Below are 144,179 nucleotides of genomic sequence, written 5' to 3' on the forward strand. Positions count from 1 at the left end.
TACAGGACTGGCTGAGCGGTCTGGGTCACTCACAGTATGGCTTATTTTTCTCTGTAGTCCATTAACCTAGACACTACTGGCCTTGGGGGTTGTCCTTGCCGGTGGTAGTCTCGCTGGTACCAGCTTCTTGGGGGCCATCGCCCGCTCCAGCAATGTCTCAAATAACTGCACTGGGTCTAAACCCTCCAGCCACTAAGGGAAGCCCCCAATGTGAAGGTTGTTGTCGGAGTCTGCTCCTGGACCTTGGTAGTGAGGGACCTGACCTGTCCTCCTAGGTTTGACACTGTTGGTTAAAGTTCATTTATTGTGCTTTCTGGTTGTGCAACAAGGTCTGACAGTTTGCTCTGGTCATCCTGCAGTGGGCCACCTCAACCTACACTGCATCTACCCTATTGCGTAGGGCCTGTCTGGTTTCGGCATTAGCCTCAAGAATTTGATCCAGCTTAGCTACGTAGCATGGTGCCTGCCACGTACTTCATGGATATGTTCCATGTCTATTTCTTGTACTGCGGCTTGTGCTGCAGCACGCAGCACCTGCTGCAATACAAGAGCTAGGCACTACGACTCCCTTGGAGGCAGTCGCATTGTAATATGGTTGATGGGACTGCCGACAGAAAGTCCAATTGTCCGATAGGGTGGCGGGCGGGCATCCTAATCACCCCTTCAGTTTGTCTGGAGTTCGAACAGTAATTTTTTAGGGTTTGTTGTCCATAATTTGTCTAGAGTTGTTTTTTTGGGGAGTTGGAATAGTCTTTTTTATTGGGTCAGTGTAATATATTATTTTCTATTAATTAATTTGGGTTTTTGTTAGTTAATTTTTTAGGGTTTGCTATTTTTAAAAGTTTATTACTTTAATATTAGTTATTGTGTAGTATTGTTTGTAGGGTTTGATATATTTTTGGGGGGGTTATATTTATATTTTAAATATTTTTTGTTAGTTGTATATATTTTTACTATGTTATAGTTATTTTAAGGAATTTCATTGATAAATTAAATATACAAAATAAAACACATACAATTATTTCATACACTGAGCTTTATTAAATATATATTGTATTTAGACAAGAAGATGTGATTAATATTTTTTTGGGGTAGTTTTAGTTTCCATTTATTGTAAATAACAAAAAATAGTGTTTACAATTTTTATCTCAAATAATGGCTACTCATAAAGTATAACACATTTCAACATGTATGTTTTGTAAATAGCTGTATAATATTAAATTTTTTTTTCAATATTGGAGCCGATTACGTTGTCATCAGGATAGCATTTCCACCTAATCGGGTTAGGAATGCTTTCTGAACTATTCGTATTCGGGGACTCTTACCTACCGATTACGTTGACTTCTTGACTTCAATGGGAGCCTGTGTTCCAAACAAAAACATAGGCTCCCATTTGAAGAAAGGGGTTGGTGGGGAAGACCTTGCACCCTGTGGCTGGCACCCCATGGTGCCTGCCACACTATGGTTGATTGGAAAGGTGGGGTCCATTGGGTACACCGACAGGCACCATCCGGAGGCCTATTGGTGAAGGGGGGCCTGCTATGGGCCCACAAAGTCTGATTCCCATTGCCGTTTTGTCTCGGTCAAACCGATTCTGTACGTCTGTCATTGTGCTCACTTGTTCGAAAACTGTCTTCATTGGGCTGTACAATTCTTTTCCGAATGTCTCGGGCTACCTAAATCCATTTTGGAACCGATTCAGACAGCCCCGGCAGCTTCCTAGCATCGTACTTGGTCGTCCGGAAAGGTGACCAATTCGGTCGGGAACAAAGGTACCGAATCGGATACGCAGAATCTGAATCCCTTTCAGAGCCTTTCCTTTCGACATTGTAATCAGCCCCATAGTTTTAGGTTTTTAAACATTTTTTAATCTTTTCACATTGTTTTCAAAATATTTTCATTTTACAGAAATACAGTTATATTTTTTTATTTTTTACAAATAAATATACTTTTTATAATTTCAATTTATTTTTAAGGAATATCATACATTATAGTACATTTGTTTTTACACATATTTTTAATACATTTTAGGTAAATTTCATTCTTAATATAAAATTATGTAATATGCATTTTACAATGTTACTGATTTCTAACAGTTTTTTGGCATTATTTAGTATATATAATAATATTTTTTTTAAATACCATTTAATATATTAAATAACTAAACTAATATTTTTTTAATAAACCACATTTTACAATCAATTTTTAGTTGTTAAACACTGTCATAATATTTGCATGTTCACAATATTGTTTTGGTAATTTAATATTTTGTAAATTTTATATAACATGAATTTTTTTTATACGTTTAATATTATATTGTATGTTATTATAATATTTCATATATATTTTATATATACAGTTTTTGTTTATCTAAATATTTTATATATTTTTATATATTTTTTTAATAATATAAAAACATATATTTAAATTGTTTGAATTATTTCTTGTAAATCGCTAGTCTAGTCTATGGGGAATTAGACTTTGTTCCCATTTTATTATGCGGCCATTTTTGGGGGCATATTCTTGATTTTGTTTTCTATATACTTTGTTTTTAGGTCATTTTGGAAAAGGGAGCCTCGCGGTTGGGATCTGCGTTTCTTCGCTTAAGGTAAGTTAGTTTTTTATATTATTATAAGGTAATTTTGGGGTGGGGGAGTTGGTAGGAGTTTAGTTAGAGTAGGTAGAATGCTAGATGTAGGTTTGTTTTGTAGTATGTGTAGTTTGGGTAGTTTAGTGTTTTTTTTTATTGTGGTTTTTAAGAGTAGATAGTGTTATGGAGTGTTGGTTATTTGGTATTTAAATGTGTTGGGTTATATTGAATGTAATTTTTAGCGGCTGATTCCAATGTTTGTCGGAAAGCCTGCGACTGCTAGCCAGATGCTTTTTGACCGCTTTGGAGACTTGTTTCTGGCTGACTCGGTAGATTTTCAGTCCAACCGACCGATTACGATGTCGGCAGTCAGAATGTAACCAGTCAGTCATTCCGATTCGGTTCCAATTGGCTCTCAGAGTATTCCTGTCAGTCGGAATCTTACACCGTTTCCTTGCTGACCCTTTTGACATGGAAAGGCTGTCATAAAGTTACCCTGCCTCCAAGGCCTATGGTTGGTGGTCGAGGGGATAACCAGGGTACCCCCACCTGTGAAACCCTGCACTGTGTGGCAGGCACCATGGGATGCCTACCACAGGGTTCAGGGTTTGACACACACCTTCTACTTCTTTATAGGAGCTTCTATTACAGCCAGTTTACGGCCGTAACACAAGCTCCCATAGAGAACAGTGGGAATACGACCAAACAGAGTTTTCTCTTGCATCGTAATCGGGCGATTGAAACCGACGACCTTAGGTCAGTTAGTCCCGAGTCTAGGATGGTGTTCATTGGAGGCAACTCCTACTGACATCGCAATGAGCCCCTAAATGTATGTGGGGTTGTGGGAGGGTGTTGTTTTTCTAATTTTGCAGCTTTCCGATTTTGGATCATGATGGAGCTGAAGAGGCATTTTATTTTTTACGAAAAGGAAATTGTATTTAGTTTCATTGAACATATTTACTTTTTTACATTCCCTTTTATTTTTGGTGCACTTTTCTTTTTTAAATAATTTTCGGGTTTTTTGAGGTTTTGTTATTGAGAAGATTGCGTCAGTGGATCCTTTTTTCTACAGCTGTATTTTTACATTTTTGGGGGAGTTTTACTATTGTGATTGACTGGGAGATGGTTGGAGATTGTTTTGAGGGCAATCTACTACTAAAACCTGTATGTTATTTTTAAATATTATGGGTGGGAAATGCTTTTGTTTCAGATTTGTTTTTCCTGTTTGCTTTTTTGATCTAATAATTATATTATGTCATAAGTTTTTGTGTAAATAGTTATAGGTACAATTACATAATTATAATTATTAATATAAAAAAGACGAGTGATAGGTTGTTTGCTGCTTTTGTTCTTTTTTCATAGTTTATGGTGTTTGGATTTTTGTGAATTTTATAGTATAGATTTGGCTATTGTATCTAGCTATTCTAGCCCTTGTGTGTTTGGGTATAGTCTAGTTTTGTAATGTACATGTTCATACATTGTTTTTGTTTGTTTACCAAGTTTAGAACCTATCTTAGTTATGGATTGCTCTAGTCTTAATTCTTGGTAGCTTTTTTGTGTTTTTGATGGATTTGATTAGTTTGTGTAGAGTTGATTGTATCCTTCCTAGTGTGGCTTGGATAGCATTATGCCATCCTTCCACTGCGGTATTTGTTTTAGCTTTTTGTGCTACTGTGCTTCCATAGATATTCCTCAAGGTGATGTGGAGTTTGGGTTGTCTTCGGAGTCCTGATCTATGTAGCCTTCCTACCCATGTATCTTCAAAATAGTCAAATAAGGGTGCTAGTTTAGTGTTGTTGGCTTTGCTTAAGTGACTTTGTATGAGTAAATTGTAGTAGTTTGATACTTCTGTTGTGGGTACATAGGCTAGGGATATTATTATTACTAGGGATATATGTCATGAGTGATGTAATATGTGACGTCATCAGCAGTGCATTGCGGGGGCGTGAGTTATAGTTAGCTGAACTAACTATACCAGGGGAATTTCTATGGTTTTGTACGAGTGAAATGTCCAGCTAACTATAACATCCCTGAAACCTAAGGTTTTTTCAGTGAATTTCTAAGGTTTTTTAAATGCTAATTCCTAACTAAAACATGTCTGAAACCTATGTTTTTTTCAGTGAATTTCAAAGGTTTTTAAAATGCTAATTCCTAACTATAACATGTCTGAAACCTTTGGTTTTTTCAGTGAATTTCAAAGGTTTTTTAAATGCTAATTCTTAAGTATAACATGTCTGAAACTTATGTTTTTTTCAGTGAATTTCAAAGGTTTTTTAAATGATATTTTTAAAATGTATTTCTTGTTCTAATTTTTTTTATATTCTTTAACTACATTTTTTTAATCTACTTATTTTAATATATATTTTTTTAAATTAAACTACACATATTTGAATTTTTTTTTTTTAAAATAAATAGATATATATTTTATTATTTTATATTCGTTTAAATCTACTTATATTATTTTTTTATTGTCGCGCACCCAACGCGTTAGAATAGTGCATCTGACGCGTAGAGGTTGTGCACCAAACACGCTGGAGTCGCGCACCCTACAGGTTAGTAGTCGTGCATCTAACGCGTGGACACCAGGGGGCCGTGCTGAAAGCCGCGCTGGATGCGCAACTCCTAATTTTACTGTAAAAAAAAAAATAGCCCCTATCACTATTTTTCATTATCCCCGGGGACCCCATCCCCCGGGGCTTATAAAAAAAGTTGGGGACAGTGGGGGTAGCCCCAACGCCCCAACGGTCCGAGCCGGCTCCCCGCGTCCTTCGGGAGCCGGCATTGTTTTTCCACATGGAGAGCTGCTGACATGCAGCTCCCCGTGTGGAAAAGCAATATTTGGGTATTTTAAAGAGAGAGCAGGTTTCCTTGCTCTCTCTTTCAAAATCCAAACCAAGTTTGCTATGGGAGGGTGGGAGACTCCCGCCCTCTCATAGCAAACAACAGTGTCCTGGGAGTGGGCACCCCAGGACACTGCAGGAGCCGGCCCTGGGGGGTGGGGGTCCCCAGGGCCCTCGAGGGCTCCAGGAGGGGGCCACACAGCCCCTCTCCCTCAATACATAAAGCCCCGGGGGTGGTAGTCCCCAGGGCTTGGGGGGGCCATTGAGCCCTCCCCCACATATTATACTGGGAGGGGCATTCGAGCCCCTCCCAATATATTTTGTAGCCCTGGGGGGGTGGCGGTCTCCAGGGCTGAGGGGCCTCTCTGGGCCCCCTTTAAATGTAATAATTTTACCCCCAGGATTTGGCCCCCCCGGGGGCAAATTTAAAAAAAAGCTCCATTTTATTTGAATTTTTTTTACGGCAGGATCCGCACATCCTGCGCGCACTTTCCGTTTAAAAAAAATTGGGGTGCCCTGGGAGTCCTTCTGCGACCCCCTAAGCAGGTCCTTTATACGTTTTGCACACTTATTCCACACACTTCTTCAGCCTCACTTCTACCGAGGCACAAAATGGCTACCAACAGTTCCTGGTTTCGAATGTTGACAACCACTTGACAGCCAATTAGCATTCAGTGCGTGATCGGGAGGGTGCGCTCAGGGTGCGCTATGGGTGCGCGGATCCAGCACGGCCATAGATATATATGTACTTTTAACTGTAATTTTCTCGGGAACTACTGAACAGATTGACACCATTTAAGCCAAAGGCACGAGTCTGAACTGAGGACTACCTCTTTGCCAAATTTAGTGTAATTCCGTTCAGCAGTTTGGGCTGTAGCTGCGGCTAAAAGTCCTATGGGAAATTGCATGGGGAAAACATGTTTTGGGACCCCCTTTTTTCTCGGCCCCCGCTACACGAATCATCCCGAGAATTTCAGGATAGGAGCGGACCGGACCTGACCAAAAGTTTAGAAAATTTCACGAAGATTAGTCAATCGGCGCCAAAGTTTTTGGGAATAGAATGTTGCGGATTTCCATTGGAAAATAGGTCCTAAATATAACTACCATATAGTTAGGACCTATTATCCATAGGAAAAGCGTTTTTTGATTTGCCAATTTCTTTGGTGCCGCTTGACGAATCTTCGAGAAAAAAGGGGGGTCCCAGAACACATTTTCCCCATATTAATTCCATAGGAAACTTTAGACACCGCTACAGCCTGAACTGCTGAACGGAATTACACCAAATTTGGCATAAAGGTAACTCTTGGTTAAGTAAGCGTCCTTTTTTTTAAATGGTGTAAATCCATTCAGTAGTTTCTTAGAAATTAAAAAAATAATAAATGTTGATATCTGGGCAGAGCCTAACCACACATCTCATTGTGAGATCTGATTGGCTGTCAGCACTTCATGCTGGAATTGCTTGCAGCCATCTTGTGACCAATATACATGATAGCACCCCATTGAAATGCATTGTAGTGAATAGAAGATTTTGAGGGTCACCAAAAGGAGAACTATAAAGGGTAATAACAGACTTTAGTTACATTAGAATTCATTTGTTGAGGGTACCATACTCATTTTAGGAATTGTGGTATGTTCCAAGGTGATTTTACTCTGAAAAACCTTCTGCAGGGATATCATGAATCATGTTTGAGAGAAAAAATATTTTCTCATGCTTGTACCTTAGAGGTTTGGAAGGTGCTCCAGAAGCTAAAATGAGAGCATATTATAAGTAAATTCACATTATCTTTCTCAGTCATGTGAGAATGAAGTCTGACATTCTCAGTAAAACATGTACATCCAACAAGGTCAGAGACTGTCAGTTGATTCCTTTGTGTACTACTGCAGCTTCCCAGAGTGTTCTAAAGAACCACTAGGGCGCTAACAGCCTTAATTATGGCAAAAGAATGGCACACCTGAAGCCATCTTGATTGGAATAAAGTGGTAACACTTAAAACATTTATTTTAAAAAGGAACAAAATGATGGGGTTCATTTTGTCACAGAAATTATGGTTAGTGCTGTAGAAAGAAAACTTAGGACATGTTTTAAGGGAGATCTCAAATATCTTCCTGTTATATTTCAACAGGAGCAGCCTGTCAGTTGATTCCTTAGTGTTCTACTGCAGCTTCCCAGAGTGTTCTAAAGAACAACTAGGGCGCTAACAGTCTTACTTATGACAAAATGATTGCACACCCAAAGCTATCTTGAATGGAATAAACTGGTAACACTTAAAACATTTAATTTAAAAAGGAACAAAATGAGGGGTTTCATTTTGCCATAGAAATGATGGTTAGTGCTGCAGAAAGAAACATTAGGGCATGTTTTAATCGAGATCTCAAATCCTCTTCTATTTCATAAGAAAATTCTGACATGCAGACTGAAACAATCACTTTCAATAACAGCAGTAGACTTCCAGTTAACTCCCTGGTGAGCAGTAGCTTTACTACGGTGCTCTAATGAGCAACTAGAGTGCTAACATTTAAAATTTATGGCAAATATGTAACATATCTGAATGCCTTCTTGATGGAATCAAAGTAAAAAACTGAAAGCATTTCCTACTGAGGAGACTGCAGTAAATGGGGAAATTAGGAAATTTCATAACAAATAAGTCTTCCAAGATGGCCGCCAGAGAAAAAAGAGCCCAGATGTAGCACAAATATCACCCAGATGTAGCCCACATATGGCCCAATGAAAGAAGTGTGCAAAAAACTTTTTATTTTTAGTTTTTTTGCAGTTTTATATAGTGCAGACTGGTCAAGTATTGGAGCGTTGCATCTTACTTGGACCCCTTATTGCGTACTTTGCACGAAGTACATGAGATTGATCTTGCAAAACAGTGAACTTTACTATTCTGTTAACCTGAAGTTGCTCTGAACTGGGCTTTGTAACACCTGTTTTTGCCTACTGGTTTTAATTAATTCTCACTGTATCGTATTAAGAAAGAGGATTTACTCTTTTTATGTACACTTTTATGATCTATGTTTCTAAATCAGATCGAATAAATTTGAATGAATTTAATTGAAGTCTCCCAAAATGGCCACCAGAGAACAAAGAGCCCAAATGTAGCACAAATATCACCCAGATGTAGCCCAAGTATAGCCCAATGACAGAAGTGAGGAAAACACTTTTTATTCTTTGTTCTTTTTACAGTTTTATATAGTGCAGGCTGGTCAGATATTGGAGTGCTTTACATGAGAATTGTTTACATCATTCAAGGACAAACTCGTTTTGGTTGTAGGCATGGGGAGATTAAGTAATTTGACCAGAATCACAGAATATTGAGCTGAAGCAGAAACTCCAACTTGGTTCCCCAGTTGCAAAGTCTGCAGCTCTGGAATTAACACCACATTCTCTCCCCTAAGCATAACATTTAATCAAGTAGTCAACTGAATAAAAAACCATAAAGATAATAAATAATTTAAAAGTGCTTTGTTGCTATTTGAGAACTCAGAAAATATGTCCTCATTGTAGTTTTTTAGAGCAGTAACCATATTTTATATGCAAATAAGACCCTTTCATTTCTATAATTTCTAAAGGAAATGCTCTAGGTATTACAGTTTTGATTACATCAAGAAGACGCCAGGCGTGCCACACTTTTGTAGAAATATAGAATGTTAGCAATCTAGTTGCTCATTAGGATACTGTTGGGAGGCAGAGGTAAGGGGCATGGACTCAGAAAAATGAAGGCAGGTAGGAGGGTGCACAGGCAACAATTTGACCACACTGGGCAGGCAGAAAGGGCAGTGGCAGCACAACATGGAGGGCAGTGGAATGGGGGTATGGGCAACAAACCAACAATGCTGGACAGGCAAGAGAGGCTTTGGCAATATAATAGATCATTGAGGGCAGAAGGAAGAGGCAGTGGTAGTACAACCATACATGCCAACAGAGACGATTCAGGCAGGAAACGCCCAATGTTTTTAAGCCCAAAAGGGCTTTTTTTTTATCTGTCTCTTGTCTACAATCTCCTCTTTTTCTATGAAAGTCAATGGGAAAAATCAATTCCCCAGTTTTCTTTTACAAAATCTCCCTCTTACCAAGTTCAAAACTTTAGCAAATATACTACATTGGATCATGGAAGGCAGGAGGAATTGGGGAAGGGACATTGACTCGGATAACAGAGGACAGGAGGGAAATGGACAGGTGCAACTAACTGACCTTAGAGGGCAGGCATCAGGGTTTGCAGAAGCAGAATACACCACACAGGGCATGCGGGACGGCAGTGCAGCACAACAAACCATGGAAAGCAATAGGGAGGGGACAGGACCATGCATATGGACAACAGAGAACAGAGGGGAAAGAAGCAATGATAGCAAGCTGACCATACTGGACAGACAGGAGAGAAAGCTGCAGCATAACAGACCATAAAGGGCAGGAGGGAGGGATCAGAGGCATGACAATGGAACAGACAAGCCAGGAGGGAGGGAATAGGGGTCTGTCCATAAAAAGGGAGGGCAGGGGGCATGGGGGCAGGGCAGGAGCAGCAAGCTGACCATGGAGGTAAGGCATGATGGGCACTAGAAGCACAACACACCATGGAGGGCAACAATGAGACTACAATGGCATACACACAGACACATGGAGTGAAGGTGGGAGAGGGTCTGGGGCAGCTAGCTGACCACACAGGGAAGGTGGGAGGGGCTGTGGCAGCACAGAAGACCATGCATGGCAAGCAAGAGGGTTAGTGGCAGCACAATGAGGCCATGATAGGCAAGAAGGAGGGTGCAGGGGAATGCACAAAGGATCATGGAGATTAGAATGGAGGGGTAGGAGCTGGGCACAGACAAGAGAGTTCAGGGGAAGGAGCTTCACAACAGACCATGTGGGACAGGTAGGAGGAGCAGTTACAGCACAACAGACTAGGGAGGGCAGAAGGATGTGGCAATAAAATGGACCATGGAGGACAGGATGAAGGGGGTAGAGGCATGGAACGTGGACAGGCAGATTGGAGGTGGCAGGGAGAGGTTACAGTCATATGACAATACTAGGCAGGTGGGAGAGGAGTGGCAGTTCAACATAAAACTCAAAGTAGATATAAGGGGCAGGTCCATGGAACATGGTGGGCAAAAAGGATGGATCAGGGGCATGCGCACAGATATTGGAGGGCAGAGGGAAGGAGAGTAGGGGCAGCAAGCTGAACACAGAGGCTAAGCAGGAGAGCAATGATGGGCAGGAGGAGTAGGCTGGGACATCATGCTAAATGGAGAGCAATGGCCTGACATCAGACCATGCATGACAGGAGGGAGGAGGCTAGTGCATGGATTCAGACAATAGAGGATAGTAGAAAGTGGATGGGGCAGCAAGCTAACTGTTCAGAGAAGGCGGGAAGGCCAATGGCAGAACAACAGCCACACAGGGCTGTAATGAGGGAGCAGGGGCATGGACTTGGACAATGGATGGCAAGAAGGAGGGGAGGCAGGAGCAGCAACCTTGGGTGGGGGGCAGCACAATGCCAGGCCAGGCCCTGCTTACAACCCCACCATCCATTGTGATAGGCATCTTGCTTAAAATTAAAAAAAAACTAGAAATTTGCTTAAAAAACAAAGATTACAGGGACGTTATAGTTAAACTCAAATTTCACTTGTACAAAACCACTGAAATTCAGCAGTAATAGTTACCTCAGCTAACTATAACTGACGCCCCTGCAATGCACTGGTTATGACCTCAGACATTACATCATTCATGACATGGTCAGTGACATCACTCAAGACATCCCTCATGACATCTCAAATGAGCTGAGAATGGAATGGAACTATAATCACTAGAATTTTATTTAGGGATAGTGTGTGTCTATTAACACCCCTTTTTATTTCTTTTTTTTCATGCAAGAACCTCTGTAATATGCTACGTGCCCAGATCAATATGGCCGAAAGCATTTCACTTTAAAGTAATGTGTAGTCCATTGTTTATGTTGATGTTTGCAATCGTTAGTATGTTTATTATGAACAAGTCACGTTGATGAACATACAGGTACTGCGGTCACGGGGCAAAATATACGTAAATACATTGTGTGCATATTAACACTTATTTTCTAATACATGAATTTTCACATCGTGACTTGGCCAATATGGCTGACATCTTTTTGGTTTAATGTAATATGTAGTCCTTTGTTAATTTTGGCAACTGGAGCCATTTCAACATTTAAATAAGGAAGCTACAATGACGTCTTGTATTGTGATAAAGGTTCAGACCAACCGGAATGTGGGGATTGCGTCCTTTGTAGATTAAATACTTCCAAACTACAACCCGAGTGCTGATTCCTTTCTTTTAAGAGTGAGAGGAGACTGAAAAAAATATATATATATATATATCTATATATCTATATATACACCTATCTTGCTTATTTCTGCACCTCCATTGCCTCTTTCTGCACTTCTCTTGCCACTTTCTGCACCTATCTTGCCTCTTTCTGCACCTCTCTTGCTTCTTTCTGCACATCTCTTACCCCTTTCTGCAACTCTCTTGCCTCTTCCTGCACTTCTTTTGCATCTTTCTGCAGCTCACTCTCTTCTTTCTGCATCTCTCTGGCTTCTTTCTGCACCTCACTTGCCTCTTTCTGCACCTCTCTTGCCTCTTTCCGCGATTCTCTTGCTTCTTTCTGTACCTTTTTTCCTGTTTCTGCACCTCTCTATCCTTTTTCTGCACCTTTCTTCCTGTTCCTGTACCTCTCTTGCCTCCTTCTGCTCTTCTCTTGCCTCTTTCTGCTCCTCTCTTGCCTCTTTCTTCACCTCTCTTGCTTCTTTCGGCACGTCTCTTGCCTCTTTCTGAACCTCTCTCACCTCTTTCTGCAGCTCACTCTCTTCTTTCTCCACCTCTCTTGCCTCTTTATGTACCTCTCTTGCCTCTTTCTGCAACTCTCTTGCCTCTTTCTGCACCTCTATTGTTTCTTTCTGCACCTCTCTTGCCTCTTTTTGTACCTTTCTTCTCCTTTCTGCACCTCTCTTGCCTCTTTCTGCATCTCTCTTGCCTCTTTCTGCACCCCCACTTGCCTCTTTCTGCACCTTTCTTCCGCGTTCTGCATCTCTCTTGCCTCTTTCTAACCTCTAACCTCCTTCTGCACCTCTCTTGCCTCTTTATGCATCTCTCGTCCCTCTTTCTGCAGCTCACTCTCTTTTATCAGCACCTCTCTTGCCTCTTTCTGCACCTCTCTTGCCTCTTTCTGCAGCTCACTCTCTTCTTTCTGCACATCTCTTGCCTCTTTCTGTACCTTTCTTACTTCTTTCTGCACATTTCTTCTTCTTTCTGTACCACTCTTGCCTCTTTCTGCACCTCTCTTGCCTCTTTCTGCTCTTCTCTTGCCTCTTACTTTACCTCTTTCTTCACCTTTCTTCCTCTTTCTGCACCTCTCTTGCCTCTTTCTGCACATCTCTTGCCTCTTTCTGCACCTCTCTTGCCTCTTTCTGCCCCTCTCTTGCTTCTTTCTGTACCTCACTTTACCTCTTTCTTTACCTTTCTTCCTCTTTCTGCACCTCTCTTACCTGTCTATACCTTTTACCTCTTTCTGCACTTTTCTTGCCTCTTTCTGCATATCTCTTGCCTCTTTCTGTACCTCTCTTGCCTCTTTCTGCACTTCTCTTGCCTTTTTTGCACCTCTCTTGCCTCTTTCTGTAGCCCACTCTCATCTTTCTGTACCACTCAAATATTTCTGTACCTCTCTTGCCTATTTCTGTACTTCTCTTGCTTCCTTCTGTGCTTTTCTTCCATTTTCTGCACGTCTCCTGACTCTTTCTGTATCTTTCTTCCTCTTTCTGTACCTCTCTTGCCTCTTTCTGCTCTTCTCTTGCCTCGTTCAGCATCTCACTTGCCTCTTTCCACACCGTTATTCCTCTTTCTGCACCTCTCTTACCTCTTTCTACATCTCTTACCTCTTTCTGCACCACTCTTGCCTCTTTCTGCATGTCTCTTGCCTCTTTATGAACCTTTCTTGCCTCTTTCTGCAGCTCACTCTCCTCTTTCTGCACCTGCCTTGCCTCTTTTTATACCTCTCTTGCCTTTTTTGCACCTCTCTTGCCTCTTTCTGTAGCTCATTCTCTTCTATCAGTACCTCTCTTGCTCTTAATGCATCTCTCTTGCTTCTTTCTGCACCTCTCTTGCTTCTTTCTGCACATCTCTTGCCTCTTTCTGCACCTCTGTTTACTCTTTCTGTACCTCTCTTGCCTCTTTCTGCACCTCTCTTGCCTCTTTCTGCATCTCTCTTGCCTCTTTCTGCAGCTCAATCTCTCTTTCTGTACCTCTCTTGCCTATTTCTGCACTTCACGTCCCTCTTTCTGCAGCTCACCCTCTTCTTTCTGCATCTCTCTTGCCTCTTTCTGCACAACTCTTGCCTATTTATGCACCTCTCTTGCCCCTTTCTGCACCTCTTTTGCCTCTTTCTTCACTTCTCTTGCTTCTTTCTGCAGCTCACTCTCTTCTTTCTGTACCTCTATTGCCTCTTTCTGTACCTCTCTTGCCTCTTTCTGCACCATTCTTCTTCTTTCTGCACCTCTCTTCCCTCTTTATGCACCTCTCTTGCCTGTTTCTGCTCTTCTCTTGCCTCTTTTCGTAACTCATTTGCCTCTTTGAGTGCCTTACTTCCTATTTCTACACCTCTTAGCTCTTTCTACACTTCTCTCTTGCCTCTTTCTGCCCCTCTCTTACCTCTTTCTGTAGTTCACTCTCTTCTTGCCGTACCTCTCCTGCCTCTTTCTGTACCTCTCTTCCCTCTTCTGCAGCTCACTCTCTTCTTTCTGCATCTCTCGTGCCTCTTTCTGTACCTCTCCTGCCTCTTTATGCACTTCTCTTGTCTCTTTATGACCCACTCTTGCCTCTTTCTACACCTCTCTTGCCTCTTTCTGCACCTCTCTTGCCTCTTTCTGCAGCTCTGTTGCTCTTTTCTGCACCTCTCATGCTTCTTTCTGCATTTCTCTTGCCTCTTTCTTACCTCTTTCTGCAGTTCACTCTCTTCTTGCTGTACCTCTCTTGCCTCTTTCTGCACATCTATTCCCTCTTTCTGCAGCTCACTCTCTTCTTTCTCCACCTCTCTTGACTCTTTCTGCACCTCTCCTGCCTCTTTATGCACTTCTCTTGTCTCTTTATGACCCACTCTTGCCTCTTTCTATAACTCTCTTGCCTCTTTCTGCACCTCTCTTGCATCTTTTTGCACCTCCCTTGCCTGAATCTGCACCTTTCTTGCCTTTCTACTCAACTTTTGCCTCTTTATGCACCTCTCTTGCCTCTGTCTGCACTTCTCTTGCCTCTTGCTGCAGCTCTCTTGCCTCTTTCCACAGCTGTGTTGCTTCTTTCTGCAACTCTCTTACTTCTTTTTGCGCTTCTCCTGCTTCTTTCTGCACCTATCTTCCTCTTTCTGCACCTCTCTTCTCTCCTTCTGCACGTCTCTTGCCTCTTTCTGCACCTCTCTTGCCTCTTTCTGCACCCCTCTTCCCTCATTCTGCAACTCACTGTCTTCTATCTGTACCTCTCTTGCCTCTTTTGTACCTCTCTTGCCTCTTTCTGCACTACTTTTGCCTCTTTCTTCACTTCTCTTGCCTCTTTCTGCAGCTTACTCTCTTCTTTATGCACCTCTCTTGCCTCTTTCTGTTATTCTCTTGCCTCTTTCTGCACCTCTGTTGCCTCTTTCTGCAGCTCATCTCTGATTTCTGCACCTCTCCTGCCTCTTTCTGCACCTTGTTTCTTCTTTCTGCACCTCTCTTGCCTCTTTATGGACCTCTCCTGCCTGTTTCTGCTCTTCTCTTGCCTCTTTTTGTACCTCTCCTGCCTCTTTCTGCACCTTGTTTCTTCTTTCTGCACCTCTCTTGCCTCTTTCTGTTCCTCTCTTGCCTCTTTCTGCACTTCTCTTGCCTTTTTTGCACCTCTCTTGCCTCTTTCTGTAGCCCACTCTCATCTTTCTGTACCACTCAAATATTTCTGTACCTCTCTTGCCTATTTCTGTACTTCTCTTGCTTCCTTCTGTGCTTTTCTTCCATTTTCTGCACGTCTCCTGACTCTTTCTGTATCTTTCTTCCTCTTTCTGTACCTCTCTTGCCTCTTTCTGCTCTTCTCTTGCCTCGTTCAGCATCTCACTTGCCTCTTTCCACACCGTTATTCCTCTTTCTGCACCTCTCTTACCTCTTTCTACATCTCTTACCTCTTTCTGCACCACTCTTGCCTCTTTCTGCATGTCTCTTGCCTCTTTATGAACCTTTCTTGCCTCTTTCTGCAGCTCACTCTCCTCTTTCTGCACCTGCCTTGCCTCTTTTTATACCTCTCTTGCCTTTTTTGCACCTCTCTTGCCTCTTTCTGTAGCTCATTCTCTTCTATCAGTACCTCTCTTGCTCTTAATGCATCTCTCTTGCTTCTTTCTGCACCTCTCTTGCCTCTTTCTGCACCTCTGTTTACTCTTTCTGTACCTCTCTTGCCTCTTTCTGCACCTCTCTTGCCTCTTTCTGCATCTCTCTTGCCTCTTTCTGCAGCTCAATCTCTCTTTCTGTACCTCTCTTGCCTATTTCTGCACTTCACGTCCCTCTTTCTGCAGCTCACCCTCTTCTTTCTGCATCTCTCTTGCCTCTTTCTGCACAACTCTTGCCTATTTATGCACCTCTCTTGCCCCTTTCTGCACCTCTTTTGCCTCTTTCTTCACTTCTCTTGCTTCTTTCTGCAGCTCACTCTCTTCTTTCTGTACCTCTATTGCCTCTTTCTGTACCTCTCTTGCCTCTTTCTGCACCATTCTTCTTCTTTCTGCACCTCTCTTCCCTCTTTATGCACCTCTCTTGCCTGTTTCTGCTCTTCTCTTGCCTCTTTTCGTAACTCATTTGCCTCTTTGAGTGCCTTACTTCCTATTTCTACACCTCTTAGCTCTTTCTACACTTCTCTCTTGCCTCTTTCTGCCCCTCTCTTACCTCTTTCTGTAGTTCACTCTCTTCTTGCTGTACCTCTCCTGCCTCTTTCTGTACCTCTCTTCCCTCTTTCTGCAGCTCACTCTCTTCTTTCTGCATCTCTCGTGCCTCTTTCTGTACCTCTCCTGCCTCTTTATGCACTTCTCTTGTCTCTTTATGACCCACTCTTGCCTCTTTCTACACCTCTCTTGCCTCTTTCTGCAGCTCTCTTGCCTCTTTCTGCAGCTCTGTTGCTCTTTTCTGCGCCTCTCATGCTTCTTTCTGCATTTCTCTTGCCTCTTTCTTACCTCTTTCTGCAGTTCACTCTCTTCTTGCTGTACCTCTCTTGCCTCTTTCTGCACATCTATTCCCTCTTTCTGCAGCTCACTCTCTTCTTTCTCCACCTCTCTTGACTCTTTCTGCACCTCTCCTGCCTCTTTATGCACTTCTCTTGTCTCTTTATGACCCACTCTTGCCTCTTTCTATAACTCTCTTGCCTCTTTCTGCACCTCTCTTGCATCTTTTTGCACCTCCCTTGCCTGAATCTGCACCTTTCTTGCCTTTCTACTCAACTTTTGCCTCTTTATGCACCTCTCTTGCCTCTTTCTGCACTTCTCTTGCCTCTTGCTGCAGCTCTCTTGCCTCTTTCCACAGCTGTGTTGCTTCTTTCTGTAACTTTCTTACTTCTTTTTGTGCTTCTCCTGCTTCTTTCTGCACCTATCTTCCTCTTTCTGCACCTCTCTTCTCTCCTTCTGCACGTCTCTTGCCTCTTTCTGCACCTCTCTTGCCTCTTTCTGCACCCCTCTTCCCTCATTCTGCAACTCACTGTCTTCTATCTGTACCTCTCTTGCCTCTTTTGTACCTCTCTTGCCTCTTTCTGCACTACTTTTGCCTCTTTCTTCACTTCTCTTGCCTCTTTCTGCAGCTTACTCTCTTCTTTCTGCACCTCTCTTGCCTCTTTCTGTTATTCTCTTGCCTCTTTCTGCACCTCTGTTGCCTCTTTCTGCAGCTCATCTCTGATTTATGCACCTCTCCTGCCTCTTTCTGCACCTTGTTTCTTCTTTCTGCACCTCTCTTGCCTCTTTATGGACCTCTCCTGCCTGTTTCTGCTCTTCTCTTGCCTCTTTTTGTACCTCGCTTGCCTCTTTCTGTGCCTTACTTCCCCTTTCTGCAGCTCACTCTCTTCTTTCTGTACCTCTATTGCCTCTTTCTGTACCTCGCTTGCCTCTTTCTGCACCTTTCTTCTTCTTTCTGCACCTCCCTTGCCTCTTGATGCACCTCTCTTGCCTCTTTGAGTGCCTTACTTCCTATTTCCACACCTCTTACCTGTTTCTACACTTCTCTTGCCTCTTTCTGCCCCTCTCTTACCTCTTTCTGTAGTTCACTCTCTTCTTGCTGTACCTCTCTTGCCTCTTTCTGCACCTCTCTTCCCTCTTTCTGCAGCTCACTCTCTTCTTTCTGCACCTCTCTTGCCTCTCTATGCACATCTCCTGCCTCTTTATGCACTTCTCTTGTCTCTTTATGACCCACTCTTGCCTCTTTCTATAACTCTTTTGTCTCTTTCTGCACCTCTCTTGCTTCTTTCTGCACCTCTCATCTTCCTGTACCTCTCTTGCCTCTTTCTGCACCTCTCTTGCCTCTTTTTGCAACTCCCTTGCCTGAATCTGCACCTCTCTTGCCTTTCTACTCAACTTTTGACTCTTTATGCACCTCTCTTGCCTCTTTCTGCACTTCTCTTGCCTCTTTCCACAGCTCTGTTGCTTCTTTCTGCACCTCTCTTGCTTCTTTTTGCACTTCTCCTGCTTCTCTCTGCACCTTTCTTCCTGTTTCTGCACCTCTCTTGTCTCTTTCTGCATATCCCTTGTCTCTTTCTGGACATCTCTTGCCTCTTTCTGCACCTCTCTTCCCTCATTCTGCAACTTACTGTATTCTATCTGTACCTCTCTTGCCTCTTTTGTACCTCTCTTGCCTCTTTCTGTACCTCTCTACACTCATTATGCAACTCACTCTCTTCTATCTGTATATCTTTTGCCTCTTTTGCACCTCTCTTGCCTCTTTCTTCACCAGTCTTGCCTCTTTCTACAACTCTCTTGCATCTTTCTTTACCTCTCTTTCCTCTTTGTGCATCTCTCTTTCCTCTTTGTGCATCTCTCTTGCCTCTTTCTGCACCTCTTTTGCCTCTTTCTGCCCCTCTGTTGCCTCTTTATGCACCTTTCTTGCCTCTTTATGCAACTTTCTTGCCTCTGTCTGCACTTCTCTTGCTTATTTCTGCAGCTCTCTCTCTTCTTTCTGCACTTCTCTTGCCTCTTTCTGCACCTCTCTTGCCTCTGTCTGCACCTCTCATCTTCCTGCACCTCTCTTTCCTCATTCTGTAGCTCACTATCTTCTTTCTGCACCTCTCTTGCCTTTTCTGCACCTCGCTTCCCTCTTTCCGCAACTCACTCTCTTCTTTATGCACCTCACTTGCCTCTTTTTGCACCTCTCCTGCCTCTTTCTGCACATCTCTTGCCTCATTCTGTAGCTCACTATCTTCTTTCTGCACATCTCTTGCCTTTTCTGCACCTCTCTTCCCCTCTTTCTGCGGCTCACACTCTTCTTTCTGCACCTCTCTTGCCTCTTTCTGCACCTCTCTTCCCTCTTTCTGAAGCTCACTCCCTTCTATCAGCACCTCTTTTGCCTCTTTATGCACCTCTGTTGCCTCTTTATGCACCTTTCTTCCTCTTTCTGTGCCTCTCTTGCCTCCTTCTGCACCTCTCTTGCATCCATATGCTTTTCTCTTGTCTATTTCTCTACCCCACTTGCCTCTTTCTGCACCTTTCTTATGCTTTCTGCACTGCTCTTGCCTCTTTCTAACCTCTAACCTCCTTCTGCACCTCTCTTGACTCTTTCTGCAACTCTCTTGCCTCTTTATGCATCTTTCGTCCCTCTTTCTGCAGCTTACTCTCTTTTATCAGCACCTCTCTTGCCTCTTTCTGTACCTCTCGTGCCTCTTTCTGCACCTCTCTTGCCTCTTTGTGCAGCTCACGTTCTTCTTTCTGCACCTCTCTTGCCTCTTTCTGTACCTTTCGTACTCCTTTCTGTATATTTATTTTTCTTTCTGCACCTCTCTTGCCTCTTTCTGCACCTCTCTTGCCTCTTTCTGTCCTTCTCTTGCCTCTTTCTGTACTTCTCTTGCCTTTTTTGCATCTCTCTTGCCTCTTTCTGCACTACTGTTAGAAAAGGTAGACGGACCGGGAGGGCCGGCCGGGGTCAGGGGGAGAGGTCTCCGGGGAGAGCCGTCTCCAGCGATCGTACAGACAAGTAACTTCCCCCCCCACAGACAGAGATCACACACGGATAAGGTTCAGTGTTCTTTATAGGTACTTAGTTATGATACGGTAGAATGGTACAAGGAGGTCTGGACGCAGGGGTCCCCTCGATTAGAGTCTCGTAAGGTAGGGAAGGGGGTAGCGGGTCAGTCTATTTACCAATCAGGTAGTTCAGATGAGATGATGACGAGCTCACAATCCTCGAGCTTGGTGTTTAGGCAGTACGGTCCGCGGCAGCGCCAGCAGGTCCCGGTAAGGATGGTTGATACAACGGGCCGCGGCAGCGCCAGCAGGTCCCCGGAAGATGTACGGTCCGCGGCAGCGCCAGCAGGTCCCGGTGAGGATGGTCGTTACAACGGGCCGCGGCAGCGCCAGCAGGTCCCCGGAAGATGGTCGTTACAACGGGCCGCGGCAGCGCCAGCAGGTCCCAGGAAGATGGTCGTTACAACGGGCCGCGGCAGCGCCAGCAGGTCCCAGGAAGATGAAGGTTGCAGAAGGCCGCGGCAGCGCCAGCAGGCAGGACGATGGTTCACAAGAGCGGGCTACGGCAGCGCCAGTAGACCGTCAGGGTTGAGTTCACTCGGGGTCTCTCGACTCCAGGATACAACTGCCTTCCTGCTCCGGAGCTGCCTTAGTTATAGGGCTGGTGCCCTTTGATGTCCGGACCCTCGCACTTGGAGGTCGGAGGGTCCGGGATGAAGGTGTCCAGACACCCAGCAGGGGGTGGAGCCAGCGCCTGGGGGCTGCTGGAGGCGATCGGCACCTGGCGGGGGAAGAGCTCTTGACGCTTCGTTCTCCCCTTGACCTGCCAAGTGGTCCGCTCACCTCCTGGGTGGATGGTGGTGCCGGGATGTCGGGCCGGCCAGGCCCGGGGTTAGGGTCGAGGTGAGGCCACGCGGCCGCGTGGTGCAGGGCCCAAGATGGCGGCTTGACCCGGCCGGGGAAGCCGGTGGGGCTGGGCCCCGTGATGAGTAGGGGTCCGAGGGCAGAGGGTCCGTCGGGAGACGGAGTACAGGTGCTTGTCACGGGGGTATGCCTGGTGGGCCGGAGCTCGGGCCCTGTCGTGCGGGGGGGGAAGCAAGCCCTCTGTGTGGCCTGTCCAACATGCGTCCCCCCCAGCTGAAGGCGGGGAGAGTCACCTATCTCCTTGGGGACTCTCTTCGTCGAGGCGGAAAAAGCGGGACAGGCCATCCGCGTTGGCGTGGTCTTGGCCTGGCCGGTGCTCCACAGTGAAGTCCATTCCCTGCAGGGAAATGGACCAGCGCAAGAGTTTTGGGTTCTCCCCCCGCATCTGCATCAGCCATTGCAGGGGTCGATGGTCGGTTTGTACCCGGAAATGGGTACCGAAGAGATAGGGTCGGAGCTTTTTGAGGGCCCACACTACTGCAAAGGCCTCCCTCTCGATTGTGCTCCAACGCTGTTCTCGGGCCAGGAGACGTCGACTGATGAAGGCCACCGGCTGGTCATGACCTTCGGAGTTCAGCTGAGAGAGGACGGCCCCGATGCCGTGGTCGGAGGCGTCGGTCTGCACCACAAATTCCCGACTGTAATCGGGGGCCTGGAGCACCGGGGCGGTGCACAGGGCGGCCTTCAGCTCCTCGAAGGCCGCTTGACAATCAGGAGTCCAGTGGACCCGCTTCGGTTGATTCTTGGATGTGAGTCCCGTGAGGGGCCCCACGATGCTGCCGTAGTCCTTTACGAACCGCCGGTAGTATCCGGTGAGCCCCAAGAAGGCTCGGACCTCGGTCTGGGTGACGGGGGGCTGCCAGGACTGGATGGCAGCAATCTTAAGTTGTAGTGGGGCCACCAGCCCGCTTCCCACTTGGTGCCCAAGGTAGGTCACCGACCCTTGGCCAATTTGGCACTTGCCGGCTTTAATGGTGAGGCCGGCCCGCTGGAGGGCTTGGAGGACCTCTTGGAGGTGACGGAGGTGGTCGGACCAGTGGCGGCTGTATACAGCGATATCGTCCAGGTAGGCAGCGCTGAATTCTTCGAGCCCTGCCAAGACCTGGTTCACAAGACGTTGGAATGTGGCGGGGGCATTCTTCATGCCAAAGGGCATGACCTTAAATTGATAGTGGCCATCGGGGGTGGAGAAGGCTGACCGCTCCTGAGCCCTGGGTGTGAGGCCGATCTGCCAGTAGCCAGCCGTTAGGTCGAAGATACTAAGGTAGCGGGCGGCCCCCAGCCGGTCGATCAGCTCGTCTGCTCGGGGGATGGGATGAGCGTCGGTCCGGGTGACAGCGTTCAAGCCCCGGTAGTCGACGCAGAATCTCAGTTCAGGGGCGGTGCCGGGGGCAGCGGCCTTGGGAACTAATACAACCGGACTGGCCCAGGGACTGTCCGAGGGCTCGATGACCCCGATCGTGAGCATCTTGGCCACTTCCTCCTGTATGCAGGCCCGTACCCGATCTGGTAAGCGGTAGGCCCGGTGCCGGACCGGGGGACTGTCCCCGGTGTCTACGTCGTGAAAACACCAAGGAGTGACCCCGGGGGTGAGGGAGAACAGGGCAGCGAACTGCAGCAGGAGGTCCTGGCAGTCCTGGCGTTGCTCCGAAGTGAGAGCGTCGGAGAGCCGGACCCCATCCACGGAGCCGTCCTTCTCCTGAGTCTTCAAGAGATCCGGGAGGGGCTCGGAGTCTTCTTCTGTACCACTGTCGGTCGCCATCAGGAGGCTTAGTTCGGAGCGCACAAAGTGTGGTTTGAGCCGGTTGGTGTGGAGGACCCGCAGAGGGTTCCGGGTGGTCCCCATGTCGATGAGGTAAGTGACGGGGCTTTTACGCTCGACCACTTTGAAGGGCCCCGTCCACTTGTCTTGCAGGGCACATGGTTCGGTGGGGGACATCACCCATACTTGCTGCCCAGGCTCGAATTCAACGGAGGAGGCATTGTGATCATACCACCTCTTCATGTCCTCCTGACTGGCCTCGAGGTTCGCCTTGGCCATCTCCCTGAAGCGCCGGGTCTGGTTTCGTAGGGCCAGGATGTATTTGAAGACGTCGGGAGGGGTCGTTAAGGGGGCCATCTCCCAACCTTCCTTGACTAGGCTGAGGGGCCCTCGCACAGGGTGCCCGTACAGGAGTTCGAAAGGGCTAAAGCCGAGGGACTTCTGGGGGACTTCTCGGTAGGCGAAGAGGAGGCACGGGAGCAGCACATCCCACTGGCGACGGAGAGGCTCTTCCAATCCCCCAATCATCCCCTTGAGAGTGCAGTTAAAACGCTCCACTAGTCCGTTCCCTTGGGGGTGATAGGGGGTCGTGAATCTGTAGGTGACCCCGCATTGTTGCCAGAGGGACTTCATGTATTTAGATATGAAATTCGTACCTCGGTCGCTGACGACTTCTCGGGGGAAGCCTACCCTGAAGAAGATCCCCATCAGGGCCCGGCCAACCACCGGAGCTGTCACTGTCCGTAGGGGCACCGCCTCGGGGTAGCGGGTGGCATGGTCCACTAGTACCAAGATGAACCTGTGTCCTTGTGCCGTGCGGGGGTCCAGAGGCCCCACAATGTCTATCCCCACCCTCTCGAACGGGGTGGTGACCACAGGGAAGGGTTGCAGAGGGGCCTTCAGCTTCCGACCACTCTTCCCGCTGGCTTGGCACGTGGGGCAAGATCGGCAGTGGTTCAGGACGTCATTCCTCATTTTCGGCCAGAAAAAGTGGGTCACCAGGCGACTGTATGTTTTGTCCTGGCCCAGGTGTCCAGCCAGGGGGACATCGTGGGCCAGGTTGAGCAGAAAGTCTCGGAAGCGGAGCGGTACCACCAGAACTCGACCGGCCCCCAGCTCGGCGATTCTTTGCTCGCTGTAGAGCAGGTCGTTGTCCCAGTAGACCCAGTGGGTTCCGGGGGCGTCCCCTGCGTTTTGGGTATCGGCTTGTTGGCGGAGTCCCTCGAGGGAGGGACAGGTCTTTTGTTCCTGGCGGAACTGTTCTTGGGTGGGCCCCCCCTCTTGACGCCACTGAGCCAGATCCGGAAGGTCCTGGTGTTGTGCGTCTGCTTCGATAGTCGGGTCCGGGAGATCGGACTCGCCGTTGCCCTCGACGGGGGCAACCGGGGGCGGAGGTGCTGGCCATTCGGTTTCTTCTGATCGGGGGGTGGCCCGGGCGGCCATGGATCGGGTGGTTATGCAGGCCCAGTCCGGGAGGCCCAGCATCCCCAAGTGCTCTCTTCTCTCGACGGTGGCCCACGGGGAACTCTCGAGGTCATTCCCCAGGAGGCAGTCCACGGGGGCATCGTCCCGGACCGTCACCTTCAGTAGGCCGGAGACCCCTCCCCATTCAAACGGGACGCAGGCCATTTTACACATACTCTCAGAGTTATCTGCCGAGCGGACGGGGCAGAGAATGTTCGGCAGGATCTGCTCGGGCTTCACCAGATGACAGCGGACGGCCGTCACGCTGGCGCCAGTGTCACGCAAGGCCTCGGCTCTCTGTCCATTAATGGTCACCCACTGACCGTATTTTCGGGTGTTGGCGGGTAGGGGAGCCCGCGGAACCATGTCTCTTCCCCCTAGGCATGCCAGGACCATGGCGGCCGGTTCCCACCCTTGCTGGGCCGGCTCGTACTCTTCGGGTCCCTCCGATGATTGCTCTTCCCCTAGGGCAGCGGCCGCTACCTGGCGGGGCTTGGGTGTTTGATTTAGCGGGCAGTTCGGGTCATTGGCGTAGTGGCCTAGTCGCTGGCACCGGTGGCACGTGACGTTGGCTCGGTACCCAGGCCGCAACGGGGGGTTGCCCCGGCCGGCCGGAGGCGGGGTGCTGGCCACGGGTGTTGTTGGTAGGGCGTCTCTCCCTCGCCCCTGGCCCCCTCCTCCTCCCCGAGGACGGTGCTGGCCTTGGTTGCCTCTGTTCTGATCGTGGGGCCCTCTCCGGCCCACTCGGGTGCTTTCCCACCGGTCAGCTTCGGCGGCGAGCTGCCGGGGGTCGGTCAGCTTACTGTCGAGTAGGTGCTGCCGGAGCTCGACGAAACAGTTGTTTGACAGGTGCTCCCACACCATAAGGTTGAAGAGTTGTTCGTAAGTGGCGACCTGACTTCCCTTGATCCACCCTTCGAATGCCCGGCTGAAATAGTTCACGTATTCTACCCAAGTTGTACCTGGGATCCTGGTGCAATCTCTGAACCTCTGGCGGTACATCTCGGGCGTGAGGCCGTAGCGGGTGAGGAGGGCAGCCTTCATGTGGTCGTAGGACGACATCTGGTGATCGGGGAGCTGCAGCAGGGCATCGCGACCCTCGTTGATAAACCTCCCCCAAAGTCCGGCTCCCCAATCACTCCGGTCGATTCGGTGGGAGGTCATTGCGATCTCATAGGCTTTAAACCACTGTTGTATGTCGTCTTCTCGGACATATTCGCGGACAACATCCTTGGGGATGTGAACTTTTTCTCACTTGGCCCCGGGGTGTGTGGTCGCTCAGGCACCCCCAGTTCCTTATTCTGTTTGCGCAGTTCTATTTCCGCTAGTCGGCGCTCGTGCTTGAGCGTTATTTTTTTCTCTTCCAGCTCTCTTTGTCTCTGCTTTTCTTCTCGTTCCTCTCGAAGCCGCATCTGTTCGAGGTTAAGTTTCTGTTCAGCCAACTTGAGTTCCCCATCCATCTTGAGTCGTGCCATCTCCAACTCGTGTAATCTGACTCTGTCTCTTTCTCGGATCTCCTCTTGCGGGAGGCCCGTTCCCCGCTCCTCGGGAGCCGTGGCGTTCCCCTCTGGTGTGATGCTGGTTTGGTCTGGTGTGACGCTGCTTTGGTCGGAGGGTCCTGTGACCCCCGTTTCTGTCCATGACTCCAGAGCGCGCTTTAGATCATCCTTGGTACTCAGGCCGGTGGTAGCAATGCCAAGTTCCATGCAAAATTGTCTCAGTTCGCGGTGGCTGTATTCTTCTAATTTCTCCATTTGGAATTTCTCGGTGGAGCTGCTCTCTTTGGTCGACATCGTGTTTTTGTCGTGGGGTGAGCTACTCTCTGTACGATTACGCGTTGATTCGGATCGCGCCGCTGGCCACCAATGTTAGAAAAGGTAGACGGACCGGGAGGGCCGGCCGGGGTCAGGGGGAGAGGTCTCCGGGGAGAGCCGTCTCCAGCGATCGTACAGACAAGTAACTTCCCCCCCCACAGACAGAGATCACACACGGATAAGGTTCAGTGTTCTTTATAGGTACTTAGTTATGATACGGTAGAATGGTACAAGGAGGTCTGGACGCAGGGGTCCCCTCGATTAGAGTCTCGTAAGGTAGGGAAGGGGGTAGCGGGTCAGTCTATTTACCAATCAGGTAGTTCAGATGAGATGATGACGAGCTCACAATCCTCGAGCTTGGTGTTTAGGCAGTACGGTCCGCGGCAGCGCCAGCAGGTCCCGGTAAGGATGGTTGATACAACGGGCCGCGGCAGCGCCAGCAGGTCCCCGGAAGATGTACGGTCCGCGGCAGCGCCAGCAGGTCCCGGTGAGGATGGTCGTTACAACGGGCCGCGGCAGCGCCAGCAGGTCCCCGGAAGATGGTCGTTACAATGGGCCGCGGCAGCGCCAGCAGGTCCCAGGAAGATGGTCGTTACAACGGGCCGCGGCAGCGCCAGCAGGTCCCAGGAAGATGAAGGTTGCAGAAGGCCGCGGCAGCGCCAGCAGGCAGGACGATGGTTCACAAGAGCGGGCTACGGCAGCGCCAGTAGACCGTCAGGGTTGAGTTCACTCGGGGTCTCTCGACTCCAGGATACAACTGCCTTCCTGCTCCGGAGCTGCCTTAGTTATAGGGCTGGTGCCCTTTGATGTCCGGACCCTCGCACTTGGAGGTCGGAGGGTCCGGGATGAAGGTGTCCAGACACCCAGCAGGGGGTGGAGCCAGCGCCTGGGGGCTGCTGGAGGCGATCGGCACCTGGCGGGGGAAGAGCTCTTGACGCTTCGTTCTCCCCTTGACCTGCCAAGTGGTCCGCTCACCTCCTGGGTGGATGGTGGTGCCGGGATGTCGGGCCGGCCAGGCCCGGGGTTAGGGTCGAGGTGAGGCCACGCGGCCGCGTGGTGCAGGGCCCGGCCGGGGAAGCCGGTGGGGCTGGGCCCCGTGATGAGTAGGGGTCCGAGGGCAGAGGGTCCGTCGGGAGACGGAGTACAGGTGCTTGTCACGGGGGTATGCCTGGTGGGCCGGAGCTCGGGCCCTGTCGTGCGGGGGGGGAAGCAAGCCCTCTGTGTGGCCTGTCCAACAACTACTCTTACTTCTTTCGGCAGCTCACTCTCTTCTTTCTGCACTTCTCTTGCCTTTTTCTGCACCTCGCTTGCCTCTTTCTGCACCAGTCTTCCCTTTTTCTGCAGCTCGCTCTCATCTTTCTGTACCTCTCTTCCTCTTTCTGTGCCTCTCTTGCCTCTTTCTGCACTTCTCTTGCTTCTTTCTGCACCCTTTTTCCTGTTTCTGCACGTCTCTTGCCTCTTTCTGCACCTTTTTTCCTGTTTCTGCACCTCTCTATCCTTTTTCTGCACCTTTCTTCCTGTTCCTGTACCTCTCTTGCCTCCTTCTGCTCTTCTCTTGCCTCTTTCTGCTCCTCTCTTGCCTCTTCCCTCACCTCTCTTGCTTCTTTCGGCATGTCTCTTGACTCTTTCTGAACCTCTCTCACCTCTTTCTGCAGCTCACTCTCTTCTTTCTGCACCTCTCTTGCCTCTTTATGTACCTCTCTTGCCTCTTTCTGCAACTCTCTTGCCTCTTTCTGCACCTCTATTGTTTCTTTCTGCACCTCTCTTGCCTCTGTTTGTACCTTTCTTCTCCTTTCTGCACCTCTCTTGCCTCTTTCTGCATCTCTCTTGCCTCTTTCTGCACCTTTCTTCCTCTTTCAGTACCTCTCTTGCCTCCTTATGCATCTCTCTTGCGTCCTTATGCTTTTCTCTTGCCTCTTTCTGCACCCCCACTTGCCTCTTTCTGCACCTTTCTTCCGCGTTCTGCATCTCTCTTGCCTCTTTCTAACCTCTAACCTCCTTCTGCACCTCTCTTGCCTCTTTATGCATCTCTCGTCCCTCTTTCTGCAGCTCACTCTCTTTTATCAGCACCTCTCTTGCCTCTTTCTGCACCTCTCTTGCCTCTTTCTGCAGCTCACTCTCTTCTTTCTGCACCTCTCTTGCCTCTTTCTGTACCTTTCTTACTTCTTTCTGCACATTTCTTCTTCTTTCTGTACCACTATTGCCTCTTTCTGCACCTCTCTTGCCTCTTTCTGCTCATCTCTTGCCTCTTTCTGTACCTCACTTTACCTCTTTCTTCACCTTCTTCCTCTTTCTGCACCTCTCTTGCCTCTTTCTGCACATCTCTTGCCTCTTTCTGCACCTCTCTTCCCTCATTCTGCAACTTACTGTATTCTATCTGTACCTCTCTTGCCTCTTTTGTACCTCTCTTGCCTCTTTCTGTACCTCTCTACACTCATTATGCAACTCACTCTCTTCTATCTGTATATCTTTTGCCTCTTTTGCACCTCTCTTGCCTCTTTCTTCACCAGTCTTGCCTCTTTCTACAACTCTCTTGCATCTTTCTTTACCTCTCTTTCCTCTTTGTGCATCTCTCTTTCCTCTTTGTGCATCTCTCTTGCCTCTTTCTGCATCTCTTTTGCCTCTTTCTGCCCCTCTGTTGCCTCTTTATGCACCTTTCTTGCCTCTTTATGCAACTTTCTTGCCTCTGTCTGCACTTCTCTTGCTTATTTCTGCAGCTCTCTCTCCTCTTTCTGCACTTCTCTTGCCTCTTTCTGCACCTCTCTTGCCTCTGTCTGCACTTCTCTTGCTTATTTCTGCAGCTCACTCTCTCCTTGCTGCCTTTCTGTTGTCTCTTTCTGCACCTCTCTTTCCTCATTCTGTAGCTCACTATCTTCTTTCTGCACCTCTCTTGCCTTTTCTGCACCTCGCTTCCCTCTTTCCGCAACTCACTCTCTTCTTTATGCACCTCTCTTGCCTCTTTTTGCACCTCTCCTGCCTCTTTCTGCACATCTCTTGCCTCATTCTGTAGCTCACTATCTTCTTTCTGCACATCTCTTGCCTTTTCTGCATGTTGGACAGGCCACACGAAGGGCTTGCTCCCTCCCCGCACGACAGGGCCCAAGCCCCGGCCCACCAGGCGTGACCCACAAGAATCACCCGCACCCCGTCCCCCGACGGAACTCCTGCCCCCGGACCTCCATGTATCACGGGACCGAGCCACCACCGGCTCCCCCGGCCGGCTCAAGCCGCCATCTTGGGCCCTGCACCACGAGGCCGCGTGGCCTCCACCCGACCCTAACCCTGGGCCTGGCCGGCCCGACATCCCGGCACCACCATCCACCCAGGAGGTGAGCGGACCACTTGGCAGGTCAATGGGAGAACGAAGCGTCAAGGGCTCTCCCCCGCCAGGTGCCGATCGCCTCCCGCTCCCCCAGGCACTGGCTCCACCCCCTGCTGGGTGTCTGGACACCTTCATCCCGGGCCCTCCGACCTCCAAGTGCGAGGGTCCGGACATCAAAGGGCGCCAGACCTATAACTAGGGCAGCTCCGGAGCAGGACGACAGTTGTATCCTGGAGTCGAGAGACACCGAGAGAACTCAGCCTTGACGGACTACTGGCGCTGCCGTAGCCCTACCTTGTGAACTATCGTCCTGCCTGCTGGCGCTGCCGCGGCCTTCTGCAACATCCATCCTCGTCGGGACCTGCTGGCGCTGCAGCGGCCCGTTGTAACGACCATCTTCACCGGGACCTGCTGGCGCTGCCGCGGACCGTGTACCGACAAACTTCACCGGGACCTGCTGGCGCTGCCGCGGACCGTGTATCGACCATCTCCACCGGGACCTGCTGGCGCTGCCGCGGCCCGTCCCAGCTAGAACACCGAGCTCGAGGATTGTGAGCTAACCACCATACCACCTCAACTACCAGACTGGTAACCAGACTGTCCCGCTACCCCCTTTCCCCACCTTGAGAGACTTGAATCGAGGGGACCCCTGAGTCCAGACCTCCTTGTACCATTTCATCGTACCGTAAGAAATTGCCTATAAAGAACGCTGAATCTTCTCCTTGTGTGGTGTCTGTCTGTGGGGGGGAAGTTATTTATCTGTACGATCGCTGGAGACGGCTCTCCCCGGAGACCTCTCCCATTGTCCTCGGCCGACCCTCCCGGTCCGTCTAACATTGGTGGCCAGCGGCGCGATCCGAATCAACGCGTAATCGTACAGAGAGTAGCTCACCCCACGACAAAACCACAATGTCAGCCAAAGATAGCGGTTCCACTGACAAGTTCCAAATGGATAAGTTGGAAGAATATAGCCACCGCGAACTTAAACAATTCTGCATGGAACTAGGCATTGCTACCACCGGCCTGAGTACCAAAGACGATTTGAAGCGCGCCCTTGAGTCGTGGGCAGAAACTGGGGTCACCGGATCACCCGACCAAAACAGTGTCGCACCAGAGGGGAACGCCACGGCTCCCGAGGAGCGGGGAACGGGCCTCTCGCAGGAGGAGATCCAAGAAAGAGAAAGAACCAGATTACATGAGTTGGAAATGGCACGACTCAAGATGGACGGTGAACTAAAGTTAGCCGAGCAGAAACTAAATCTAGAACATCTGCGGCTCCGAGAAGAACGAGAAGAAAAACAGAGACAGAGAGAGCTCGAGGAAAAAAGAATAACACTCGAACACGAGCGCAAACTGGCGGAAATAGAACTTCGGAAACAGAATAAAGAACCGGGGGTGCCGGAGCGACCGCACACCCCGGGAGCAACCGAGAAAAAAGTCCACATCCCCAAGGATGTTGTCCGAGAATATGTCCGAGAAGACGACATACAACAGTGGTTCAAAGCCTACGAGATCGCCATGACCTCCCACCGGATCGACCGGAGTGATTGGGGAGCCGGACTATGGGGGAGGTTCGTCAACGAAGGCCGCGATGCCCTATTGCAGCTCCCAGATCACCAGATGTCGTCCTACGACCACATGAAGGCTGCCCTCCTCACCCGCTACGGCCTCACGCCCGAGATGTACCGCCAGAGGTTCAGAGACTGCACCCGGATCCCGGGTACAACTTGGGTGGAGTACGTCAACTATTTCAGCCGAGCCTTCGAGGGTTGGATCAAGGGGAGCCATGTAACGACCTACGAGCAACTCTTTAACCTTATGGTATGGGAGCACCTGTCGAACAACTGTTTCGTCGAGCTCAGGCAGCACCTCCTCGACAGTAAGTTGACTGACCCCCGGCAACTCGCCGCCGAAGCTGACCGTTGGGAAAGCATCCGAGTGGGCCGGAGAGGACCACACGAGCAAAACCGAAACAACCCAGGCCAGCACCGTCCCCGGGGAGGAGGAGGAGGCCAGGGGCGAGGGAGAGACACCATCCCGGCAACACCCGTGGCCAGCACCACGCCCCCGGCCGGCCGGGGCAACCCCCCGATGCGCCCGGGGTTCCGAGCCAACGTCACGTGCCACCGATGCCAGCGAGTCGGCCACTACGCCAATGACCCGAGCTGCCCGCAGAACCAAACACCAAAGCCCCGCCAGGTAGCTGCCGCCGCCCTGGTGGGAGAACGACTATCAGAGGAACAGGAAGAATATGAGCCGGCCCAGCAGGGGTGGGAACCGGCCGCCATGGTCCTAGCGTGCCTAGGGGGAAAAGACATGGTCCCGCGGGCTCCCCTACCCGCCAACACCCGGAAATATGGCCTGTGGGTGACCATTAATGGACGTCGGGCCGAGGCCTTACGTGACACAGGCGCCAGTGTGACGGCCGTCCGCTGTCACCTGGTGAAGCCCGAGCAGATCATTCCGAACATTCTCTGCCCCGTCCGCTCCGCCGACAATTCCGAAAGTCTGTGTCAGATGGCCTGCGTCCCCTTCGAATGGGGAGGGGTCTCCGGCCTGTTGAAGGTGACGGTCCGGGATGATGCCCCCGTGGACTGCCTCCTGGGGAATGACCTTGAGAGTTCCCCGTGGGCCACCGTCGAAAGAAGAGAGCACCTGGGGATGCTGGGCCTCCCGGACTGGGCCTGCGTAACCACCCGGTCCATGGCCGCCCGTGCCGTCCCCCGATCAGAAGAACCAGAATGGCCAGCACCTCCGCCCCCGGTCGCCCCAGTAGAGGACAACGACGAGGCCAACCCCCCAGAACCAACGTCCGAAGGGGTCGCGCAACCCCCGGACCTTCCCGGCCTGGCTCAGTGGCGTCAAGAAGGGGGGCCCACCCAAGAACAGTTCCGCCAGGAGCAAAAGACCTGCCCCTCCCTCGAGGGACTCCGCCGGCAAGCCAGCGCCCAGAGCGCAGGGGACTCCACCGGAACTCATTGGGTCTATTGGGATAACGACCTGCTATACAGCGAACAAAGAATCGCAGAGCTAGGGGCCAGTCGAGTGCTGGTGGTACCTCTTCGCTTCAGAGACTTCCTACTAACTCTGGCCCACGATGTCCCCCTGGCTGGACACCTGGGCCAGGACAAAACCTACAGTCGCCTAGTGACTCACTTTTTCTGGCCGAAGATGCGGAACGACGTCCTTAACCACTGCCGGTCCTGCCCCACGTGCCAGGCCAGTGGGAAGAGCGGCCGTAAGCTGAAAGCCCCTCTGCAACCCTTCCCAGTGGTCACCACCCCGTTCGAGAGGGTAGGAATAGACATTGTGGGGCCCCTGGACCCCCGCACGGCACAAGGACATAGGTTCATCCTGGTACTGGTGGACCACGCCACCCGCTACCCCGAGGCGGTGCCCCTACGAACTGTAACAGCTCCGGTGGTTGGCCGGGCCCTAATGGGGATCTTCTCCCGGGTGGGCTTCCCCCGAGAAGTCGTCAGCGACCGAGGCACGAACTTTATCTCAAAATATATGAAGTCCCTCTGGCAACAGTGCGGGGTCACCTACCGATTCACGACCCCCTATCACCCCCAAGGGAACGGACTAGTGGAGCGATTCAACCGCACCCTCAAGGGGATGATTGGGGGATTGGAAGAGCCCCTCCGTCGCCAGTGGGATGTACTACTCCCGTGCCTCCTCTTCGCCTATCGAGAAGTTCCCCAGAAGTCCCTCAGCTTTAGCCCTTTCGAACTCCTGTACGGGCACCCTGTGCGAGGGCCCCTCAGCCTGGTCAAAGAAGGGTGGGAGATGGCCCCCCTAAAGACCCCTCCAGACGTCTTCAAGTACCTCCTGGCCCTACGCAATCAGACCCGGCGCTTCAGGGAGATGGCCAAGGCGAACCTCGAGGCCAGTCAGGAGGACATGAAAAAATGGTACGATCACAATGCCTCCTCCGTCGAGTTCGAACCTGGTCAACAAGTGTGGGTGATGTCCCCCACCGAACCATGTGCCTTACAAGATAAGTGGACGGGGCCCTTCAAAGTGGTCGAGCGCAAAAGCCCCGTCACTTACCTCATCGACATGGGGACCCCCCGGAACCCCCTCCGGGTCCTCCACACCAACAGACTCAAACCACACTTTGTGCGCTCCGAACTCAGCCTCCTGATGGCTACGGACAGTGGGGCGGAAGAAGACTCCGAACCCCTCCCGGATCTCCTGAAGACTCAGGAGAACGACGGCTCCGTGAACGGGGTCCGGCTCTCCGATGCCCTCACCCCAGAGCAACGACAGGGCTGCCGGGACCTCCTGCTGCGGTTCACTACACTGTTCTCCCTCACCCCCGGGATCACCCCTTGGTGCTTGCACGATGTGGACACCGGGGACAGTCCCCCTATCCGACACCGGGCCTACCGCATGCCAGATCGGGTACGGGCCTGCATCCAAGAGGAAGTGGCCAAAATGCTCACGATCGGGGTCATCGAACCCTCGGACAGCCCCTGGGCCAGCCCGGTTGTACTGGTCCCCAAAGCCGCTGCCCCCGGCACCACACCTGAACTGAGATTTTGCGTCGACTACCGGGGCCTGAACGCTGTCACCCGGACCGACGCTCATCCTATCCCCCGAGCGGATGAATTGATCGACCGGCTGGGGGCCGCCCGCTACCTCAGCATCTTCGACCTAACGGCGGGCTACTGGCAGATCGGTCTCACACCCCGGGCTCAGGAACGGTCCGCCTTCTCTACCCCCGATGGCCACTACCACTTCAAGGTCATGCCCTTCGGCATGAAGAATGCCCCCGCTACTTTTCAACGTCTAGTGAACCAGGTCTTGGCGGGGCTCGAAGAGTTCAGCGCCGCCTACCTGGACGATATCGCTGTGTACAGCCGCCACTGGTCCGACCACCTCCTCCACCTCCAAGAGGTCCTGCAGGCCCTCCAGCGGGCCGGCCTCACGATTAAGGCCGGCAAATGCCAAATTGGTCAAGGGTCCGTGACCTACCTCGGGCACCAGGTGGGAAGCGGGCTGGTGGCCCCGCTACAACTTAAAATTACTGCCATCCAGTCCTGGCAGCCCCCCGTCACCCAGACCGAGGTCCGAGCCTTCTTGGGGCTCACCGGCTACTACCGGCGGTTCGTGAGGGACTACGGCAGCATTGTGGGGCCCCTCACGGGACTCACGTCCAAAAACCAGCCGAAGCGGATTAACTGGACCCCCGACTGTCAAGCGGCCTTCGAAAAGCTGAAGGCCGCCCTGTGCACTGCCCCTGTGCTCCAGGCCCCCGATTACAGTCAGGAATTCATTGTACAGACCGACGCCTCCGACCACGGCATCGGAGCGGTTCTTTCCCAGCTGAACCCCGAGGGTCATGACCAGCCGGTGGCCTTCATCAGCAGACGTCTCCTGGCCCGAGAACAGCGCTGGAGCACAATCGAGAGGGAGGCCTTCGCAGTGGTGTGGGCCCTCAAAAAGCTCCGGCCCTATCTCTTCGGTACCCACTTCCGGGTACAAACTGACCATCGACCCCTGCAGTGGCTGATGCAGATGCGGGGGGAGAACCCAAAACTATTGCGCTGGTCCATCTCCCTGCAGGGAATGGACTTCACCGTGGAACATCGACCGGGCCAAGACCACGCCAACGCAGATGGCCTGTCACGCTTTTTCCGCATCGACGAGGAGAGTCCCCAGGAAGATGGGTGACTCTCCCCGCCTTCAGCTGGGGGGGACGCATGTTGGACAGGCCACACGAAGGGCTTGCTCCCTCCCCGCACGACAGGGCCCAAGCCCCGGCCCACCAGGCGTGACCCACAAGAATCACCCGCACCCCGTCCCCCGACGGAACTCCTGCCCCCGGACCTCCATGTATCACGGGACCGAGCCACCACCGGCTCCCCCGGCCGGCTCAAGCCGCCATCTTGGGCCCTGCACCACGAGGCCGCGTGGCCTCCACCCGACCCTAACCCTGGGCCTGGCCGGCCCCGACATCCCGGCACCACCATCCACCCAGGAGGTGAGCGGACCACTTGGCAGGTCAATGGGAGAACGAAGCGTCAAGGGCTCTCCCCCGCCAGGTGCCGATCGCCTCCCGCTCCCCCAGGCACTGGCTCCACCCCCTGCTGGGTGTCTGGACACCTTCATCCCGGGCCCTCCGACCTCCAAGTGCGAGGGTCCGGACATCAAAGGGCGCCAGACCTATAACTAGGGCAGCTCCGGAGCAGGACGACAGTTGTATCCTGGAGTCGAGAGACACCGAGAGAACTCAGCCTTGACGGACTACTGGCGCTGCCGTAGCCCTACCTTGTGAACTATCGTCCTGCCTGCTGGCGCTGCCGCGGCCTTCTGCAACATCCATCCTCGTCGGGACCTGCTGGCGCTGCCGCGGCCCGTTGTAACGACCATCTTCACCGGGACCTGCTGGCGCTGCCGCGGACCGTGTACCGACCATCTTCACCGGGACCTGCTGGCGCTGCCGCGGACCGTGTATCGACCATCTCCACCGGGACCTGCTGGCGCTGCCGCGGCCCGTCCCAGCTAGAACACCGAGCTCGAGGATTGTGAGCTAACCACCATACCACCTCAACTACCAGACTGGTAACCAGACTGTCCCGCTACCCCCTTTCCCCACCTTGAGAGACTTGAATCGAGGGGACCCCTGAGTCCAGACCTCCTTGTACCATTTCATCGTACCGTAAGAAATTGCCTATAAAGAACGCTGAATCTTCTCCTTGTGTGGTGTCTGTCTGTGGGGGGGAAGTTATTTATCTGTACGATCGCTGGAGACGGCTCTCCCCGGAGACCTCTCCCATTGTCCTCGGCCGACCCTCCCGGTCCGTCTAACACTGCACCTCTCTTCCCCTCTTTCTGCGGCTCACACTCTTCTTTCTGCACCTCTCTTGCCTCTTTCTGCACCTCTCTTCCCTCTTTCTGCAGCTCACTCCCTTCTATCAGCACCTCTTTTGCCTCTTTATGCACCTCTGTTGCCTCTTTATGCACCTTTCTTCCTCTTTCTGTGCCTCTCTTGCCTCCTTCTGCACCTCTCTTGCATCCATATGCTTTTCTCTTGTCTATTTCTCTACCCCACTTGCCTCTTTCTGCACCTTTCTTATGCTTTCTGCACTGCTCTTGCCTCTTTCTAACCTCTAACCTCCTTCTGCACCTCTCTTGACTCTTTCTGCACCTCTCTTGCTTCTTTATGCATCTTTCGTCCCTCTTTCTGCAGCTTACTCTCTTTTATCAGCACCTCTCTTGCCTCTTTCTGTACCTCTCGTGCCTCTTTCTGCACCTCTCTTGCCTCTTTGTGCAGCTCACTTTCTTCTTTCTGCACCTCTCTTGCCTCTTTCTGCACCTTTCTTATGCTTTCTGCACTGCTCTTGCCTCTTTCTAACCTCTAACCTCCTTCTGCACCTCTCTTGACTCTTTCTGCACCTCTCTTGCTTCTTTATGCATCTTTCGTCCCTCTTTCTGCAGCTTACTCTCTTTTATCAGCACCTCTCTTGCCTCTTTCTGTACCTCTTGTGCCTCTTTCTGCACCTCTCTTGCCTCTTTGTGCAGCTCACTTTCTTCTTTCTGCACCTCTCTTGCCTCTTTCTGTACCTTTCGTACTCCTTTCTGTATATTTATTTTTCTTTCTGCACCTCTCTTGCCTCTTTCTGCACCTCTCTTGCCTCTTTCTGTCCTTCTCTTGCCTCTTTCTGTACTTCTCTTGCCTTTTTTGCATCTCTCTTGCCTCTTTCTGCACTACTCTTACTTCTTTCGGCAGCTCACTCTCTTCTTTCTGCACTTCTCTTGCCTTTTTCTGCACCTCGCTTGCCTCTTTCTGCACCAGTCTTCCCTTTTTCTGCAGCTCACTCTCATCTTTCTGTACATCTCTTCCTCTTTCTGTGCCTCTCTTGCCTCTTTCTGCACTTCTCTTGCTTCTTTCTGCACCCTTTTTCCTGTTTCTGCACGTCTCTTGCCTCTTTCTGCACCTTTTTTCCTGTTTCTGCACCTCTCTATCCTTTTTCTGCACCTTTCTTCCTGTTCCTGTACCTCTCTTGCCTCCTTCTGCTCTTCTCTTGCCTCTTTCTGCTCCTCTCTTGCCTCTTTCCTCACCTCTCTTGCTTCTTTCGGCATGTCTCTTGACTCTTTCTGAACCTCTCTCACCTCTTTCTGCAGCTCACTCTCTTCTTTCTGCACCTCTCTTGCCTCTTTATGTACCTCTCTTGCCTCTTTCTGCAACTCTCTTGCCTCTTTCTGCACCTCTATTGTTTCTTTCTGCACCTCTCTTGCCTCTTTTTGTACCTTTCTTCTCCTTTCTGCACCTCTCTTGCCTCTTTCTGCGTTTCTCTTGCCTCTTTCTGCACCCCCACTTGCCTCTTTCTGTTATGTTATGTTATGTTAAAATTATTTCTAAAGCGCACGTACACCCAAAGGTTTCATGGCGCTAAGGCAAAGGTGTACTAGATCAGGAGGTTACTGGTAAGCTTGGATAAAAAGAAAGGTTTTGAGAAGAGATCTGAAGTGCGGCAGGGAGGTTTCAAGTCTGAGATCCAAAGGAAGGGAGTTCCACATCTGCGGTGCCAGAAAAGAAAAAGATAGTCCGCCGTGTTTTTTTCGATTGAAACGAGAGGGGGTGAGAAGGTTGGAGTGTGACGATCGGAGTGCATGGGTGGGAGAATAGCGAGAGATTAGGGAAGAAATGAAAGCAGGCGCCTTGCAGGTAAGGGTTTTGTAGATAGTGCAGCCCAGTTTAAACAGACAACGTTTGTCAACCGGGAGCCAATGAAGAAGTTTCAACAGAGGACGGACGTGTTGGGTACGTGATTGGTGAGTGATGAGGCGGGCAGCCTGATTCTGGACCAGCTGGAGTCGGTGAAGTTGATAGAGGGGGATGCCAACATAAAGGGAATTGGCATAGTCTATCCGTGAAATGACCAGGGCCAAGAGAACTACGGTAAGGGCTTCAGTGGTAAGAAATCTGGCAATCTTACGAATTCTACGTAAGTGAAAGAAGCATGAAGATGTAACTGCTCCAATCTGGGGCTTCATGGACAGATCGCTGCTGATGATTACTCCAAGGCTTTTGACCGATTTCTGCACCTTTCTTCCGCGTTCTGCATCTCTCTTGCCTCTTTCTAACCTCTAACCTCCTTCTGCACCTCTCTTGCCTCTTTATGCATCTCTCGTCCCTCTTTCTGCAGCTCACTCTCTTTTATCAGCACCTCTCTTGCCTCTTTCTGCACCTCTCTTGCCTCTTTCTGCAGATCACTCTCTTCTTTCTGCACCTCTCTTGCCTCTTTCTGTACCTTTCTTACTTCTTTCTGCACATTTCTTCTTCTTTCTGTACCACTCTTGCCTCTTTCTGCACCTCTCTTGCCTCTTTCTGCTCATCTCTTGCCTCTTTCTGTACCTCACTTTACCTCTTTCTTCACCTTTCTTCCTTTTTCTGCACCTCTCTTGCCTCTTTCTGCACATCTCTTGCCTCTTTCTGCACCTCTCTTGCCTCTTTCTGCCCCTCTCTTGCTTCTTTCTGTACCTCACTTCACCTATTTCTTTACCTTTCTTCCTCTTTCTGCACCTCTCTTACCTCTTTCTTTCTATACCTTTGACCTCTTTCTGCACTTTTCTTGCCTCTTTCTGCACATCTCTTGCCTCTTTCTGCACCTCTCTTGCCTCTTTCGGCACTTCTCTTGCCTTTTTTGCACCTCTCTTGCCTCTTTCTGTAGCCCACTCTCATCTTTCTGTACCACTCTCATATTTCTGTACCTCTCTTGCCTATTTCTGTACTTCTCTTGCTTCCTTCTGTGCTTTTCTTCCATTTTCTGCACGTCTCCTGACTCTTTCTGTATCTTTCTTCCTCTTTCTGTACTTCTCTTGCCTCTTTCTGCTCTTCTCTTGCCTCGTTCAGCATCTCACTTGCCTCTTTCCACACCGTTATTCCTCTTTCTGCACCTCTCTTTCCTCTTTCTACATCTCTTACCTCTTTCTGCACCACTCTTGCCTCTTTCTGTATGTCTCTTGCCTCTTTATAACCCTTTCTTGCCTCTTTCTGCAGCTCACTCTCCTCTTTCTGCACCTGCCTTGCCTCTTTTTATACCTCTCTTGCCTTTTTTGCACCTCTCTTGCCTCTTTCTGTAGCTCATTCTATTCTATCAGTACCTCTCTTGCTCTTAATGCATCTCTCTTGCTTCTTTCTGCACCTCACTATCTTCTTTATGCACCTCTCTTGCCTTTTCTGCACCTCGCTTCCCTCTTTCCGCAACTCACTCTCTTCTTTATGCACCTCTCTTGCCTCTTTTTGCACCTCTCCTGCCTCTTTCTGCACATCTCTTGCCTCATTCTGTAGCTCACTATCTTCTTTCTGCACATCTCTTGCCTCTTTCTGAACCTCTCTTCCCTCTTTCTGCAGCTCACTCACTTCTATCAGCACCTCTTTTGCCTCTTTATGCACCTCTGTTGCCTCTTTATGCACCTTTCTTCCTCTTTCTGTGCCTCTCTTGCCTCCTTCTGCACCTCTCTTGCATCCATGTGCTTTTCTCTTGTCTCTTTCTCTACCCCACTTGCCTCTTTCTGCACCTTTCTTATGCTTTCTGCACTGCTCTTGCCTCTTTCTAACCTCTAACCTCCTTCTGCACCTCTCTTGCCTCTTTCTGCACCTCTCTTGCCTCTTTATGCATCTTTCGTCCCTCTTTCTGCAGCTTACTCTCTTTTATCAGCACCTCTCTTGCCTCTTTCTGTACCTCTCGTGCCTCTTTCTGCACCTCTCTTGCCTCTTTGTGCAGCTCACTTTCTTCTTTCTGCACCTCTCTTGCCTCTTTCTGTACCTTTCGTACTCCTTTCTGTATATTTATTTTTCTTTCTGCACCTCTCTTGCCTCTTTATGCACCTCTCTTGCCTCTTTCTGTCCTTCTCTTGCCTCTTTCTGTACTTCTCTTGCCTTTTTTGCATCTCTCTTGCCTCTTTCTGCACTACTCTTACTTCTTTCGGCAGCTCACTCTCTTTTTTCTGCACTTCTCTTGCCTTTTTCTGCACCTCGCTTGCCTCTTTCTGCACCAGTCTTCCCTTTTTCTGCAGCTCACTCTCATCTTTCTGTACCTCTCTTCCTCTTTCTGTGCCTCTCTTGCCTCTTTCTGCACTTCTCTTGCTTCTTTCTGCACCCTTTTTCCTGTTTCTGCACGTCTCTTGCCTCTTTCTGCACCTTGTTTCCTGTTTCTGCACCTCTCTATCCTTTTTCTGCACCTTTCTTCCTGTTCCTGTACCTCTCTTGCCTCCTTCTGCTCTTCTCTTGCCTCTTTCTGCTCCTCTCTTGCCTCTTTCCTCACCTCTCTTGCTTCTTTCGGCATGTCTCTTGCCTCTTTCTGAACCTCTCTCACCTCTTTCTGCAGCTCACTCTCTTCTTTCTGCACCTCTCTTGCCTCTTTATGTACCTCTCTTGCCTCTTTCTGCAACTCTCTTGCCTCTTTCTGCACCTCTATTGTTTCTTTCTGCACCTCTCTTGCCTCTTTTTGTACCTTTCTTCTCCTTTCTGCACCTCTCTTGCCTCTTTCTGCATCTCTCTTGCCTCTTTCTGCACCTTTCTTCCTCTTTCAGTACCTCTCTTGCCTCCTTATGCATCTCTCTTGCGTCCTTCTGCTTTTCTCTTGCCTCTTTCTGCACCCCCACTTGCCTCTTTCTGCACCTTTCTTCCGCTTTCTGCATCTCTCTTGCCTCTTTCTAACCTCTAACCTCCTTCTGCACCTCTCTTGCCTCTTTATGCATCTCTCGTCCCTCTTTCTGCAGCTCACTCTCTTTTATCAGCACCTCTCTTGCCTCTTTCTGCACCTCTCTTGCCTCTTTCTGCAGCTCACTCTCTTCTTTCTGCACCTCTCTTGCCTCTTTCTGTACCTTTCTTACTTCTTTCTGCACATTTCTTCTTCTTTCTGTACCACTCTTGCCTCTTTCTGCACCTCTCTTGCCTCTTTCTGCTCATCTCTTGCCTCTTTCTGTACCTCACTTTACCTCTTTCTTCACCTTTCTTCCTCTTTCTGCACCTCTCTTGCCTCTTTCTGCACATCTCTTGCCTCTTTCTGCACCTCTCTTGCCTCTTTCTGCCCCTCTCTTGCTTCTTTCTGTACCTCACTTCACCTATTTCTTTACCTTTCTTCCTCTTTCTACACCTCTCTTACCTCTTTCTTTCTATACCTTTGACCTCTTTCTGCACTTTTCTTGCCTCTTTCTGCACATCTCTTGCCTCTTTCTGCACCTCTCTTGCCTCTTTCTGCACTTCTCTTGCCTTTTTTGCACCTCTCTTGCCTCTTTCTGTAGCCCACTCTCATCTTTCTGTACCACTCTCATATTTCTGTACCTCTCTTGCCTATTTCTGTACTTCTCTTGCTTCCTTCTGTGCTTTTCTTCCATTTTCTGCACGTCTCCTGACTCTTTCTGTATCTTTCTTCCTCTTTCTGTACCTCTCTTGCCTCTTTCTGCTCTTCTCTTGCCTCGTTCAGCATCTCACTTGCCTCTTTCCACACCGTTATTCCTCTTTCTGCACCTCTCTTACCTCTTTCTACATCTCTTACCTCTTTCTGCACCACTCTTGCCTCTTTCTGCATGTCTCTTGCCTCTTTATGAACCTTTCTTGCCTCTTTCTGCAGCTCACTCTCCTCTTTATGCACCTGCCTTGCCTCTTTTTATACCTCTCTTGCCTTTTTTGCACCTCTCTTGCCTCTTTCTGTAGCTCATTCTATTCTATCAGTACCTCTCTTGCTCTTAATGCATCTCTCTTGCTTCTTTCTGCACCTCACTATCTTCTTTCTGCACCTCTCTTGCCTTTTCTGCACCTCGCTTCCCTCTTTCCGCAACTCACTCTCTTCTTTATGCACCTCTCTTGCCTCTTTTTGCACCTCTCCTGCCTCTTTCTGCACATCTCTTGCCTCATTCTGTAGCTCACTATCTTCTTTCTGCACATCTCTTGCCTCTTTCTGCACCTCTCTTCCCTCTTTCTGCAGCTCACTCCCTTCTATCAGCACCTCTTTTACCTCTTTATGCACCTCTGTTGCCTCTTTATGCACCTTTCTTCCTCTTTCTGTGCCTCTCTTGCCTCCTTCTGCACCTCTCTTGCATCCATATGCTTTTCTCTTGTCTCTTTCTCTACCCCACTTGCCTCTTTCTGCACCTTTCTTATGCTTTCTGCACTGCTCTTGCCTCTTTCTAACCTCTAACCTCCTTCTGCACCTCTCTTGACTCTTTCTGCACCTCTCTTGCCTCTTTATGCATCTTTCGTCCCTCTTTCTGCAGCTTACTCTCTTTTATCAGCACCTCTCTTGCCTCTTTCTGTACCTCTCGCGCCTCTTTCTGCACCTCTCTTGCCTCTTTGTGCAGCTCACTTTCTTTTTTCTGCACCTCTCTTGCCTCTTTCTGTACCTTTCGTACTCCTTTCTGTATATTTATTTTTCTTTCTGCACCTCTCTTGCCTCTTTCTGCACCTCTCTTGCCTCTTTCTGTCCTTCTCTTGCCTCTTTCTGTACTTCTCTTGCCTTTTTTGCATCTCTCTTGCCTCTTTCTGCACTACTCTTACTTCTTTCGGCAGCTCACTCTCTTCTTTCTGCACTTCTCTTGCCTTTTTCTGCACCTCGCTTGCCTCTTTCTGCACCAGTCTTCCCTTTTTCTGCAGCTCACTCTCATCTTTCTGTACCTCTCTTCCTCTTTCTGTGCCTCTCTTGCCTCTTTCTGCACTTCTCTTGCTTCTTTCTGCACCTTTTTTCCTGTTTCTGCACGTCTCTTGCCTCTTTCTGCACCTTTTTTCCTGTTTCTGCACCTCTCTATCTTTTTTCTGCACCTTTCTACCTGTTCCTGTACCTCTCGTGCCTCCTTCTGCTCTTCTCTTGCCTCTTTCTGCTCCTCTCTTGCCTCTTTCCTCACCTCTCTTGCTTCTTTCGGCATGTCTCTTGCCTCTTTCTGAACCTCTCTCACCTCTTTCTGCAGCTCACTGTAGGAGAGTAGGGTCTGCAATCCTATGATCACCCAGATTTTTTGCTTTTGCTTCATTGGTTTACGACTTTCTCCGGCTGTGGGCCTGCCAATCAGACCCACAGCCTAGCTGTTCTCTCTCGAAATTAACACACATGTACGTTAGGTGCATCCACTAATTGGAACTGGGCCACCTTGTCAGTCCCTGTCTCAGCATACCACAGGTATCCAGGGCATCGGTGTACCCAGGGCCTACCAGGGGCTGAAGCATGTATTATGCCACCCCTGGAATGGCCGCCCAAATCTGACACAACTGGCTGCACGACAGCTGGGGCCACGTGGTGTAATCACCCGTTGCTGTAGGTGTAGTATTCCTACACCTAAACCCTAAAATGGACACATGGATTCCTATCAGTCACTCCTATAGCAGGCCTTATCAATCCTGAAGGCAGAGTGCAGGGAATCATGTGGGACGGTGCTCTGGCGCGAGCTGAGCCCGTCGACGGCTTGCGGAACCAAGCCCTAATAGCCGTTCCATGGTGACGCGGGCCAACTACTTTTAATGCATTATAATCCTTGCGGTTATTTGCTAACTTTGGCATCGCATCACCTATACATGTCGAGTAAGGTGTCATACGAATGGGAATACGAACCCCTCGCCAGTCCTGGTGACGGGGTTAGCATTCCCCCCTTTTAGAGGGACACGACATGGAAGTAACCTTGAACCCCGGTTAAAGTTGACTCAAGCCTCAGCATCACAAAATGGATGCTGCCACCAGACACAAGTCTGACCTCCTGCTGCTGGGGGACCTTCCAGCAAGGGGAGCTTGGACAAAGGGTTTCCTGTCGAGGGCGGTGTTAGCACCGTCCCAGACAGGGTTTGTGTATCCCAGGTAGGCAGGGCTGAAAGGAAGGTGACTGCAAGTGGCACCCCGGTGCTCACTGTGCATAGCCCGGCTTAAACCAGTTTCGGGGGCACACCAGCCCCTGAGCTGGCGCGAAGCCGGACAAAGGATAGGGGTGTAAACACCCCCCTCCTGGCTCCACCCATAGGTAGAACCTAGTCACGGGCCAGCCCCTTTTCTTAGAATAAAGGTAGGAGCGAGTCCCCTTCCCAAATTGGATAATCAGATAATCGGGTAACTCCGAATCACGAACTACTTTCCACGAAAGGAACTCTTGACTATTTCTGAAGACTCTCCCTTGTGGCTAAGGAGTAGCCACCCTGCACCAGCAGGCACCATCTAAGCGCTTGCGGTTTGCTGTAAGTCTCTCCTACGGATCAAGACTGCCCAGCTCGACGAGACCCGAGTTCCCTGCCATCTCTGACCTTTTACCTCCCTCATCAGCTCAGCTGAGAGTCGTAGGTGTGACGAGACCTGCGGGACCGGCTATCTTCAGGACCTGCACGACGCTTATCTAGCACGCCCACCGAGGGACCCTCGAGTGAGTGCGCCTAGGGTTTGAGAAACCCTAAACCCTGAGCAGCTCCAGCATCGAAGTCTGTCTCCCCAGCATCCACGAGATCTGCGTGGGGGGCCCTTCCGCTCCTTGCTGTTCACCGCGTTGTCCGACCACTTGCCGACCGGCTTGTGGCCCGCTTCACGACGCACCACGTTTTGTTTCATCACTAGTCTGGTTGCTCCAGACTGGCTCTTGCTCCCCTTCAACAGAGGAGTACCCCGGACCCTCCTGGTCCACTCCCGACGCCATCTTGACTCCCCCGCTTGGGTGGCCACTGCCAAGATTCGCTGCCCCTTCCTGGGCCCAGCATCATCGACAGCAGACACCTTCGTGGGACAGCTCGCCCTCCATCCTGGTCGCCGCCGCGCCTCCTGGTCCGAGGAACAGCCGAGTCCGACGTCACCCACTCACCTGGTCGAGGTGACTTCCGCCGGTACCCTCCTGGTACCCACACGATCGCTGGCTAGCGGTTGAGAACTGAGTCCCCTCTGCTTTCAGGTTTTCCTTCACCACCGATCCAGGCTTGGATCGCTCTGAACATCGTCACTGGTCGCCTGCCAGCAACTTCTTCTTTCAGGCTCCTGAGACTACACGAGGACTCCCGACATCTTGACGAACTTCACGCAGCCGCAGCCTCCGGGCTAGGTAACTCGAGCATCTCGGTGCTCCATCGCAGGTTCGCTCTACAAGTGTCCAGTTCCTTTTTCGTTTAGTCCCACTGATCGGATCACTCCGGAATCAGTATCTCCAGACTCTAACCATTCGCATTTCACTGTTAGTGTAGGTGGTTTCTCGTGCCCCTCGGGCATTTGTGTAAATTGTGCAACTGAAGTATTTTCCTAAGAGTTTTGTAGTGTGCTTAGCTCCCTGACTCATAAAGAGCCAGGGTAGTCCTGTTATAAATAAATATCCTTTTATTTTCATGACAACTTGTGTGGTGTCCTTTCACTTGGTGTTCAAGGGGTATATGTGATGGTAAACAGCTGGCTTAACACGCCCTCTAGAGTTTAGCCTAAGACTGCTCGTATCCACGCTACTAGGATAGCTGGTCAAAAAGGTTGACTTACAACCAATCATCAATAAGGGTCGTTTGGAATGATACACAGTGATCACTAGAATAGTGAGCACTACATATCAGGCCAACTTCTCACATTGGTGAGCAGCGGTTGGGATTTGAGCTTGCTGTTGTTTTACCACACACGTATCCTAAGAATATCGCAGTGAAAGATCACATAAGTACCCAGGTACATATAACTTAACTTAGAATACTCCGAGTTCTACTGAACCGGCTGTTGTAGTGTAACAGGGCTTAGCACACCCTGACTACAACTCTTAGCAAGGGATCAGTAGGTAAACCCATAGTGTAGGTAGGTGCAACACTTACACCTCACTAGAAAAGCATGTCAGTCCACGGAGAGTCTGCAGGGACTCCCCTAGTGGTCAGTGACCCTCCACAGTTTCTGCACCTCTCTTGCCTCTTTCTGCAGCTCACTCTCTTCTTTCTGCACCTCTCTTGCCTCTTTCTGTACCTTTCTTACTTCTTTCTGCACATTTCTTCTTCTTTCTGTACCACTCTTGCCTCTTTCTGCACCTCTCTTGCCTCTTTCTGCTCATCTCTTGCCTCTTTCTGTACCTCACTTTACCTCTTTCTTCACCTTTCTTCCTCTTTCTGCACCTCTCTTGCCTCTTTCTGCATATCTCTTGCCTCTTTCTGCACCTCTCTTGCCTCTTTCTGCCCCTCTCTTGCTTCTTTCTGTACCTCACTTCACCTATTTCTTTACCTTTCTTCCTCTTTCTACACCTCTCTTACCTCTTTCTTTCTATACCTTTGACCTCTTTCTGCACTTTTCTTGCCTCTTTCTGCACATCTCTTGCCTCTTTCTGCACCTCTCTTGCCTCTTTCTGCACTTCTCTTGCCTTTTTTGCACCTCTCTTGCCTCTTTCTGTAGCCCACTCTCATCTTTCTGTACCACTCTCATATTTCTGTACCTCTCTTGCCTATTTCTGTACTTCTCTTGCTTCCTTCTGTGCTTTTCTTCCATTTTCTGCACGTCTCCTGACTCTTTCTGTATCTTTCTTCCTCTTTCTGTACCTCTCTTGCCTCTTTCTGCTCTTCTCTTGCCTCGTTCAGCATCTCACTTGCCTCTTTCCACACCGTTATTCCTCTTTCTGCACCTCTCTTACCTCTTTCTACATCTCTTACCTCTTTCTGCACCACTCTTGCCTCTTTCTGCATGTCTCTTGCCTCTTTATGAACCTTTCTTGCCTCTTTCTGCAGCTCACTCTCCTCTTTATGCACCTGCCTTGCCTCTTTTTATACCTCTCTTGCCTTTTTTGCACCTCTCTTGCCTCTTTCTGTAGCTCATTCTATTCTATCAGTACCTCTCTTGCTCTTAATGCATCTCTCTTGCTTCTTTCTGCACCTCACTATCTTCTTTCTGCACCTCTCTTGCCTTTTCTGCACCTCGCTTCCCTCTTTCCGCAACTCACTCTCTTCTTTATGCACCTCTCTTGCCTCTTTTTGCACCTCTCCTGCCTCTTTCTGCACATCTCTTGCCTCATTCTGTAGCTCACTATCTTCTTTCTGCACATCTCTTGCCTCTTTCTGCACCTCTCTTCCCTCTTTCTGCAGCTCACTCCCTTCTATCAGCACCTCTTTTACCTCTTTATGCACCTCTGTTGCCTCTTTATGCACCTTTCTTCCTCTTTCTGTGCCTCTCTTGCCTCCTTCTGCACCTCTCTTGCATCCATATGCTTTTCTCTTGTCTCTTTCTCTACCCCACTTGCCTCTTTCTGCACCTTTCTTATGCTTTCTGCACTGCTCTTGCCTCTTTCTAACCTCTAACCTCCTTCTGCACCTCTCTTGACTCTTTCTGCACCTCTCTTGCCTCTTTATGCATCTTTCGTCCCTCTTTCTGCAGCTTACTCTCTTTTATCAGCACCTCTCTTGCCTCTTTCTGTACCTCTCGCGCCTCTTTCTGCACCTCTCTTGCCTCTTTGTGCAGCTCACTTTCTTTTTTCTGCACCTCTCTTGCCTCTTTCTGTACCTTTCGTACTCCTTTCTGTATATTTATTTTTCTTTCTGCACCTCTCTTGCCTCTTTCTGCACCTCTCTTGCCTCTTTCTGTCCTTCTCTTGCCTCTTTCTGTACTTCTCTTGCCTTTTTTGCATCTCTCTTGCCTCTTTCTGCACTACTCTTACTTCTTTCGGCAGCTCACTCTCTTCTTTCTGCACTTCTCTTGCCTTTTTCTGCACCTCGCTTGCCTCTTTCTGCACCAGTCTTCCCTTTTTCTGCAGCTCACTCTCATCTTTCTGTACCTCTCTTCCTCTTTCTGTGCCTCTCTTGCCTCTTTCTGCACTTCTCTTGCTTCTTTCTGCACCTTTTTTCCTGTTTCTGCACGTCTCTTGCCTCTTTCTGCACCTTTTTTCCTGTTTCTGCACCTCTCTATCTTTTTTCTGCACCTTTCTACCTGTTCCTGTACCTCTCGTGCCTCCTTCTGCTCTTCTCTTGCCTCTTTCTGCTCCTCTCTTGCCTCTTTCCTCACCTCTCTTGCTTCTTTCGGCATGTCTCTTGCCTCTTTCTGAACCTCTCTCACCTCTTTCTGCAGCTCACTGTAGGAGAGTAGGGTCTGCAATCCTATGATCACCCAGATTTTTTGCTTTTGCTTCATTGGTTTACGACTTTCTCCGGCTGTGGGCCTGCCAATCAGACCCACAGCCTAGCTGTTCTCTCTCGAAATTAACACACATGTACGTTAGGTGCATCCACTAATTGGAACTGGGCCACCTTGTCAGTCCCTGTCTCAGCATACCACAGGTATCCAGGGCATCGGTGTACCCAGGGCCTACCAGGGGCTGAAGCATGTATTATGCCACCCCTGGAATGGCCGCCCAAATCTGACACAACTGGCTGCACGACAGCTGGGGCCACGTGGTGTAATCACCCGTTGCTGTAGGTGTAGTATTCCTACACCTAAACCCTAAAATGGACACATGGATTCCTATCAGTCACTCCTATAGCAGGCCTTATCAATCCTGAAGGCAGAGTGCAGGGAATCATGTGGGACGGTGCTCTGGCGCGAGCTGAGCCCGTCGACGGCTTGCGGAACCAAGCCCTAATAGCCGTTCCATGGTGACGCGGGCCAACTACTTTTAATGCATTATAATCCTTGCGGTTATTTGCTAACTTTGGCATCGCATCACCTATACATGTCGAGTAAGGTGTCATACGAATGGGAATACGAACCCCTCGCCAGTCCTGGTGACGGGGTTAGCATTCCCCCCTTTTAGAGGGACACGACATGGAAGTAACCTTGAACCCCGGTTAAAGTTGACTCAAGCCTCAGCATCACAAAATGGATGCTGCCACCAGACACAAGTCTGACCTCCTGCTGCTGGGGGACCTTCCAGCAAGGGGAGCTTGGACAAAGGGTTTCCTGTCGAGGGCGGTGTTAGCACCGTCCCAGACAGGGTTTGTGTATCCCAGGTAGGCAGGGCTGAAAGGAAGGTGACTGCAAGTGGCACCCCGGTGCTCACTGTGCATAGCCCGGCTTAAACCAGTTTCGGGGGCACACCAGCCCCTGAGCTGGCGCGAAGCCGGACAAAGGATAGGGGTGTAAACACCCCCCTCCTGGCTCCACCCATAGGTAGAACCTAGTCACGGGCCAGCCCCTTTTCTTAGAATAAAGGTAGGAGCGAGTCCCCTTCCCAAATTGGATAATCAGATAATCGGGTAACTCCGAATCACGAACTACTTTCCACGAAAGGAACTCTTGACTATTTCTGAAGACTCTCCCTTGTGGCTAAGGAGTAGCCACCCTGCACCAGCAGGCACCATCTAAGCGCTTGCGGTTTGCTGTAAGTCTCTCCTACGGATCAAGACTGCCCAGCTCGACGAGACCCGAGTTCCCTGCCATCTCTGACCTTTTACCTCCCTCATCAGCTCAGCTGAGAGTCGTAGGTGTGACGAGACCTGCGGGACCGGCTATCTTCAGGACCTGCACGACGCTTATCTAGCACGCCCACCGAGGGACCCTCGAGTGAGTGCGCCTAGGGTTTGAGAAACCCTAAACCCTGAGCAGCTCCAGCATCGAAGTCTGTCTCCCCAGCATCCACGAGATCTGCGTGGGGGGCCCTTCCGCTCCTTGCTGTTCACCGCGTTGTCCGACCACTTGCCGACCGGCTTGTGGCCCGCTTCACGACGCACCACGTTTTGTTTCATCACTAGTCTGGTTGCTCCAGACTGGCTCTTGCTCCCCTTCAACAGAGGAGTACCCCGGACCCTCCTGGTCCACTCCCGACGCCATCTTGACTCCCCCGCTTGGGTGGCCACTGCCAAGATTCGCTGCCCCTTCCTGGGCCCAGCATCATCGACAGCAGACACCTTCGTGGGACAGCTCGCCCTCCATCCTGGTCGCCGCCGCGCCTCCTGGTCCGAGGAACAGCCGAGTCCGACGTCACCCACTCACCTGGTCGAGGTGACTTCCGCCGGTACCCTCCTGGTACCCACACGATCGCTGGCTAGCGGTTGAGAACTGAGTCCCCTCTGCTTTCAGGTTTTCCTTCACCACCGATCCAGGCTTGGATCGCTCTGAACATCGTCACTGGTCGCCTGCCAGCAACTTCTTCTTTCAGGCTCCTGAGACTACACGAGGACTCCCGACATCTTGACGGACTTCACGCAGCCGCAGCCTCCGGGCTAGGTAACTCGAGCATCTCGGTGCTCCATCGCAGGTTCGCTCTACAAGTGTCCAGTTCCTTTTTCGTTTAGTCCCACTGATCGGATCACTCCGGAATCAGTATCTCCAGACTCTAACCATTCGCATTTCACTGTTAGTGTAGGTGGTTTCTCGTGCCCCTCGGGCATTTGTGTAAATTGTGCAACTGAAGTATTTTCCTAAGAGTTTTGTAGTGTGCTTAGCTCCCTGACTCATAAAGAGCCAGGGTAGTCCTGTTATAAATAAATATCCTTTTATTTTCATAACAACTTGTGTGGTGTCCTTTCACTTGGTGTTCAAGGGGTATATGTGATGGTAAACAGCTGGCTTAACACGCCCTCTAGAGTTTAGCCTAAGACTGCTCGTATCCACGCTACTAGGATAGCTGGTCAAAAAGGTTGACTTACAACCAATCATCAATAAGGGTCGTTTGGAATGATACACAGTGATCACTAGAATAGTGAGCACTACATATCAGGCCAACTTCTCACATTGGTGAGCAGCGGTTGGGATTTGAGCTTGCTGTTGTTTTACCACACACGTATCCTAAGAATATCGCAGTGAAAGATCACATAAGTACCCAGGTACATATAACTTAACTTAGAATACTCCGAGTTCTACTGAACCGGCTGTTGTAGTGTAACAGGGCTTAGCACACCCTGACTACAACTCTTAGCAAGGGATCAGTAGGTAAACCCATAGTGTAGGTAGGTGCAACACTTACACCTCACTAGAAAAGCATGTCAGTCCACGGAGAGTCTGCAGGGACTCCCCTAGTGGTCAGTGACCCTCCACAGGTCGTGTCACGGTATGCAACTCTTAGCTTCAAGGAGATGAGACAACTGTGTGCCTCCAGGAAGCTAAACCAGGGTCCTAACCCTACCATCGCAATACTGATAGGTCTCTTAGAGGCGTACGATGCTAGGAGGTCCTCTAACCCAGGTCCCCCCAGTGCAGATGGGAACATGCCTCCCTTAGAGGGAACCCTCGGTGACCCGGACCTCGACCCTCACACAGAGGAGGAGGACGAGGACGAGTTATCGGGAGACGAGGCAGACAAAGGTCCAGCGGTAGTCGGCAGGCTTACAAGGACCAACTTAAGCAGGCATGAGAATGGAACTGGGGGAGCCCCGGGCCCACGCTCAAGCAGGCTTAACCTTGGGAACGGACGAGCTAGGTCTCTCTCCAGAGGCTCTGGCAGATCGGTTCATACACATGTCTCTCAGGCACCTTCTCAGAGAGGAATGACTTCCCCTCAGAGGAGGGAGCATGAAGCGAAGATGCGGGAGGTCAATCTGAGGATCGAGCGGGAAGAACTTGCCCTCGCCAAAGAAAGACTTGCCTTAGCCCGAGAGCAGAAATTAAGTGGGTTAGATCCCACTGGTGGCAGCATTCTCAATAGAGAGAAAGACAGGGGTATAGACACTAGACACCTGAGTAAAATAGTGCCCCCCTTTAAACAAGGGGACGACATCCACAAGTGGATAACTGCCTTGGAGAGGGCCTGCACTGTCCAGTGCGTCCCCCCAAGTCAGTGGGCAGCTATACTGTGGCTTTCCTTTGAAGGTAAAGGAAGGGACAAGCTCCTCACTACAAGAGCTGAGGATGCTAACAACTACCAAGTCCTGAAGAACACACTGATTGATGGGTTCGGCTTAACCACGGAACAGTACCGGGTGCTGTTCCGAGACACCCAGAAAATTCAGTCTCAGGATTGGGCTGACTTTGTCGATTGTGCCACTAAGGCTTTGGAAGGCTGGTTGCTGGGTAGCAAGGTTACTGATTACACAGGATTGTACAATCTTATCATGCGAGAACAGATTTTAAACAACTGTCAGAACCAATTGTTGCATCAGCACCTTGTCGACTCGGATCTGACCTCTCCCCAAGAATTGGGAAAGAAGGCGGACAGATGGGTCAGAACAAGGGTCAAGCAGAACCAGAATCAGAACCAGGGTGGTCAGAAGAAAGCAGACCAGAAGGGTAACAAGAACGAACAAAATGACCAGAAGTCTTCGACAGGTCCCCAACAAACCAAAGAGGGTGGGGGTCAGGCTTCGCAGAAGAAGAAGACTCAAGAAGGCCAGTCAAAAAGGTGGTGCCAATACTGTAAAAGTAAGACTCACTGGTTTAGTGAGTGCACCAAGAAAGGAGGGCAAACTCCTGCCACTGCAGCCCCTAAGGCACCTGCACCCCCTAGTACAGTCAGCAGTGGTAGTGCGCCTCCTAAGGCATTAGTTGGGTTAACCTTGGGAACCGAGGGGAGTGACGACTTAGTCGGCACGCTCACTCAGGCCGTCCTTGTCTGTACAGGGGATATGGATATGTCCCCTGATGCCAGTCCCAATACTTTGGGCAAATACAGACAGACACCTTTGATAAATGGAAGAGTGGCTCAGGCCTACAGGGACACGTGTGCCAGTGTCACCATGGTGACGCCTAACTTCGTGGACCCTGGACAGATCATGCTAGGTACCAGTTACCTAGTGACCAATGCCAGCAACGTCACTACCAATCACAGTATGGCCGTTGTTGATTTCTCCTGGGGAGGGGTAAGTGGCCCGAAAAAGGTTGTGGTTAGTTCAGACCTCCCCGTAGAATGTCTGTTGGGCAATGATTTGGAAACGTCACAATGGTCAGAAGTGGAGCAGAGGACTCACATGGAAATGTTAGGTTTGCCAGCACATGTCCTTGCTGTGACCAGGTCACAGGCCAAAAGATGCCCCACTGAACAGGTGCTGGATCCTGGAAGAACGGACCAGACACCTTCCAAGAAAAGGAGCAGTAAGGGTAAGGCTTCGCCTTCCCCCTTGCCCCAGGTCGTGGATCAAGTCTCCGAGGAGGCTGACCTTAAAGAACTGAGGGAAACTGAGCCGCAAGAGCTTGAACCTGGTCAGGTTGAGTTTCTGGGCTCAGGGGGACCCTCCAGGGAAGACCTGGGGAAGGCACAGTTAGACTGCCCCTCACTTGAACCCCTCAGACAGCAGGCCGCTGCTGAGGCTGCAGGGAACGCCACAGGTACCCACAAAGTGTACTGGGACGATGGACTCCTGTACTCCGAGGCAAGAGACCCCAAACCTGGTGCGACCAGGAGGTTGGTCATCCCCTTGTCTCTGAGAGGTTTCCTTCTCACCTTGGCCCACGAGATTCCCCTTGCAGGTCACTTAGGCCAGAATAAGACTTGGGACAGAATTGTTCCACACTTTCACTGGCCCCACATGTCCGAAGATACGAAGGAGTTTTGCCGCTCCTGTGTCACTTGCCAAGCCAGTGGTAAGTCAGGTGGCACGACAAAGGCCCCCCTCATACCACTACCAGTGGTGGGGGTACCCTTTGAACGAGTGGGGATCGACATTGTCGGACCAATGGAACCCCAGACAGCATCAGGGCACAAGTTTATTCTGGTGGTGGTGGACCACGCCACCAGGTATCCTGAAGCTATTCCCCTTAGGACCACTACGGCACCTGTGGTGGCACGGGCCCTACTTGGAGTGTTCTCCAGAGTGGGCTTCCCTAAGGAGGTCGTCTCAGACAGAGGTGCAAACTTCATGTCGGGATATCTGACTGCTATGTGGAAGGAATGTGGTGTCAACTACAAGTTCACCACACCCTATCACCCACAATGCAATGGGCTGGTTGAGAGATTCAACCGGACCCTAAAAGGGATGATTCACGGACTACCTGAAAAGCTTCGGCGGAGATGGGATGTCCTGATACCCTGCCTCTTGTTCGCCTACAGAGAGGTCCCGCAGAAGGGGGTTGGCTACAGCCCTTTCGAGCTTCTGTTCGGACATCCTGTAAGGGGACCCCTTTGTTTGGTAAAGGAAGGATGGGAGAGACCTCTCAGAAAGCCGGCATCAAACATTGTGGACTATGTGCTCGGTCTCCGCTCGCGGATGGCGGAGTACATGGAAAAGGCGTCTAAAAACCTGGAGGCGAGCCAAGAATTACAGAAAGCTTGGCACGACCAAAAGGCTGTCCTGACTGTGTACCAGCCTGGACAGAAGGTGTGGGTGCTGGAGCCAGTGGCCCCAGCAGCACTCAAAGACAAATGGTCTGGGCCCCACACGATCATTGAGCAAAAGGGAGAGGTCACCTACTTGGTAGACCTGGGAACTCCTCGGAGCCCCCACAGGGTGCTCCATGTAAACAGGCTCAAGGCATATGTCGACAGGGAGGGCATGGGCTTGCTCATGGCCACAGATGAGGGACAGGAGGAGGAGAGTGACCCTCTCCCAGACCTGCTCTCTCAGAACCCTGACGATGGATCAGTAGATGGTGTTGTCTTTTGTGGCAGCCTCTCTGGACATCAACAAGAGGATTGTAAACAGGTTCTTCAATCCTTTCGACATATGTTCTCTCTGACACCCAGTCAGACCAAGTGGTGTACCCACGAGGTCGACACTGGGGACAGTCTGCCCGTAAAGAGTAAAATCTATCGGCAACCTGATCATGTCAGAGACTGCATCAAGACAGAGGTGCAGAAAATGTTGGAGCTGGGAGTCATTGAACCCTCGGACAGCCCCTGGGCTAGTCCCGTAGTGCTCGTGCCGAAACCTCACACCCAGGGCGGTAAGAAAGAGATGAGGTTTTGCGTGGACTACAGAGGTCTCAATGCGGTCACTAAGACCGACGCCCACCCGATACCAAGAGCAGACGAACTTATTGACCGGTTGGCCTCGGCCAACTACTTAAGTACGTTTGACCTGACAGCTGGGTATTGGCAAATCAGGTTAGCTGAGGAGGCCAAGCCCAAAACAGCATTTTCTACCCCGGGTGGGCATTATCAGTTCGTGGTAATGCCCTTTGGTTTGAAAAATGCACCTGCCACCTTCCAAAGGCTGGTGAATCGAGTTCTCACTGGGTTGGACGACTTCTGTGCGGCGTATCTGGACGATATCGCTGTCTTTAGCTCCACCTGGGAGGATCACCTGGTCCACCTGAGGAAAGTGTTAGAGGCCCTGCAGAAGGCAGGCCTCACTATCAAGGCCACCAAGTGCCAGATAGGGCAGACACAGGTTGTATACCTGGGCCACCTTGTAGGTGGAGGCCAGGTTCAACCATTGGAGAGCAAAATACAGGCCATCCAGGACTGGGCTTCTCCAACCACCCAGACTCAGGTTCGAGCTTTCTTGGGCCTGACTGGTTATTACCGGAAATTTGTCAGAAATTATGGATCCATTGTGACCCCGCTAAACGACCTGACAAGTAAAAAGATGCCAAAAAAAGTTCAGTGGACAGCAAGCTGTCAGAAGGCATTCGATGACCTAAAGCAGGCCATGTGCACAGCACCTATCCTAAAGAGTCCAGACTACTCCAAACCATTCATTGTCCAAACAGACGCTTCGGAGCTGGGTGTGGGAGCTGTTCTATCGCAACTGAATTTTGATGGTCATGACCAGCCCATAGCTTTTATTAGCAGGAGGCTGACCCCCAGAGAGAAGAATTGGTCAGCTATTGAGAGGGAGGCCTTTGCTGTGGTTTGGGCCCTGAAGAAGTTGAGGCCATACTTGTTTGGCACTCACTTCAAGATTCAGACCGACCATAAGCCCCTCTTGTGGCTAAATCAAATGAAGGGTGAAAACCCCAAACTACTTAGGTGGTCCATTTCCCTACAGGGGATGGACTTCACAGTGGAGCATAGACCTGGCACTGATCATGGCAATGCAGATGGGCTCTCCAGGTATTTCCACTTAGAGCAAGAAGACTCACCTGGTCAAGGTTAGCTTATTGTCCCAAAGTTTGGGGGGGGGGTCATGTAGGAGAGTAGGGTCTGCAATCCTATGATCACCCAGATGTTTTGCTTTTGCTTCATTGGTTTACGACTTTCTCCGGCTGTGGGCCTGCCAATCAGACCCACAGCCTAGCTGTTCTCTCTCGAAATTAACACACATGTACGTTAGGTGCATCCACTAATTGGAACTGGGCCACCTTGTCAGTCCCTGTCTCAGCATACCACAGGTATCCAGGGCATCGGTGTACCCAGGGCCTACCAGGGGCTGAAGCATGTATTATGCCACCCCTGGAATGGCCGCCCAAATCTGACACAACTGGCTGCACGACAGCTGGGGCCACGTGGTGTAATCACCCGTTGCTGTAGGTGTAGTATTCCTACACCTAAACCCTAAAATGGACACATGGATTCCTATCAGTCACTCCTATAGCAGGCCTTATCAATCCTGAAGGCAGAGTGCAGGGAATCATGTGGGACGGTGCTCTGGCGCGAGCTGAGCCCGTCGACGGCTTGCGGAACCAAGCCCTAATAGCCGTTCCATGGTGACGCGGGCCAACTACTTTTAATGCATTATAATCCTTGCGGTTATTTGCTAACTTTGGCATCGCATCACCTATACATGTCGAGTAAGGTGTCATACGAATGGGAATACGAACCCCTCGCCAGTCCTGGTGACGGGGTTAGCATTCCCCCCTTTTAGAGGGACACGACATGGAAGTAACCTTGAACCCCGGTTAAAGTTGACTCAAGCCTCAGCATCACAAAATGGATGCTGCCACCAGACACAAGTCTGACCTCCTGCTGCTGGGGGACCTTCCAGCAAGGGGAGCTTGGACAAAGGGTTTCCTGTCGAGGGCGGTGTTAGCACCGTCCCAGACAGGGTTTGTGTATCCCAGGTAGGCAGGGCTGAAAGGAAGGTGACTGCAAGTGGCACCCCGGTGCTCACTGTGCATAGCCCGGCTCAAACCAGTTTCAGGGGCACACCAGCCCCTGAGCTGGCGCGAAGCCGGACAAAGGATAGGGGTGTAACCACCCCCCTCCTGGCTCCACCCATAGGTAGAACCTAGTCACGGGCCAGCCCCTTTTCTTAGAATAAAGGTAGGAGCGAGTCCCCTTCCCAAATTGGATAATCAGATAATCGGGTAACTCCGAATCACGAACTACTTTCCACGAAAGGAACTCTTGACTATTTCTGAAGACTCTCCCTTGTGGCTAAGGAGTAGCCACCCTGCACCAGCAGGCACCATCTAAGCGCTTGCGGTTTGCTGTAAGTCTCTCCTACGGATCAAGACTGCCCAGCTCGACGAGACCCGAGTTCCCTGCCATCTCTGACCTTTTACCTCCCTCATCAGCTCAGCTGAGAGTCGTAGGTGTGACGAGACCTGCGGGACCGGCTATCTTCAGGACCTGCACGACGCTTATCTAGCACGCCCACCGAGGGACCCTCGAGTGAGTGCGCCTAGGGTTTGAGAAACCCTAAACCCTGAGCAGCTCCAGCATCGAAGTCTGTCTCCCCAGCATCCACGAGATCTGCGTGGGGGGCCCTTCCGCTCCTTGCTGTTCACCGCGTTGTCCGACCACTTGCCGACCGGCTTGTGGCCCGCTTCACGACGCACCACGTTTTGTTTCATCACTAGTCTGGTTGCTCCAGACTGGCTCTTGCTCCCCTTCAACAGAGGAGTACCCCGGACCCTCCTGGTCCACTCCCGACGCCATCTTGACTCCCCCGCTTGGGTGGCCACTGCCAAGATTCGCTGCCCCTTCCTGGGCCCAGCATCATCGACAGCAGACACCTTCGTGGGACAGCTCGCCCTCCATCCTGGTCGCCGCCGCGCCTCCTGGTCCGAGGAACAGCCGAGTCCGACGTCACCCACTCACCTGGTCGAGGTGACTTCCGCCGGTACCCTCCTGGTACCCACACGATCGCTGGCTAGCGGTTGAGAACTGAGTCCCCTCTGCTTTCAGGTTTTCCTTCACCACCGATCCAGGCTTGGATCGCTCTGAACATCGTCACTGGTCGCCTGCCAGCAACTTCTTCTTTCAGGCTCCTGAGACTACACGAGGACTCCCGACATCTTGACGAACTTCACGCAGCCGCAGCCTCCGGGCTAGGTAACTCGAGCATCTCGGTGCTCCATCGCAGGTTCGCTCTACAAGTGTCCAGTTCCTTTTTCGTTTAGTCCCACTGATCGGATCACTCCGGAATCAGTATCTCCAGACTCTAACCATTCGCATTTCACTGTTAGTGTAGGTGGTTTCTCGTGCCCCTCGGGCATTTGTGTAAATTGTGCAACTGAAGTATTTTCCTAAGAGTTTTGTAGTGTGCTTAGCTCCCTGACTCATAAAGAGCCAGGGTAGTCCTGTTATAAATAAATATCCTTTTATTTTCATAACAACTTGTGTGGTGTCCTTTCACTTGGTGTTCAAGGGGTATATGTGATGGTAAACAGCTGGCTTAACACGCCCTCTAGAGTTTAGCCTAAGACTGCTCGTATCCACGCTACTAGGATAGCTGGTCAAAAAGGTTGACTTACAACCAATCATCAATAAGGGTCGTTTGGAATGATACACAGTGATCACTAGAATAGTGAGCACTACATATCAGGCCAACTTCTCACACTCACTCTCTTCTTTCTGCACCTCTCTTGCCTCTTTATGTACCTCTCTTGCCTCTTTCTGCAACTCTCTTGCCTCTTTCTGCACCTCTATTGTTTCTTTCTGCACCTCTCTTGCCTCTTTTTGTACCTTTCTTCTCCTTTCTGCACCTCTCTTGCCTCTTTCTGCATCTCTCTTGCCTCTTTCTGCACCTTTCTTCCTCTTTCAGTACCTCTCTTGCCTCCTTATGCATCTCTCTTGCATCCTTCTGCTTTTCTCTTGCCTCTTTCTGCACCCCCACTTGCCTCTTTCTGCACCTTTCTTCCGCGTTCTGCATCTCTCTTGCCTCTTTCTAACCTCTAACATCCTTCTGCACCTCTCTTGCCTCTTTATGCATCTCTCGTCCCTCTTTCTGCAGCTCACTCTCTTTTATCAGCACCTCTCTTGCCTCTTTCTGCACCTCTCTTGCCTCTTTCTGCAGCTCACTCTCTTTTTTCTGCACCTCTCTTGCCTCTTTCTGTACCTTTCTTACTTCTTTCTGCACATTTCTTCTTCTTTCTGTACCACTCTTGCCTCTTTCTGCACCTCTCTTGCCTCTTTCTGCTCATCTCTTGCCTCTTTCTGTACCTCACTTTACCTCTTTCTTCACCTTTCTTCCTCTTTCTGCACCTCTCTTGCCTCTTTCTGCACATCTCTTGCCTCTTTCTGCACCTCTCTTGCCTCTTTCTGCCCCTCTCTTGCTTCTTTCTGTACCTCACTTTACCTCTTTCTTTACCTTTCTTCCTCTTTCTGCACCTCTCTTACCTCTTTCTATACCTTTTACCTCTTTCTGCACTTTTCTTGCCTCTTTCTGCACATCTCTTGCCTCTTTCTGCACCTCTCTTGCCTCTTTCTGCACTTCTCTTGCCTTTTTTGCACCTCTCTTGCCTCTTTCTGTAGCCCACTCTCATCTTTCTGTACCACTCTCATATTTCTGTACCTCTCTTGCCTATTTCTGTACTTCTCTTGCTTCCTTCTGTGCTTTTCTTCCATTTTCTGCACGTCTCCTGACTCTTTCTGTATCTTTCTTCCTCTTTCTGTACCTCTCTTGCCTCTTTCTGCTCTTCTCTTGCCTCGTTCAGCATCTCACTTGCCTCTTTTCACACCGTTATTCCTCTTTCTGCACCTCTCTTTCCTCTTTCTACATCTCTTACCTCTTTCTGCACCACTCTTGCCTCTTTCTGCATGTCTCTTGCCTCTTTATGAACCTTTCTTGCCTCTTTCTGCAGCTCACTCTCCTCTTTCTGCACCTGCCTTGCCTCTTTTTATACCTCTCTTGCCTTTTTTGCACCTCTCTTGCCTCTTTCTGCACTACTCTTACTTCTTTCGGCAGCTCACTCTCTTCTTTCTGCACTTCTCTTGCCTTTTTCTGCACCTCGCTTGCCTCTTTCTGCACCAGTCTTCCCTTTTTCTGCAGCTCACTCTCATCTTTCTGTACCTCTCTTCCTCTTTCTGTGCCTCTCTTGCCTCTTTCTGCACTTCTCTTGCTTCTTTCTGCACCTTTTTTCCTGTTTCTGCACGTCTCTTGCCTCTTTCTGCACCTTTTTTCCTGTTTCTGCACCTCTCTATCCTTTTTCTGCACCTTTCTTCCTGTTCCTGTACCTCTCGTGCCTCCTTCTGCTCTTCTCTTGCCTCTTTCTGCTCCTCTCTTGCCTCTTTCCTCACCTCTCTTGCTTCTTTCGGCATGTCTCTTGCCTCTTTCTGAACCTCTCTCACCTCTTTCTGCAGCTCACTCTCTTCTTTCTGCACCTCTCTTGCCTCTTTATGTACCTCTCTTGCCTCTTTCTGCAACTCTCTTGGCTCTTTCTGCACCTCTATTGTTTCTTTCTGCACCTCTCTTGCCTCTTTTTGTACCTTTCTTCTCCTTTCTGTACCTCTCTTGCCTCTTTCGACATCTCTCTTGCCTCTTTCTGCACCTTTCTTCCTCTTTCAGTACCTCTCTTGCCTCCTTATGCATCTCTCTTGCATCCTTCTGCTTTTCTCTTGCCTCTTTTTGCACCCCCACTTGCCTCTTTCTGCACCTTTCTTCCGCGTTCTGCATCTCTCTTGCCTCTTTCTAACCTCTAACCTCCTTCTGCACCTCTCTTGCCTCTTTATGCATCTCTCGTCCCTCTTTCTGCAGCTCACTCTCTTTTATCAGCACCTCTCTTGCCTCTTTCTGCACCTCTCTTGCCTCTTTCTGCAGCTCACTCTCTTCTTTATGCACCTCTCTTGCCTCTTTCTGTACCTTTCTTACTTCTTTCTGCACATTTCTTCTTCTTTCTGTACCACTCTTGCCTCTTTCTGCACCTCTCTTGCCTCTTTCTGCTCATCTCTTGCCTCTTTCTGTACCTCACTTTACCTCTTTCTTCACCTTTCTTCCTCTTTCTGCACCTCTCTTGCCTCTTTCTGCACATCTCTTGCCTCTTTCTGCACCTCTCTTGCCTCTTTCTGCCCCTCTCTTGCTTCTTTCTGTACCTCACTTTACCTCTTTCTTTACCTTTCTTCCTCTTTCTGCACCTCTCTTACCTCTTTCTATACCTTTTACCTCTTTCTGCACTTTTCTTGCCTCTTTCTGCACATCTCTTGCCTCTTTCTGCACCTCTCTTGCCTCTTTCTGCACTTCTCTTGCCTTTTTTGCACCTCTCTTGCCTCTTTCTGTAGCCCACTCTCATCTTTCTGTACCACTCTCATATTTCTGTACCTCTCTTGCCTATTTCTGTACTTCTCTTGCTTCCTTCTGTGCTTTTCTTCCATTTTCTGCACGTCTCCTGACTCTTTCTGTATCTTTCTTCCTCTTTCTGTACCTCTCTTGCCTCTTTCTGCTCTTCTCTTGCCTCGTTCAGCATCTCACTTGCCTCTTTTCACACCGTTATTCCTCTTTCTGCACCTCTCTTTCCTCTTTCTACATCTCTTACCTCTTTCTGCACCACTCTTGCCTCTTTCTGCATGTCTCTTGCCTCTTTATGAACCTTTCTTGCCTCTTTCTGCAGCTCACTCTCCTCTTTCTGCACCTGCCTTGCCTCTTTTTATACCTCTCTTGCCTTTTTTGCACCTCTCTTGCCTCTTTCTGTAGCTCATTCTCTTCTATCAGTACCTCTCTTGCTCTTAATGCATCTCTCTTGCTTCTTTCTGCACCTCTCTTGCTTCTTTCTGCACATCTCTTGCCTTTTCTGCACCTCGCTTCCCTCTTTCCGCAACTCACTCTCTTCTTTATGCACCTCTCTTGCCTCTTTTTGCACCTCTCCTGCCTCTTTCTGCACATCTCTTGCCTCATTCTGTAGCTCACTATCTTCTTTCTGCACATCTCTTGCCTTTTCTGCACCTCTCTTCCCCTCTTTCTGCGGCTCACTCTCTTCTTTCTGCACCTCTCTTGCCTCTTTCTGCACCTCTCTTCCCTCTTTCTGCAGCTCACTCCCTTCTATCAGCACCTCTTTTGCCTCTTTATGCACCTCTGTTGCCTCTTTATGCACCTTTCTTCCTCTTTCTGTGCCTCTCTTGCCTCCTTCTGCACCTCTCTTGCATCCATATGCTTTTCTCTTGTCTCTTTCTCTACCCCACTTGCCTCTTTCTGCACCTTTCTTATGCTTTCTGCACTGCTCTTGCCTCTTTCTAACCTCTAACCTCCTTCTGCACCTCTCTTGACTCTTTCTGCACCTCTCTTGCCTCTTTATGCATCTTTCGTCCCTCTTTCTGCAGCTTACTCTCTTTTATCAGCACCTCTCTTGCCTCTTTCTGTACCTCTCGTGCTTCTTTCTGCACCTCTCTTGCCTCTTTCTGCACCTCTCTTGCCTCTTTCTGTCCTTCTCTTGCCTCTTTCTGTACTTCTCTTGCCTTTTTTGCATCTCTCTTGCCTCTTTCTGCACTACTCTTACTTCTTTCGGCAGCTCACTCTCTTCTTTCTGCACTTCTCTTGCCTTTTTCTGCACCTCGCTTGCCTCTTTCTGCACCAGTCTTCCCTTTTTCTGCAGCTCACTCTCATCTTTCTGTACCTCTCTTCCTCTTTCTGTGCCTCTCTTGCCTCTTTCTGCACTTCTCTTGCTTCTCTCTGCACCTTTTTTCCTGTTTCTGCACGTCTCTTGCCTCTTTCTGCACCTTTTTTCCTATTTCTGCACCTCTCTATCCTTTTTCTGCACCTTTATTCCTGTTCCTGTACCTCTCTTGCCTCCTTCTGCTCTTCTCTTGCCTCTTTTTGCTCCTCTCTTGCCTCTTTCCTCACCTCTCTTGCTTCTTTCGGCATGTCTCTTGCCTCTTTCTGAACCTCTCTCACCTCTTTCTGAAGCTCACTCTCTTCTTTCTGCACCTCTCTTGCCTCTTTATGTACCTCTCTTGCCTCTTTCTGCAACTCTCTTGCCTCTTTCTGCACCTCTATTGTTTCTTTCTGCACCTCTCTTGCCTCTTTTTGTACCTTTCTTCTCCTTTCTGCACCTCTCTTGCCTCTTTCTGCATCTCTCTTGCCTCTTTCTGCACCTTTCTTCCTTTTTCAGTACCTCTCTTGCCTCCTTATGCATCTCTCTTGCGTCTTTCTGCTTTTCTCTTGCCTCTTTCTGCATCCCCGCTTGCCTCTTTCTGCACCTTTCTTCCGTGTTCTGCATCTCTCTTGCCTCTTTCTAACCTCTAACCTCCTTCTGCACCTCTCTTGCCTCTTTATGCATCTCTCGTCCCTCTTTCTGCAGCTCACTCTCTTTTATCAGCACCTCTCTTGCCTCTTTCTGCACCTCTCTTGCCTCTTTCTGCAGCTCACTATCTTCTTTCTGCACCTCTCTTGCCTCTTTCTGTACCTCTCTTACTTCTTTCTGCACATTTCTTCTTCTTTCTGTACCACTCTTGCCTCTTTCTGCACCTGTCTTGCCTCTTTCTGCTCATCTCTTGCCTCTTTCTGTACCTCACTTTACCTCTTTCTTCACCGTTCTTCCTCTTTCTGCACCTCTCTTGCCTCTTTCTGCACATCTCTTGCCTCTTTCTGCACCTCTCTTGCCTCTTTCTGCCCCTCTCTTGCTTCTTTCTGTACCTCACTTTACCTATTTCTTTACCTTTCTTCCTCTTTCTGCACCTCTCTTACCTCTTTCTTTCTATACCTTTTACCTCTTTCTGCACTTTTCTTGCCTCTTTCTGCACATCTCTTGCCTCTTTCTGCACCTCTCTTGCCTCTTTCTGCACTTCTCTTGCCTTTTTTGCACCTCTCTTGCCTCTTTCTGTAGCCCACTCTCATCTTTCTGTACCACTCTCATATTTCTGTACCTCTCTTGCCTATTTCTGTACTTCTCTTGCTTCCTTCTGTGCTTTTCTTCCATTTTCTGCACGTCTCCTGACTCTTTCTGTATCTTTCTTCCTCTTTCTGCACCTCTCTTGCCTCTTTCTGCACCTCTCTTCCCTCTTTCTGCAGCTCACTCCCTTCTATCAGCACCTCTTTTGCCTCTTTATGCACCTCTGTTGCCTCTTTATGCACCTTTCTTCCTCTTTCTGTGCCTCTCTTGCCTCCTTCTGCACCTCTCTTGCATCCATATGCTTTTCTCTTGTCTCTTTCTCTACCCCACTTGCCTCTTTCTGCACCTTTCTTATGCTTTCTGCACTGCTCTTGCCTCTTTCTAACCTCTAACCTCCTTCTGCACCTCTCTTGACTCTTTCTGCACCTCTCTTGCCTTTTTATGCATCTTTTGTCCCTCTTTCTGCAGCTTACTCTCATTTATCAGCACCTCTCTTGCCTCTTTCTGTACCTCTCGTGCCTCTTTCTACACCTCTCTTGCCTCTTTGTGCAGCTCACTTTCTTCTTTCTGCACCTCTCTTGCCTCTTTCTGTACCTTTCGTACTCCTTTCTGTATATTTATTTTTCTTTCTGCACCTCTCTTGCCTCTTTCTGCACCTCTCTTGCCTCTTTCTGTCCTTCTCTTGCCTCTTTCTGTACTTCTCTTGCCTTTTTTGCATCTCTCATGCCTCTTTCTGCACTACTCTTACTTCTTTCGGCAGCTCATCTCTTCTTTCTGCACTTCTCTTGCCTTTTTCTGCACCTCGCTTGCCTCTTTCTGCACCAGTCTTCCCTTTTTCTGCAGCTCACTCTCATCTTTCTGTACCTCTCTTCCTCTTTCTGTGCCTCTCTTGCCTCTTTCTGCACTTCTCTTGCTTCTCTCTGCACCTTTTTTCCTGTTTCTGCACGTCTCTTGCCTCTTTCTGCACCTTTTTTCCTATTTCTGCACCTCTCTATCCTTTTTCTGCACCTTTATTCCTGTTCCTGTACCTCTCTTGCCTCCTTCTGCTCTTCTCTTGCCTCTTTTTGCTCCTCTCTTGCCTCTTTCCTCACCTCTCTTGCTTCTTTCGGCATGTCTCTTGCCTCTTTCTGAACCTCTCTCACCTCTTTCTGCAGCTCACTCTCTTCTTTCTGCACCTCTCTTGCCTCTTTATGTACCTCTCTTGCCTCTTTCTGCACCTCTCTTGCCTCTTTCTGCTCATCTCTTGCCTCTTTCTGTACCTCACTTTACCTCTTTCTTCACCTTTCTTCCTCTTTCTGTGCCTCTCTTGCCTCTTTCTGCACTTCTCTTGCTTCTTTCTGCACCTTTTTTCCTGTTTCTGCACGTCTCTTGCCTCTTTCTGCACCTTTTTTCCTGTTTCTGCACCTCTCTATCCTTTTTCTGCACCTTTCTTTCTGTTCCTGTACCTCTCTTGCCTCCTTCTGCTCTTCTCTTGCCTCTTTCTGCTCCTCTCTTGCCTCTTTCCTCACCTCTCTTGCTTCTTTCGGCATGTCTCTTGCCTCTTTCTGAACCTCTCTCACCTCTTTCTGCAGCTCACTCTCTTCTTTCTGCACCTCTCTTGCCTCTTTATGTACCTCTCTTGCCTCTTTCTGCAACTCTCTTGCCTCTTTCTGCACCTCTATTGTTTCTTTCTGCACCTCTCTTGCCTCTTTTTGTACCTTTCTTCTCCTTTCTGCACCTCTCTTGCCTCTTTCTGCATCTCTCTTGCCTCTTTCTGCACCTTTCTTCCTCTTTCAGTACCTCTCTTGCCTCCTTATGCATCTCTCTTGCGTCCTTCTGCTTTTCTCTTGCCTCTTTCTGCACCCCCACTTGCTTCTTTCTGCACCTTTCTTCCGCGTTCTGCATCTCTCTTGCCTCTTTCTAACCTCTAACCTCCTTCTGCACCTCTCTTGCCTCTTTATGCATCTCTCGTCCCTCTTTCTGCAGCTCACTCTCTTTTATCAGCACCTCTCTTGCCTCTTTCTGCACCTCTCTTGCCTCTTTCTGCAGCTCACTCTCTTCTTTCTGCACCTCTCTTGCCTCTTTCTGTACCTTTCTTACTTCTTTCTGCACATTTCTTCTTCTTTCTGTACCACTCTTGCCTCTTTCTGCACCTCTCTTGCCTCTTTCTGTTCATCTCTTGCCTCTTTCTGTACCTCACTTTACCTCTTTCTTCACCTTTCTTCCTCTTTCTGCACCTCTCTTGCCTCTTTCTGCACATCTCTTGCCTCTATCTGCACCTCTCTTGCCTCTTTCTGCCCCTTTCTTGCTTCTTTCTGTATCTCACTTTACCTCTTTCTTTACCTTTCTTCCTCTTTCTGCACCTCTCTTACCTCTTTCTATACCTTTTACCTCTTTCTGCACTTTTCTTGCCTCTTTCTGCACATCTCTTGCCTCTTTCTGCACCTCTCTTGCCTCTTTCTGCACTTCTCTTGCCTTTTTTGCACCTCTCTTGCCTCTTTCTGTAGCCCACTCTCATCTTTCTGTACCACTCTCATATTTCTGTACCTCTCTTGCCTATTTCTGTACTTCTCTTGCTTCCTTCTGTGCTTTTCTTCCATTTTCTGCACGTCTCCTGACTCTTTCTGTATCTTTCTTCCTCTTTCTGTACCTCTCTTGCCTCTTTCTGCTCTTCTCTTGCCTCGTTCAGCATCTCACTTGCCTCTTTCCACACCGTTATTCCTCTTTCTGCACCTCTCTTTCCTCTTTCTACATCTCTTACCTCTTTCTGCACCACTCTTGCCTCTTTCTGCATGTCTCTTGCCTCTTTATGAACCTTTCTTGCCTCTTTCTGCAGCTCACTCTCCTCTTTCTGCACCTTCCTTGCCTCTTTTTATACCTCTCTTGCCTTTTTTGCACCTCTCTTGCCTCTTTCTGTAGCTCATTCTCTTCTATCAGTACCTCTCTTGCTCTTAATGCATCTCTCTTGCTTCTTTCTGCACCTCTCTTGCTTCTTTCTGCACATCTCTTGCCTTTTCTGCACCTCGCTTCCCTCTTTCCGCAACTCACTCTCTTCTTTATGCACCTCTCTTGCCTCTTTTTGCACCTCTCCTGCCTCTTTCTGCACATCTCTTGCCTCATTCTGTAGCTCACTATCTTCTTTCTGCACATCTCTTGCCTTTTCTGCACCTCTCTTCCCCTCTTTCTGCGGCTCACTCTCTTCTTTCTGCACCTCTCTTGCCTCTTTCTGCACCTCTCTTCCCTCTTTCTGCAGCTCACTCCCTTCTATCAGCACCTCTTTTGCCTCTTTATGCACCTCTGTTGCCTCTTTATGCACCTTTCTTCCTCTTTCTGTGCCTCTCTTGCCTCCTTCTGCACCTCTCTTGCATCCATATGCTTTTCTCTTGTCTCTTTCTCTACCCCACTTGCCTCTTTCTGCACCTTTCTTATGCTTTCTGCACTGCTCTTGCCTCTTTCTAACCTCTAACCTCCTTCTGCACCTCTCTTGACTCTTTCTGCACCTCTCTTGCCTCTTTATGCATCTTTCGTCCCTCTTTCTGCAGCTTACTCTCTTTTATCAGCACCTCTCTTGCCTCTTTCTGTACCTCTTGTGCTTCTTTCTGCACCTCTCTTGCCTCTTTCTGCACCTCTCTTGCCTCTTTCTGTCCTTCTCTTGCCTCTTTCTGTACTTCTCTTGCCTTTTTTGCATCTCTCTTGCCTCTTTCTGCACTACTCTTACTTCTTTCGGCAGCTCACTCTCTTCTTTCTGCACTTCTCTTGCCTTTTTCTGCACCTCGCTTGCCTCTTTCTGCACCAGTCTTCCCTTTTTCTGCAGCTCACTCTCATCTTTCTGTACCTCTCTTCCTCTTTCTGCACCTCTCTTCCCTCTTTCTGCAGCTCACTCCCTTCTATCAGCACCTCTTTTGCCTCTTTATGCACCTCTGTTGCCTCTTTATGCACCTTTCTTCCTCTTTCTGTGCCTCTCTTGCCTCCTTCTGCACCTCTCTTGCATCCATATGCTTTTCTCTTGTCTCTTTCTCTACCCCACTTGCCTCTTACTGCACCTTTCTTATGCTTTCTGCACTGCTCTTGCCTCTTTCTAACCTCTAACCTCCTTCTGCACCTCTCTTGACTCTTTCTGCACCTCTCTTGCCTCTTTATGCATCTTTCGTCCCTCTTTCTGCAGCTTACTCTCTTTTATCAGCACCTCTCTTGCCTCTTTCTGTACCTCTCGTGCCTCTTTCTGCACCTCTCTTGCCTCTTTGTGCAGCTCACTTTCTTCTTTCTGCACCTCTCTTGCCTCTTTCTGTACCTTTCGTACTCCTTTCTGTACATTTATTTTTCTTTCTGCACCTCTCTTGCCTCTTTCTGCACCTCTCTTGCCTCTTTCTGTCCTTCTCTTGCCTCTTTCTGTACTTCTCTTGCCTTTTTTGCATCTCTCATGCCTCTTTCTGCACTACTCTTACTTCTTTCGGCAGCTCACTCTCTTCTTTCTGCACTTCTCTTGCCTTTTTCTGCACCTCGCTTGCCTCTTTCTGCACCAGTCTTCCCTTTTTTTGCAGCTCACTCTCATCTTTCTGTACCTCTCTTCCTCTTTTTTTGCCTCTCTTGCCTCTTTCTGCACTTCTCTTGCTTCTTTCTGCACCTTTTTTCCTGTTTCTGCACGTCTCTTGCCTCTTTCTGCACCTTTTTTCCTGTTTCTGCACCTCTCTATCCTTTTTCTGCACCTTTCTTTCTGTTCCTGTACCTCTCTTGCCTCCTTCTGCTCTTCTCTTGCCTCTTTCTGCTCCTCTCTTGCCTCTTTCCTCACCTCTCTTGCTTCTTTCGGCATGTCTCTTGCCTCTTTCTGAACCTCTCTCACCTCTTTCTGTAGCTCACTCTCTTCTTTCTGCACCTCTCTTGCCTCTTTATGTACCTCTCTTGCCTCTTTCTGCAACTCTCTTGCCTCTTTCTGCACCTCTATTGTTTCTTTCTGCACCTCTCTTGCCTCTTTTTGGACCTTTCTTCTCCTTTCTGCACCTCTCTTGCCTCTTTCTGCATCTCTTTTGCCTCTTTCTGCACCTTTCTTCCTCTTTCAGTACCTCTCTTGCCTCCTTATGCATCTCTCTTGCGTCCTTCTGCTTTTCTCTTGCCTCTTTCTGCACCCCCACTTGCCTCTTTCTGCACCTTTCTTCCGCGTTCTGCATCTCTCTTGCCTCTTTCTAACCTCTAACCTCCTTCTGCACCTCTCTTGCCTCTTTATGCATCTCTCGTCCCTCTTTCTGCAGCTCACTCTCTTTTATCAGCACCTCTCTTGCCTCTTTCTGCACCTCTCTTGCCTCTTTCTGCAGCTCACTCTCTTCTTTCTGCACCTCTCTTGCCTCTTTCTGTACCTTTCTTACTTCTTTCTGCACATTTCTTCTTCTTTCTGTACCACTCTTGCCTCTTTCTGCACCTCTCTTGCCTCTTTCTGCTCATCTCTTGCCTCTTTCTGTACCTCACTTTACCTCTTTCTTCACCGTTCTTCCTCTTTCTGCACCTCTCTTGCCTCTTTCTGCACATCTCTTGCCTCTTTCTGCACCTCTCTTGCCTCTTTCTGCCCCTCTCTTGCTTCTTTCTGTACCTCACTTTACCTCTTTCTTTACCTTTCTTCCTCTTTCTGCACCTCTCTTACCTCTTTCTATACCTTTTACCTCTTTCTGCACTTTTCTTGCCTCTTTCTGCACATCTCTTGCCTCTTTCTGCACCTCTCTTGCCTCTTTCTGCACTTCTCTTGCCTTTTTTGCACCTCTCTTGCCTCTTTCTGTAGCCCACTCTCATCTTTCTGTACCACTCTCATATTTCTGTACCTCTCTTGCCTATTTCTGTACTTCTCTTGCTTCCTTCTGTGCTTTTCTTCCATTTTCTGCACGTCTCCTGACTCTTTCTGTATCTTTCTTCCTCTTTCTGTACCTCTCTTGCCTCTTTCTGCTCTTCTCTTGCCTCGTTCAGCATCTCACTTGCCTCTTTCCACACCGTTATTCCTCTTTCTGCACCTCTCTTTCCTCTTTCTACATCTCTTACCTCTTTCTGCACCACTCTTGCCTCTTTCTGCATGACTCTTGCCTCTTTATGAACCTTTCTTGCCTCTTTCTGCAGCTCACTCTCCTCTTTCTGCACCTGCCTTGCCTCTTTTTATACCTCTCTTGCCTTTTTTGCACCTCTCTTGCCTCTTTCTGTAGCTCATTCTCTTCTATCAGTACCTCTCTTGCTCTTAATGCATCTCTCTTGCTTCTTTCTGCACCTCTCTTGCTTCTTTCTGCACATCTCTTGCCTTTTCTGCACCTCGCTTCCATCTTTCCGCAACTCACTCTCTTCTTTATGCACCTCTCTTGCCTCTTTTTGCACCTCTCCTGCCTCTTTCTGCACATCTCTTGCCTCATTCTGTAGCTCACTATCTTCTTTCTGCACATCTCTTGCCTTTTCTGCACCTCTCTTCCCCTCTTTCTGCGGCTCACTCTCTTCTTTCTGCACCTCTCTTGCCTCTTTCTGCACCTCTCTTCCCTCTTTCTGCAGCTCACTCCCTTCTATCAGCACCTCTTTTGCCTCTTTATGCACCTCTGTTGCCTCTTTATGCACCTTTCTTCCTCTTTCTGTGCCTCTCTTGCCTCCTTCTGCACGTCTCTTGCATCCATATGCTTTTCTCTTGTCTCTTTCTCTACCCCACTTGCCTCTTTCTGCACCTTTCTTATGCTTTCTGCACTGCTCTTGCCTCTTTCTAACCTCTAACCTCCTTCTGCACCTCTCTTGACTCTTTCTGCACCTCTCTTGCCTCTTTATGCATCTTTCGTCCCTCTTTCTGCAGCTTACTCTCTTTTATCAGCACCTCTCTTGCCTCTTTCTGCACCTCTCTTGCCTCTTTCTGCACCTCTCTTGTCTCTTTCTGTCCTTCTCTTGCCTCTTTCTGTACTTCTCTTGCCTTTTTTGCATCTCTCTTGCCTCTTTCTGCACTACTCTTACTTCTTTCGGCAGCTCACTCTCTTCTTTCTGCACTTCTCTTGCCTTTTTCTGCACCTCGCTTGCCTCTTTCTGCACCAGTCTTCCCTTTTTCTGCAGCTCACTCTCATCTTTCTGTACCTCTCTTCCTCTTTCTGTGCCTCTCTTGCCTCTTTCTGCACTTCTCTTGCTTCTTTCTGCACCTTTTTTCCTGTTTCTGCACGTCTCTTGCCTCTTTCTGCACCTTTTTTCCTGTTTCTGCACCTCTCTATCCTTTTTCTGCACCTTTCTTTCTGTTCCTGTACCTCTCTTGCCTCCTTCTGCTCTTCTCTTGCCTCTTTCTGCTCCTCTCTTGCCTCTTTCCTCACCTCTCTTGCTTCTTTCGGCATGTCTCTTGCCTCTTTCTGAACCTCTCTCACCTCTTTCTGCAGCTCACTCTCTTCTTTCTGCACCTCTCTTGCCTCTTTATGTACCTCTCTTGCCTCTTTCTGCAACTCTCTTGCCTCTTTCTGCACCTCTATTGTTTCTTTCTGCACCTCTCTTGCCTCTTTTTGTACCTTTCTTCTCCTTTCTGCACCTCTCTTGCCTCTTTCTGCATCTCTCTTGCCTCTTTCTGCACCTTTCTTCCTCTTTCAGTACCTCTCTTGCCTCCTTATGCATCTCTCTTGCGTCCTTCTGCTTTTCTCTTGCCTCTTTCTGCACCCCCACTTGCCTCTTTCTGCACCTTTCTTCCGCGTTCTGCATCTCTCTTGCCTCTTTCTCACCTCTAACCTCCTTCTGCACCTCTCTTGCCTCTTTATGCATCTCTCGTCCCTCTTTCTGCAGCTCACTCTCTTTTATCAGCACCTCTCTTGCCTCTTTCTGCACCTCTCTTGCCTCTTTCTTCAGCTCACTCTCTTCTTTCTTCACCTCTCTTGCCTCTTTCTGTACCTTTCTTACTTCTTTCTGCACATTTCTTCTTCTTTCTGTACCACTCTTGCCTCTTTCTGCACCTCTCTTGCCTCTTTCTGCTCATCTCTTGCCTCTTTCTGTACCTCACTTTACCTCTTTCTTCACCTTTCTTCCTCTTTCTGCACCTCTCTTGCCTCTTTCTGCACATCTCTTGCCTCTTTCTGCACCTCTCTTGCCTCTTTCTGCCCCTCTCTTGCTTCTTTCTGTACCTCACTTTACCTATTTCTTTACCTTTCTTCCTCTTTCTGCACCTCTCTTACCTCTTTCTTTCTATACCTTTTACCTCTTTCTGCACTTTTCTTGCCTCTTTCTGCACATCTCTTGCCTCTTTCTGCACCTCTCTTGCCTCTTTCTGCACTTCTCTTGCCTTTTTTGCACCTCTCTTGCCTCTTTATGTAGCCCACTCTCATCTTTCTGTACCACTCTCATATTTCTGTACCTCTCTTGCCTATTTCTGTACTTCTCTTGCTTCCTTCTGTGCTTTTCTTCCATTTTCTGCACGTCTCCTGACTCTTTCTGTATTTTTCTTCCTCTTTCTGTACCTCTCTTGCCTCTTTCTGCTCTTCTCTTGCCTCGTTCAGCATCTCACTTGCCTCTTTCCACACCGTTATTCCTCTTTCTGCACCTCTCTTTCCTCTTTCTACATCTCTTACCTCTTTCTGCACCACTCTTGCCTCTTTCTGCATGTCTCTTGCCTCTTTATAACCCTTTCTTGCCTCTTTCTGCAGCTCACTCTCCTCTTTCTGCACCTGCCTTGCCTCTTTTTATACCTCTCTTGCCTTTTTTGCACCTCTCTTGCCTCTTTCTGTAGCTCATTCTATTCTATCAGTACCTCTCTTGCTCTTAATGCATCTCTCTTGCTTCTTTCAGCACCTCACTATCTTCTTTCTGCACCTCTCTTGCCTTACCTGCACCTCGCTTCCCTCTTTCCGCAACTCACTCTCTTCTTTATGCACCTCTCTTGCCTCTTTTTGCACCTCTCCTGCCTCTTTCTGCACATCTCTTGCCTCATTCCGTAGCTCACTATCTTCTTTCTGCACATCTCTTGCCTTTTCTGCACCTCTCTTCCCCTCTTTCTGCGGCTCACTCTCTTCTTTCTGCACCTCTCTTGCCTCTTTCTGCACCTCTCTTCCCTCTTTCTGCAGCTCACTCCCTTCTATCAGCACCTCTTTTGCCTCTTTATGCACCTCTGTTGCCTCTTTATGCACCTTTCTTCCTCTTTCTGTGCCTCTCTTGCCTCCTTCTGCACCTCTCTTGCATCCATATGCTTTTCTCTTGTCTCTTTCTCTACCCCACTTGCCTCTTTCTGCACCTTTCTTATGCTTTCTGCACTGCTCTTGCCTCTTTCTAACCTCTAACCTCCTTCTGCACCTCTCTTGACTCTTTCTGCACCTCTCTTGCCTCTTTATGCATCTTTCGTCCCTCTTTCTGCAGCTTACTCTCTTTTATCAGCACCTCTCTTGCCTCTTTCTGTACCTCTCGTGCCTCTTTCTGCACCTCTCTTGCCTCTTTGTGCAGCTCACTTTCTTCTTTCTGCACCTCTCTTCCCTCTTTCTGTACCTTTCGTACTCCTTTCTGTATATTTATTTTTCTTTCTGCACCTCTCTTGCCTCTTTCTGCACCTCTCTTGCCTCTTTCTGTCCTTCTCTTGCCTCTTTCTGTACTTCTCTTGCCTTTTTTGCATCTCTCTTGCCTCTTTCTGCACTACTCTTACTTCTTTCGGCAGCTCACTCTCTTCTTTCTGCACTTCTCTTGCCTTTTTCTGCACCTCGCTTGCCTCTTTCTGCACCAGTCTTCCCTTTTTCTGCAGCTCACTCTCATCTTTCTGTACCTCTCTTCCTCTTTCTGTGCCTCTCTTGCCTCTTTCTGCACTTCTCTTGCTTCTTTCTGCACCTTTTTTCCTGTTTCTGCATGTCTCTTGCCTCTTTCTGTACGTTTTTTCCTGTTTCTGCACCTCTCTATCCTTTTTCTGCACCGTTCTTCCTGTTCCTGTACCTCTCTTGCCTCCTTCTGCTCTTCTCTTGCCTCTTTCTGCTCCTCTCTTGCCTCTTTCCTCACCTCTCTTGCTTCTTTCGGCATGTCGCTTGCCTCTTTCTGAACCTCTCTCACCTCTTTCTGCAGCTCACTCTCTTCTTTCTGCACCTCTCTTGCCTCTTTATGTACCTCTCTTGCCTCTTTCTGCAACTCTCTTGCCTCTTTCTGCACCTCTATTGTTTCTTTCTGCACCTCTCTTGCCTCTTTTTGTACCTTTCTTCTCCTTTCTGCACCTCTCTTGCCTCTTTCTGCATCTCTCTTGCCTCTTTCTGCACCTTTCTTCCTCTTTCAGTACCTCTCTTGCCTCCTTATGCATCTCTCTTGCGTCCTTCTGCTTTTCTCTTGCCTCTTTCTGCACCCCCACTTGCCTCTTTCTGCACCTTTCTTCCACGTTCTGCATCTCTCTTGCCTCTTTCTAACCTCTAACCTCCTTCTGCACCTCTCTTGCCTCTTTATGCATCTCTCGTCCCTCTTTCTGCAGCTCACTCTCTTTTATCAGCACCTCTCTTGCCTCTTTCTGCACCTCTCTTGCCTCTTTCTGCAGCTCACTCTCTTCTTTCTGTACCTCTCTTGCCTCTTTCTGTACCTTTCTTACTTCTTTCTGCACATTTATTCTTCTTTCTGTACCACTCTTGCCTCTTTCTGCACCTCTCTTGCCTCTTTCTGCTCATCTCTTGCCTCTTTCTGTACCTCACTTTACCTCTTTCTTCACCTTCTTCCTCTTTCTGCACCTCTCTTGCCTCTTTCTGCACATCTCTTGCCTCTTTCTGCACCTCTCTTGCCTCTTTCTGCCCCTCTCTTGCTTCTTTCTGTACCTCACTTTACCTCTTTCTTTACCTTTCTTCCTCTTTCTGCACCTCTCTTACCTCTTTCTATACCTTTTACCTCTTTCTGCACTTTTCTTGCCTCTTTCTGCACATCTCTTGCCTCTTTCTGCACCTCTCTTGCCTCTTTCTGCACTTCTCTTGCCTTTTTTGCACCTCTCTTGCCTCTTTCTGTAGCCCACTCTCATCTTTCTGTACCACTCTCATACTTCTGTACCTCTCTTGCCTATTTCTGTACTTCTCTTGCTTCCTTCTGTGCTTTTCTTCCATTTTCTGCACGTCTCCTGACTCTTTCTGTATCTTTCTTCCTCTTTCTGTACCTCTCTTGCCTCTTTCTGCTCTTCTCTTGCCTCGTTCAGCATCTCACTTGCCTCTTTCCACACCGTTATTCCTCTTTCTGCACCTCTCTTTCCTCTTTCTACATCTCTTACCTCTTTCTGCACCACTCTTGCCTCTTTCTGCATGTCTCTTGCCTCTTTATGAACCTTTCTTGCCTCTTTCTGCAGCTCATTCTCCTCTTTCTGCACCTGCCTTGCCTCTTTTTATACCTCTCTTGCCTTTTTTGCACCTCTCTTGCCTCTTTCTGTAGCTCATTCTCTTCTATCAGTACCTCTCTTGCTCTTAATGCATCTCTCTTGCTTCTTTCTGCACCTCTCTAGCTTCTTTCTGCACATCGCTTGCCTCTTTCTGCACCTCTGTTTACTCTTTCTGTACCTCTCTTGCCTCTTTCTGCACCTCTCTTGCCTCTTTCTGCATCTCGCTTGCCTCTTTCTGCAGCTCAATCTCTCTTTCTGTACCTCTCTTGCCTATTTCTGCACTTCACGTCCCTCTTTCTGCAGCTCACCCTCTTCTTTCTGCATCTCTCTTGCCTCTTTCTGCACAACTCTTGCCTATTTATGCACCTCTCTTGCCCCTTTCTGCACCTCTTTTGCCTCTTTCTTCACTTCTCTTGCTTCTTTCTGCAGCTCACTCTCTTCTTTCTGTACCTCTATTGCCTCTTTCTGTACCTCTCTTGCCTGTTTCTGCACCTCTCTTGCCTGTTTCTGCTCTTCTCTTGACTCTTTTCGTAACTCATTTGCCTCTTTGAGTGCCTTACTTCCTATTTCTACACCTCTTACCTCTTTCTACACTTCTCTCTTGCCTCTTTCTGCCCCTCTCTTACCTCTTTCTGTAGTTCACTCTCTTCTTGCTGTACCTCTCCTGCCTCTTTCTGTACCTCTCTTCCCTCTTTCTGCAGCTCACTCTCTTCTTTCTGCATCTCTAGTGCCTCTTTCTGTACCTCTCCTGCCTCTTTATGCACTTCTCTTGTCTCTTTATGACCCACTCTTGCCTCTTTCTACACCTCTCTTGCCTCTTTCTGCACCTCTCTTGCCTCTTTCTGCAGCTCTGTTGCTCTTTTCTGCACCTCTCATGCTTCTTTCTGCAATTCTCTTGCCTCTTTCTTATCTCTTTCTGCAGTTCACTCTCTTCTTGCCGTACCTCTCTTGCCTCTTTCTGCACATCTAATCCCTCTTTCTGCAGCTCACTCTCTTCTTTCTCCACCTCTCTTGACTCTTTCTGCACCTCTCCTGCCTCTTTATGCACTTCTCTTGTCTCTTTATGACCCACTCTTGCCTCTTTCTATAACTCTCTTGCCTCTTTCTGCACCTCTCTTGCATCTTTTTGCACCTCCCTTGCCTGAATCTGCACCTCTCTTGCCTTTCTACTCAACTTTTGCCTCTTTATGCACCTCTCTTGCCTCTTTCTGCACTTCTCTTGCCTCTTGCTGCAGCTCTCTTGCCTCTTTCCACAGCTGTGTTGCTTCTTTCTGCACCTCTCTTACTTCTTTTTGCACTTCTCCTGCTTCTTTCTGCACCTTTCTTCCTCTTTCTGCATCTCTCTTCTCTCCTTCTGCACGTCTCTTGCCTCTTTCTGCACCTCTCTTGCCTCTTTCTGCACCTCTCTTCCCTCATTCTGCAACTCACTGTCTTCTATCTGTACCTCTCTTGCCTCTTTTGGACCTCTCTTGCCTCTTTCTGCACTACTTTTGCCTCTTTCTTCACTTCTCTTGCCTCTTTCTGCAGCTTACTCTCTTCTTTCTGCACCACTCTTGCCTCTTTCTGTTATTCTATTGCCTCTTTCTGCACCTCTGTTGCCTCTTTCTGCAGCTCATCTCTTCTTTCTGCACCTCTCCTGCCTCTTTCTGCACCTTGTTTCTTCTTTCTGCACTTCTCTTGCCTCTTTATGGACCTCTCCTGCCTGTTTCTGCTCTTCTCTTGCCTCTTTTTGTACCTCGCTTGCCTCTTTCTGTGCCTTACTTCCCCTTTCTGCAGCTCACTCTCTTCTTTCTGTACCTCTATTGCCTCTTTCTGTACCTCGCTTGCCTCTTTCTGCACCTTTCTTCTTCTTTCTGCACCTCCCTTGCCTCTTTATGCACCTCTCTTGCCTCTTTGAGTGCCTTACTTCCTATTTCCACACCTCTTACCTGTTTCTACACTTCTCTTGCCTCTTTCTGCCCCTCTCTTACCTCTTTCTGTAGTTCACTCTCTTCTTGCTGTACCTCTCTTGCCTCTTTCTGCACCTCTCTTCCCTCTTTCTGCAGCTCACTCTCTTCTTTCTGCACCTCTCTTGCCTCTTTATGCACATCTCCTGCCTCTTTATGCACCTCTCTTGTCTCTTTATGACCCACTCTTGCCTCTTTCTATAACTCTTTTGCCTCTTTCTGCACCTCTCTTGCTTCTTTCTGCACCTCTCATCTTCCTGCACCTCTCTTGCCTCTTTCTGCACCTCTCTTGCCTCTTTTTGCAACTCCCTTGCCTGAATCTGCACCTCTCTTGCCTTTCTACTCAACTTTTGACTCTTTATGCACCTCTCTTGCCTCTTTCTGCACTTCTCTTGCCTCTTGCTGCACCTCTCTTGCCTCTTTCCACAGCTCTGTTGCTTCTTTCTGCACCTCTCTTGCTTCTTTTTCCACTTCTCCTGCTTCTTTCTGCACCTTTCTTCCTCTTTCTGCACCTCTCTTGTCTCTTTCTGCACATCCCCTGCCTTTTTCTGCACATCTCTTGCCTCTTTCTGCACCTCTCTTCCCTCATTCTGCAACTTACTGTCTTCTATCTGTACCTCTCTTGCCTCTTTTGTACCTCTCTTGCCTCTTTCTGTACCTCTCTTCACTCATTATGCAACTCACTCTCTTCTATCTGTATATCTTTTGCCTCTTTTGCACCTCTCTTGCCTTTTTCTTCACCAGTCTTGCCTCTTTCTACACCTCTCTTGCATCTTTCTGTACCTCTCTTTCCTCTTTGTGCATCTCTCTTTCCTCTTTGTGCATCTCTCTTGCTTCTTTCTGCACCTCTTTTGCCTCTTTCTACCCCTCTGTTGCCTCTTTATGCACCTTTCTTGCCTCTTTATGCAACTTTCTTGCCTCTGTCTGCACTTCTCTGTCTTATTTCTGCAGCTCTCTCTCTTCTTTCTGCACTTCTCTTGCCTCTTTCTGCACCTCTCTTGCCTCTGTCTGCACTTCTCTTGCTTATTTCTGCAGCTCACTCTCTCCTTGCTGCCTTTCTGTTGTCTCTTTCTGCACCTCTCTTTCCTCATTCTGTAGCTCACTATCTTCTTTCTGCACCTCTCTTGCCTTTTCTGCACCTCGCTTCCCTCTTTCCGCAACTCACTCTCTTCTTTATGCACCTCTCTTGCCTATTTTTGCACCTCTCCTGCCTCTTTCTGCACATCTCTTGCCTCATTCTGTAGCTCACTATCTTCTTTCTGCACATCTCTTGCCTTTTCTGCACCTCTCTTCCCCTCTTTCTGCGGCTCACTCTCTTCTTTCTGCACCTCTCTTGCCTCTTTCTGCACCTCTCTTCCCTCTTTCTGTAGCTCACTTCTTTCTATCAGCACCTCTTTTGCCTCTTTATGCACCTCTGTTGCCTCTTTATGCACCTTTCTTCCTCTTTCTGTGCCTCTCTTGCCTCCTTCTGCACCTCTCTTGCATCCATATGCTTTTCTCTTGTCTCTTTCTCTACCCCACTTGCCTCTTTCTGCACCTTTCTTATGCTTTCTGCACTGCTCTTGCCTCTTTCTAACCTCTAACCTCCTTCTGCACCTCTCTTGACTCTTTCTGCACCTCTCTTGCCTCTTTATGCATCTTTCGTCCCTCTTTCTGCAGCTTACTCTCTTTTATCAGCACCTCTCTTGCCTCTTTCTGTACCTCTCGTGCCTCTTTCTGCACCTCTCTTGCCTCTTTGTGCAGCTCACTATCTTCTTTCTGCACCTCCCTTGCCTCTTTCTGTACCTTTCGTACTCCTTTCTGTATATTTATTTTTCTTTCTGCACCTCTCTTGCCTCTTTCTGCACCTCTCTTGCCTCTGTCTGTCCTTCTCTTGCCTCTTTCTGTACTTCTCTTGCCTTTTTTGCATCTCTCTTGCCTCTTTCTGCACTACTCTTACTTCTTTCGGCAGCTCACTCTCTTCTTTCTGCATTTCTCTTGCCTTTTTCTGCACCTCGCTTGCCTTTTTCGGCACCAGTCTTCCCTCTTTCTGCAGCTCACTCTCATCTTTCTGTACCTCTCTTCCTCTTTCTGTGCCTCTCTTGCCTTTTTCTGCACTTCTCTTGCTTCTTGCTGCATCTTTTTTCCTGTTTCTGCACCTCTCTTGCCTCTTTCTGCACCTTTCTTCCTGTTCCTGCACCTCTCTTGCCTCCTTCTGCTCTTCTCTTGCCTCTTTCTGCTCCTCTCTTGCCTCTTTCTATACCTCTTACCTCTTTCTGCACCCCTCTTGCTTCTTTCTGCACGTATCTTGCCTCTTTCTGAATCTCTCTCACCTCTTTTGGAGCTCACTCTCTTCTTTCTGCACCTCTCTTACCTCTTTCTGCACCTTTCCTCCCTCTTTCTGCAGCTCACTCCCTTTTAACAGCACCTCTTTTGCCTCTTTCTGTACCTCTCTCGCCTCTTTCTGCAACTATCTTGCCTCTTTCTGCACATCTCCTGTCTCTTTCTGCACCTCTCTTGCCTCTTTCTGCACCTTTCTTCTTCTTTCTGCACCTCTCTTGCCTCTTTCTGCATCTCTCTTGCCTCTTTCTGCACCTTTCTTCCTCTTTCTGTACCTCTCTTGTCTTCTTCTGTACCCCTCTTGCATCATTCTGCTTTTCTCTTGCCTCTTTCTGCACCTCACTTGCCTCTTTCTGTGCCTTTCTTCTGCTTTCTGTACTTCTCTTGCCTCTTTCTAACCTCTAACCTCCTTCTGCATCTCTCGTGACTCTTTGTGCACCTCTCTTGCCTATTTATGCATTTATCTTCCCTCTTTCTGCAGCTCACTCTCTTTTATCAGCACCTCTCTTGCCTCTCTATGCACCTTACTTGCATCTTTCTGTACCATCTTACCTCTTTCTGTACCTCTCTTGCCTCTTTCTGCAGCTCACTGTCTTCTTTCTGCACCTCTCTTGCCTCTTTCTGTACCTTTCTTACTTCTTTCTGCACATTTCCTCTTCTTTCTGCACCTCTCTTGCCTCTTTCTACACCTCTCTTGCCTCTTTCTGCTCTTCTCTTGCCTCTTTCTTTACCTACATTACCTCTTTCTGCACCTTTCTTCTTCTTTCTGCAACTCTCTTGCCTCTTTCTATACCTTTTATCTCTTTATGCACTTCTCTTGCCTCTTTCTGCACATCTCTTGCCTCTTTCTGTACCTCTATTGCCTCTTTCTGCACCTCGCTTGCCTCTTTCTGCACCTCTCTTCCCTCTTTCTTCAGCTCACTCTCATCTTTCTCTACCTCTCTTGCCTCTTTCTTTTTTTAAATATTTTTATTGGTTTTAACATATTTTTATTCCCCCACCCCCGACAGGTAAACATTTTGTACTTTTACATCATACATTTTTATGTTTATCATATTTACATAACTATTATAGGAGATCTTACAGGAAATGTTCCATGCTTCATAGAAAAAGAGACAAAGATAAATAAAAAATAAAAAAGGAAAAAAATGAGGAGAAAAAAAAAAAAGGGAAGAAAGGGAGAGAATACAGCTAGGAAAGATAACATAAGCATATTACAGCATTGGAAATAAATCAAATGTGTAAATCTCGCCAAAGAGTAAGAGGAGTCCAAATATTCATGCCCCTTTCCCGTCGCCTTCTGCTTTTCCGCTTATAAATAGCTATCTCGATATTGTGCAGCGCTAAAAGCCTAGCTAACCACTGTTGAAAAGTGGGTGGTAGCGGGTCTAGCCAGGCCGATGCTAGGTTTAGCCGCCAAACGGCCATGGCCACAAATATAAGATCATAGCCGTCCTCAAGTTTTTCTGTATCAACCACCCCAAGTACCATTGCCTCTGGAGGCAGAACAACCTTTCTATGAAGGACAGAAGTTAAAAACCTCTCTATGTTTTGTATCAGAGGTATTAACACTGGGCAGGTGGCCAAGATATGGATAGAGTCTGCTTTAAATAGATTACATCTTGGGCAGCAAGTCCCATTACCAGTTCCCCATTTTGCAATCTTGTTCGGTGTATAATAGAGACAAAAGAAGGTTTTATAAAATTGTGTCTGAAGTTTGGTGGAGATAAGAAGCGTTTGCGCTAGCTTATAGGAGTCTAGAAATCCTTCTTTAGAAATATTGAGTTTGTTTTGCCAATTCATTGCCATTTTATCTAAATCATCCGGAAGTTTATCCAACAATGACTCATACACTCCACCAATCGACTGTTTCTTGGAATGTATAATTATCTCTAGAACCGTAGATTTTTCCCAGATGTTTCTTAGTCCAAAATTATGAGTTAGGAAGGCTCTAATCTGAAGAAATTAAAAAAAATCCTGCCAATCTAGGCCGAATTCTCCTTTCAAGACTTCAAAAGATTTAATCCCCTGATTAGTATAAAAATCTCCTAGTTGTGTTATTCCCAAGTTGTACCATTTTTTAACACAGTTATCTTTGAAGATAGTTGGTGGAAGCATTGGGTTATTTAATACTGGGGTGTAGTATGAAAATCGTCCTATTCCTTACACTTTTTTTTACAGCCTTCCATACCTTAAAGCAGCTATAGAGAGTCTTAAATTTAACCTTTTTATGGTAGCTATCATGTGTGTGTATCCAGAAATAGCCATAGCAGGAGTCCCCCACCAATAACTGAAAGATTGAGGCGGTGTGTTCCTCTATGTTATTGCATCCTTGTAATAACTCCTTGCTGTATAGTAGTACACAAGACCAGTAATATCTCCGTAAATTAGGGAGCGCTAACCCACCTCTGTCCTTAGGAAGAGTAAGATATTTATATGCTCGCCGGGGTTGTGCATATGACCATATAACTCTAGAAAAGATACGTTCCATTACTGTAAACCACTGATTTGATATTTCCAGGCAGATCGCTCTAAATACATACAAGATCTTTGGAAAGTACACCATTTTAATTGCATTAGTTCTTCCAATAATGGAAAGGTGGAGATTATTTACTCGTCGTAGATCTTTTTGTATCGTGTTAAGTAGTGGCTTAAGATTTAAATCCACCACTTCCTCTAGTTTAGAAGAGATTGTCACCCCCAGGTATGTCGCTCCCTGCACAACCCTAGGATCGTCCATCAGAATTTTTTGATTTAAGACAATTTGTTTCTTTCCTTGATTTAACGCATAGCCAGAGACCAGTCCAAATTTCCTGGCCTCGGTCTCAATGGCCAGCATTGCTACCTTAGGGTCTGCAGTAACTATAGCAATATCGTCCGCATATGCTAGTGTTTTTGTTACATATCCCGGTGATAAAATAGGGATTATATGATTGTTTTTCTCCAAGTAGCGGATGAAAAAATCTATATATAGCGAAAAGCAATGGCGAACAAGGGCATCCCTGGCGAGTTCCTCTGGAAACAACAATTTACTTAGTTAGACTTCCATTAACAGATACGACGGCCCTAGGATTATTATACATTTTTTGTATCGCTTGAGTAAACTTGGTTCGGAATCCCATCGTCGCCATTGCTTTCCAGAGAAACGACCAGGAGACCCTATCAAAGGCCTTCTCTGCATCCAAGAGTATCAGGGCCATAGGGTCTCCGGTAATTTCTGTTCCGTCAAAGAGTGTAATAACCCTCTGAATGTGACTTATCGTTGACCTTCCAGGAACGAACCCATGTTGGCTTTTAACGATAACTTTGTGTATTATAGGCGCAATTCTATTTGCCAAAATTTTAGAGTATATTTTAGAATCAGCGTTTATAAGGGTTATTGGGCGATATGATCCTAATTGTTCTGGGGGTTTCCCTTTTTTAGCGAAAATAACAATTCTTGCCTTGGACCAAGAGCCGGGAGGTTCCCCCCCAGAAAAGATATGTGTATTTAGATCACTAAATATATGTTTTATCTCGTCCAAAAATATACTATAAAATTCTGATGGGATGCAGTCCAGCCCTGTTGCCTTTCCTTTAGGGAGGCTCTTAACAGCTGTCAGGACCATGTTCGGAGTTTCCTCCAGAGCCAACTGCACGTTTACCTCGAGCTTTACGGTTTCACAATTCTCTAGGTATCTTTCTATTTCTATGGTGTCTTCATGGCTGCTATCCATGTATAGTTCTTTATAGAACCTCCAAAATGCTTGCTTGATCAGCTCTGGGTCCTTTAACAGTCCTTCCACTGGATCTACAATCTCCCTTATTAAATTAGCATTGGCCTGTTGTCGTAGTTGCATTGCCAATTGATGTCCCACTAGTTCATTAACTTCATAAACTAGTTCTTTTCGTGCCGTGGCTTTCCGGATTGCTTTATCTGTAAAAATATTAGTAATAGCTGCCTTGGCAACTGCTACTTGGGCTAAGGTATTAGAGATATCCCTGGTCATATCTACATTGCTAGTAGCACTAATGAGTCCTATTTCTGCTGATATAAGTTCATACTGTAGCCTCCTTATTTCCTCTTTCTCTCTTTTATTTGTTCGAAGTGAATATGACATAGTCTCGCCCCGGACCCCTGCTTTCAACGTATCCCACACAACCTCTATTGATGAGCTATTAATATTTTCTGTGAGGAATTTTGGTATCCAATCTTTCATGTGGGTAAGATACTGAGGGTCATATAGTAATGCTTTTTCAAATGACCACAGGTTAGGCTCTGATTTAGCTAAGCTGGTAGTCAATGTGCAAAAAAGGGGGTTGTGATCAGATAATACCCGGGGCAGTTTAACAGTTTGGGAGGTACTAATTAATGAGCTTGAGAGTAAAATGTAGTCGATTCTGGTATGTGTACGATGTGGATTTGAATAAAAGGTATATCCAGGGTCACCAGTGTTAAAATTAGCAGTCTGCCAGCTATCCACAAGTCCATGTACAAGACATAGATCTTTAAGAGAGCGGAATACTTTGGGTTTTCGACCTTTATAGACCCAGTCATCATTTAAGGACCAATTAATTGGAAGGTTTATATTGAAGTCCCCACATACCAAGGCCGGAAGAGGCCAGTGTGTTAATTCATTGGAGACCTCATCAAAGACCGCGGGGTCATCTATATTGCTCCCATAAATAGCACAGATTGTTACTTTTTGCCCTGTTTGATGACTGCAATCGGTGATAGCCCAACGGCCAAACTTATCAGTTTTAGAGTTATTAAACACCAATCCGCTCCCTTTAGCCAGAATAGCCACACCCCGATTTTTAACCCCTTGTGAAGTAGCGCACACCAGTTTATAACCTAGTGTATTTAACAACTGGCTCTGGGACCCTTCAATATGCGTTTCCTGCATGCATACGACATTAGCTCCCCAGTTTTGTAGCCCGATAGCAACCATTTGCCTTTTCTTAAAATCGTTTAAACCACCAATGTTCAGAGATAATACCTTTATCACAGCCATGCTGATAAAGCAAGAGTGCCATATTTTATATCCCAGGTGTTCTGATTTCCTGTGATCCCTATTACCATTTCCTTATTCCTTTTTAACATAAATTTACTATCCTTTATGTCTAACCTGTCTGGTTTTCCCCCCTCCCCTTTACCCTCCCCCCACCCACCACCACCTTTGAAGGTTACCTGGGCCAGTCTGGTCCAGGGGTGTGACATCTGCGCAAGCAGGTCCTGTGAACTAGGCTATTTTGATATAAATAAGATGCTTATTTTTATGGGTGATCCAAATTCTAAGACATTTAGATTCCCCAAGCCAATCAAGCTAAATTCCACAAGTTCCCCAAGGTATATCTACTACAAAATAAGATTTATAATAATTAATTAATCTTATATATCTTCTTTTTTACTACGAAATATATATTTGATTTAGGTTATTTCCCTGAGTGTCGGGAGGCTGTCTCTGAGATTTCCCGAAGATAATTCTCCGCCTGTATTTCACTATTAAAATTTCTTGTGACACCTTTAAATATAATTTTCAAGCGTGCTGGATTTTGAAGGAATATTTTTGCTCCAGCTTTTTCAAATGGTTCAAATAGCTGGCGCATTTTCCACCTTCGCTCCACAGTGGCATGAGCGAAGTCTGGCCTGACAAAAAAATTAAACCCCTTATGTTCTCTTTGGGTAGTAGGTCTTGCAAGATCGTAAATTTTTTCACGAAGGAGAAAGTTCCCAAAGTAGACCAACATTGCCCTTGGAAATTTATTTTGTTTGTTAGAGTTTTTTGGTAGCATTAAGGGGAAGCGATGGGCTCGCTGGACTTCCCTCTCCATGTCCCAGGCATCCAGTTCTGGAAATGATGTTTTGAGTATGGCAACCATTGCCGCTCTGGCATCATTTCCTTCAAAATTTTCCGGGATTCCGAGAAACCTTAAATTGTTTCTTCTGGATCTGTTTTCATGATCCTCCACTTTGGCCATGAGATCTCTTATTATTCCGTCTTGTTCTGTTTCCTTTATTTGGAGCGTCGCCACATCAGTTTCAAGATTCTCCGTACGAGTTTCTACCATGACGATTCTTTCCGAGATCTCAGAGCAAATACTGCCCACTTTCTTAACGGCACGTTGTAGCTTTTCAATTGCCATGCGATTCTTTTGACTCTCTTTTTTCACATCCTCATGGAAGTTTTTTATTGAGCAGAGCACCTGACTCAGCGAGGGTTCGGGGGTTTTAGCTTGATATATTTCTTGATTTTCCTGTATATCTGAGTTTTGACATGGTATTTCCTCTGCTAATTTAATTCTTGGACTTCTTCGAGGAGGATTAGGTCTATCATTAGCGTAGTCCGTATTATTACCAGGATCTGTAGTTTCCTCGTTCAGCACGTCTCGTTCTCTTTTGTGTTTTGGCCTTTTTTCCCCCCCCCCACTTTTTTTTTTTCCTTATGTTGATTTCGCTAAGCACTCTTGAGTCATTAGGGCCAGAGATCTCCAGCGATACGGTTCCCCTTCGCGTACTTGGGCTTGATTCTCGTGAGTTGCTTAGTTGACTAGAGTCACTAGAGATAGACATCCCTGTTTCGTATAGTTCTGAATCGGAGTCTTCATTCAAGAGGGAATGTACTTCTTCCCCCACTGGAGGATCTTGTAAATTGAGAGAGTTGGGAAAGGGTATTAACTCCTTCCTATCCTGGTTCAGAAATTGTTTTTTTTGTTCCCATTGCTCCATTTGCTCTCTCCGGTTTTCTGCGTCTATCTCTATGGATGTCGTTGTCTCTTCATGGTTTATGTTTGGGTCAGCATTCAACATTATAACACTCTGGCAATCCTTATGCAAAGGGCTAAATATGTTAGAGATTCTTGGTTGTGACGATTCTATTAGGCTGGTATTCTTTGCAGCTGCTTTTAAGTTTTTTATAGTCTGTAGTCTCTGCGCTTTTTTAGCCATTAGTTCCAGTTTGGTATCTTCCTCTGTTGTCAACCCTTTCTCTTTAATGTTACCAGTTTCTTTCTCTTTCTCTTTCTCTCTCTCCTTTCGTCTGGTCTTTTCTCTTTCTTTCTCCAATTTTTTTTCCATATTTTTATCTTTAATTTTACTTTTTTCCTGAGCCTCGTTTTTAACCAGGTTGTTAACCGAGTCTTTTTCCAGGTCTTTCTCTTTTGCTTTAACTCCTCTGGTTTCCGGGCCTTTGTGTCTGCTGATCGTATGTTGAGCAAGGGTCCGCTCAAATTCTGCGCTCTCCAGATTAGATGCATTCGAGGTCTCCCCCGTATGATTTCAGCTGCCTCGCCCCCTTCTTCTTTGTTAAGGGCGACATTACTTGCTATCCCTGTATGTGCTTTCTGGCTTATTTGTTCTTTCTCCAGGGTTGGCCCTTGCCCTCTGTCGCCTCTGTTCCGGCTCTCTCCGATATTTTTCTCCATATTTTTTTCAATGTCTGAAGATTTATAGGATTTATAGGCTTTATATGATTTAGAGAGCTTAGGGGGCGTCAGAATCCGTTTATGAAAAATCTGACAGATTCCTAGCATCGGTGCACCCCACCAATCCCGCCCCTGTAGTTGTTTCTTATCCAAGACTCCAGATAAAATTGCGGGCAGAAACACCAATATCGAGACGGTTTTGATCGCTGCCGCAGTCTTGGGATAAACCAATGAGGCAGGTAAGGTAGATGTAGATGTAATATATATAATAGATGGGGAATCTTGAGTGCTAGCACCCGCTCCCGTCTCAACTGAAGAAAGAAAGACACACAGCCTCCTCGTTCTATGTCTATGTCTAAAGCTGCTGCTCCCAGGCAGCATTTGTGTCAACTCTCTCGGCTTTCCCCTTTATATATTTTTTTTAAAAGCTCCCAGCTCTGAGTGTCTCCTTGACAACGAGTCACGTAGGGCGCGTTAATGCGCAGTGTGCATAGGATTTGAGGATTAAAAAGTCAGTCTTCACTTGTCCGCAGATGACATACAAGAGCCGAGGGAGGCAGACGCTGGAAGCAGACGAGGGAAGAAAGCCGGCACGAGAAAGGCAGAGACGGCAGAGACGGCAAGAATACGGCATGCACGTTACAGCAGCCAACAAATCTGGCGATTACTTTCTAGATGGAGGTGTAGATTTTACACTAGCGGCACCGGACTGGGCAGAGGACTTGGCAGGGAAAGTTATTAACGGGTAATCGATTAATCCTTATTTTTTACAGAGCTCAGAGTAGCAGAGTAGCAGAGAATGGACAGTCGCTGTGCCATTATATCAGCTAGCAACAGCAACGACAGCAAGGTAGTCAGAAAACAGTCAAATAATCAAATCAAATCAAATAGCAGGGGCTATATGAACGATCACTCTGACTCTAACTTACGGGTGGGTTCTAGATCCAAGTCGCGCCGAGATTCCGTGCCGCTCTATTCTTCAGCCGTCTGTTGTCTGTTGTCCTGCCCACGTCCACATAGATGCCGCATAGCATGCACAGCACAGTTCAGCATAGCCCTCCCAGGACTCAGGACTCTGCAGTTCCCAATGCCACTCTCGATAGGCAGCACCGCGCCGGAGCACCAAAACAGTGCAGAAAGGTACAAAGTATAAATGGCAGTAGATCGTCAGATGTAGAGGTTGTAGAGGTTGTAGAGATTGTAGAGGATACGGAGGCTGAAGCGGAACTTGATCACTCGGTCACTCGATCACTTGGTCACATTATCGGTCATATTATCGGGGGCATTCTTAGAGAAACAGCTCAGCTCAGCTCAGCTCACAGGACACCGCCGCTGCTGCGACTGCTCACGCTGATGCCATCTTCCTCTCTTGCCTCTTTCTATGCCTTTCTTGCCTCTTTCTTCACTTCTCTTGCCTCTTTCTGTGCTTTTCTTCTAGTTTCTGCACCTCTCCTGCCTCTTTCTGCATCTTTCTTCCTCTTTCTGTATCTCTCTTGCCTCTATCTGCACCTCTCTTGCCTCCTTCTGCTCTTCTCTTGCCTCGTTCAGCACCTCACTTGCCTCTTTCCACACCTTTCTTCTTCTTTCTGCACCTCTCTTAACATCTTTCTACGTCTCTTACCTCTTTCTGTATCCCTCTTCCCTCTTTCTGCATGTCTCTTGCCTCTTTATGAACCTTTCTTCCCTCTTTCTGCAGCTCACTCTCTTCTATCAGCACCTCTCTTGCTCTTTATGCATCTCTCTTGCCTCTTTCTGCACCTCTTTGTATTCCTTCTGCACATCTCTTGCACATCTCTTGCCTCTTTCTGCACCTCTGTTTCCTCTATCTGTACCTCTCTTGCCTCTTTCTATACCTCTCTTGCCTCTTTCTGCATCTCTCTTGCCTCTTTCTACAGCTCGATCTCTTATTTCTCTACCTCTCTTGCCTATTTCTGTACTTCACTTCCCTCTCTCTGCAACTCACTCTCTTCTCTCTGCACCTCTCTTGCCTCTTTCTGCACATCTCTTGCCTATTTCTGCACCTCTATTGCCTCTTTCTGCACCTCTCTTTCCTCTTTCTTCACTTCTCTTGCTTCTTTCTGCAGCTTACTCTCTTCTTTCTGCAACTCTCTTGCCTTTTTCTGTTCTTCTCTTGCCTCTTTCTGCACCTCTCTTGCCTCTTTCTGCAGCTCATCTCTTCTTTCTGCACCTCTATTGCCTCTTTTTGCACCTCTTTTGCCTCTTTTTGTACCTTGTTTCTTCTTTCTGCACCCCTCTTGCCTCTTTTTGCACCTCACTTGCCTCTTTCTGTGCCTTATTTCCACTTTCTGCAGCTCACTCTCTTCTTTCTGTACCTCTATTACCTCTTTCTGTACATCTCTTGCCTCTTTCTGCACCTTTCTTCTTCTTTCTGAGCCTCTCTTGCCTCTGTATGCACATATATTGCCTGTTTCTGCTCTTCTCTTGCCTCTTTTTGTACCTCACTTGCCTCTTTCTGTGCCTTAATTCCTATTTCTACACCTCTTACCTCTTTCTACACTTCTCTTGCCTCTTTCTGCCCCTCTGTTACCTCTATCTGCAGCTCACTCTCCTCTTGATGCACCTCTCTTGCCTCTTTCTGCACCTCTCTTCCATCTTTCTGCAGCTCACTCTCTTCTTTCTGCACCTCTCTTGCCTCTTTCTGCACCTCTCCTGCCTCTTTATGCACTACTCTTGTCTCTTTATGACCCACTCTTACCTCTTTCTATACCTCTCTTGCCTATTTCTGTACCTCTCTTGCCTCTTTCTGTACCTCTCTTGCCTCTTTTTGCACCTCCCTTGCCTGAATCTGTACCTCTCTTGCCTTTCAACTCAACTTTTGCCTCTTTCTGCACCTCTCTTGCCTCTTTCTACACTTCTCTTGCCTCTTGCTGCACCTCTCTTGCCTCTTTCTGCACCTCTTTTGCTTCTTTCTGCACCTCTCTTGCTTCTTTCTGCGCTTCTCCTGCTTCTTTCTGCACCTTTCTTCCTCTTTCTGCACATCTCTTGTCTCTTTCTGCACGTCTCTTGCCTCTTTCTGTACCTTTCTTGCCTCTTTTTGTACCTCACTCTCTGCTTTCTGCACCTCTCTAGCCTCTTTCTGCACCTCTCTTCCCTCATTCTGCAACTCACTCTCTTCTATCTGTACCTCTCTTGCCTCTTTTGTACCTCTCTTGCCTCTTTCTGTACCTCTCTTCACTCATTATGCAACTCACTCTCTTCTATCTGTATATCTCTTGCCTCTTTTGCACCTCTAGTGCCTCTTTCTGTACCTCTCTAGCCTCTTTCTGTACCACTTTTGCCTCTTTCTACACCTCTCTTGCATCTTTCTGCACCTCTCTTTCCTCTTTCTGCATCTCTCTTGCCTCTTTCTGCACCTCTCTTCTGTCTGCACCACTCTTGCCAATTTCTACACCTCTCTTGCATCTTTCTGCACCTCTCTTTCCTTTTTCTACAACTCTCTTGCCTCTGTATGCACCTCTCTTGCCTCTGTCTGCACTTTTGCTTATTTCTGCAGCTCTCTCTCTACTTTCTGCACTTCTCTTGCCTCTTTCTGCATCTCTCTTGCCTCTTTATGCACCTTTCTTCTTCTTTCTGCACCTCTCTTACCTCTGTCTGCACTTCTCTTGCTTATTTCTGCATCTCACTCTCTTCTTGCTGCCCTTCTCTTGCCTCTTTCTGCACCTCTCTTGCCTCTTTCTGTAGCTCACTATCTTCTTTCTGCACCTCTCTTCCCTTTTCTGCACCTCTCTTCACTCTTTCTGCAGCTTACTCTCTTCTTTCTGTACCTCTCTTGCCTCTTTCTGCACCTCTCCTGCCTCTTTCTGCACCTCTCATTCCTCTTTCTGCACTTCTCTTGGTTCCTTCTGCGGCTCACTCTCTTCTTTCTGTACCTCTCTTGCCTCTTTCTGCACCTCTCTTGCCTCTTTCTGCAGCTCACTCTCTTCTTTCTGCACCACTCTGTTATACCTGCTGCTCAGCCTGTGTGTTTGTGGAGTGGAATGTTGGTGTGAGAGCTGGTTATGGAATGTTGGAGGAGAGAGTGTCAGTTGGAGTAATGGCTGAGCATTAGGGAGGCTGCTCCTGGTGGGGCTCTTCTGTATAACATCTTACTTGGAATAAATCTTCATAAAGTTACTATATGGAATAGACCTACTTATTTACAACACACTCCTGCCTCTTTCTGTACCTCTCTTGCCTCTTTCTGAACATTGCTTCCACTTTCTGCATCTCTCTTGCCTCTTGATTCACCTCTCTTGACTCTTTTTGCTCTTGTCTTACCTCTTTCTGCAGCTCACTTGCTTCTTTCTGCACTACTCTTGTCTCTTTATGACCCACTCTTACCTCTTTCTATACCTCTCTTGCCTATTTCTGTACCTCTCTTGCCTCTTTCTGTACCTCTCTTGCCTCTTTTTGCACCTCCCTTGCCTGAATCTGTACCTCTCTTGCCTTTCAACTCAACTTTTGCCTCTTTCTGCACCTCTCTTGCCTCTTTCTACACTTCTCTTGCCTCTTGCTGCACCTCTCTTGCCTCTTTCTGCACCTCTTTTGCTTCTTTCTGCACCTCTCTTGCTTCTTTCTGCGCTTCTCCTGCTTCTTTCTGCACCTTTCTTCCTCTTTCTGCACATCTCTTGTCTCTTTCTGCACGTCTCTTGCCTCTTTCTGTACCTTTCTTGCCTCTTTTTGTCCCTCACTCTCTGCTTTCTGCACCTCTCTAGCCTCTTTCTGCACCTCTCTTCCCTCATTCTGCAACTCACTCTCTTCTATCTGTACCTCTCTTGCCTCTTTTGTACCTCTCTTGCCTCTTTCTGTACCTCTCTTCACTCATTATGCAACTCACTCTCTTCTATCTGTATATCTCTTGCCTCTTTTGCACCTCTAGTGCCTCTTTCTGTACCTCTCTAGCCTCTTTCTGTACCACTCTTGCCGCTTTCTACACCTCTCTTGCATCTTTCTGCACCTCTCTTTCCTCTTTCTGCATCTCTCTTGCCTCTTTCTGCACCTCTCTTCTGTCTGCACCACTCTTGCCTATTTCTACACCTCTCTTGCATCTTTCTGCATCTCTCTTTCCTTTTTCTACATCTCTCTTGCCTCTTTATGCACCTCTCTTGCCTCTGTCTGCACTTTTGCTTATTTCTGCAGCTCTCTCTCTACTTTCTGCACTTCTCTTGCCTCTTTCTGCACCTCTCTTGCCTCTTTATGCACCTTTCTTCTTCTTTCTGCACCTCTCTTACCTCTGTCTGCACTTCTCTTGCTTATTTCTGCATCTCACTCTCTTCTTGCTGCCCTTCTCTTGCCTCTTTCTGCACCTCTCTTGCCTCTTTCTGTAGCTCACTATCTTCTTTCTGCACCTCTCTTCCCTTTTCTACACCTCTCTTCACTCTTTCTGCAGCTTACTCTCTTCTTTCTGTACCTCTCTTGCCTCTTTCTGCACCTCTCCTGCCTCTTTCTGCACCTCTCATTCCTCTTTCTGCACTTCTCTTGGTTCCTTCTGCGGCTCACTCTCTTCTTTCTGTACCTCTCTTGCCTCTTTCTGCATCTCTCTTGCCTCTTTCTGCAGCTCACTCTCTTCTTTCTGCACCACTCTGTTATACCTGCTGCTCAGCCTGTGTGTTTGTGGAGTGGAATGTTGGTGTGAGAGCTGGTTATGGAATGTTGGAGGAGAGAGTGTCAGTTTGAGTAATGGCTGAGCATTAGGGAGGCTGCTCCTGGTGGGGCTCTTCTGTATAACATCTTACTTGGAATAAATCTTCATAAAGTTACTATATGGAATAGACCTACTTATTTACAACACACTCCTGCCTCTTTCTGTACCTCACTTGCCTCTTTCTGAACATTGCTTCCACTTTCTGCATCTCTCTTGCCTCTTGATTCACCTCTCTTGACTCTTTTTGCTCTTGTCTTACCTCTTTCTGCAGCTCACTTGCTTCTTTCTGCACTACTCTTGTCTCTTTATGACCCACTCTTACCTCTTTCTATACCTCTCTTGCCTATTTCTGTACCTCTCTTGCCTCTTTCTGTACCTCTCTTGCCTCTTTTTGCACCTCCCTTGCCTGAATCTGTACCTCTCTTGCCTTTCAACTCAACTTTTGCCTCTTTCTGCACCTCTCTTGCCTCTTTCTACACTTCTCTTGCCTCTTGCTGCACCTCTCTTGCCTCTTTCTGCACCTCTTTTGCTTCTTTCTGCACCTCTCTTGCTTCTTTCTGCGCTTCTCCTGCTTCTTTCTGCACCTTTCTTCCTCTTTCTGCACATCTCTTGTCTCTTTCTGCACGTCTCTTGCCTCTTTCTGTACCTTTCTTGCCTCTTTTTGTACCTCACTCTCTGCTTTCTGCACCTCTCTAGCCTCTTTCTGCACCTCTCTTCCCTCATTCTGCAACTCACTCTCTTCTATCTGTACCTCTCTTGCCTCTTTTGTACCTCTCTTGCCTCTTTCTGTACCTCTCTTCACTCATTATGCAACTCACTCTCTTCTATCTGTATATCTCTTGCCTCTTTTGCACCTCTAGTGCCTCTTTCTGTACCTCTCTAGCCTCTTTCTGTGCCACTCTTGCCGCTTTCTACACCTCTCTTGCATCTTTCTGCACCTCTCTTTCCTCTTTCTGCATCTCTCTTGCCTCTTTCTGCACCTCTCTTCTGTCTGCACCACTCTTGCCTATTTCTACATCTCTCTTGCATCTTTCTGCATCTCTCTTTCCTTTTTCTACATCTCTCTTGCCTCTTTATGCACCTCTCTTGCCTCTGTCTGCACTTTTGCTTATTTCTGCAGCTCTCTCTCTACTTTCTGCACTTCTCTTGCCTCTTTCTGCACCTCTCTTGCCTCTTTATGCACCTTTCTTCTTCTTTCTGCACCTCTCTTACCTCTGTCTGCACTTCTCTTGCTTATTTCTGCATCTCACTCTCTTCTTGCTGCCCTTCTCTTGCCTCTTTCTGCACCTCTCTTGCCTCTTTCTGTAGCTCACTATCTTCTTTCTGCACCTCTCTTCCCTTTTCTGCACCTCTCTTCACTCTTTCTGCAGCTTACTCTCTTCTTTCTGTACCTCTCTTGCCTCTTTCTGCACCTCTCTTGCTTCTTTCTGCGCTTCTCCTGCTTCTTTCTGCACCTTTCTTCCTCTTTCTGCACATCTCTTGTCTCTTTCTGCACGTCTCTTGCCTCTTTCTGTACCTTTCTTGCCTCTTTTTGTCCCTCACTCTCTGCTTTCTGCACCTCTCTAGCCTCTTTCTGCACCTCTCTTCCCTCATTCTGCAACTCACTCTCTTCTATCTGTACCTCTCTTGCCTCTTTTGTACCTCTCTTGCCTCTTTCTGTACCTCTCTTCACTCATTATGCAACTCACTCTCTTCTATCTGTATATCTCTTGCCTCTTTTGCACCTCTAGTGCCTCTTTCTGTACCTCTCTAGCCTCTTTCTGTACCACTCTTGCCGCTTTCTACACCTCTCTTGCATCTTTCTGCACCTCTCTTTCCTCTTTCTGCATCTCTCTTGCCTCTTTCTGCACCTCTCTTCTGTCTGCACCACTCTTGCCTATTTCTACACCTCTCTTGCATCTTTCTGCATCTCTCTTTCCTTTTTCTACATCTCTCTTGCCTCTTTATGCACCTCTCTTGCCTCTGTCTGCACTTTTGCTTATTTCTGCAGCTCTCTCTCTACTTTCTGCACTTCTCTTGCCTCTTTCTGCACCTCTCTTGCCTCTTTATGCACCTTTCTTCTTCTTTCTGCACCTCTCTTACCTCTGTCTGCACTTCTCTTGCTTATTTCTGCATCTCACTCTCTTCTTGCTGCCCTTCTCTTGCCTCTTTCTGCACCTCTCTTGCCTCTTTCTGTAGCTCACTATCTTCTTTCTGCACCTCTCTTCCCTTTTCTACACCTCTCTTCACTCTTTCTGCAGCTTACTCTCTTCTTTCTGTACCTCTCTTGCCTCTTTCTGCACCTCTCCTGCCTCTTTCTGCACCTCTCATTCCTCTTTCTGCACTTCTCTTGGTTCCTTCTGCGGCTCACTCTCTTCTTTCTGTACCTCTCTTGCCTCTTTCTGCACCTCTCTTGCCTCTTTCTGCAGCTCACTCTCTTCTTTCTGCACCACTCTGTTATACCTGCTGCTCAGCCTGTGTGTTTGTGGAGTGGAATGTTGGTGTGAGAGCTGGTTATGGAATGTTGGAGGAGAGAGTGTCAGTTTGAGTAATGGCTGAGCATTAGGGAGGCTGCTCCTGGTGGGGCTCTTCTGTATAACATCTTACTTGGAATAAATCTTCATAAAGTTACTATATGGAATAGACCTACTTATTTACAACACACTCCTGCCTCTTTCTGTACCTCACTTGCCTCTTTCTGAACATTGCTTCCACTTTCTGCATCTCTCTTGCCTCTTGATTCACCTCTCTTGACTCTTTTTGCTCTTGTCTTACCTCTTTCTGCAGCTCACTTGCTTCTTTCTGCACTACTCTTGTCTCTTTATGACCCACTCTTACCTCTTTCTATACCTCTCTTGCCTATTTCTGTACCTCTCTTGCCTCTTTCTGTACCTCTCTTGCCTCTTTTTGTACCTCCCTTGCCTGAATCTGTACCTCTCTTGCCTTTCAACTCAACTTTTGCCTCTTTCTGCACCTCTCTTGCCTCTTTCTACACTTCTCTTGCCTCTTGCTGCACCTCTCTTGCCTCTTTCTGCACCTCTTTTGCTTCTTTCTGCACCTCTCTTGCTTCTTTCTGCGCTTCTCCTGCTTCTTTCTGCACCTTTCTTCCTCTTTCTGCACATCTCTTGTCTCTTTCTGCACGTCTCTTGCCTCTTTCTGTACCTTTCTTGCCTCTTTTTGTACCTCACTCTCTGCTTTCTGCACCTCTCTAGCCTCTTTCTGCACCTCTCTTCCCTCATTCTGCAACTCACTCTCTTCTATCTGTACCTCTCTTGCCTCTTTTGTACCTCTCTTGCCTCTTTCTGTACCTCTCTTCACTCATTATGCAACTCACTCTCTTCTATCTGTATATCTCTTGCCTCTTTTGCACCTCTAGTGCCTCTTTCTGTACCTCTCTAGCCTCTTTCTGTGCCACTCTTGCCGCTTTCTACACCTCTCTTGCATCTTTCTGCACCTCTCTTTCCTCTTTCTGCATCTCTCTTGCCTCTTTCTGCACCTCTCTTCTGTCTGCACCACTCTTGCCTATTTCTACATCTCTCTTGCATCTTTCTGCATCTCTCTTTCCTTTTTCTACATCTCTCTTGCCTCTTTATGCACCTCTCTTGCCTCTGTCTGCACTTTTGCTTATTTCTGCAGCTCTCTCTCTACTTTCTGCACTTCTCTTGCCTCTTTCTGCACCTCTCTTGCCTCTTTATGCACCTTTCTTCTTCTTTCTGCACCTCTCTTACCTCTGTCTGCACTTCTCTTGCTTATTTCTGCATCTCACTCTCTTCTTGCTGCCCTTCTCTTGCCTCTTTCTGCACCTCTCTTGCCTCTTTCTGTAGCTCACTATCTTCTTTCTGCACCTCTCTTCCCTTTTCTGCACCTCTCTTCCCTCTTTCTGCAGCTTACTCTCTTCTTTCTGTACCTCTCTTGCCTCTTTCTGCACCTCTCCTGCCTCTTTCTGCACCTCTCATTCCTCTTTCTGCACTTCTCTTGGTTCCTTCTGCGGCTCACTCTCTTCTTTCTGTACCTCTCTTGCCTCTTTCTGCACCTCTCTTGCCTCTTTCTGCAGCTCACTCTCTTCTTTCTGCACCACTCTGTTATACCTGCTGCTCAGCCTGTGTGTTTGTGGAGTGGAATGTTGGTGTGAGAGCTGGTTATGGAATGTTGGAGGAGAGAGTGTCAGTTGGAGTAATGGCTGAGCATTAGGGAGGCTGCTCCTGGTGGGGCTCTTCTGTATAACATCTTGCTTGGAATAAATCTTCATAAAGTTACTATATGGAATAGACCTACTTATTTACAACACACTCCTGCCTCTTTCTGTACCTCTCTTGCCTCTTTCTGAACATTGCTTCCACTTTCTGCATCTCTCTTGCCTCTTGATTCACCTCTCTTGACTCTTTTTGCTCTTGTCTTACCTCTTTCTGCAGCTCACTTGCTTCTTTCTGTGCCTTTCTTCCTCTTTCTGTACTTCTCTTGACTCTTTCTACACCTCTTACCTCTTTCTGCACCTCTCTTGCCTTTGTCTGCAGCTCACTCTCTACTTTCTGTACTTCTCTTGCCTCTTTCTATACCTCTCCTACCTCTTTCTGCAGCTCACTCTCTTCTTTCTGTACCCCTCTTGCCCTTTTCTGTACCTCTCTTGCCTTTTTTGCACATCTTTTGCCTATTTCTGCACATAGCTTGCCTCTTTCTGCACCAGTCTTGTCTCTTTCTACACCTCTCTTATCTCTTTCTGTATCTCTCTTGCCTGTTTGTTCACCTCCCTTACCTCTATCTGTACCTCTCTTGGTTTTCTACTCCACTCTTGCCTCATTCTGCACTTCTCTTGCCTCTTTCTGCACCTCTCTTGTATCTTTCTGCACATCACTCTCTTCACTCTGCACCTCGCTTGTTTCTTTCTGTACCTCTCTTGCTTTTTTCTCCGCTTCTCTTGCTTCTTTCTGTACCTTTCTTCCTTTTTCTGCCTTTTTCTTGCCTCTTTCCGCATCTTTCTTCCACTATCCAGACCTCTCTTGCCTCTTTCTGTACCACTCTTGTCTCTTTCTGCACCTCACTTGCCTCTGTTTGCGCCTTTCTTCCTCTATCTGCACCTCACTTTCTTCTTTTTGCAACTCTTTTGCTTCTTTCTGTGCCTCTCTTGCTTCTTTCCGCACTTCTCTTGATTCTTTCTGCACCTCTTTTCCCTCTTTCATTACTTCCCCTGCTTCTCTCTGCACCTTTCTTCATCTTTTTGCACCTCTCATGCTTTTTTCTGCACTTATCTTGCATTTTTCTGTACTTCTCTTGCTTCTTTCTGCACTTCTCTTGCTTCTTCCTACGCCTTTCTTTCTCTTTCTTCACATGTCTTACGAATCTAGCTGTAGTTAGAAATTAGCATTTAAAAAACCTTAGAAATTCACTGAAAAAACCATAGGTTTCAGGGACGTTATTTTTAAAAATTATCATTTAAAAAACCTTTGAAATTCACTGAAAAAACATAGGTTTCAGGGACATTATAGTGAGAAATTAGCCTTTAAAAAACCATAGAAATGTACTGAAAAAAACACCGGTTTCAGGTACGTTATAGTTAGTTGGACATTTCACTAGTACAAAACTAGAGAAATTCACCCGTTAGAGTAAGTGAATATAACTCTCGCCCCCGCAATGCACTGCTGATGACTTCACATATTACATCATTCATGACATGGTCAGTGACATCACTGATGACATCACTGATGATATCTCAAATGACATCCCTGATGACATCATCCAGTGACTATGTGTTTCTGTAAAGTTTAAATATGTTTTATATATGCCAAGGTGTATTGAAGAGTGAGTGGGTGTATAAGTGTCTGAATGGATAATTTAGTAGGTGCGTAACTGACTGTATAAGTGAGTGATTAATCGTGTCTTACTGAATGCATGGGTTAGTGACTAAACTGTGTGAATGTCTGTATTAGCCTCTAAGTTGGTGTGTAAGCAGCTGCATGGGTTGGTGAGTAGCTACATAAGTGTCTATATGGGTTATTGATTGGTGTTTTGAGTATCTGTATGGGTGCCTGAGTTTCTCTGTGGGTGGGTGGTGGGTGACTGTGCATAGATGTGTGAGTAGGTGATTAACTGGGTGTATGAGTTCAAGAGTGTACCTGTGAAGGGCAGTATGTGTGGGTGAGTGTGTGTATGTGTGTGTTTGTGAGTGAATGGATGTCTCAGTGGTCCATGTGGAGGACCTACATATGTGAAAGGCAGTATATGTGAGTGTTAGAGTATATAAATGACTATATGTGAGAGTGAGTGATTGTGAGAGTGGCTGTATGGATGTATGTGTGCTTGTGTTAGTGACTGTAGAAGAGAGTAAGTATGTATTAGTATCTGTATGAATAAGTGAAGTGGTGTGTGTATAACTGTATAGGTGAGTAAATGAGATTGTGATTGATTCTTTGCATGACTTACTAGGTGTGTGAGTAACTCTATGGGTGAGTGGTAGTGTGTGAGTATCTGTATAGGTGTATGAGTACATATGATAGTGCTGTATTTATGAGTGACTTCACGTATGAGTAACTGTATGGATGAATGAGTGGACATGTGTGTAGACCTAGGAATCAGTGAGTGGGTATGTAGTAACTGGTATTGGTGTGTCTATGGGATCAAAATTGGTAGTCTGCATTTTAGAGTGGGTGTATCAAAGGTTATATTAGGGTGTGAGGATGTGCATCAGATTATCATGAGGATGATGTCAAAAGTGATGTCATTTGAGATGTCATCAGTGATCTCATCAGTGATGTCACTGACCATGTAATGAATGGTGTAATAAGTGACGTCATCAGCAGTGCATTGCGGGGGCGCGAGTTATAGTTAGCTCGGCTAACTATAACGTGAGAATTTCTCTGGTTTTGTACTAGTGAAATGTCCAACTAACTATAGCGTCCCTGAAACCGATATATCCACAAAAAAGAGTTGCCTCAAATGATGAAGCCAACACGGGTGAGTATTTCTTCCAATTTATTGAAGACTGTAGCAAAGCAGATGCACAGCCAACAGCCCAAAGTCTTTATCACAAAGTCTACGCCGATGTGTTTCAGGCTCCTGCCCTTCGTCGTAGGCTGACTTCAACAGATGAACGTACCGCCATCAGTGAGCACTTCATAGATATAGTACCTGCCCCACTGGGCGTGGCTACTCCTGCAGCCCCATGGTACTCGTAGTGCTAATATCATATTACTCCTGTGATTTGGCATGCGCGCTGTATGTAAAGTTAATAAAACATCCCAGTGGGTGGCTGTTACACGATGTAAACTGCTCCGCTGACATTACCAGCCTCCAATGCAGCACCTCATCCCAATCTGGAGAAAACCACGTCAGCATCACCAGGGTCCGTTAGAGCGGCAGGGCTTTCATCGCGGCCAGGCTTGCCACTAGTAATCCACAAATGAGTTGCCTCAAATGATGAAGCCCACACGGGTGAGTATTTCTGCCAATTTATTGAAGACTGCAGCAGAGCAGATGCACATCCAATAGCCGAAACTCTTTATCACAAAGTCTACGCCGATGCGTTTCGGGCTCCTGCCCTTCGTCATAGGCTGACATCAACAGCTGAACGTACCACCATTAGTGAGCACTTCATAGATATAGTACCTGCCCCAGTGGGCGTGGCTACTCCTGAAGCCCCATGGTACTCGTAGTGCTAACATCGCATTACTCCTGTGAGTTGGCGTGCACGCTGTCTGTAAAGTTAAAAAAAACATCCCAGTGGGTAATGTTACACGATGCAAACTGCTCCATTGACATTTCCAGCCGCTAATGCAGCACCTCGTGCCAATCTGGCGAAAACCATGTCAGCATCACCAGCGTCTGTTACAGCGGTAGGGCTTTCATCACAGCCAGGCTTGCCGCTAGTAATACACAAAAAAGAGTTGTCTCAAATGATGAAGCCCACACAGGTGAGTATTTCTGCCAATTTATTAAAGATTGCTGTGTAGGAGAGTAGGATCTGCTTCACATGGGTGCCCCCACTTTTTGCTGTTGTTTCACTGTTTTTCGACCTTAGTCTGGCTGTGGCCCTGCTAATCAGGACCACAGCCTAGCTGTTTTCACGCTAAAATGGTTTGCATGTACATTAGGTACATATCTAGTTGGATTCTGGAGTGCCTTATAAGCCCCTAGTATATGGTATACTATGTACCTAGGGCATAGGTACCTCAGAGGCCTACCAGGGGCTGAAGCATGTATTATGCCACCCCTGGGAAGCACTCCAAAATGGCAGCACAGGTCTGCTACTGCAGCCTGGGTAAGGGTGTGCTTGCACCCCTTACAGTGGTATAGGCTACCTATATCACTATCATTGCACACACATATAAAACCTATTTCACTCCTATGGCAGGCCTTAACAATCCTGAAGGCAGAGTGCTTGGTTTTTATGTGAGAGGGTGCCCCTGCATGAGCAGAGCCCCTCTGCAGCTTTCGGAGTACCTCCTCTGATGCTGTTTGTGGTGCGGCCTGACCATATACTCTTAAGTGCATTATAACCTCGCGGTAAATGCTAACTTTGGGATGCCTGCACGGAAACATGTCGTATTTGGTGTTAAACGCTTTGGAATACTATCCCCCTCACCAGTTCTGGTGGTGGGGGTTGCATTCCACCCTTCTAGAGGGAGGGACATGTTCACACTGGTCTAACCCGATAGGACTTTCTTGAGCCCTGGCATCACAAAACGTGATGCCTCTGCCACAGACACGGGTCAGGCCTCCTGCTACTGACTGAAACTCTGGCAGGGAAAGCCTGGACGATAGGTTTCCTGTCGCAGGGAGGTGTAACCACCTGCCCAGACAGGCAGATGTGTATTGGGGCTGGGCGGGAGCACTCTCTGGTGCTTTGAAGTCCTGCACTGGGGGCACACTTGGTGTCCCTGTGCATAGTCCAGTTCAAACCGGTTGCAGGGGCTACCTGCCCCTGCTCTGGCATGAAACTGGACAAAGGAAATTGGTGTAACCACCCCTCTTTCCAAACCCTCCCATAGGAGGGTCCCTAGAGTATGTACAACCCCAAACTTAGTATAAGTATGGGAACCCAGTCCTTGTGACTTTAGATTACCCTGGACAAAACTCTGCAACATATATCCTGGACCTTCAACTTTCTATTTCGACTAGAAGATGGAAGAAATCTCCCTTGGGGTCAAGGAGTGACTCCCCTGCTTGGCAGGCACCAAAGAAGCAACTGTCTGGTCTGCGATTCCGAAGCTCCTGTTGGGCAACAAAATCTCTGCATCACCAGAGGTAGATTTCCTGACTTCCCTGAGGCTACCCTGAGTACACAGCAAAGCTGAGGCCCCTGGCTATCGTGGGTGACAAGGAACCGTGATCCCTGGGCACCGTGTACTATTGCTGGTACATCGACTTCCTGCTCATTCTTGAAGTTCTGCTTTGGGCTCGAGTAGCCCCAGCCTTGAGCACAGACTGCACTGAAGATCTCTGGCCACCACTCCACGAGTCACCCATGGGAAGGGTTCCAGTGCGACCGCTCGAAGCTCCTTCGTAATCGCTAGCCCGTTGGCTAGTGGGTCCCCACAAAGGCAACTCCTCTTCTACTTGGGCTTTCCTGGTTGCTCCAGACGTGCCCTGACTTACCCTCACTGGGTGAGTCCCTCAGACCTTGCTGGTCTGCAATGGCGTCCTTCTTCTCTTTCCACGAGACTTGCCGTTGCCAAGGCTTGTTGGATCCAATCTGGTCGCCGACACCGCAGCACTCGACAGACTTCATGGGACTGCTCGAATCCGGCTCGTGGACTTCGTCGACACCTCCTGGACCTCGTGGCTGAAGAGTCAAGACACCCATCAACTCACCTGAAGCACCCGACATCTGTGGGCATTGGTCCATCCTGGCCCTAGGTCACTGGCAAGCGACCCAGACTCTGTCCCCTCTGCTTTCAGGTTCCTTCCATCCTAGATCCAGGCTTGGGATCTCTTTGGACACTTCTTCTCTTCACGGCAGCAGCAGTTCTTCACCAGCTTCCATTGTAATCGACGACGCAACCCGACACCAAAAGACACCTATGCACCCGGCTTCCCTGGGTGAGGTAACTCGAGTACTCCGGTGCTTCCTTGGGTGGTAGCCCTAGAACTTCTTAAGTCCAAAAGGGTTTGCTCTTGACTCGATTCTAAGTGTCCTTAATCTTTAAATTTCCAACCGCGACATTGCCCATAGAAGCTAATGGGATCCCGCGGTTGTGTTTACACACTGCACCATAAGGGGTTGTTTGGACTGATACAAGGTGCCCACTATAATTAGTGGACAGCATATATCCGGCCAACTTCTCACATTGGTGTTCAGAGTGTGGGATTCCAGCTTGCTATTGTTTTACCAGATAATGAAAACTGAAAACCACTAAAGGTACTGTAGCTACATATAATATCACGTTTAGCTACAGTATGTTCTACTGAACTTAGAGTTGTGTGTTAAGGGATAGCACAACCTTTCTACAACTCAAGAGAGTTTAGTAGGCCACACTAGTGTAGGTAGTGCAATACACCACACCACATTAGTAATATCTAACCAGCCAGGAACCGGTGGGTTCCTGCCAGGAGCCAGTGAGCTCCTCCCCTATAGATATGAGGATCTCTCCTTTGCTCAGCTTAGGGCCATATGTTCCATTAGGAAGCTGAAGACAGGAAAACGCCCAACCACCCAGGATATCATAAAGATATTGAAGATGGATGATCTCCCAGAACCTAGTGGTTCTGATGGAGTAGGCAGTGTGGGTGGGGCAGCAGGTGAGGATGGGCCTAGGGGTGGAAACTCCCCTGACCCTAACTCTAATGCTGACCAGACTGATGACAATGATCAGAATCTGGTGAACACAGCTCTCCTGGATGAGGATGAGGAGGGCGACAATAATGCTCCTTCCTTTATTCTTCCAGGTAGAATTGAAAGTAGGGCTAGGAGGGATAGATCTCTGTCAAGGGGATCTGTACAGTCTAACTGCTCTATATGGACCTCTGTCTCTTCTCACAGAGGAAGGGAAACCTCCCAGGAGAGGAGGGAGAGACTGCTGAAGTATGAGCAAGACAAGTTCAACCTCAGAAAGCAGCAGATGGCCTTAGGGAAGCTCTAGAGCTCTAAATAGCTAGTAAAACGGAGGGACTAGAATCCCTTGGTGGAAGCAATTTCCCTAGAGATAGGGAGAGGTCTTATGACCATAGAAACCTGAGTAAGTTTGTCCCTCCCTACCAGAGTGGGGATGACATCCACAAATGGATAACTGCCTTGGAGAGGGCCTGTAAAGTACTGAAGGTCCCTCAAGGTCAGTGGGCAGCATATGGCTATCCTTTACAGACAAAGGTAGAGATAAGCTCCTCACTGTAAGAGAAGAGGTTGCTGATGATTTCCAGGTCTTGAAAAGTGCACTAATAGATGGGTTTGGCCTAACCACTGAACAATACAGTTTAAAGTTCAGAGACACCCAAAAAGCACAAAATCAAGACTGGGCTGACTTTGTTGACTGTGCTGCTAAGGCTCTGGAAGGTTGGTTATTGGGCAGTATAGTGTGTGGCTTCATAGGATTGTACAATCTGATAATGAGGGAGCAGATTCTTAATAACTGTCAAAATCAGCTGTTGCACCAGTACCTGGTAGACTCTGATCTGACCTCTCCCCAAGAATTGGGAAAGAAGGCAGACAAATGGGTCAGAACCAGGGTGAGGCAGAAGGTACAGAACCAAGGTGGTGACCCAAAGAAGCAGGATTCTAAGAACTCTGACAAGGGTGGGGACAAGGGTAAAGACCAGATGTCTTCTCAAGGGCCCCAACAATCTTCTTCTAATGGGCAGTCACAGTCAAGTAAGGGTCAAGGCCAAAAGAAACCTTTGTGCAAAATCTGTAAGCAGAAAACTCACTGGACCAGTGACTGCACCAAGGCCAAGGAATCTACTCCAGCCACCATTGCCCCTAAGGCAACTGTTCCCCCAGTACAGCTGCAATAGGTGGTGGCAATGTTCAGGATAAGGGTGTAGTAGGGTTGACCTTGGGTTCTGAGATGGACTCTGGCCTAGTCAGAGTTCCAAATCAGGCTGTGATTGTCTGTGATGGGGGCATGGATATGTTTTCCTGTGTGAGTCCCAGTAATCTGGGCAAATACAGACAACAGCCTTTGATAAATGGAGTAGAAGCTTGGGCATTCAGGGACACAGGAGCAAGTGTCACAATGGTGACAAAAGATCTTGTGGATCCTGGGCAGATTATACTTGGTGAAATGTACCAAGTGGCCAATGCTAGCAATGTCAGAACAGACCCTTCTCTGGCAGTTGTTAACTTCTCCTGGGGAGGGGTAACTGGCCTTAAGAAGGTTGTGGTAAGTGCAGACCTACCAGTACAGTGCTTGCTTGGCAATGCTCTAGAGACTTCAGTTTGGGCTGAAGTGGACCTCAGGACACATGCAGAAATGTTAGGGATCCCTGCTCATGTCTTTGTTGTGACTAGGTCAGAGGCCACAATGTCTGAAGCTGGACAGGCCCTGGATTCTGGAATAATGGACCAGGTGCCTCACAAGAGGAGGAGTAGTAGGGTTAAGGCAGAGCCTTCCCACCTGCCTCAGAATGTTGATCAGTCTCCTCAGGGAGATGATCTTGAGCATGAAGAACGAACTGTCCCAGAGGAGCTTGAACCTGACCAGGTTGAGTTATGGGGGACAGGGGTCCCTTCCAGGTCTGATCTGAGCCAGGAGCAGAAAACCTGCCCCTCTCTTGAACCCCTCGGAAAGCAAGCTGCTGATGAGGCTGCTGGGAATGCTAGTGGCATCCATACAGTTTATTGGGATGATAGACTCCTTTACTCAGAGAGTAGAGACCCCAAGCCTGGTGCATCCAGGAGGTTGGTTATACCTCTGAAGTTTAGGGGCTTCCTATTGACACCAGCCCATGATATTCCCCTAGCAGGACACCTAGGCCAGAACAAGACTTGGGACAGAATTGTCCCTCACTTTCACTGGCCCCACATGTCTGAGGACACAAAGGAGTTCTTTCACTCCTGTGTAATCTGCCAAGCCAGTGGCAAAGCAGGTGGCACTACAAAGGCCCTCCTGATACCACTACCTGTGGTGGGGGTGTCCTTTGAAAGGGTAGGGATTGACATTGTTGGTCCCATGGATCCCCAAACAGCATCTGGGCAAAGGTTTATACTGGTGGTAGTGGATCATGCCACCAGGTACCCAGAGGCAATTCCTCTAAGGACCACTACAGCACCAGTAGTGGCAAGAGCTCTCTTGAGTGTGTTCTCAAGAGTAGGCTTTCCTAAGGAGGTAGTATCTGACAGGGGTGCGAACTTCATGTCTAGTTACTTGACTGCTATGTGGAAGGAGTGTGGAGTGAACTACAAGTTCACCACACTCTATCACCCATAATGCAATGGTTTAGTTGAAAGGTTCAACAAAACCTTAAAGGGCATGATTAAAGGACTCCCAGAGAAGCTTAGGCGAAAATTAGACCTACTCTAGCCCTGCCTTTTATTTGCATACAGAGAGGTGCCTCAAAAGGGGGTTGGTTACAGCCCATTTGAACTTTTGTTTGGACACCCTGTCAGGGGTCCATTGTGTTTGGTGAAGGAAGGATGGGAGTTACCTCTCAAGTCCCCAAAGCAATGCATAGTGGACTATGTACTTGGTCTCCGCTCCAGGATGGCTGAGTACATGAAAAAGGCAAACAAAAACCTTGAGGCTAGCCAGAAACTGCAAAAAGTCTGGCATGGCCAAAAGGCTGTACTGACTGTTTACCAGCCAGGACAGAAGGTGTGGGTGTTGGAGCCTGTGGCCCCAGCAGCCCTCCAGGACAAATGGAGTGACCCCCATACAATTGTTGAACAGAAAGGGGAGGTTACCTACTTGGTAGACCTTGGAACCCCTAGAAGTCCCCGTAGGGTACTTCATGTCAACAGACTTAAACAATATGTTGACAGGGCAGACATGGGCTTGCTCATGGCTACTGATGAAGGACAGGAGGAAGAGAGTGACCCACTCCCTGACCTGCTTTCTCAGAACCCTGATGATGGGTCAGTTGATGGTGTAGCCTTGTCAGGCAGCCTCACTGCCCAGCAGCAAACGGACTGCAGAAACCTTCTCAGCCAGTTTAGACATATGTTTTCACTGACTCCAAGTCAGACCACCTGCTGCACTCATGAAGTGGACACTGGGGACAGTCTACCTGTGAAGAATAAGATCTACAGGCAACCTGACCATGTCAGGGACTATATAAGGACAGAAGTCCAAAAGATGTTCGATTTGGGTGTGATTGAACCCTCAGTTAGTCCTTGGGGTAGTCAAGTAGTCCTGGTACCTAAACCTCACACCAGTGGTGGGAAAAGAGAGATGAGGTTTTGTGTAGACTACAGGGGTCTCAATGCAGTCACTGGGACTGAGGCCCATCCCATCCCCAGGGCAGATGTGTTAATAGATACTTTGGCCTCAGCCAAGTTTCTAAGCACATTTGACCTGACAGCTGGCTACTGGCAGATCAGACTAGCTGATGATGCAAAGCCAAAGACAGCATTTTCTACCCCTAATGGGCACTATCAATTTGTGGTAATGCCCTTTGGTTTGACAAATGCACCTGCCACTTTCCAAAGATTGGTGAATCAAGTCCTTACAGGCCTGGCAGACTTTAGTGAAGCATATCTAGATGATATTGCTGTCTTTAGCTCTACCTGGGAGGATCACCTGGTCCACCTGAGGAATGTTTTGGAGGCCCTGCAAAAAGCAGGCCTAACTATCAAGGCTACTAAGTGCCAGATAGGGCAGAGTCAGGTTGTGTACCTGGGCCCCCTTGTAGGTGGAGGCCAGGTTCAACCATTACAGAGCAAAATACAGACCATAATGGAATGGATTGCTCCAACTACCTAGACTCAGGTGAGAACCTTCTTAGACCTGACTGGGTACTATAGGAGATTTGCCAAGGGGTATGGATCAATAGTGACACCCCTGAATGACTTAACTTCTAAAAAGATGCCCGAAAAGGTTCAGTGGCCAGCTAGCTGTCAAAAGGCATTTGATGACCTGAAGCAGGCCATGTGCACTGCTCCCATTCTGCAGAGTCCTGACTACTCCAAGAAGTTCATTGTCCAAACAGATGCATCTGAATTGGGCGTAGGGGATGTACTGTCACAATTGAATGATGAAGGTCAGGATCGGCCAGTAGCTTTCTCAAGCAGAAGGCTGACCCCTACAGAGAAACGTTGGTCAGCCATTGAGAGGGAGGCCTTTGCTGTGGTTTGGCTCTGAAGAAGTTGAGGCCATACTTGTTTGGTACTCACTTCCTTGGTCAGACAGACCATAAGCCCCTCTTATGGCTAAAACAAATGAAGGGTGAAAACCCCAACCTGCTTAGGTGGTCCATTTCCCTACAGGGGATGGACTTTACAGTGGAACATAGACCTAGGAGTAACCATGCCAATGCAGATGGACTCTCTAGGTCAGAGCTTTCCAAAGTATGTGTCGCGACACGTTACTGTGTCGCCTGACCTTCGTGGGTGTGTCGCGCAACAGGAGCCTTGGCCCTCGCAGTGAGGGCTTGAAGGCAGGGGCGCAACGGAATTGAGCTCAAAGAGCTGTCTGTGTGTGCGCGCGCCCAGGCTGAGACAGCTTCCCACACACACAGACAGCTTTGAGATTATCGCAGCCGCACCCGGGTACTTCACAGGTCTTTACAAGACCATTAACGAGGCTTTGTTTTTTTTTTTCACCCCTCCATCTCCACATGGCGAAAGGGACAAATCCTTTGTTTGTCACCGGTAACCTTTGCCGACTGTCCTGCTGCGTGGATATTTCCTTTTCTATGCAGTGCAGGAGAAAAGAAGTTTGTTTATTCCTGTCACCTTTCCCGACCCCTGCAGCAGTTTATCACACCAGGCTGTGACACAGTTTGACTAATAAAGTAGGTAGGAGAATTTGTCACTATTTGTTTTTCGATTTAAAATGTGCACAGGACCAGCAGGACACATACTTTGTGCGTGCTTCATTTAAACAATTTTTTTATCATTATCATGACCGATGCAGGATAAAATAAGACAACACAACATGCCCAGATAACGCTGGTGATTAATGATCCTGCTGGAGGGCAATCGTTTGTCTGTCCGTAGTTTTTAAATGCAGATCAACTGTATTTTATGTGGAAGCTCAGTGGGTTACTGCCTTTGTCACAGAGATCCTTGTGCTACTTGCAGTTCAGAAGTTACAATCCTAACATAGGACAGTGACCAATGAACTGTCACCAAAGAGCTGCATACAAACATGAATGGTGTAGTTAGAACTTCGCTTATTTTTGTTTTGTGATATAGTTAGAACTTACTCAGTCTTTCATTATTCTAATGTTGCTGAAATGAGTATGTTTGGGCAGATATACATTTTTATCAGTAAAGCTGACCCCCATGTAATACTCTTTAAATCCTAAAGTTGTTTCCCCACACCAAACCCTCTTAAAATATATTGCCCACCAGCATGTATGACGTGATTCATACACCTTGTCATCCTCATTGGCTTATGTGACATTCCCTGTAGACTGATTTACATACTTGTATGACTCATTGTCTCTGTATAATGTGTGCGTGGTGTAAAGTACTGACACACTACACTGACATGAGTAGCGCTATACAACAAATGAAATGCATATGAGAGAGGGTCTACGTAAAGATGAGGGGCACTGTTGGAGGGTGGCAGCGAGGGAATCTGAGGAGGAGGTGGTGGTGGGAGGGGCTATGGAGCAATGAGGGGCACTGTTGGAGGGCGGCAGTGAGGGAATCCGAGGAAGAGGTCATGGGGTGGAGGGGGGGAGCTAGGGAGAGACGAGGAGCACTGGTGGAGGGTGGTAGAGAGGGAGTCTGAGGAGCAGGTCATGAGGGGGAGGGGCTACAGAGAGATGAGGGGCACTGGTGGAGGGTGACAGTGAGGGAATCCGAGGAGGAGGTCACGAGGGGGAGGGGCTATGGGGAGATCAGGGGCACTTGTGGAGTGTGGCAGTGAGGGAATCCGAGGAAGAGGTCAATGGGGGGGCCATGGAGGGATGAGGGGCACTGTTGGAAGGTGGTAGTAAAGGTATTTACGGAGAAAGAGGTTATTAGTGTGGCGCCAAAAAAGACTTTCGCATCAGCGCTAAACCCGGCCCTGTCATGGCCTTTCTGTTTTTGTTTAATTAGCAGTCTGGTCATACAGGCTACTGTGGAACATACTTTAAAGTGCGTGCTAATTATATTTACTGCTTTATTCAATGTTTTAAGTTTGAAGGTGATTTTACTATTGTTTTTACCGGGAAAAATGAAAGTGGAGCCCGATGGTGCCTGATATGGGGCTAGGGCCCAAGGTCAGCTGTGAGATAAGGTGCACTGGAGAGGAGTAGTGGATAATCAAGCCTGTAAGGGAGTGCGTTGCAGAGTCCGGGGTCAGGTGGAGGTAGTAATGAAGAGGGATTCTCCCTGAAGGCTCGCTCAGAGGGAGCCCGAGTAGTGTCAGTTGCCTGATACTACCACCTCAGAAACCTCCTTTTCCCATCAAAGGAACATTTCATAGAAAAAACACTTTTTGAGAGTGATAATATTTAGAAAGAGATTTGGAAAAGAGTGCGTTTTACTGGGCCTTGTAAGACTAAGAAGAGATAAAGGAGGGCACTGAAGCAGGCCTGCCTAGACATATATGCGACAAATCGATCCCGCAGTGGCCCCCCCAAATGCACCCTTGGCCCACCCAAATAAAATTTCCTGGAGCCGGGCCTGATCAGGATAATTAAATAAGAGGTCGCAGGCCATGGGGCCATTTTTACCAGCCCTTTTCTACCTTATTCCATGTCCCTCTCTCACTTACACACACCCAACACCCCAACCCTTTTGGTTAAGACATGTCATTAAACAATCCCTAACGCATGGCTAATGCAACATGTTCACTGCTCTTTAGCAGTTACTGCTTCAAGCTGTTTCAGGCAATACTCTCACCCCTGCACACTGCTGTTTACAAAAAGCTGAACTAAACAACAGGCTTTTCCCACTGAACGATGAGTTGAACAACTGTATTACTTTTACCAGGTAATAACCCGACAAAGCAAAATGACAACTATCAATTATTTAACAAATCCTCTCAATTATCTCACAGCTTTAATGACTGCCGCTGAAAACAAAAACTAAAAATCAATATTAGTCACTGCCAGTAGCACAAGAAACCAAACATGAAAGTTATGTTTGTTTAGCAGGTCTATCGTAAGTACATTTGAGCTCATTACAATATTTAACAAATTAGATTTTGCTTCGGGGTTGTGCAAAAAAATTATGCAACCCGATGCAAAATCAGGGCCTTAACATGTATTTATTTTTTTAAATCCTGCCACAAAGAAACTGGCAACAAGGAGAAATGCGGCAGTAAATCTGTTCTACTCAACTGGTTGCAAAGTCTGTATTTTAAAATATCATGGGGTTAAGGCACCTGTGGCAGAGATCTTTGTGTGCTCAGTAAAGCTCGGGGAATAATAATAATGGTAAAATAACTATTTGCTGGAGAGGTTTGTGTTTTGTCTAGTCCCAGTTTTGGATCAAAGTAGCATTGAGGGTTAATAGGTCTCCTGGAAAGCACATTATGTAACGCGCAGATGACAGATTTTTATTGTATGTAAATGGGCAAGTGAGTTAGCGCTTTGAACACAGAGATCCTTTTGTTACTTGCAGTTCATACATTGTAATTCTTCTAATATAGCACAGTGAGCCAAGAAGGACATGTGGCTCCTACACCTTGTAACTCTCCCCATCTTATGTAACACTCCCTTGATTTACACACATCATTTATTGTCAATGTATAATGTGTATGTATAAAGCACTCTGACACTACAATGGGATTAGTAGCACTATAGCGCTGTAAAAGAAACAAAACAAAATAGTGGCATTTAAATTGTTTGTGTAAATACTGGGACAGACTAACAAATCTGACATTCCTACACACATGCATATCTCTTATATAAAAGGACTGAACAAAGTCAAAAGCATGCCTGCCTCTTGTGTGATGTGATGTGATAAGCTATGTGCCTTTGTTTCTCCTCCATTTCATTTAGATGTGAGGCTCCTGATAGCTCCCAGCCTGGATACTCCAAGAAAAGGAGACCTGATGGCCCCTTAACTTCGACCTTTGTTATAGGCCCAGCTGGAATCTGATAAGCCCCTTCCCCGTCTGTACATTGCTGCTTGGAACAAAAGCAAACAATGTGCAGGCACTGTTGAATGTGTCCCGGTGTCTAAAAATTGCACCAAGACAAGTTTACCATATTTCTGTGGGGCCCAATCTCATAGCAGGGTAGACTGCGATCACCCTGTGAAAAGAGTGGATAGACTCAGTCTACCCTCAACTTGTGCCCGGTCTACTACATAGTGCCAAGAGATGCATGTGCATCTCTTGACGCTATGTAGCAGCTATTGCTCATTTTAGTAATGATGAAGTTCACCTGTGTGCCCTAATACTGAAAAGCGAGGGCAAGAGATCTTTGCAGTGTAAGTTAGTAGATAGGTACATAGTACATTTCCTTTACAACGAACCATGAAGCGGTGTTTAGGAAATTATTAATATGCTAGTTAAAACAGGTGCATTTAGAAAACTGAGGCCCAAGCTCCTAACTAGCAGGACGGCCATTTATTTTCTTGATCTGTGCGTAAGTGGATGAGCTCAAAGGGGTAAGTACACATCACTTATCATTTTGCTGGCTCGGTGAGTGAGGTGAATAATAAAGCCGATCTACAAAGAAAACGAATCAACAGGGTTGGGGCGGGCGGGAGGAGATGGAGTGAGTGAAAACACCAGCACTCGTGTGGAGTGCTCAAAGACAAAGAAAATAGTAGCTCCTATAACGGGAGTAGTGGAAGGACGCAAGCACTTGGTCCATGTTCAGGGGGAGGGTCAAACACAGGAAGAAGCATGACGCTTTTATGCTATGGACTAACGGGAACGACGGATATGAGAGCACGATGGAGCAAACAAGTGGTAAGGCAATGGGCGGGCTGAAGCCCACAGATTGAAAACATGCTGTTCGAGACAGCACATGCGCAGCCTAGACGGGACCTAAAAAAAAAAAGACAGAATATGACAAACAAGGCCAACATGCTTAAAGTTGATTATTATATAATAGCTCACCAGCAACTTAATATTTGGCCCAATACAGGAAATAGGTTTTCTTTTGATAACGTGGCGAAACAAAACTCCACAACCCAACCGACAGTTGATCTAATGTACTGCCTTGTTTTTTTTAACTGGGAATTATTCTAATTTGATTCACATGTTTCTTTTTAGTATTTAAGAAGGGAGAAACGTTTGCCAAAACCAACACTCCATATGCTGTGGGGGTGCCCTTTTTGTGCTGTAAATCACTGGGGCATGTGTCGATGTGTGCATGATTATATTCTTGTTTCAGGCACGAACCTAACCTTACTCCCTGTTTTGCCAGTCACTGTCTTTGTTAAAAACAGATTCACAATTGCTTTATTAAACCTTCTTGCTTTCTCCAATTTGATTGAAAATGCACCATTTGCCCACTATTTTTTAAACCCCCCCGAACACCTCTGTGGTGATTCCGGCTCACTCGCTACGCTCGCTCGCATTACCGTGTCACTAAAGCAGGAATGTCAAAAAAGTGTGTCACCAGCATGAAAAGTTTGGAAACCTGTGCTCTAGGTATTTCCACTTAGAACATGAAGACTCAACTGGTCAAGGTTAGTTTAATGTTCCTGCGTTTGGGGGGGTTGTGTAGGAGAGTAGGATCTGCTTCACATGGGTACCCCCACTTTTTGCTGGTGTTTCACTGTTTTTCGACCTTAGTCTGGCTGTGGCCCTGCTAATCAGGACCACAGCCTAGCTGCTTTCTCTCTAAAATGGTTTGCATGTACATTAGGTACATATCTACTTGGATTCTGGAGTGCCTTATAAGCCCCTAGTATATGGTATACTATGTACCTAGGGCATAGGTACCTCAGAGGCCTACCAGGGGCTGAAGCATGTATTATGCCACCCCTGGGAAGCAGACTAAATCTGACACCACAGGCCTGCTACTGCAGCCTGGATGAGGTAGTTTTAGCACTCCTCACAGAGGTATAGGTTCCTATATCTCACCATACACACACATATATACCTATCAGTCATCCCTAAGGCAGGCCCTATCAATCCTGAGGGCAGGGTGCTTGGTTTACAATGTGAGGGGGTGCTTCTGCCTGAGGTGGGCCCCTCTGCAGCTGGCAGGGTCTATTCCCTGTGGCTGTTTGTGGATGCGGTTAAACCATATACTCTTGAGTGCATTATAACCTCCCGGTTAATGCTAACTTTGGAATGACTGCATCAAAACATGTCGTGTTTGGTGTCAAACAACTTGGAATCATACCCCCACACCAGTAACTGGTGTGGGAGTATGATCCCACCCTTCTAGAGGGGACGACGTGTACCTACTGTGGTAAAACGGTAGAAATCTGAAAGAGCCCTGGCATCACAAAATAGATGCCACCAGCACAGACACTGGGCTGCCCTCCTGCTGCTGACTGAAACTCGCAGTGGAGGAGGCCCAACAATAGGCATCCTGTCACAGGGAGGTGTCACCACCTTCCAGACAGAATTTAGTGTATTGGGGCTGGGTGGGTGCACTTCTAGAGTGGTTTGAAGTCCTGCACTGGGGGAGCAGTAGTCTCCTCTGTGCATATGCCAGCTCAAACCGGTTCAGGGGCTACCTGTCCCTGCTCTGGCGTGAATCTGGACAAAGGGAAGTGGTCATAGAGCTAGTCCCACCGCTATCTTCAGTATAAGATAGGAAACCTTGCCATTGCAAAACAGATAACCCTGGATGACGCTCTACAAAGAAGAATCCTGGCCCTTCGACATTCCACTACCTTTGGAAGACAGAAGAATCTCCCTTGCAGTCAAGGAGTGGCTCCCCTGCTTGGCAGGCACCAAAATTTGAATCAACGGTCGCCAACTTTCCCGCTCCAGCCGGAGTCTGAAGTCCCTGTAGCCCTGGAAGTTGATTTCCTGACTTTCCGATGGCCATTGTGAGTCCCCAGCAGAGCTGAGGTGAGTGGACCCCACGAGTGATGAGGACCAGCAATACCCGGGTACCATGTACTATTGTCAAGTGCAACCCCTGCACGACGTTCAACGAACTTGTGCTTTGGATCACTTATGGCCCAAGCCTCCAGCAGGTTGTGCAGCAAAAATCAGAGGCCTACCCCATCCCGTGTGACCATGGGCTCCTGTGAAGCATTTCCTCAAGAGGCACCTTCGCAATCCCTTGCCCGTTGGCTTGTGGGTCCCCCGAACACTTTCTTATCAACTAAAAGGGTTCCTCTAGTTGCTCCAGGCCTGTCCTCACTCACCCTTGCTGGGTGAGTCCCTCCGACCTTGCTGGTCTGCACCATCGACTTTCTTCTATCTACACAAGACTTGCTAGATCCAATCTGGTTGCCAACACCACCATCATCTGCAGACGTTGTGGGATACTCCGAATCCAGCTGCTGGTGATCGTTGATCTCTCCTGGACCTCGTGAGAGAAGAGTCAAAACACCATTGATCACCTGAAATCACCCGACATCCGTGGACATCCATCTTCCTGGCCCCGGGTCACTGGCAAGTGACTGTGAACACTGTCCTTTCAATTTTCAGGTCATCTGCATCTAGAATCCAGCCTTGTATTCCACCGGACACTTCTTCAGTCTTCGCAAGCAGCAAATCTTCTTTGGTCTCCATAGAAAACAGCGACGCGACGCGACCCGACACCAAAAGACACCTATGCACCCGGCTTCCCTGGGTGAGGTAACTCGTGCACTCCGGTGCCCTAGTGTGTGTTGGCCCTCAAATTACTTACCTTGTAAGTGGCTTGCTTGTAGACTTCCTCGAAGTACCTTAAAACTTTAAAAATCAAACCGCAACTTGCTCCATTGTAATCAATAGGGAACCGGCGGCTGTGTTCACACACTGCATGCGTCTCCCGTGGGTCTGTTACTTACCTGCTTTCACTGCAGCAGTGAAGCCCCAGCGATTCTACAGGCCCTAGGCCTTGTCATTCTGCAAGTCGACTTTCCTAAACCTCTTTTTTAGCATATGGTCTGGTACGCCCCTAGGGCCCCAGCCATATTTGTGCTTAACTTATTGTGAAACGTTGATATTTGAATGTGTTCCTGGCTTCTAATCTCATAAAGAGATTAGTAGAGTGTGTCTAGAAATAAATACATATATGTTTGATATATATACCTGTGTGGTGTCCTTTCATTTGGTAATTCAAGAGATTATACGGTAAAACAAGCTGCTTTACATTTCTCTGAGACTTAGCCTGAAGGCTGCTCTCCACAGCTACCACTAGGAAAGCTTTCTTTAAAAGGTTGTCTTAAATATATCTACCATAAGAGTCGATTTGGACTGGTGCACGGTGGCCACTATAACTAGTGACCAGCATATGGCAGGCCAACTTCTCACAACTACATTGACCATCAGGCCTCACGGAGGCCACACCCACAGGGGTGGTGGTTTGAGAATATAAGTGGTGCCGTGAAACCGCCGTGATTTTGCTCCGTGTCCAGAGTCTTTGAAGAAGTGTTAAAGAACACAAAACACGTCGGACTGGCTGGACTTTATTCGTGAAACTGAGCGGAGGGTCCTTGATGTTCCCTGCAATAAAGATTATGGCCATTCCCTACCTGCTTGTGGGCTCCCTTCATAACAGGTGACTGTGGTTGAATATATAAATGAGGCAGCACCGTTTGTTCACAGCATATTAATAAATAACTTTTCTGGCATCAGCTCATTGTTCCTGTTCATGCGAAGGTGCACTAGGGAGAAGCGGAGTGGAGATATATATATATATATGTAGGAAGCCTTTGTCAATCTGAAGGGCACCAAAATAATGTGAGTATAAATAGTCACTCCCCCTTGAGGCTAAGGCAACATAGAAAAAATACTACTTCGCTCTTAAATACAATACTTCAAAGGACACATTCTGCAACGTACTCAAGATGCTTTCAACGGTAGGGCATCTGAAATTGTATAATTAACATAATGCTATTAAACTGCTTACATGCTATGCCATAAAATCAAAAATGCTTAGATGAGTAAACGTGCCACCCATACAGCCTTAATGGGAACATACTGTGCGTAAACATATGGTGCCCATCACTTGTTTGTTATCGCCAATAAATAAAAACATATAATATGTACAATAATGAAAACAATAATTAAAACACTAAACCCTGCTACATGTCATGCAAATAATCACCATTAGGCAACCTTTAACCCAACTAGTTGTGCCGCTCTCATTGGCTGCCAATTGGTATGCTGCCCTTTGACACCATCTACGGAAAACGCAATTCTGACTGCTTATTGCTGGTATATGAAATATATCAGGAATTCCTAACGTCCAAAATAGTCGCCAAAGCCCTTGTACTCCAGGACCCAACTAAAGATTGTTGCAATAATTTGACATAAGTGTCAGCCTGCAAGCGCGTGGCTATATATATATTGCATGCGAGACTACAAAGCCCACAATTCATCATGGAGATTTTACAAAAAAGCAGTAGTGCCTGCGCAAAATGTCCATCGGAGAGTCAATGTTCACAGTGTAATATACCAGGGCCATAGAGCAGAAACAGAATAATTCAGCACAATATGAATATCGTCTCTGAAGGTACAAGTTACCGTATTCAGAAAGACAAGCAACGTCGAGTAAAAATATAAACCAGGCTCAAATTCTGGGTGGAAGGGGACCGATCAATGAAAGGTTCCAATTATGCCAAACAGTCATCACCGCCTCGGCGTCGGCGGTGCCTGGTCACCAGAGGATGCCAGTCTCTTGGGCAAGGCATTTCTAGCAAGGGAAATACAGACCCCGTGCTGGCAGTCGACAAACCGCCCCGCTACAGGGTCGTGGTCACCCATTGCGGTCATCCTACATCCTCTTCCTGGCAATCCTGCTGGAGGCTCACCCATAGTACTCCCGTACTTCTCCTCCAAGTTTGGTCCCAAGAGAGAGCCACAAAAACGACCAGTGTTCCGCGAGCAGCGCTAGAACCATCAACACTGTATTTGAATGAACAAAGTAATCCTGCTTCACCAGAGACATCCAACGAAGAAGGCACGGTCACATGGCTGTTGGAATGAGGCATCTTTTAATGTTTCAGGTCACCCTCAACCCTGAACAACGAGAGACGCGTTTCGGCTTCAGGAAGCCTTTGTCAATCTGAAGGGCGCCAAAATAAGGTGAGTATAAATTATATATATCTGTGTGTTAATTGTTATTAAGTTAAAAGGAAACATTTTGGTATATACATTACATATTACTACATGACATATTATTACATATTAATAATACTTACACAACTGTTGCTTTTTCTTATTTGATGCTATTTCGAAGTTTGTTTTTATTTTTTTTTATTTTTATTTTTTTTGGAAACCGTTTATTACAAGACTCAAAAATATACAAATATGGGCCTACAACCTTCCGGCCGGCCGCTAGCAATGAAAGGAGCATACGATATACATTTATAAAACACATGGTGCTGCGGCTGAGCATGCACAGGAGGTAACATCGTTGCGAGCCACACTATCCAGACCCCACTATACGGTTCCATTTTAAACTTAAAGAACAACAAATACAAACAAACCCACAAGGCAATCCTCAATCGGAAATAGCAACACGTGCTCCCCTAGAGGGGGGATCCTAGCCATCCATAGGAATCTCAAGAGGGGGGAGAGATCAGAACTAGGGCTGGGTACACCTGATGCCCAGGTACCGGGGGGATGAGTTGGCTAAGGGGACCGGGCCGGCGACGGATCAGGCAATAACGGTGGAGCACAGATTCCCCCGCGGTAGGCGTTCCAGGGGCCCCATACTTTCACCCATGTCGCAGGCTTACCTCTCGCCACATACACCACCTTTTCCCGAAACATGCACCAATCCATATGTTCCTTCCAGGCCGAGACAGTCGGGGGCCTCTGGGATCCCCACAGCTGGGCAATATCACGCTTGGCAACCATATACCCCAGAGTCACCCACCACGTCTGCGGCACTGAGTAATCGGTAGGCTCCCACACATTCAACAGGCATCTCCTCGCTTCGGGCAACAGCGCCACATGCGTGACCACTCGCAGCACCTCATGCACACCACGCCAGAACCCCTCCACCTCCGGGCACTCCCACAAGATATGCAGAAAAGTCCCCAGCGCACCACACCCACGCTTACACAAACCGTCCTCAGCATAGCCCATACGCAGGAGCTTTGGCCCCGTCATGTAGACCCTGTGGAGTATCTTGAGCTGGACGAAACGAAGGCGAGCCGGTGTGGCCACCTCTTTCGGGGAGGCCACCGCGGAGATCCAGTCCTCGTCGTCCAGCTCCAGCCCATCGTCTACCCAAGCCTCACGAAGGGCAGTCAACAAGTCTGAGCGGTCGTTGATCAGTTTTTTGTAGATCAGTGAGATCGTGCTGTCAGGGACGTGTCCATCCAGCACTCTATCCTCCAGGGGGGAACACTCCAGGATGGAGGCAACGTCCGGAAAGACGGAGCCCAGCGCATGCCGGACCTGCAAATACCGAAAGTACTCGCTGCCCTGCAACTGAAATTCCGTCTGCAGCATCTCGAACGTTTTAAATCCTCCCCTCGTCCAGAGATCCCCCACTTTGCTAACGCCTATTAAGTCCCACTTCTCAAAGCCCTTCGAGGTCCACAAGGAGCCCAACCGCTCAGACGCGTATAGTGGTGACGCCCGGGTCAAACGGTCCTTCCACCCCACAGCTGCATTGGCCGCGTGCCACACTCGCACCATGACACGCGTGGGGCCCGTTAGGCGAGCGTCGGGCGCGCTAGAGTAGAGCGCCGATTATGGTCACCACCTGGAAGTAGCATCCTATCCATTGCAAACGCCGGGTTTAAGGCGGGCCCATATAGGCCCTGATTAATCGCAGCTAGCTGGGAGGCCCAATAGTACCGTTTAATATCCGGGAGGGCAATCCCCCCGTCATACCATGGGAGCGTCAGCTTAGCCAGGGCAATACGTGGCCTCCCGTCCCAGAACAGGCGGCGCTGCAAACTCTCCACTTCGCGGAAGTAGCGCGCTGGGACGAGGTCCATAGTGTTCTGCAACGCGTACAGGAAACGCGGCAGCGACATCATTTTAAACAATGCTGCCCGGCCGAGCGGCGAAAGCGGCAAACGCCGCCAGCGCGCGACATCCTCTTTCAGACGCTGGAGGGGGGGAAGCAAGTTCCGATCATACCGAGCCTCCGGGTCCAGAGTAATGAAGACACCCAGGTACCTAAATCCCTGCGGGGCGACCTGGATCGGACAGCCCCGCGGGAGGATAGGAGCCTCCCCGGAGAGAACATACACACACGATTTAGCCCAGTTGATGACCAGACCGGAGTTACGACCGAATGAATGCAAAACATCAACCAGTACTATGAGTGATTTACGTGGGGAAGCTAGGTACAAGAGGATGTCATCAGCGTATAGGGATACGCGGTCCTCATACTCAGGGGTCCAGCGGAGACCACGGATGGAAGGCTCCCACCGCAGCCACTCCGCCAGGGGCTCCAAGGCAAGTGCAAAGAGGAGCGGCGATAAGGGGCAGCCCTGCCGTGTGCCCCGGCCCAGCTCGAACGGAGCCGATACTCTTCCGTTCACCACCACCTGCGCCAATGGGCCCGAATACAGCAATTTGACCCAACTGATGAACCCTGGGCCAAATCCAAACTTCGCAAGCATCGCCCAGATATATGGCCATTCAAGCGTGTCAAACGCCATGGTGGTGTCTAAGGACGCCAAAATGGCCGGCTCCCGTATGAACGGGGCACGTGCGAGCACACCGTGCAAACGCCGCAGATTAAGGGCTGTGTTGCGATGGGGAATAAAGCCAGACTGGTCCTGATGAACCAAATCGCCCACCACGCCGACCAGCCGATTGGCCAGTACCTTGGCGAGAATCTTGGGCTCCGCATTCAGTAGCAAAATGGGCCGATAGGATGTAACCCGGTCCCGAGGTCTCCCCTCCTTGTGGATGACCACGATTGTAGCCAGACGCTGGTCCAGCGGGAGGGAGCCCACCGAGTGTGCCGCCAGGAACATAGCCCGGAGGTGGGGTGCCAGCGTATCCGGTCGCAACTTGTACAACTCGATAGGGAGACCATTCGGACCCATGGCCTTGCCGGAAGCGACCGAGCGTATGGCGAGGGCGATCTCGTCGGAGGTGGGAGCGGCGTCCAATGACACCCTGTCATCCCCGGAAAGGGATGGCAGCGCGATATCACTGAGCAGGGCACGGGAATCCTCTTCCGAGCAGGGAGACACCGGGGAATACACCCCACGGAAATAATCCGCGAAACAGGAGACGATTTCTTCTGGCTCAGTTACACACACACCATCCGTTTTCTCAATCAGCGGGACCACACGATTCGCTCTCTCTTTTTTGTCCAACCACGCTATAAGTTTACCAGCCTTATCACCCACATCATACAGTCGCCCCTGTTGCTCTCTACTGAGGCCCCTGGCCGCCTCCGTGACGAGGGCCCTATAGGCCGCTTGCTTGAGTTGGAGGACATGTAATGCGGCATCCGTCACCCCACCTTCTAAATTACCCTCCAACTCGGCTATTTCAGCCTCCATCCGGGTCACCTCCTCCCGCTCACGCCTCCGGGCGTGGGAAATAAGGGATAGGGCCTCCCCTCGGAGTACTGTCTTGAAGGCCTCCCATAGCGGTACAACCGAAGGCACGGACCCCACATTCTCATCAAAATATCGCTGAAGGGATTTAATCAATTCAGCGCGAATGGTGGGGTCGCGCAGGTACCAAGGATTGATTGGGACCACCCTACCCTCACCCCTCGGAAAGACATCAAAGTGCAGTAGGAGCGGGGAGTGGTCCGAAATACCCTGTGGCAAATGGCGCACCTCTCCCACCCTCCCAACATAGGCCACCGGGACAAGGACATAGTCTAGTCGTGAGAGACTACCATGGGCTCCCGAGTGGAAAGTGTACTGCAGCTGCGTGGGGTGTTTTAAACGCCAGCAGTCCACTAATCCAAATGTATCCAAGAGGCCGGGTAGCCACGCCTGTGCCCGGGGGAGGTCCCTAGGGGGGTGACGATCCACAGTCCCAGATACCACCGCATTAAAATCCCCCCCCACAACTAAAAGCCCCCCCGGAAGGCCAAGGAGAAGGCGCCCAAGGTCCGCAAAGGTGGTCGACTGCAGCCCCGGTGGGATGTATACTGACACAAAGACAACCACTTTGCCCTCCAGTCTTCCCACCAAGACCGTGTAACGTCCCGTGTCATCGTGGAGCACCTCATCAATCTCCAACGGGAGCGAGTTCTTCACCATGATGCCCACACCCCTTGAGCCAGACGTGAAGCCCGAGTGACCCACTAGGCGATAGCCACGCCGATTCATGGCGCAGAAGGAGTTGCCAATGAGGTGTGTCTCCTGCAGAAAGACTACATCGGGCGAGATTCGCTTCAAAAACTGCAGGACCACACCTCGTTTGATCCTGTCCCCCAGTCCATTCACATTCCAAGACAACAAAGTTAATTCCCTACCCCCCATCATATACAGAAGCCATCATTCGTCCCCCGGAGAGCACTTTAGAACTAACACAAAAATACGTTTGCCTTGTGATAAAAACGAACAACACCCCATCCCTACCCACCCACCCCAACAGAACTCCCCCCTCCCTGCACCCCTGCATGAGCCCGAACAGCCCCCCCAACGTGCAGTGTGCCTGTCGCCCCATATATAGTTAGACTAACTAGACCCCCTAGAGGAGGAGGGAGAACCCCCAATAGACCCAACACAACCTCCATAGGAGGGGAACTTACAAAAACTGACGCAGAATCGAAAGTGGCATCATTTTCGTCCAGAGTGAGGCCCAATATTAGACCCTCAGTCCCGATCCAGCGTGCCGTTTCCCCCCGCCGCCCCCCCCGCCCCCCCGATCACGATCCCCGGGCAGAGTATCCAGCCAGTCCCCGGCCGCTTCGGGACGATCAAAGAAGTGCGTGCGACCATCCACCTCCACTCGCAGCTTGGCTGGGAAGAGCATGGCGTATTTGAGGTTTAGGTCCCGAAGACGGCGTTTGACGCCTAGGAAGCTCAGTCTCTGCTTCTGGACCGCTGGGGTGAAATCAGGATAAAAATTAACCTCCATATTGTCAAGCTTGACCGGTCCATGCAGTCTGGAGGTTTGCAGGATAGCGTCTCTGTCCCGAAAATTGAAAATCCGGGCGATGAGAGGTCTCGGAGGGGCTCCGACCTTCGGCCTTCCCCCGGGAACCCTGTGGGCCCTCTCCACAGCGAAGAGTTTGCTCATCCCCCGTGGCTGGAGATGGGTAGCAATCAGGTCCTCCACAAAGAGATCCGCCGCCGCCTCCTCGCGTCCCTCGGGCACCCCGATAATGCGGATGTTGTTCCTCTGTGCCCGACTCTCGGAGTCCTCAGGCGTCGATCCATAAGCGCACTCGCCTGACTAAGCCGGCGCACTTCTGTTTGCAAGGCCGCCACATCTGTCGTTAGGCCCGATGCGGTGTGGGCCAAAGAATCTACTCGGTCGTTGGTTTTGGAAAGATCGGCCCTCACCAGGCCAACATCCACGAGGACCGAGTCGATCTTCTGCGCCAGTGTATCAAACCGCTGGCCCACCGAGGCCTTCATCTCGGCAATGGCGCCCATGACATCTCGCAGAGTCAGATCTGCGGGCAGGTCTGGGGCATCAGGAGGGCTCTCAGGGGAAATGCGCGGTCCATCGGGAGATCCCTTCTGGAGGGTATAGCGGTCCATACTGTTGGCCTGATGGACGGCGCCACGCCGGGTCGATTTGGTCTTTGCCCGGTCTCCATCTTGTTTCGTGGCCATGGCCACCAGTCTCCCAGTCGCACCAGCCACGTCGTGTAGGGCAGGAAAGCAGGGCCACGAGCTCCGGGGGGGCCCCTCAGAGCAGCGGGGTGGATCACAGCCTGCAGGCAGGCAGGGTCTCCCAGCAAGGCCACACCAACACCAAGGGCTCCGCGACCCAACCTCGCAGAGACGACAAGGGGGTGTGAAAGCGAAAGCGAAAGTGCGGGGTACGCGAGTCGCCAGGCCCTGCCTGCCGCTGTTGCTCACTTTGTCACTGGACCACCCCACAGCGCAAATCCGGGGTCCGGCGAGGGGAAGGCCGCAAACCTCAATCGGTGCTCACTCCGGTGTCCGAGGTCCGATTCGGAAGCGGGAAACGGGTGCCACCTCAGCTCAGGTTCACCAACATAGTCCCCTCATCCAGGGCAGGATAATTTCAGGATAATCGTAGGAGGTTGCGGAGGTCCTCGGGAGCCTCGCACCTACGCGGCCATCTTGGTTGCGCGCTAGGCTCCTCCTATATATTTCGAAGTTTGTTGGTGGTTTTTCTGCTTTAATGTTTTTGTTTCTGTTGGTAAAAAAAATAAGTTGTCAGTGTTTTTGAAGTTACATATTAATAATACTTACGTAAATGTTGCTTTTTCTTATTTGATGCTGATTCGAAGTTTGTTGGTGGTTTTCCTGCTTTTATGTTTTTGTTTCTGTTGGTAAAAAAACAAAAGTTGTCAGTGTTTTTGAAGTTACATATTAATAATACTTACGTAAATATTGCTTTTTCTTATTTGATGCTAATTCGAAGTTTGTTGGTGGTTTTCTTGCTTTAATGTTTTTGTTTCTGTTGGTTAAAAAAATAAGTTGTTAGTGTTTTTGAAGTGTTACAAATTTTGCTAGTTTAGTTCAGTCAGTACCTATTTGTTATTTAAATATATTTGATGTTATGAAAAACACTTGCCATTTTTGTTTGATTTAGTGGATTTCTTTGATGTTGTTTTTAGATTGGAAATGTTGTAGGCTGTAGAAGGGAAATAAAAAAAGTGTTTATTAGTTATATTTTGTTTGTTAGGATTGTTTTTAAGTTTATTCAGTTAAGTTTTACAAATGATAAAGAGATATACTTGCTTGATTTTCTGTCTTTTGTTAATGTTGATTTTTGTATTCTTTTTGGAAACCAATGATGGAGTGTAGACTTTTGGTAAAGTTTGTAAATCTGTGCATTTAGTCTATGAAATATAAATAGAAAAAATCATTTGTTTACTAGGTTTATATGTTTAATTATTTTAAGTTAAGTTAGGGTGATTTAGTTATTTTAAAAGTTTTGTACTTACTTTGAATGAGAGTCTTCAGATGTAGTAGTATTTGTACATTTTTTTCGTTGGTTGGTTGATCTGGCAGAGTTTTTTCCTTCTCCAATGTCTGCCGATTTTGAGGTACATTTAGGTTAATTAATTGGTTAGTTTTATAGTGTTAGTTTAAATAGTTGCAGCTTTCTATTGGTCTTTGTTGTAGTTTAAGTTTATTGGTTGAAATAGCGTCTGTGTGATTATTTTGGCAGTTAAAATTTTCTTTCTTTAATGTTATATGTATTTATTTAAAAGTGTGTTTTATTTCATAATATAATATAGGTAGACTATGTGTTTTTATCTATGTTATATATATTTTTAAATATGTTGTACATGTTTGTTCATATTTGATGGTGGTAAATATTATTTTCTGTCTTAGATTTTGTGTATTTATTTAAATATGCTCTTTTTTTAGTTTATTAGTAAGTAGTTTGGTTTTTTATTTATATTTTGATGTTTGAATATTTTTTTAAGGGTTAAGTGTATTTTTTTATATATGTTTAAATGTTATTTTTATGTTGAGTTAAAATGTAGCCTAGCTATGTTTCTTTTGTTGATGTTGTCTATGTCGATATTTTCGTCAGATTAAATGTTATGTTGACTTTCCTGATATTTTTGTGTGTGATCATTTTGTAATTGATATTTTTGTAGTCGTTTTGTTTTGGATGATTTCTTTTAAATTGAGATTTGTGTTATTCTTATTTTGGGGACTGGTAGCCGATGTTTTTGTATGCGATATTAGTGACTTGATAATTGTGTAGGTCGATGTTATGGTGTCGATGTTTTGTCAGTGAACTGTTTTGATTTCCAGCTATTTACTGGAAAAATATAACATTAAGAAAAGACCATCTCTGTGTGTCCTTCATTGATTTGAAGTCTGCATTCGGTTTAGTTCCTAGACAATGCCTGTGGGAAGCTCACAAATATCCGTGAAGCTCTTTTATACATTATTTTCATGGTCCTAGATGAACTCAGGAAAGGGACAGATAAGGGCACTATGCAGGCCCTGGTGCTTCGTGATCTCTCCGCTGCATTGGACACAGTTGACCATGCACTTTTGGTTGACCATGTCAACAGGGTAGGGCTACAAGGCCTGGCTCTTAAGTGGTTCATATCCTTCCTAGAGGATCGCTCTCAAGCTGTTCGCCTCGTCCAATTCTCCACCTCCAAATTCAAATTGACATGTGGGGTGCCCCAGGGCTTCCTCCTTTCACTGCACCTATTTAATTTGTATTTATATCCCCTAATTCAATCTTTAGGCAAAAGGAATGTATGTACCTTCAGCTTCGCTGACGATCTTCAATTGATCTTTGACATTAACGAGTCAGTCACTTTTGTCTCTGACTTTCAATCTACCATGTGTCATAAAAGCAGCAGGATGAACAGTAACCACCTGAAATTAAATCTAGAAAAAACAGAATTGATTTTAACTGGAGGGCCTTTAAACCCCTGGAATTCCAACTTCTGGCCGATTGAGTTGGGAAACCCTCCCCTTCCGTCTAGTGCTATTAAAAGCCTGGGCATCATAGTTAATGGCGAGCTGTCTATGAAACCCCAGAATGGCGCAATGGTCTCTGCCTGTTTCTTTCAGCTTTGTAGGATCTGGAAGATCAGCAGATTCCTTACAACTGAAGCTCTGATCCAAGTAGTATTAACCTAGTCATCTCTCATATTGACTACGCTAATTCCCTGTACATTGGCATACCAGCATATTAATCTAAAAGACTGCAACTGGTGCAAAATCAGGCTGCTAGATTTATTTATCACCAGCCTAGATAGCACCATGTCACCCCTCTCATGAAAAAGTTTGATTGGCTTCCAGTAATTGAACGCAGTGCATTTAAATTGGGATGTACTATTTTTAAAGTGCTGCATGGCAAAGGCCCAGTGTTTGTATCTATTGGGGTACAGATATACTACCCTACTTAGGCTCTTAGGTCTTCCCATCTCAATCTTTTAGCTATCTCACCTTTTAAATGCAAACACCTGGGGGGCAAAGATTTGCGGTCCTGGCCCCTCAATTTTGAAACTCTCCTCCGCTGGATATTAGATCAGTGACATCATAGCTACAATTTAGGAAACTCCAAAAGACCTGAGTATTTCGCCAGGCGTACAAATGAAACATTCAGCTGCAGCACTCCTTGGACCCCAGCACCATGAAACCATATGGTGTACATGAGCTGTACCAATATTTTTTACATAACATAGCATAACATTCTAATTAAATTGCATACTGATACTTAAGCTCAAGTCAGGTGGAAAAGTCACTGGAATGTTACTGATAGGATTTCCATTAACTGTGGGGTTAGACAGGGGAGTGTACTAGCCCCCACCCTATTCTGTTTGAATATCAATGGTCTGGTAGGGTGGATGAATAGTTGCCAAAACGATGCTCCAAAATTAGCAAACATCAACACTCCTGTGTTGATATTTGCTGATGACACTTTACTTGTGTCATGCACCTCTATGGACCTTCGGGTTTTGCTGAGAGGATTCCATAAGTATTGTGAGAATAGAGGCCTCAAAATTATTGCTGGAAAAACAAAGTGTATGGCCCTAAATTCCCATTGTTGACTCAAACAGAAAGTGTAGGTGGATGGGACATTGATTGAGCAGGTTAGGAATTTAAACTATTTAGATGTTAGACTCTCCAACAAACTTTCTTGGACGCCCCAACTTGAAAAAAGTAAATCATTGCTGCAGCATAGATCTGCAGCTATCTCAAAAAACATACAGACATACTTCCAGTAGGGCGCTATCACCTGTTCTTGAGGTTTCCAGAGCAGTAGCTTTGGGTGGGTTCTATGTGGGGCGGAACTCTGGGGACACAGTGACACTAGACTGCTAACACAAATGGAACATTGATTCCTAGGATCACTACTTAATCTATCAAGTAGCACCCCAATGCTACTACTGATTTGGACTCTGAAAATCCAGAAGGTTGACCATATCACCCAACTAAGTATCTTAAAGTATTGGATCAGATAATGGACAACTTCTGACTTGTTCTCATATAGAATGGCCATGAAGGAGCTTATTGCTCTTGATAAAGACTGTTCTATGCCCTGGCTCAAGGCGGTTAAAGAGCTCTGCCTTAGGTTACATTTGCCCAATGTGTGATAAGGCCAGAAAAATCTGAGAAGAAATATGGGCACTGAGATTAAGAGCTTATACTGGGACCTATCTCTTTGTATGTCTGGCGTGAACCCCTTCTGGAGTGTCTGATCGACACGTTTTTAGCTTAGAAGTGTATGCCAAAATAGGAAACATTCTGGGATAGGATTAATCCCCACAAAGCTAAAACTTTGTACATCCCTTTCAGAATTGGTTCCCTTTCACTAAACAAGCTGATTGCTAAATGTAAGGGGAGAGAAGGTAACACAGGGTAATGTCCATTTTGCCCAGTGGCTGGGAAACCTGAAGCTCATTTTTTTGTTTCTGCCCAATGTGCACATTACTGCATGCCAAGTGGATTTTTTTGATCTGTTACCAGTTGGGTGTTGGCCATTGCATGGGGGTGGTTTGCATGTTCTCAGATATGATACAGACAAACTGAAAGTCTTCATGCTATCAAGATTCTTAAATTGGGCATGGTATGTAAGGGACGGAAGTCTCAATTAGAATGCTTATTATCTGCTTAAACTTACCCTTGGGGTCTGAGGTGTTTTCAATGTGATGACCCTGATTTTGACTGAATTGACATCCTATTGTCTAGATATTTATAGGTTGGTCACTCGTCACTTTCATATTGACAGTCTCAATTAAGAGGGTTTCCTAGACACTCAAATTAACATGAGCCACTTGAATATATATCTCATATTTCTTGTCACATACCTAGTTTTTCCCTCAATATTGGATTATTATTGTGGTATTTAAATTATTAAATGTTCATCCTGTCCATGGAAATGTCTGATTTTTGCAATCAGGTTATGTCCAGTATACCTAATACCTATTGAAAGCTGCTTGTTTTTCTATAGAATTATCAAGACACCGTGATATTATTGTGGTTTACTTGTGGCTATGTTTTATTTGTGTTGTGAAATGCACTTTTCTGGTTATATTTATGTAACCGAAGTAAAGTCATTCGTACTACATACTCTTGACTCTAGCCGGGACTTCGGAAGCTGTTCCATAGACAACAGAGTTTGGCGGTAACGACGTACCCAGTGGTTTGAGAGAGGACACTTTTTTTCTCCCCGTAATTAGAAAGATGGTGGACCCTTAATATAAATGGGCCATCGCCAGTCTGGCCATTCTGGTATCTTGGTTACCAGTATACTATTAATTTACTAGCACAACTTCGAACAGAGTGGCTAATTTACCAGGTCCTTATGAATGCCCTTGAACCCCACTGTGGTCAATTATGGGCAGAAACATGTTGATCATCTATAGGGATCTATTTGAATAAAAACCTGAGTCCCTTCCTTTTTAATCCTACCCCAGTGCACCACTGAATAAAATTGATTTGGGCCCCCTGGAGATAGTTTTATCTAACACTCCTTTTGCACTCTGCCCCTCACGCTCCCTATAACATCGCTCATCTTGAAAACACCTCAGCTCCTCCCCGCAGGGGAGTTGTAGCCGACACCTAGGACTTTACAGTCCAGATGTGAGGGGGGAATACCTTGATAAAGCATGCCACCTTGGGGTTTGTGGTGGTACTTGCTGTGAAAGAAGTCTCCCCTGAAAGCTCTCTCTTATACACACATACAATCGCCTACAGGACACTATATAGATGAATTGTTGTTCCTTTGTTTTCCATTTTTAGTTTATGACCGACCATATGCTGAGGTATTGTATATTCTCAGATATGACACAGACAAAGGGAAAGTCTTCGTGCTATCAAGATTCTGAAATTGGTCATGGTATATAAGGGCGGAATCCTCAATTACAACACTTATTATCTGCTCAAACATACCCTTGGGGTCTGAGGTGTTTTCAATGTGATGCCGGTGATTTTGGTTGAATCGACATCCTATTGTCTAGATATTTATAGGTTGGTGACTCGTCACTTTCATATAGACACTCTCAATTAAGAGGGTTTCCTACACACACACACATTGACACACTTTTCATTTTAGGATAAAGCTCTAGACACTTTAATGTATATATATAATTTTTGCCGTCTCGAACGATTTTTTTGCCCTCAATATTGGATTATTTGTGTGGTATTTAAATTATTAAATGCTCATCCTGTTGATGGAAATTTCGGATCTTTTCAATCAGGTAATGTTTAGTGTACTTAATACCTAATGAAAGCTGCTTGTTTTGCATATAATTATCACGGTGCTGTAATATTATTGTGGTTTAATTCGTAAGTATACAGCCCCACACATTCAGATTGGAGTACATGTGCCCAAAGACACACCCAAACGCACATATATGGTAAAACATGTGCCTCACACACAACCAACCTAGAAAGCTGACCTACATTGTTATAATCGGAGTGCAAATAAAGTCCATTTTACGATTGTTATAATATAGACCACTTAATATCATTTAGTGTAGGGAGAGCTTAGAAACTGCCTACCAGCAGGAAACAAAGGTTATTTCATTAAAATGTTATATGATTGGACATCAGCGGCTGTCATGATTGAAACCAGCGATTCGGATTTTTGTTTTCCGCTGTCACGAGCTATCATTAGCCATTTGGGGGACTGTTGATGTTCTGAAAGAAAGGGTGTACCAGGGGCGAAGTCTGAATGGCTGCGGTGAGTTTGCGCATGCCCTGCTGCACCCTATGTGGAATGGTGAGCCACTCCTGGAGTAATAGGAGGGCAGGCTACATTTGACCTACGAGTGATGGGCGCCTGTCTGTTTCTTTTAATACTCCAATACCTTCACCATTTATAAAGACGCCTTTCCGTGTATACCTGAAACTGGCAAGGCAGGAACCCAGCGCAGCACTCTAAGGGCTGAAGTGGAGGCGGGGAGGGCGGTGCTGAAACAGAGTCAAGATCGTGTACATCACTTGAGGAACTCCACATCTCTCCTGCATTGTATTTCACATATTTGTATTGTGTCATATTTCTCATAGTGTCAATTGCCCCGTTTCCCTTCCGAGGCTCCACAGCCCCTGAAAGCCGTGCAGTGTACACTTGACCTCACCCCTGTATTCACGAGGCGCTAAGGCATACACAGACCAGTTAGACGCTACAAGTGCACCATTTGGGTTTCCTTAGAAATATATACTTTCTGAATTCGGCATATAAACGAATTACTGTTGTAAATAGTGCTACGGCAGGATAACCCTTGAAATCCACAATAGCCGTCTAACAAAATCGTTCCGGCCAATCACATAGCGCTGAGCAGAGACTGGATTGTTTCTTGAGCTAGACGTGATGTACAACTGCAGACCAAAAACATACTAACTTTATCAGTCGTGACGAACAACTCCGGCAGTCCCGGTGGATTTGAACCAGCAAGTTAACAAATGCACACGTCTGCTTTTCGCGTGTATTAATCTTTACTCTGAAACAAAAGGATTGCAGCAGAGCATACGTTTCCCTTTGCTCTTATAGGGAGCGAGATTTTGGTTCGGTTGCGTTTCAGAAATGCACCACTGTTGTTTATCTTGCCTTGTTTCTGGTGACGTGACGACGTAATTTTCGTTCTGGAACTCCCCTTTTCGGCGGCGCTGAAAGGGCCGCTGCGTGTCGAAGCCGTATTATAAATGGTTTGGAGCCGGCTCCACCGGGGAGAAACGGGGGAGGCCGTGTTTATTCTGAACCAAAGGCCAATCAAGTGCAGGCTGGCAGCGCGGCACTTAGGAACATGTGCATCATTACAAATTGTAATTAAATGGATTCCCGCGGCACCAGTAATGATGCTTTAATGAAGTCTTCTGCAAGAGCAATCGGTTTGAAAGGCAGGCTGCAGATGAAGAAGAAATGATAACATTTTGGATCCGCGGCGCTCGGAGGTTGCTGTTTGTGGCACACTGAAGGATGGCATCCGCTGGCAGGCAGCGGTGCCCCTCTGCGAGGATTTACTGCGGCTGAACTAGAAAGATGCCCTTGCAGGGCTGGCAGTGAATATTTGTTGCGGTGTATGTCGAAAAGAGCCTGGCCAATTCGATTAATGCAAGGGTTAACATATGCATGCAAAGTATGTACAAACGATTCTGTTGAGACCCGGGTTCCGTATCAGACATTAGATAAAATACCAAAGTATACAGTACAAAAACTATCACAAGTGATTAAAAAAGAACACAAAAAGGAGAACATCGTGAAATCATGTTGATCTTTGAAAAGAAAATGCAATCAGAAACTGTCACGTTGTTGTAAAAGTGTGTGTGCCCGCAAATTGACATTGGTCGATGTGGAGGGAATATGGTGTCTTTTAAGGGTGGTGAATTATCCAATTCAATTTTGAAACACCAACCCATATGAGATGTCATTTTGAAAGCGACCTATCTCGAGAACTCGGGGGAGATTGTTTGGGGGCGCGAGGTCTGGAGCGCTGGCGTGTCGCGTCATTGCTCATTTGCATGCTGCCCTTGTAAGAGCCGAAGGTTCTTGGTTGTTTTAAAAGTTGCCTCCCCTGTTCAGTAAAATTGTTATTCTCCCGTTTTTCTTCACTTTTGCCCTGAGAGGGCAATTAAGGAAACAAACGATTTGTCAAGATTAGCTGGCTGGCAGCTTTGCATATTAATGGAATGACACTTTGACTACAACTGGCGCGCCTTCTAATTAATGAAGCCTGCTCCTTTCTGCGCGCAGTGGCTGATTTCGGGGATTAGACCCCTGTGGATTGAAGAAAATGCTTCCCGAGAAGGAAAGGAGAGAAACATTCAGTGTGATTCATGTCCCGGCCGCTCTCCCCGCCGCTGCGCCGGCCATTGCCGGGTGCACAATGCCTGCCCAGCAGCCTGCGCTCTGCGGATGACACGTGTGGGTATGTGTGTACGCCGAGGGGCGTCTTTATGGATGGAAACTGATTTGTTGTGTTTGGGTCGGCAGCGAACAAGTGTTCGCACATGTGTGCGTGGGTGTGTAGGCGTTGATGTGTGTGCATCCTTTGTTTAGGCCTCATCATCGTTTTAGAGACCATGCCTCGGTGTGTAGTTGGGTTTGCATGTTGGAAGTAGCCATCGTTAGGGCGTTATACATATTTGCTGTTCATGGCAACTATGCATGGCTTTGCATGCAGCAGCGCCAGTCTGTTCGTATACATGTGGTCGGGTATGTCTGGAGTGTTTCAGCTACTGCACCCTACGCCACACCTGTCTCTGGGCTCCTGAGACAATGATGAGTGTGCTTGTGTGCAGTGCATTAGCAGTTCGACTTTCAGCCATAAAGTGTTTTGTTTGTATTTATTGACCATTCTCTTTCGCATGGCATTCTTTCATATTAACCTGCTGTTTTTTCAGGGCGCAGATTTGCTTTGCACATTTCCCTCTTGCCAAGTGTTTCGGTGTTTTTGAATGACACCATGTTATAAATACTGAAGGAAATAAGTAAAGGCCTGGCCGGGTATGTGAGCGAAAGGCCCTCGTCGCGACAGGATGAAGGTATTTTGACAGTTTTAATATTGTAGGTTCAGGCGTGGCTTTGTAAGCGGATAGTTTTCTGACGCTCTCCGGGCCACTGTGCCCCATGCAAGACGCCTGCGCCTGCGCGGATGTGTGCACGGGTCTCCATGAGCGCATGAGGTTAGTCCAAGGATTTGCAACCCTCACACATCTTCTGCTTCCACATCAAAGCCTGTCGGTGATTTCCAGGGCGCGAGGAGCCAGATGGTGCGGAGCCAGTAACTGTTCCACCCGCGGTGGGGGAAACTGCACGCCTATTGAACTTCATTTCACCACTGCCCACAGCACGACAGGCACTTCTTCAAAGAGCTCCGCTTCCTGCGGGCGACTGAAATGTAAATACGTTGATTAAAAAGTCTCCTTGTCTCATAGCAAACCTTTACAGGACAGAGTTAGACCACATTTAAGACAGAAAAAGAAAAAGAGGGTGACAACGAACGCATTAAGAAGCTGTCCCACGAGGGCTCACTCCCACAAAAAGTTACTTTTAGGTTGTTTTGAAGGACAGTGGCATCTGATGGCTGGGGACTGCTGTTTCTGACGTGCTTTCGTTCGCAATCCGTTGCCCCAAACTTTGCAGCTTCCATTAAGTTGCTATAGAAGACAGACGTTTCCTGTAGGGTTTGATGTGATATTCGTGGTACGCACTTGTCTTTAAGACAGGCTGATCCCCTGCCTGCTAAACAGTTAACTATAGACCCGGAAGTGCTTCCCATCAGTGTTTTAGGAAAGGTGGCACATTTATCCCAAAGGTCCAATGATGGTTGGCCCGGGCACGATGCCTCGCGATGTGGACAGAAGAGAGGCTTGGGGAAACAGTGGGTGTGAGACGATCTGTGTTGGTCGGGCACGCACTTGCGCTTAGCGGAGCACAGTAAATTGTTGACAATCAAATGTGGTTACTCACATTTGAATACCACTCACTGTATCAAACCATAGGACTATATATATTAAACGTCGGATACATATTAAACGTCGGTATTTATGTATTTGGCAAATAGGCGAGGTGTGTGTGTGTCTGTGGTCGTCCTTTAGAACGATAGTGGTGCCTCCTGTATTCGAAGTGTGGGCGGAAGAGGTGGTAAAGCGTGTTTGTGTGTTTGCCAATATGATTATTGTTGACTGAGGTGACCACGAGCAGTTGTTCCAACATATGTGTGTCAGCTAATGTGCTGGCTTGAGTCTTTGCGCTGGTGTGCTAATGTGAGTATTTGCGCCAGTGTGCTGGTGTGGTTGTTCTTTGGGCCACATATGTCAGTTTGTTTACAAATACTGTGTGTACTCGTGTGCACGTGTTGTTGACAGTAGTCTGTGCGTATTTTTTGGTATATTTGTGGCCAATAGTAGCCCTTTGCAGGACTGGATAATGTCTACTTTTATACAGTTAGATGGCTGGGCGGGCTCTAGGAGGTGGGATTCTGACAAAATAGAGAGTGGGAGATGCTGGGGGTTGTTTGATCTTTTCTTACATGTATGTGGGGCTTCACTGAGCATAGTCATTGAATGGTTGTTCATTTGGTCACCATTAAAAACCGGTGTGCTATCTCGAAATTGCATGACTGTATCTTTTCGAAGTCGTCTTCGAGGTGTATAACACATATGCGGTCTGCTGGCTGCAAGCGGTGCCAAGCAACAGCTGACGACAGTGTATGGACATGGCCTTGTTTCCAGTTTCTCCAAGTAGCCATCATGGGCAATAACTTCAGGAATAGGCTTGGGGCATGTATTCAGCATACACAGGGCCTGATGAGGGGAGTGCGCAGACACCTTTGTCTAAATGCTGAGTGACAGGGGGTGCAGTGGGGAAGGAAACCCCTTTACAGATGAACTGTGCGAAACTCCCAGGGATTGGAAAAAACTCATGCGTGCCGCAAAGGCGACGCAATGACAGCAGTAAGACATCTGCACTTCAGACCTAAGCCTGCCATTATTGTCATCAGTGATAGGATTGGAACAAGCAGCACAGAAAGGCGATATTGGATAACGCTTTTCACCGTTTCCCTCTAAGACAGACACACGGTGAAATCATTACACGCCATTTAATAACAAATGAAACGAATGTATTTTTTGCTTCACTCTTCAGCCGTGAAACATGGAGCTACAACAAGGGCAACATCGGTTTGCTCCACCCCCTAAAACAAGTATCAAATATGGAGGATACATGATGTTTGCTGTTCATGCAGTAAGCAAAATGTTATCACGATGTGCCGATTTATTCGTTAACGTGTAAACTGCCCAAGTCGATCTGTTCTTACTTTAAATACCCTTTGTCTCACCTCTAGGGTGAAACAGCGAACGCCTCCCCCCTCCCCCACCCGATTCTCACTCAAACACTATGGGCGTTCGGCCAGAGGAGGACAGCGGTGCACTGCCCCACCACAGACTGCAGCTCAAAGTCACCTCCTCCCCAGCACATTTTCTCCGGAAGTTCCGCTGTACATAGAGAATCCACCCCCTTATGCACGGCCTGCCCCTCGCTTTACATCGCTAAAGCCAGACTAAGAGACCTTGCATGAAACTCTTCCTGCTCACTGCTCTCACTGCAGTGAACGCTCATGTCCTGGCTTCCTCTGAGGTTCAGGCCCACTTCATGCAGCTGACTCGTACATCGTGTAAACTTGCGCTACCAGACCAGTGGGCCTGTCTTGTTTCTTGTTATTCCCTCGCCCCTGGGTCTTTACCCGACTCCTGTATATAGTTTCTGAGCTGTAAATCTCCTGCATCCATGCATTACTTCAACCATTTTGTTATCCATGGATGTGCTGATTGGTACATGGCTGATGTCTATTTTTGTACGCATCCCTTTTCCATTCGCCACTTCTTTATCCTATAACATCAAGTGACCCGCTGTTGTACAGCGCGCTCTCCCCCTCATGGGGTTTCACGGCGCTACTGCAAACACTACTCACTAAAAATAAAACCAGACGAGTGTACATGAGTACACATGTCGAGGAGCCCACAGCCATTTATTAAAGCTCTTCCCCTGCAAATCACAGGCAGCATGGCTTTCACATTTCCTTTCCCTCTTTTATGATGGCTTGTTCCTTTTTTGTTTCAAATGCAGCTCGGAGCCCGCATCTGAGACCCTTCCGGCACCTTTAATCCTCGCTGCATTAGCATTGACTTTCAAACCCTGCAGAGACCAAGCAGCTTTGACTCTTTTCTTCTTCTCCCCACAATGGAAATCCCCCTATAACGCGTCCTGTTTGGGGGTGTTCGGAGGGGAGGATAATCCTTGGAGTCCAACAATATGTATGTTCAGCAAGGACAAGCAGGGCCGGACATGAGAGAGACATACACACTGGCTAATGGCCACGGAAGACAGGCAGGGCCTTCCAAGCGCCTACATCCCGTCCTTTGACATAACAATTATTGCGCCTAGAAACCAACCTTTCGAGTGCTCTATCTGCTTTTAAGGAAGCGCCTGGTTTTGGTGAACTAAAGCAGTTGTGGTAAACACAACATATTCAGCATGCACCAAAGAGGCAATGACGCCCTGATTGGTTGTAAAACACACACACACATTATATTTAATGGTCTTTCAGAATTTTATGTTGGTCCTTAACTCTTTTTATGACCACTCAGGCCTTCCAAACCAAACTGTTTACTGAGCCCAGCGTTTCGGGATGTGCTAAGATGTTGCACTAATTTAATGGTACTGCCGCTGCTTTCCGTGATGTTTGATGGTAGGAGAGCAGCGTTCCTTTTAGACTGCCATATTTGTTTTGGAAAAGGGAAGTATGGGTACTTTACGGATGCAGTTTTGTGTCGCAAAAGTCTTGTTACTCAGCTAGTATGCCAGGTTTGTGTCGCAAAAGCCTTGTTACTCAGCCAGTATGCCACGTTTCAAGTTCATGGACAATAACACACATCTCACATGCCTGCTGGTGACCTAAAATGTCCCTGACAAGTTAGAAGTTGGCTGTGTGGCCCGTGTTCTTCTGGCTATGCACTTCCACCCCACCTGCACGAGCTCTGGACTCGGGCACGTGGTCACTGTTCTTATTGCTTAGGATTGGCACATGGCTGTGGCCCCTTTTCTATTTTCGGGGCAAACTTATGGCCCGGAGCAGGAATTCTTTTGTTTGAGTATCCCATGCTTCTTGCTTTAGCTGTCTGCCTTTAGGATTTCCCCAATAATCTGTCCCTCGGTGTTTTCGACTTCATTGCAAAGCCTGCAATGGAAACAACAGGTGCAAGGGAAAAATTACGAGTTGTAACGTTTCGGTGATGGAGTTATTCTTCTTTAAACAGAGATGTTGAGACAGTTGAGCACAACTCTCGCCCAAGCACGAGGCACTGGGCTCAGTAGGACATATGCAAAACAAGCTTTGTCAATGCTTTTTATTTTACCATGGTTGTGCGAAACTTTATTGAAGGGGAAGATGCCGGGCAGTCATCAATCTGAAAAAAATGTCTAACAGCAACAATAATTTTTGTCTCAAAAAGCAGATAATATTGCCATAGCAGTAACTGGCACTACTTTGCCTGTACATGGGATCCCTGTGAAAGGCCAGAATGCTGTCACTCGGAGTGAAGCTGGCCAAGGACTGCAGTGGGCTGACTCCTGCCTCAAGCCGTCTCTTGTAATATGTGTTCTTTACTTAGCTATGTTCTCTTGTTTTGCATATGTTCTGTGGCGCGTGCCCTTTCAGTGATGTAACACTGATGACACTTGGAACTTCGAAGTGTCATCAGTGATCAGTTGGGCTGCTCTCTCTTCCTGTGCAGTTGTGTGGAGCTGTGTTGGCCTTATTGCCTGGAACTTTAATAAAGATCTGCATATCTGCAAAGACCCTGGATTGTTTTCAACTTAACAATGTTGGCGACGACTAGAAGAACCCTACGCGTGAGTTTGTGTTACTTCTACAACGAACTTCAAAGAATACTTTATCGTTTTTACTACGACCTCGCAATTAACATAGCAATCTATTTGGAAGTCTCCGACTACGTGTACAGACTGGATCACTGACAGAATATCGAGGAGCAAAATATCGACCTGCCAAAATATCGATGACAAAATATAGAATGACAGAATATCGACTTCCTATCTACAAACAGGTAAGTACAAAAATATCGAATCCAAAATATCTTTGTAAATAATATAGTTTGTTAAAATATCGAATTTTTTAAATGTCTTAAAAGTAATGTAAAATAATGAAATAATAAATATAATTAAGTAAAACATACTTAAAAATTCTTAAATAACCTTAAAATTAATAAATAATGAATGTAAATTAAAAAAATAAACATGCATTTTTATTTTTTAATAAATATATATGTTAACTTAATATTATTAAAAAGTATTCAATACTTTTAGTGTTGGATAGCGGGAGGGTAAAATTTACTATTCCTACTCCAGTGAGTGCAACAGTAGGGAAAGCGTTGGATAGCGTAGGGGTAAAAAGTACTATTCCCACTCTAGTGAGTGCAACAGTCGGGAAAGCGTTGGATAGCGGGAGGGTAAAAATTACTATTTCCACTCCATTGAGTGCAACAGTAGGGAAAGCGTTGGATAGCGGGTAGGTAAAAATTACTATTCCCACTCCAGTCAGTGCAACAGTAGGGAAAGTTTTGGATAGCATAGGGGTAAAAATTACTATTCCCACTACAGAGAGTGCAACAGTAAGGAAAGTATTGGATAACGGGAGGGTAAAAATTACTATTCCCTCTCCAGTGAGTGCAACAGTAGGGAAAGTAATGTTTTAATATATACATATATATACGTTAATTAACAATACCAATAAAAATATAGTACAAATTAATTACCAATGGCAAATTATTTAATAATTAATTAATTATAAATACCAATAAATATTAAATATTAAAAATTAATTACCTATTAATAATTAATTAACCACAACTTATTTTTCAAAACCAAAAATTAATAAGTAATACAAAATGTTTACCAGTTGGTAATTAATTACCAGTAAATCAATTATCAATACACAAAAATATTTTCAATAATTATTTAATTACAATTACATTACTTCCCACCCTATTCCTCTATAAACCCACAACCCTCTCCGAATAATAAATTAATACAATTCATATAATTATCAATTAATCAATGAATACAAATGAATTACCAATTAATAAAAATAATTACCAATTAATAATTAATTAACAATAAATTCATTATCAACACCAATAAACAAAACTAAAAAATAACTCAATTACAATTAAATTACCTCCCATCCTATTCCCCTATAAACCCACAACCCGCTCCGAATAATAAATTAATACAATTAATATAATTATCAATTAATAAAAATTAATTACCAATTAATAAAAATTAATTGCCAATTAACAAATAATTAACAATACATTATTTATCAACACCAATAAATAAAATTAAATAATTACTTTATTACAATTAAATTACTTCCCACCCTATTCCCCTTTAACCCACAACCCGCTGCAGAACTAAAACGCAAAATTAAATTGAAAAATTAATAATTCCTAAAAATTAATATTTAATTTACTATAATTAAATTACTTCCCACCCTATTCCGCTATAAACCCACAACCCGCTCGTAATTAAATTACGCAAAAAATAAAATAACATAATATTCATTACTTTCAAAAAATTAAAACATACATTACAAAAATAATACATACTTTTAACACATATACCAACACTTAAAACACTATAAAAAAATCGATATTTTTAACAACTATATTATGACTGTCGATATTGCTAACTTCGATATTATGAAAATCGATATTTCTTACCTGATTTTCGATATTCTACACCACTATATTTTGGCAATTCGATATTCTGTCCATTCTATAAAAAAAACTCGATATTTTGGCAATTCGATATTAAAAATTCGATATTATGACTGTTCACCGTGCAGACTACAGTGAGTAAGCAGACTTCAGTGAGTACTTTTAAGCCTTGTTTTCTGAAAGGTCAACACACCCTCGATATTAATTAACTGGGTAACGTTACCGTTGAATCTTGCTGCTATCTTTCAAATCAGCTGACATTCCGAGTAACATACCTGGTTCCACGTTCTACTCGTTCTACTACTTCTGCCCTGAATGTATTCGGAGCTCGAAGTCCTTCACGACCTGTGGTTGCGTCGACATCACGTCTCTGCGCATGACGTCTGATGTCAGAGTGACCTCTTCACGCTAATTAGGTACATTACGTACAATGTGGCAGCCATTTTGAATACTACTGTTAGACCTGGCACATTGGCATGAGTCTCCCTTCCATTTTTTGCTGTGACTCATGTATGTTATTGCTGGTGTTAGTTGCCCAGGGCACTGTGCCACTGCTGTCCAGTGCCACAGTGAAAGTGCTCCCTATTGTAAATTGAAGTATGATTTGTGATTCCATGATTGGTTGGTTTGGTTTACCTGTGAGACCCTAGTACAGTGCACCAGGAGTGCCCAGGGCTTGTAATCCAAATACTGCTGGTGGGCTTGCAGCACTGGTTGTGCCACCCACAGAAGCATCCTGTAAACATGTGTCTAAGGTCTGCCATTGCAGAGCCTGCGTGCAGTCTGGTACTGTCATGCTGACTGGGCAAGTGCACCCACTTGCCAGTCCCTAAACCTTCCCTTTTCTTCATATCAGACACCCCTATGGTAGGCCGAAGGGCAGGGTGCATTGTAAGGATAAGGTAGGACATGCCCTGGTGTGTGTGGCATGTTCTAATAGTGAATTACAGCCATTTTCGTTTTTCACTATTGCAAGGCTACCTGTTCTCCATAGGCCAGAATGGGCAGTTGGGTTATTACATCTTATAATCCTAACTGACTCAGGGAACATGGTAGAAATTCAAATTTAGTATGCCTGAACTCAGGGTGATAAAATACATCTTTTAGTAAAGTTGGTTTTAACATTCTGTGTTTGAAAATGCCACTTTTAGAAAGTAGGCATTTTCTTGTCTAACCATTCAAACCTGCCTCTGCTAGGCTGTGTATTCCTTTGTCTGGAGTTTGAGTGACAGGGCTAGGGAATTCCAGGAGACAGCGTGAGGTGTCCCAGTGATGAATAGACAGATCTGCATCCAGATGGGTGGGAGGAGTTGCACCTGGGACCTGAATAGGGCTGTGCCTGCCTTTCACAATTCTGGTTCCACCTCCTGGGGAGCGGCTGATGTCTCTGCCCTGCACAGTGAATGAAGAGAAGGAATCCTGTCAACAAAGTGCTCCAGAGCTGTACTTGCCTTCCACAATGCTGGCTCCACCTCCTGTGGGGCGTCTAATGTTTCTGCCCTGCACTGTGAAAGGAAAGGAGAAGCCTGGTAAACAAAGTGCTCAGGAACTGGTTTGGACTGGGCAAAGGCCCCTCTGCCTTCAGAGGACAAAGGATTTCTGGGTATAAATATTGGGACCCTTATCCCAAGAAATTAGATCACTCTGGGAAAACAAGAAGAACCTCTGCTGAGGGAGGAAACAGAAGAAGCTGAGGAGTAAATTATCCCAGAACCTGGGGGATTGGCCTGCAGTGGTTGCCTTACTGCCAAAGGGAGGAGAAAGGAACTTTGTGTGTACTTTTGCTCAACTTGTGAAGGATCTCCAAGGGCTTGGAAAAGAGCTTGCCTCCTGCTGAAGTCTCGGGAACAACAGACTTCACCCCCTAGCTCCCCAGAGTTCTTTGGAAGTGCCTGCTGCTGTTGTTGGGCCTTCTGAGGGACTGCGTGTCGAAGGAGCTGGAAGCGCGACTCAAGAAGGAGAAGCATGCCGCCGTCGGAGCTGTTGTCGTCGCATCTCGTAAAGTGTGTTGCCGCTGCAGCATCGCATCGAGCAGAAGCATCTCACATCATCCAGGAAGTGTCTCACAACGCCGAAGAAGCGTGCCGCCATCGCAGCCATCGTAGTTGTCGCATTGCACCGCATCAAGATAAGCGCCTCGCATCCACGGAGAAGCGTGCCGCCATCGGAGCTGCTGTCGTCGCATCGCATAAGGGGGTGTCGCCGCTGCAACATCGCATCGAGCGGAAGCGTCTCGCAAACGTCGGAGAAGAGTGTCGCTGCCAAGGCCGCTGTCATCGCATCGCGTAAAGTGTGTCGCCGCTGCAGTTGAAGCATCGAGTCGAGTCTTCTTACAACATCGGAGAAGCGTGCCGCATCTGGAAGATCTTCACGTCTTTATTTCTTTGCACCAAAAACTTCATCGCATCAACATCATTGGAACACTTTCATTGCCCTGCATGTCGCATCTAAAAGGTACATTGACTTAAAGTGTCGCATTTAAGAACTAAAGAGAACTAAGCAAACTTCTACCATCTAAATTAACAGTATTGTGTGTTTTTGTCGTTTAATGGTCTTGTGGTAAATCTATATAAAGAATACTTATTTTTGATATAAAACCTGTGTGGTGTCCATCTGTAGTGTTGTCACTTGATTACTGTATGTGTTCACAAATGCTTTGCACACTGCCTCTGAGATAAGCCTGTCTGATTGTGCCAAGCTACCAAGGCGGTGAGCAGGGGTTATTTTAGGAGTGTACCCCCCTTACCCTGACTGGAGGAGGAGGTCCCTATTTGTCACAAGTGCATACCTGTGCCAACTAGAGACCCCCAAGTCTAACAACTGCCTTTCGGAAATACGATCAGTTTCCTCTGTGTATATCCTCAGTGATAGGCACACCACGTATTAAGTGTTCATGTTGTGATTTTCTCAAGGAACTTACTATGTTTACTTATATTTATAGGTACTGTCTCGTTTGACTTTTACTAAATTTGCCCGACATAATACTTTATTTTGAAAAGTGTTTCACATTCATTTGTCATCTAAGGTGACAAGCACACCACATTGTTATACATTCTTTTTGCTATTATTAAAGCAAATTTATCCATGGTGACAAGCACACCATTTTAACTGTTTCCTTTCAGCAAAGATCGTTATCATTCATCTTCATATTTAGCCTGTCTTTCATGATGACAGGCACACCTTTCATTGATTGATCAGCATTCATTAACTACCCAATATTCATAGTACACCTGATTGCTTTTAGTTTTACTCCCTCACCATGTGTGCTGCACAAACCTTTTCACTAACTCCTCCACCGTCATTTTTATCTACTAAAGGGGATCCACCGATCAAATGGCTGGAATGGAGAGAATATTTTTTAAACTATATTGATACATTGGAAGACGGTGAAGATGATTTATCCCAGATTAGGAAAAAGAAAATTTTACTTCATTCTCTTGGACCTCAAGGATTAAAAGTCTACAATTCTATGAATAAAAAAACTTGTGTTGCTAACAACTCAAATGTTTTTTTCATGCATTGGAGGATTTAGACATTTATTATTCTACTTCTGTTTCTATAGCCATTGATAGTCACAAGATCTTTGGAAGGAAACAAGGCAAGCAAGAATCTGCTGAAGACTTTGGGGTCCATTAGGATGTCGGGCGGTGGCACCACCGCGGCGCTGGCGGTGCAGAAAAATGCCTTTTTCCGCCTGCGAGCAGCGATCCTCACATCCGCCATATTAGTATGGCCAAACAGAGCCCATTTCCCGACCGCCGCGGTGCAACGCGCACCGCCATCAAAGTGCGCCTGCCACCATGGCAGTGGGAGCCAATGCAGACCTTCCACCGTGCAGAATGACGTCCGCCCCGCTCCACAAATTAGGATGACCCAAACAAGCAGACGCACCGCAGCGGAGATAGCGCCCAACCAGAGATGGCGGAAGCTCGACAGCGGAGCGCGAAACCAGAGTCCCGGTCCACACCACCCGGTCACGACCGCCATGTATCCTGCTCTACATGTCTTTCCAGTGCTGTACCTGATACATCACCAGGAACTAATGGACCACCGCGGACACCGCAAAGGTACGCAATAACACAACACACAACACACGGGCAGACAACAGGGTCAAAATCCACATCAGACACCCTGGTGGGTACAGGGACACATCCACAAGGGCACCCACACATCACCCACCTGCCGCCAAGTCACCCCTCTGCATCCTGGACACACAGCTACCGCCACCATGCAGCAATGTCCCAGTCACGTCACCGTAGTGGTGAACACAAGGGAACACATGCGCACAATGCAGAAGGCAGGTCCAGTGCCAGGCATGGGCAGGGCACAAAGACCACAGGGCCACACACCCTCCCACCAGACACTAGCACACCCCATGAAGGCACATGCCATGTGCCCCTCCTGTGCACCCCATGCACAACAACAAGCCAGGCCAATACACACCCTGCACCACACAACAAGCAATCATGGAGACACACACTGCAGGAGTGGCAGCACAGGAACACACAACACACATCACAGTAGCACAGGGCCAGGGAAACACACACACCACAACACCACACTCAGGGAAACAAAAATGAAGACAAGCACCAAATGAACACATACAAGGAATTAACATCCAAATGGACACACAGCCTGCACAGTCATACATACATATCACAGACTGACACACAGACAC

This window comes from Triturus cristatus, chromosome 5_2, assembly GCF_964204655.1.
Source record: "Triturus cristatus chromosome 5_2, aTriCri1.1, whole genome shotgun sequence".
NCBI lineage: Eukaryota > Metazoa > Chordata > Amphibia > Caudata > Salamandridae > Triturus > Triturus cristatus.